General features: G+C 40.7%; 2 protein-coding genes across 5 annotated transcripts; one reads left to right on the top strand and one right to left on the bottom strand.

The window, feature by feature from the left end:
• Positions 1 to 22,855: 22,855 nt before the first annotated feature.
• On the bottom strand, positions 22,856 to 74,311 carry TGS1 (trimethylguanosine synthase 1). 2 transcript variants are annotated; one of them, XM_054498433.2, is made up of 13 exons: positions 73,997 to 74,311; positions 64,905 to 64,969; positions 61,817 to 61,989; positions 60,650 to 61,472; positions 57,388 to 57,505; positions 55,018 to 55,104; positions 51,673 to 51,847; positions 48,631 to 48,937; positions 45,228 to 45,377; positions 42,773 to 42,916; positions 36,436 to 36,652; positions 35,213 to 35,291; positions 22,856 to 23,723 (listed from the first exon to the last, which is right to left on the bottom strand). In XM_054498433.2, the coding sequence occupies exons 1-13, from the start codon at positions 74,095 to 74,097 to the stop codon at positions 23,601 to 23,603; spliced, it is 2,562 nt and encodes an 853-aa protein (XP_054354408.2). In that variant the 5' UTR covers positions 74,098 to 74,311; the 3' UTR covers positions 22,856 to 23,600. The 2 variants fall into 2 exon arrangements, with proteins under 2 accessions (XP_054354408.2, XP_063524852.1); XM_063668782.1 differs by having other exon boundaries at positions 55,036 to 55,104.
• Positions 74,312 to 74,314: 3 nt separating this feature from the next.
• TMEM68 (transmembrane protein 68) lies at positions 74,315 to 111,597 on the top strand. Of its 3 annotated transcripts, XR_010127203.1 has the most exons (9): positions 74,351 to 74,483; positions 85,703 to 85,747; positions 86,653 to 87,046; positions 93,281 to 93,448; positions 98,040 to 98,233; positions 104,176 to 104,236; positions 106,741 to 106,880; positions 109,735 to 109,944; positions 110,140 to 110,241. XR_010127203.1 is itself a non-coding variant. In XM_054498436.2 (8 exons), exons 3-8 carry the CDS (start codon positions 86,722 to 86,724, stop codon positions 110,224 to 110,226), a joined length of 975 nt encoding a protein of 324 aa, XP_054354411.1. In that variant the 5' UTR covers positions 74,315 to 74,447; positions 85,703 to 85,747; positions 86,653 to 86,721; the 3' UTR covers positions 110,227 to 111,597. The 3 variants fall into 3 exon arrangements, 2 of the variants coding, with proteins under 2 accessions (XP_054354411.1, XP_054354412.1); XM_054498436.2 differs by lacking the exon at positions 109,735 to 109,944 and having other exon boundaries at positions 74,315 to 74,447; positions 110,140 to 111,597; XM_054498437.2 differs by lacking the exon at positions 109,735 to 109,944 and having other exon boundaries at positions 74,338 to 74,483; positions 110,140 to 111,597.
• The last annotated feature ends 10,299 nt before the right edge of the window (positions 111,598 to 121,896 follow it).

The raw sequence follows: 121,896 nt of genomic DNA, 5'->3' as shown, positions 1-121,896 counted from the left end.
CTGTTACCAACAATAAAGGAAATAATTATACTAATCAATTGTTTGAGCAAAGCTTTTGACACCCCCCTGGTAATCAAAAATAGGCTTACAGGTAATTTAGTGTATAAAAACAAAACAAACAAAAAATATAATCCTAGAAAGAAAATCCTTTTGTCCAAACTTCATTGCAGACCAGGCATTTGAAAACGTCATAAACTGTAAACAGCCATTTAAAGTGCTTCTGGGGAGCAGGCCTTGGGATTAGAGCACTTTTTTGGAGAACAGCAATTTAGAACTGAGGCAGCTTGCTCAGAAGTTCCAATCCAGTGAAAAGCCCCCAGTCGCTAGCAGAGCAAATGGAGACCTCTTGCCCTTTTGACTTCAGCACCGGGACTTGCATGCAGGTCTGTCAATGAGCTTTCCTGCAAATCTCAGAGAAGAGCGCTGGTTCCGACAATGCCCTGCCCTTCTCCCCAGGAGAAGCTTCCCTTGGTTTGTGGAGTTTTTCTCCTCTGTTCGTTCCGCAGAACTCCCCTGAGTTCACATTCACGGGGAACAACAGAGCCTCGTTCAGCGAGTTACAATGGGAAGCTGGCAGGGATGGCCAGGATACCGTGATATCCCACTGGGGTTTCCCTTTGAAATCTTCCTATGGTCTGAGACCAAAAACAGCAATCAGTGAGATGACTGGAAGGAGGAGAAGCTACATGAAAGGCATTCAGAAACCTACACTTATCTCCGGGGGGCCCCCACCCTGTCCCTTGAAGCCATCACAGGGTTCTCTGGAGAGTGTATGGCAGTTGGAGCCACTATCTTCCTCCTCACTATCTCTCCAACCCTGCCCCGATTCCTCATGACTCAGCCTGAGGCAGGGAGATTAAGAATTCAGACTGTGGGCCGGGCGCGGTGGCTCACGCCTGTAATCCCAGCACTTTGAGAGGCCGAGGCGGGCGGATCACGAGGTCAGGAGGTCGAGACCATCCTGGCTAAAACGGTGAAACCCCGTCTCTACTAAAAATACAAAAATATTAGCCGGGCGTGGTGGCGGGCGCCTGTAGTCCCAGCTACTCGGGAGGCTGAGGCAGGAGAATGGCGTGAACCCGGGAGGCGGAGCCTGCAGTGAGCGGAGATCACCTCACTGCTCTCCAGCCTGGACAGAGGGACAGAAAGAGACTCCGTATCAAAAAAAAAAAAGAATTCAGACTGCGTAATTAACCCTTTGTTAAAACACATTGCTACACATTTCACGTATATGTGTAGATGTATATAGGTTTTACTTTAATTATGCAAAAAAGCGTCCACTTCTTATCCATAAAATATTCTACATCTGCACATGGAGACAGATGCTTAATGGAAAGGGATATGGGATCATTTTTTACAGCCCACAGACACTTTGATTTCTTGCTCAGAGGACTTCATTCACTCAGTGCCTTTCATGAGGTCAACTTTGTTCTAGGTACCTTGCTAGGCGTTGGGGACACAAAGATGACTGTCGCTCTATCTGGGTGGATGACAGCACTTCATCCACCAACAGAAGGGCCTGGAAAGTTTTAGGGTTAAATGTGCACGTTAGGGCCAGGTGTGGTGGCTCACGCCTGTAATCCCAGCACTTTGAGAGGCTGAGGCAGGTGGATCACTTTAGGAGTTTGAGACCAGCTTGGCCAGCATGGTGAAACCGCGACTCTACTAAACATATAAAAAAAGTTAGCCAAGCATGGTGGCTCACACCTGTAATCCCAGCTACTCAGGAGGCTAAGGCAAGAGAATTGCTTGAACCTGGCAGGCAGAGGTTGCAGTGAGCCGGGATCACACCACTGCACACTAGCCTGGGTGACAGAGAAAGGCTCTGTCTCAAAAAAAAAAAAAAAAAAAAAAAAAAAGCACCTTAGATAAAGTAAAAATAAGGTAGGTGTGCTGTTGCATTGCAGATATACCTGGAGACGTACATAACATATTTTTGGTGAGGTTGGAAAGATAAAGGTAGGGTAACTACAGAATATAGTAGAAACTTTTAAGCTAGAAGTTGAAGAGCGTTTTTGGATTTTTGTTTTAAGACACAAGGTACTTAAGATCAGGTGCTAGAGACTGAAGCTGGATATCTAAAAGGTAATTTATTTTATTTATTTATTTATTTATTTATTTGAGACAGGGTCTCTCACTGTCACCCAGGCTGGAGTGCAGTGGTGCAGTCATAGCTCACTGCAGCCCCAACCTCCCGGGCTCAGGGGATCCTCCCATCTTAGCCTCCTGAATAGCTGGGACAATGCCTGGCTAATTTTTGTATTTTTTGTAGAGACAGGGTTTCACCATGTTGGCCAGGCTAGTCTTGAATTCCTGAGATCAAGCAATCCTCCAGCTTTAGCCTCCCAAAGTACTGGGATTACAAGCATGAGGCACTGCGCCCAGCCAAAAGGTAATTTAATAATAACCACAAGGTCATCCAAATTAGAAACAAGACAAAACAATACAGTGAGGGGTGGGGGGCAACGAATTTGAAAGTTCTTTAAAAGCATCAGCTATCTTCCTGAAGTTTATGAAACCACCTTTGCAAAATTATAACTGAGACAATGAACGAGATCTAACTTAACCGACTCCATCTTGCTTCTAACCTCCAAGCTGTCTTTGTTCATTCCTCGGCATAGGCTGAACCAACTTTGGGAGAAACTTAGTTTGTAGTTTATAGTTTGTTTATTTATTTATCTGGAGACAGAGTCTCACTCTGTCACCCAGGCTGGAGTGCAGTGGCATGATCTCAGCTCAGTGCACCCTCCACCTCTCAGGTTCAAGCCATTATCCTGAATCAGCCTCCCGAGTAGCTGGGAGTACAAGCATGCACCACCACACCAGGCAACTTTTTTTTTATTTTTAGTAGAGACAGGGTTTTGCCATGTTGCCTAGGCTGGACTCAAACTCCTGAGCTCAGGAAATCCACCCGCCTCTGCCTGCCAAAGTGCTAGGATTACAGGCATGAGCCACTGGACCCAGCGTTTTTTGTTTGTTTGTTTTTGTTCTTTTTTTGAAGAGTCTTGCTGTGTCGCCCAGGCTGGAGTGCAGTGGCACAATCTCGGTTCACTGCAACCTCCACCTCCTGGGTTCAAGCAATTCTGCCTGAGCCTTCTGAGTAGCTGGGATTACAGGCGCACATCACCACACCTGGCTATTTTTTGTATTTTTAGTAGAGAGGGGGTTTCACCATGTTGGCCAGGCTGTTCTGGAATTCCTGACTGTGATCTATAGTTTAAACAAAGACTGCAACAGCCCTTTCCCAAAGCAGACCTCCTTCTTGCCTGGGGACTAGATTGCCTTTGCAAGACTAACTTTAGTCACAGGATTAGAAATTATGGTTTAGGAGTCATGCAGCTGGAGGCTACAAGATTCTGACCCTCCCTAAACTGCTCCTAAGATCAGTGCTTGAGATATTTTGCAGACCCTGCACTTGATGGATCAGCTGGCACCACCCAGATTGATAAACTGGCTCCTCTGATCTTGTGGCCCCTACGCAGGAACTGACTCAGTGCAAGAATACAGCTTCGTCTCCCTGTGATTTCATCCCTGACCAATCTGCACCCCTGGCTCACTGGCTTCCCTCCACCTACCAAGTTATCCTTAAAAACTCTGCTCGCTGAATGCTCAGGGAGACTGATTTGAGTAATAATAAAACTCCAGTCTCCCGCACAGCCAGCTCTGCGTGAATTACTCTCTCTATTGCAATTCCCCTGTGTTGATGAATCGGCTCTGTCTAGGCAGCGGGCAAGGTGAACAACCCTTTGGGCAGTTATATTTAGAGTGTTCTCTGTCTTCAGCATTGTTTTTAGTTTGCATCACCCAACCCTGAGTGGGGAGGGAAGTGGTGCTAGGTCTTCTCAGTGTCTCGGGTGGGTGTGGAGGCTTCCACGGAGGCTGAGATCTAATTTTATTTTCCCAAACACTTAACTATTGGAGAAAAAAAATCCCTTTATTAGCATATAAATCCTTTCTGACTTCAAGTGTTTAGCAGCTATTCTCATTTGTTTACTGAGTTTGTAATGAGAGAAAAGAGGGCTTGCAGCCCCAAAGAAAGGCGGGAGGGACCCAGGAGAGCTGGGGGCTGCCCGCCCTCTGGCCTTCGCATAAAGAGCGCCTTAGCAGGTCTACTGAGAACGGGCCAGCTGTTAGCCAGCTGGTCACTCAGGAGGAAGCCCGGGGAAGAGAGAAGTGAGAACGTTTCAGCCAAGTAACTAAGTGCACAGCCACCCTGACCGTGGCCGGAAAACCGCGAATGGAAAAAGAAAAACTGCCCCGAGAAACTCTGAGAACTTGCAGTAAGTGCACAATATCCGTACCAGAGCTTAATTTCTTTACCTGAACTTAAAAACATGCACATACTTTGTTTTTTAATTGCAGTGACCTCTCTCCTGTGCTAGCCGGAGGTCCGGAGTCTTACAAAGGGCTTAGTTGAGAGTGCATGATTTGTGAGTCCTCTTCAACTTGGTGTTTAAGGAGAGCGGGGGTGAGCTCAGTGAATGCGGTTTAGCAGGAGAGCATTTGAATCCCACAGAGGAGCCAGCCTATGCCCTAGTTCTAAGGCGCCTCTGGTCCTGTGTGACCGCGGCCGGGGAGGCAACAGCTCTGAGCTCAGTTTCCTCCTCAGCAAAATGTAGCCAATGACGGCGTTGTGAAGCGTGAATGAGATCAGGTCTATGAACGTCACTTTGTAAACCCTTAAAGCACCATTTCAATCTTTCATTAAATATTAACTTGAAAGGAGCACTCACATAGAAATGTCAGTGTCTACCCCCAACTAACTTTCCCCTCTTTTCTCACTTCTTCTTTTTCACAGAACCAGGCTACACATCTTGTCATTAAATTTAATCAATAAACATCTGGTGAGTTCTACTCAAGACACTGAGCTAATTGGTTTATGTTCAGCACCGTCAAGAACCTTACCATCTAGTTGGGAAAAACCACACAAAACATATTCGAAGTTTTTAATGGCACTCATGTCAAATTATGAAAGAAGAATGGAAGAAGTCTCTCCTTAGCAAATGATTAATTACTGCGTTAGTCTGCTAGGAGTGCCATAATAAAGTAGCACAGATGGGGTGGTTTAAACATCAGAAATTAATTTTCTCACAGCTCTGGAGGCCAGAAGTCTCAGCTGAATGTGTTAGCAGGATTGGTTTCTCCTGACACTTCCCTCCTTGACTTGTAGACGGCCATCTTTTCTCTGTCTTCACAGGGTCTTTCCTCTGTGTGCCCCAGTAGCTCCCCCTGTATCCAAATTTCCTCTCCTTATAAGGACATCACTTATATGGGATTAGTGCTCACCTCATGAACCCATTTTAACTTAATTACCTCTCTAAAGACCCTATCTCCAAATACAGTCACATTCTGAGGTCCTGGGGGTCAGGATTTCAACATATGAATGTTTGGGGAGACAGAATTCAGCGCATAATCGTTACCAAACCAGAGGTTTAGATGCTGTCAGGGGAGTTTTCTTACAGAAAGATCCAAACATGCAATCCTTCTTGGGTGCTTTTGGTGACAGGCTGACTATAAATTAGTGCTATTTGTACTAGTGCTACAAATTTGGCTATCTTCTAGTTAAATAAATTCAATAAAATTCCTGGTTTATTTTTATGTCTACAGGATATTGTATTAAATATTCAAATTGAATAAAAATATTTAAATTATCATTTGAATAAACTACTTCTCTTGTGAAAAACAATACGTTTATTGCAACTTAATTATTTTTATCTTTTCCCTCTCTCCCTCCCTTATTCCTTTGGAATGAGGAGGCCCCGCGGGCTGTGGAGATTTTTGCCCACGAATGGGCTGTGGTAACTACAGCCACAGACTACAAATGCTGAACCGAGGGGTAGGAGAGGCGTGGAACCTCTTAATAGAGGAGGTGGCCCTTAAACTGGGGACCAATAGATTGATATACTCAGAAATTCATTTCTGCCAGATTGTTGTAATGACTGCACAGAAGTTCTCCACTGAGTTTTACATAGCATCTCTACAGTACTTCTACATAGTATTGCTCCATGTGGATGAACCACAGTCTATTTAAAAATTCATGGTTTTGTTGGGAAATTGGTATGGGGGAGTGAAGCACAGGTGCATGTTAGGACCCCAAAGATGGTGAACTGTGCCTGAGGAGGGCGAAGCCAGAGGACACTCTGGTGGAGGTCCATTGCAGTGCTGTCGTGCAAATCCATTGTCCGACCTGGGTATAGGGACGAAAGACTAATTGAGCCATCTACTAGCTGGTTCCCTCAGAAGTTTCCCTTAGGATAGTTGGTGCTCTCCCAAAACCCAACCCACACAGTTTTATCCAGTAAAGTTAATATTAGAGGTCCTGGGGCCAAAATGATCTCAACCTATTCTCAAACTTTAAATGGGTAAGATTATTATTATTATTATTATTTTTATTTATTTTATTTTATTTATTTATTTATTATTATTTTTTGAGACGAAGTCTCACTCTGTCGCCTAGGCTGGAGTGCACTGGCGCCATCTCGGCTCACTGCAAGCTCCGCCTCCCGGGTTCACACCATTCTCCTGCTTCAGCCTCCCGAGTACCTGGGACTACAGGCGCCCGCCACCATGCCCGGCTAATTTTTTGTATTTTTTAGTAGAGACGGGGTTTCACCGTGTTAGCCAGGATGGTCTTGATCCCCTGACCTCATGATCCACCCCCCTCGGCCTCCCAAAGCGCTGGGATTACAGGCGTGAGCCACCGCGCCAGGCCCTTGTTTTTGTTTTTGAGATGGAGTCTGGCTCTATTGCCCAGGCTAGAGTGCAATGACGCGATCTTGGCTCCCTGCAACCTCCACCTCCTGGGTTCAAGCAATTCGTCTGCCTCAGCCTCCCAGGTAGCTGGGACTACAGGCACCCACCACCAGATCCAGCTAATTTTTGTATTTTTAGAAGAAACAGGGTTTCACCATGTTGGCCAGGCTGGTCTCGAACTCCTGGCCTCAAGTGATCCGCCTGTCTCAGCCTCCTAAAGTGCTGGGATTATAGGCATGAGCCACCACGCCTGGCCTGAATGGGTAAGATTATTAAAAAAAAAAAAAAAAAAAAAAAAAATCATGGCTTTGGGATATCTAGGCCATTTTCATCTCTTGACTCAAAAGACTGCTCAGTGGACATTTATTTATTTTATTTTACTTTTATTTATTTATTTATTTTGAGATGGAGTCTTGTTCTGTCCCAGGCTGAAGTGCAGTGGCATGATCTTGGCTCACTGCAACCTCTGCCTCCCGGGTTCAAGCGATTCTCCTGCCTCAGCCTTCTGAGTAGCTGGGATTACAGGCATGCACCACCATGCCCGGCTAATCTTTGTAGTTTTAGTAGAGACAGGGTTTCATCATGTTGGTCAGGCTGGTCTCGAACTCCTGACCTCGTGATCCACCTGCCTTGGCCTCCCAAAGTGCTGGGATTATAGGCGTGAGCCACCACACCTGGCCTCGGTGTTTTTATTTTATTTTATTTTTATTTTTTGCGATGAAGTTTTGCTCTTGTTGCCCAGGCTAGAGTGCGATGGAGCAATCATGGCTCACTGCAACCTCCGCCTCCTGGGTTCAAGCAATTCTCCTGCCTCAGCTTCCCAAGTAGCTGAGATTACAGGCATGTGCCACCACATCCGACTAATTTTTGTATTTTTAGTAGAGACGGGGTTTTGCCATGTTGGCCAGGCTGGTCTCGAACCCCTGACCTCAGGTGATCCACCCGCCTTGGCCTCCCAAAGTGCTGGGATTACAGGTGTGAACCACCATGCCCGGCCTTAATCTTTTATAAATGTGAAAACCATTCTTAACTTGCTGGCCATCTAAAAAAACTGTTGGGCAATGACTCAGACTGTGGGCCATAGTTGGCTAACCCCTGACTTAGAAATGAGAAATTTGAAATATTTACTGCTATCCTCTGCTTAGTTACAAGAAATGGAAGGACGGTTGCTTGGTGCAAGGTATATAAGATATGGCATGCCAGCCACAGGGTGAAGCTTCTTGTTGTAACTATTTCTAGAGACTGGCGATGGCCGTGGGTGAGTCTGGACCTGCTGGGTCCCCTGGCTGCACTGGCCTGTTGCATGACAGCTCTCAACAAGGGCCACAACATGTTTTGAGTGAAAGAACACCTGCCTACAATGCTACCCAGACACAAAAGCAGAAAGCATAGCAAATGAAATCTTTCCATCCAAGCAGGTTTTTCCGGTAGTGAAACTAAAAAAGCAGCAGCACATACCAGTGAATGTTTTAACATTTCTACTTGAGGGCATGATACGGCAACCACACCTGGAGCTCGTCCACCCTGAGTGTACAGTGGAAACTAGCAGGCTTCCTAGGCAGGGGAGCTATTCATGAACAAGCCCATGGATGTTGCCCTTAACTGCCCTTCATATTGGCTCTGCACTGAGTCCCATTTCTTTTCTTTTCTTTTTTTTTTTGAGACAGAGTCTCGCCCTGTTGCCCAGGCTAGAGTGCAATGGCGCGATCTCAGCTCACTGCAACCTCCATCTCCCAGCTTCAAGCAATTCTCCTGCCTTAGCCTCCTGAATAGCTGAGATTACAGGTGCGTGCCACCACGCCCAGCTAATTTTTTTGTATCTTTAATAGAGACGGGGTTTCACCATGTTGGCCACGCTGGTCTCGAATTCCTGACCTCATGATCCGCCCGCCTCGGCCTCCCAAAGTGCTGGGATTACAGGCGTGAGCCACCTCTCCCGGCCCCCATTTCTTAAAAGCTGTTTAGGAAGTAACAGGAACAATAAGCTGTGTTTTCTTAGCACTTCCATGCCAGTACAGCATCATTACCATGTCACAGTTTAAGCAGAGGAGGTTCAGGGAGACACTGAACCACAAACACAGGTATTAATGACTCTAAAGTTGTTTGTTTGTTTGTTTGTTTTTGATAGAGTCTCATTCTGTCACCCAGGCTGCAGTGCAGTGGAGTGATCTTGGCTCACTGCAACCTCTGCCTCCCAAGTTCAAGCGATCCTCCCACCTCAGCCTCCCAAGTAGCTGGGATTACAAGCATGTGCCACCACACCTGGCTAATTTTTGTATTTTTATTGATGGTCTTTCATGTTCTTTCACCATGTTGACCAGGCTGGTCTTGAACTTATGACCTCAAGTGATCCACTCGCCTCGGTCTCCCAAGGTGCTGGGATTATAGGCATGAGCCACCACGCCTGGCTGATGACTCTAAAGTTTTTAAGCACCATACTACACAATCTCTTAATTTATCCTCCTGATTATTTTGTAAAGTGGAATTATTTTTTTTTTGACGGAGTCTCACTCTGTCGCTAGGCTAGAGTGCAGTGGCGTGATCTTGACTCACTGCAACCTCCGCCTCCCAGGTTCAAGCAATTCTTCTGCCTCAGCCTCCCAAGTAGCTGTGCCTGGCCTAATTTTTGTATTTTTAGTAAAGATGGGGTTTCACTGTGTTGGCCAGGCTGGTCTTGAACTTCTGACCTCGTGATCTGCCTACCTTGGTCTCCCAAAGTGCTGCAATTATAAGCATGAGCCACCACGCCTGGCTGGGAATTGTTGATTCTATTTTCTTTTTTTTTTTTTTGAGACAGAGTCTTGCTCTGTCGCCCAGGCTGGGGTGCAGTGGCGCAATCTCGGCTCACTGCAAGCTCTGCCTCCCGGGTTCACGCCATTTTCCTGCCTCAGCCTCCCAAGTAGCTGGGACTACAGGCGCTCGCCACCACGCCCATCTAATTTTTGTATTTTTAGTAGAGACGGGGTTTCCCCGTGTTAGCCAGGATGGTCTCGACCTCCTGACCTCGTGATCTGCCTGCCTCGGCCTCCCAAAGTGCTGGGATTACAGGCGTGAGCTACCGCGCCCAGCCGATTCTATTTTCATGAGCAAAGTGTCAGAGATCCTGAATGAATTATCGAAAATCATAGAGTAAGTGCCCAAACTGGATCAAATTACAGTCTTAAAGCCCCAAGCCCAATATCAAGAACTGTTTATGATTAAAACAATGTGATCAGGAAGGTGAAGGTTTTAGGATTCAAAATAATGAAACACAATAACTCAATTTTTTACCTTTTCTCTTGGTTTTCTTGTTCTCCGCCTTTCATTTGTTTGTTTTTTTGAGACAGTATCGCTCTGTCCCCCAGGCTGGAGTGCAGTGGTGCAATCTTGGCTCACTGCAACCTCCGCCTCCTGGGCTGAAGCAATTCTCCTGCCTCAGCTTCCCGAGTAGCTGGGACTATGGGCACCCACCACCATGCCTGGCTAATTTTTTTTTTTTTGAGACGGAGTTTCGATCTTGTTGCTGAGGCTGAAGTGCAATGGTAGGATCTCGGCTCACTGCAACCTCTGCCTCCTGGGTTCAAGCAATTCTCTTACCTCAGCCTCCCAAGTAGCTGAGATTACAAGCATGTGCCACCACGCTGGTATAATTTTTGTAGTTTTAGTAGAGACCGTGTTGGCCAGGCTGGTCTGGAACTCCTGACCTTACGTGATCCACCTGCTTCGGCCTCCCAAAGTGCTGGGGTTACAGGTGTGAGCCACCACGTCTGGCCTGCCCAGCTAATTTTTAAATTTTTCAAGAGACAGGGTTTCACCATGTTGGCCAGCTGGTCTCAAACTCCTGACCTCAAGTGATCTGCCTGCTTTGGCCTCCCAAAGTGCTGGGATTATAGGCATAAGCCACCGTTTCCGGCTGTTCTCTGCCATTCTCCACATTCTAAGACACCACAACTCTAATAGAATGCCTCTAAATACTAATTTGCAAAAAGAAATCATAAAATTCTTAAGAAGGTAGTTTTCACATAATGAAAATGGAAGGTTTCTTATTAGCATTCTTGCAACTGTCTTTGATCTCTCTTTTTTTTTTTAAAATGGCTAATACTTAGCAAGTGCCTACCAGGTGCCAGACACACAGAGCACTTTACAAACATTAATTCATGTAATCCTTATGACCATTTATGAGACAGGTGTCATTATCTTTATTTTTCAGATGGGGAAACCAAGGCACAGAGAGAGAGACTCATTTCTAGACTCACCTCTGTATCCCTTAGGTCTAAGGCATAGAGGGTCATCAGTTCAAGTCTCATTTGGGTAGAAGGCATAGTGATTCTGGAGACAGAGTACCTCGGTGTGAATCCTGGCTACCATACTTACTAACTAGCTCTTTATTTATTTATCATTATTTATTTATATATTTTTAAATTCATTTATTTTTTGAGATGGAGTCTCGCTCTATCTCCCAGACTGGAGTGCAGTGGCACCATCTCAGCTCACTGCAACCTCCACCTCTCGGGTTCAAGCGATTCTCCTACCTCAGCCTCCCAAGGAGCTGGGATTACAGGCACACACCAACACTCAGCTAATTTTTGTATTTTTATTAGAGACGGGGTTTTGCCATGATGGCCAGGCTGGTCTTGAGCTCCTGACCTCAGGTGATCCACCTACCTTGGCCTCTCAAAGTGCTGGGATTACAGGCATGAGCCACTGCACCCGGCCGTATTTATTTATTAAGAGACAGGGTCTTACTTTCTCACCCAGGCAGGAGTGTAGTGATGCAATTATGTCTCACTGCAGCCTTGACCTCCAGTGCTCAGGGGATTCTCCCACCTCAGCCTCCCGAGTAGCTGGGACTACAGACGTGCACCATCAGGCTTGGCTAATTTTTTTTTTGTTTGTTTGAGACAGAGTTTCGCTCTTGTTGCCCAGGCTGGAGTGCAATGGCGCAATCTTGGATCACTGCAACCTCCGCCTACCGGGTTCAAGTGATTCTCCTGCCCCAGCCTCCCAAGTAGCTGGGACTACAGGCATGCACCACCATGCCTGGCTAATTTTTTTGTATTTAGTAGAGATGGGATTTCATCACATTGGTCAGGCTGGTCTCGAACTCCTGACCTCAGGTGATCCACCCCCCCCTCCACTTGGCCTCTCAAAGTGTTGGGATTACAGGCGTGAGCCACTGCGCCTGGCCAGGCTTGGCTAATTTTTTTATATTACTTTTTGTAGAGATGAGATCTCCCCATGTTGCCTAGGCTGGTCTCAAACTCTTGGGCTCTAATGATCTGCCTGTCTTGGCCTCCCAAAGTGCTGGAATTACAGGCGTGAGCCACCGTGCCCGGCCTATGCTTTACATTAAAGATATCATTTACTTAAGTCATCCATTAGTAAAGATTTTAGAAGATATTTTTCAAAATGATGCAAAACTCAAAAAAGTAATTGAGAAATGCGAATTACATTTTAATGTCTCATAAATGGAATTACTAAGAAGCAGTAATGAATATCTGATGACAGTTCAAATATCTACCTTTCATACCCTGTGTAGTGTTTTGTCCATTTTTTCTATGCCTCTTTTCATGTTATATATACTGTGTGATGGTTTTATTTTCATATAATACAAAATCTCAAATCAGATGGGGTCCCACCTGTTACAGTTGTCTGGTAAAATGCAACTAGAAAACATTTCTCTCTAGGGAGAACTCTGACACCAAATGGTGCTATTATCACTAGCAATCTGATAAGAAATTAAAAAAAATTAAAAGCCCTGTGTGTGAAAGTCAGTTCTGGGGAGATGAGCCACAGTTGTTTCAAACTGGTCTGCATTTTCTCCAAGACAAGAGTATGGGGCCATTCCAAGGAACAGTATCTTTCCTGGCACAGGTGTTAACTTTTGTGGACGTGTATACACGTAGTAAGTCTGCAGTGGGGCACAAAGAGCACAAATTGCCTGAGTGTGCTGGGGTCCTAACGGGTAGACCTTGAAATTACCCTTTTCAGACCACTCTTGGCTCCCCTGGGGCCTCTCATGTTTATCTGAGGTAACCAAGGACAGAGTAGGACAATATAGATGTGCTGGCCCCTACAAAACTGAGCAGACAGTAATCACAGGACCCGCTCTGGTCAAGCATGAGGTGGTAGCCAGACATAAGAAAGGGGCCATAGAGTGCTCTACTTTGTGCCATAGAATATGCCTTAGAGAATCTTTTGAACTGTAAACATTTTGAAAAAAAAAGCATGTTGTTTTCACAGTCTTTTTTTTTTTTTTTTTGAGACCAGGTCTCACTTTATTGCCAAGACCGAAGGACACTGGTGTGGTCACAGCTTACTGCAGCCTCGACCTCTGGGGCTCAAGCGATCCTGCCACCTCAGCCTCCCAAATAACTGGGACCACAGGTGTGAGCCAGGATGCCCAGATAATTTTTGATTTTTTTGTAGAGGCAAAGTCTTGCTGTGTTGCCCAGGCTGGTCTCAAACTCCTGGGCTCAAATGATCCTCTCACCTTGGCCTCTCAAAGTGCTGATATTACAGGAGTGAGCCATTATGCCCAGTCTTGTTTTCATAGTCTTAATAGTCATACTGCGTAAGGACTACATAACACTACACTGAATGGAGGTAATAAAATTTACTTAGCTGTACCTCTCCATGGAACATTTGGGCTGTCGGACTGAGGCTGGACTGGACCAAGGGCTAAAGACCAAGAGGCCAGGATGGATCAAGTCAGTGTCTGGAGGCTAACTGAAAATAGCTTGGTAGCCAGTCTGATCAATGCATCACTGTGGAGAGTCGAGTAGGGACAAGGCAACAGACAGATGCCAGGGACACCAGACAAGAAACTGCATGAGAATGAAAGATACCTACTTGGATCCTCCAGCTGTGACCACAGGCTTGGTTTGGAAGTGAGCTTTAAAGAGCTCTAAGCCATCTTGCATAGCTTTTGCAAAAGGTACTTGTGATAGCATGGCCAGTGAGTGGGTGAATGATTTTTATCATGATAGACTAGCATTCGCTCATTCATCCAAGACCCATATCCAGTCTACACCCAAAAAGAAATGGCTGTAACAATTACAGTAGTCCCCCTTATCTGTGGGAGATAAGTTCCAAGAACCATAGTGGATGCCTGAAACCTTGGATAGCACTGAGCCCTATATATACTATGTTTTTCTCCTTTACATACACATCTATGATAAAGTTTAATTTATAAGTTATGAACTGGACGAGATCAAGAGCAATAGCTAATAATAAAATAGAACAATTATAACACATACTGTAATAAAAGTTTTGAAAATGTGGTCGCTCCCTCAAAGTATCTTACTGTACTGTACTCACCTATGTTCTGACCTCAATTGACGGAGAAGACTGAAACTGTGGAAAGTGAAACCACAGGTAATGGGGAAACTACTGTTTAACAAAACCTTTAGCGTATACATTTACTATTTTAAATGTCAGTTACATAATTCTCAATTATTTGAAGGATTAAAAAAATCATGAATGAACTTCAATTGGGACTGGAGTAAATTGGGCATTGTTGCAACCTTAATTTAGAACTTCCTAAACTCTTACTTTAAATACAGGAAAAGACTGATCTTCATATTCCTAGGTCTAAGGAGGATTTAGTGTTTCATCCTCCATGCTGTAAAATGCAAATTTGGTAATTTCACTTTCTGGGTTAAAGTCCTGTGGTTCCCTATCACCTAAGGATGAAGTCCAAATTCCTAAGTATTGTAGCTTTAATTATAAAATAACAAAAGCCTCAAAATGCAAAATAGCATGCTTTTTGTTCTCCAGAAATCTAGATCTGCATTATCTAAATGGAATTCTTTAGCAAATAGCTACATGTGGCTGGTGAAAATATGAAATGTAGCTGGTATAAATTGAGATGTGCTGTAAGTTTAAAATACATAGCACATATTGGCTGGATGTGATGGCTCATGTCTGTAATCCTAGCACTTTGGGAAGCTGAGGAAGGCAGATCACCTGAGGTCAGGAGTTCGAGACCAGCCTGGCCAAACATGGCAAAACCCTGTCTCTATTAAAAATACAAAAATTAGCCGGGCATGGTGGTGCTTGCCTGTAATCCCAGCTACTCAGGAGGCTGAGGCAGGAGAATCGCTTGAACCTGAGAGGCAGAGGTTGCAGTGAGCCAAGATTATGCCACTGCACTCCAGCTGGGTGCCAGAGGGAGACACTGTCTCAAAAAAAAAAAAAGCCCGGTCGCAGTAGCTCACACCTGTAATCTCAGCACTTTGGGAGGCCGAGGCGGGCAGATCACCTGAGGTCAGGAGTTCGAGACCAGCCTGGCCAACATGGAGAAACCCTGTCTCTATTAAAAATACAAAAAACAAAACAAAACAAAACAAAAAAACTAGCCAGGTATAGTAATCCCAGCTACTTGGGAGGCAGAGGGCAGAAGAATGGCTTGAACCTGGAAGGCAGAGGTTGCAGTGACCCCAGACCACGCCATTGCACTCCAGCCTGTGCAATGGAGAGAGACTCTGCCTAAAAAAACAAAACAAAAAACACCAAAAAAACCCCCAAAAAACATACTGGATATCAAAAATTTATTTAAAAAGAACAGTAAAATCTCTCATTAATAATTGTTTATATTGATTTCATGTTGAAATGGTATTTTGGGTAGAGTTAAATATATTATTAAAATTAATTTCACCTATTTAACTTTTTAAATGTGACTACTTGAAAATTCAGGGTGCAGCACACCAAACACACCAACATGACATGTGCATGCATATGTAACAAACTTGCATGTTGTGCACATGTACCCTAGAACTTAAAGTATTAAAAAAAAACAAACCATTGATTTGTACATTTAAAAAAGAAAAGAAAATTCAAAGTTACATTTATGGCTCACATTATATCCCTATCAGACAGTGCAGACATAGATGATTCCCATTAATATTCTTTTTTTTTTTTTTTGCGATGGAGTCTTACTCTGTCACCCATGCTGGAGTGCAGTGGCGGGATCTCGGCTCACTGCAACTTCCGCCTCCCCGGTTCAAGCAATTGTCCTGCCTCAGCCTCCCGAGTAGCTGGGACTACTGGCAGGCGCCACCACACCCAGCTAATTTTTATATTTTTGGTAGAGATGGGTTTTCACCATGTTGGCCAGGCTGGTCTCAGACTCCTGACCGCAAGTGATCTGACCCTCTCAGCCTCCCAAAGTGCTGGGATTATAGGTGTCAGCCACTGTGCCCGGGGCCTCCATTAATATTCTTCAGTATTTTCACTAGGCACCTCACTTAATTACAGAATGCCTATCCCATTCAAAGCTTGAGAATCAATCTATTTTCTCTTGCTGAAAAGATAGCTTTGTTTTACCAGGTTTCAAGAAACTGATAATGGGTTGGGAAGAGCAAGGCATTGCCCATGGGGCTGATGCTAATTTGCCTCTCTCCTGTGAGCTCTGCTTCCAGAACCTCTCTCAAATCTGCCCCTCCCCTCCTTCCCCAGGGCTGGCTGAGCACCCCTCAGGGTGTATATGGTCTCCCTGCTTCTCGTCTGGTCTAATTCTTTTGTGTTAGAGTGACCTCTCTAAGAGGGGGCTCTTCACCTGGAAACTGCAAACCACTAAGAGGATCATGGACAGAATTTAGGCTGTCTGTGAACGTGGATGTCAACATATCAAACAAAAAAGCAGCTTTTAGCAGTATCTCTGCTTTGCCACTGACAGAAAGGTAGATATTTTAAGATAATATTCTAGCTGCTGTAATACCACCACTGAAATTGTAGTTACTAGTAGACCCTCCAGTAGATGTTATTTAATGTGTTAATGAAAAAGCACACATTTATTATACCACACATATTTTCTTGACATTTTCATAGCTACTTTGATATAGTGGGATTGCTCTGTAATCCTAGGCTTTTATTCTTATTTATTTATTTATTTTTGAGACGGAGTCTTACTCTGTCCCCCAGGCTGGAGGGCAATGGTGCGATCTCTGCTCACTGCAACCTCTGCCTCTTGGGTTCAAGCCATTCTCCTGCCTCAGCCTCCCGAATAGGTGGGATTACAGGCACCCGTCACCACGCCTGGCTAATTTTTGTATTTTTAGTAGAGATGGGGTTTCACCATGTTGGTGAACTCCTGACCTCATGATCCGCCCGCCTCAGCCTCCCAAAGTGCTGGGATTACAGATGTGAGCCACTGCGCCTGGCCTCTAGGCTTTTATTCTATGCATTTATTTTTTATTTTATTTTATTTGAGATGGAGTCTCGCTCTGTCACCTAGGCTGGAGTGCAATGGCATGATCTCAGCTCACTGCAAACTCTGCCTCCCGGGTTCAGGCAATTCTCCTGCCTCAGCCTCCCGAATAGCTGGGATTACAGGTGTCCACCACTATGTCCGGCTAATTTTTTTTTGTATTTTTAGTAGAGACAGGGTTTCACTGTGTTGGCTAGGCTGGTTTTGAACTCCTCACCTCAAGTGATCCGCCCACCTCGGCCTCCCAAAGTGCTAGGATTACAGGCGTGAGCCACCGTGCCTGGCCTTATTCTATGCATTTAAAAGCTTTTTTTTTTTTGAGACAGAGTCTCGCTCTGTCCCCCAGGCTGGAGTGCAGTGAGATCTCAGCTCACTGCAACCTCCGCCTCCTGGGTTCAAGCAATTCTCTGCCTCAGCCTCCCAAGTAGCTGAGATTACAGGGACCCGCCACCACGCCTGGCTAATTCTTTTGTATTTTTAGTAGAGATGGGGCTTCACCATCTTGGCCAGGTTGGTCTTGAACTCCTGACCTCGTGATCCACCCACCTTGTTCTCCCAAAGTGCTGGGATTACAGGCGTGAGCCACTGTGCCCGGCCTAATTTTTTTTTTCTGACTTGGAGCCCTTAGGCTTCACCAAGCTTTCAAAGCCTGAAAGCCTCCCACTGCCTTCAGGATGCAGCCAGTACTCACTCCTCAGCTCAGCACAGGAAACCCTGCTACTTCATCAGCCATAACTTCAGTGACTTCTCGGTGAATTCAGCATTTACTGATGTCTACATATGCTCAGCCTTCATTTGCCTTTGTGCCTTCTAAATCTGTTTCCTTCCTTGGAATGTCTTGTCCCAACCTTTTAACCTGGAAAATTTCTAGTCTCCTGTGATAATATACCATACAGTTCAAAGGGCAGCCTTTTCATGTACATGGCTCCTGGAGGGGACAATATGGGTCTTTCTTTATTGTCCATCACCCATTCCAAGTTTCCCTGAAGTGTGGTATGCACTGTTCTTTTTTTTTTTTCTTTTGAGATGGAGGCTGGTTCTGTTGCCCAGGCTGGAGTGCAGTGGTGTCATCTCGGCTCACTGCAACCTCCACCTCCTAGTTCAAGCAATTCTCCTGTCTCAGCCTCCTGAGTAGCTAGGACTATAGGCGCATGCCACCATGCCCAGCTAATTTTTGTATTTTTAGTAGAGACAGGGTTTCACCATATTGGACAGGCTGGCTTCGAACTCCTGACCTCAGGTGATCCACCTGCTTTAGCCTCCCGAAGTGCTGGGATTACAGGTGTGAGCCACTGCGCCTGGCCTGCAGTGTTCTTTTAGATAACAAATTAATGAACATTTTTCATATTAATATGCAAATATTAAGAGAGAGTGATTTCTCATTTATGGCAGTATTTGTAATTCCTTTACAAATCACTTTTAAGTTTAAAAATTAAGTAAACAACAGTATATATTGACACAGACATGGCAACATTATGATGGCAGCAGATAACTACTGCGTCTACTTCTGAGTAGTTGGAGATATTCTGTGTACTATTTTTCAGACTTTTTTATAAGTCAGAAATTATTCAAAAATGAAAAGTTAAAAAAAGAATTAAACCAAGTATGAGATAATGTATTAACTTTATATTAAGTCAAAATCTAAATAAACAGCTATTTTCTGGGTAGGCACGGTGGCTCACGCTTGTAATCCCAGCACTTTGGGAGGCCAAGGCCAGCGGATCACTTGAGGCCAGGAGTTCAAGACCATCCTGTCTAACATGGTGAAACCCCATCTCTACTAAAACTACAAAAAAAACTAGCTGGGCGTGGTGGCACACACCTGTAGTCCCAGCTACTTGGGAGGCTGAGGCACGAGAATTGCTTGAACCTGGGAGGTGGAGGCTGTAGTGAGCTGAGATCACACCACTGCACTCTAGCCTGGGTGACAAAGAGAGACTCCGTCTCAAAAAAAAAAAAAAAAAAAAAAAGGAAAGTATTAAAAAAAAATGCTGGCATTTGACTAAATCAGAATAAATAAATAATAGAAAGAAAAAGTTTAAAAAAAAAAAGCTACACTCCTAGCCTGGGCAACATAGGGAGACCCTGTCTCTACCAAAAAAAAAATAAATAAATAAATTAGCCATTAGCTAGACATGGTGGCATGTGCCTATGGTGCCAGCTACTCTGAAGGCTGAGGTGGTAGGATTGTTTGTGCCTAGGAGGTCGAGGCTGCAGTGACTCAGTGACTTGTGACTGCACCACTGCAGTCTAGCCTGAGTGACAGAGCAAGATCCTGTCTTAAAAAAAAAAGAAAAAAAAAAAGGCCGGACGCGGTGGCTCCCGCCTGTAATCCCAGCACTTTGGGAGGCCAAGGCGGGAGGATCACGAGGTCTGGAGATCGAGACCATCTTGGCTAACACGTGAAACCTCATCTCTACTAAAAATACAAAAAAAATTAACTGGGCGCGGTGGCGGGCGCCTGTAGTCCCAGCTACTCGGGAGGCTGAGGCAGGAGAATGGCGTGAACCCGGGAGGTGGAGCTTGCAGTGAGCCGAGACAGCGCCACAGAAGTCCTGCCTGGGCGAAAGAGCAAGACTCCATCTCAAAAAAAAAAAGCTGCAATCAAAACATGTTGCTCAGAAAGTTACCAGGCCCAGTCTTCATGCGGTTCCACCAAGAGTTCAGTGAACACACATTGCCAATGTTATTTAGGACACAGAACTCTATTGAGCACTATATTCACTATTTGGGTGATGGGATCAGTAGAAGCCCAAATCTCAACATCAGGTAATATATCCATGTAACAAACCTGTACATGTACCTGTGAAATGAAAATTATAAAAAAAAAAAAAAAAAAGGAGGGGAGGGGAAGAAAATAATGAAAGACTTACTAAAGCATTCTGCCAGAATAGTTTAACTTGGATGCCAAAACCAGGCAAGGTGCTCAAAAGCAAACGTAAACAAAACAAAACAAAGTAAATGTATCAAATGAAATCCAGTAGCGAACTATTTAATACATTATGTACAGTCGGATTTAATTAAAGGAACACAAATAGGTTTAAATAATTTGAAAATTTTAAAGTAATTTAGACTTTCCTACATTAAATAAAAAAGTAGAACCCGATGATTTGAGGAAGCCTAACATAAAAAAAAAATAGGAGAGGCAATATCTTAATTTTGATGTGAACTACATAACATTTAATAGAAATGCTTCTAACCTCTCACTGCAAAATAAAAAGGAACAAGTGCTGTTATTACAATATTCCTGGCAATCCTAACCAATGCAACAGGAAAAGGATAAAAATTAAGAGGCTTACATTTTAGCAAAGAGAAAAACTTGTGTGTAGATGTCATGACTGCTTATTTAGAAAATCAAAGTGTATCAATTAAAAACTATGGGAGTGGCCGGGCGCGATGGCTCACTCCTGTAATCCCAGCACTTTGGGAGGCCAAGGCGGACGGATCACGAGGTCAGGAGATCGAGACCAACCTGGCTAACACAGTGAAACCCCGTCTCTACCAAAAATACAAAAAAATTAGCTGGGTGTGGTGGCGGGCTCCTGTAGTCCCAGCTACTCGGGGGGCTCAGGCAGGAGAATGGCGTGAACCCGGGAGGCGGAGCTTGCAGTGAGCCAAGATCGCACCACTGCACTCCAGCCTGGGCAACAGAGCTAGATTCCGTCTCAAAAAAAAACAACAAAAAACTATGGGGCGGGGCGGGGGGGAGGGGGGGCGGGTGCGGTGGCTCACACCTGTAATCCCAGCACTTTTGGAGGCCAAGGTGGGCGGATCACGAGGTCGGGAGATCGAGACCATGGTGAAACCCTGTCTCTACTAAAAATACAAAACATTAGCCAGGCGCAGTGGCGGGCGCCTGTAGTCCCAGCCACTCGGGAGGCTGAGGCAGGAGAATGGCGTGAACCTGGGAGGTGGAGCTTGCAGTGAGCCGAGATCGCGCCACTCCACTCCAGCCTGGGCGATAGAGTGAGACTCAGTCTCAAAAACAAACAAACAAAACTATGGGGTGGAGGAAGGGTGAAACAAACAAAAATTATTAGAATTATTAAACGAGGTCAGTAAGATGACTGAAAGACACAAAAATCAAAAGTATTCTTTTTATTTGGGACAGAATCTTGCTCTGTCACCCAGGCTGGAGTGCCCTGGCGCAATCTTGGCTCACTGCAACCTCCGCCTCCTGGGTTCAAGAATTTCTCCTGCCTCAGCCTCCTGAGTAGCTGGGATTACAGGCTTGCACCACCACTGTCATTTTTGTATTTTTAGTAGAGACGGGGTTTCACTGGTCAGGCTGGTCTTGAACTCCTGACCTCAGTTGATCTGCCTATCTCGGGCTCCCAAAGTGTTGGGATTACAGGCGTGAGCCCCCATCTCCAAATACATACATATCAATCTGTACTATCATTTTTAATAGACATGGTACAAATGTATGAGAATTGCTGTAATCATTAACCAATTATGGTTATGTACTTATTTATTTTTTGAGATGGGGTCTCACAGGGGAATGAAAATGTGGGAGTATTTCAACAATTTTATTTTTTTTGTGACAGAGTCTCACTCTGTTGTCCAGGCAGGAGTGCAGTGGCACAATCTCGGCTCCCCTGCAACCTCTACCTCCTGGGTTCAAGCGATTCTCCTGCCTCAGCCTCCTGAGTAGCTGGGATTACAGGTATGTGCCACCACGCCTGGCTAATTTTTGTATTTTTAGTAGAGGCGGGGTTTCACTAATGCTGGGCAGGCTGGTCTGGAACTCTTGACTTCAGGTGATACGCCCACCTGGGTTTCTCAAAGTGCTGGGATTACAGGCGTGAGCCACGGTGCCCAGCCTTTTTATCCATTTTATGTATTTAAGATTTTTTGGAACCTGAATCACACAATAGACTAGAACGCTTCTTAAGTCCTATTGAGTACTGACAATCTTAACAGTCTATTAATTAGTTTTATCCCTGTGTGATTAGTGGGCAGGAATATCTTAGCTTTAGCTAACCAAGCCTAAGCTTCCTTCTCTTCTCATATAAAATCATGTATGTTCAGAAAGATGAGTTAGCTTTATTAATATAGAAGTAAGAAAATGAGTTGTGGAAAGAAGTATATGCACGAAAGGTTGTGACAAAAAACTAAAAAAAATTGGTGATTTTGGAAATCTGCCTTTACTTCACCTGCCATCTCCCTAGTGACTTTAAGAACGCTACATAAAGCCAGGTGCGGTGGCTCACGCCTGTAATCCCAGCACTATGGGAGGCCGAGGCAGCTGGATCACAAGGTCAAGAGATCAAGACCATCCTGGCTAACACGGTGAAACTCCATCTCTACTAAAAATATAAAAAATTAGATGGGCATGGTGGCGGGTGCCTGTAGCCCCAGCTATTCAGGAGGCTGAGGCAGGAGAATGGTGTGAACCTGGGAGGCGGAGGTTGCAGTGAGCCGAGATCGCGCCATTGCACTCCAGCCTGGGCGACAGAGCGAGACTGTCTAAAAAAAAAAAAAGAATGCTACATAAAGTTTAAAAACCAAGAACATTTGGACAGATTTTGAAGTTGCGAATTAATGAAAAAGTAATTGCACCTTTATTGATCAGCTCAGTTGCTACTGTACTGCAGAGCAATCAGACATAAACTGTAAAGTTTCAAGACACTAAAATTAGCATATTCCAACAAAGTTATTTACATAACAGCTATTTTTCTAGTCTAATTTTCTAGTATTTATTGGAAATTCCCCAAATTTGTTTCAATTCTCTAATCTTATCCCAGCCAATATCATGTTTTGTTTAATGTTTAATACGCTCATATTATTAAAATATAGAAGCCCCAGGTCTAACTTTCAATGGACAGAGTTGTATGTCACTATTTTTTTGCCTACTTGTAAAAATGACTGAACAAACTTTTTAGATGAATAATTAAGCAACAGATATCCCTCTTGCTTTCATTGCCATTTTAATAAAAAAATATAAACTCCTATATTACAAAATATATTGCGTATTGATGTCACAATGGAAATTTTACAAACACAAACTTTATAAAAGGGTGTTAAGAAGCCAATTCCAGATGAAGCAAAGACATGAAAACAGGAAAGTTCTAGAAAAAGTCTAAATAAATGTATTCATATTCTGTGAGTGAAAAAGATACTTCAAAAGGACGTCTGTAAGCCTGGGCACAGTAGCTCACGCCTGTAATTCCAGCACTTGGGGAGGGTGAGATGGGGGGACTGACTGAGCCCAGGAGTTTGACACCTGCCTGAGCAACATAGTGGGACCTCGTCTCTACAAAAAATACAAAAATTAGTCCGGTGTGGCAGTGCCCACCTAAAGCCCCAGCTACTGAGGAGACTGAGACAGAAGGATTTCTTGAGCTCAGAAGGTTGAACTTGCAGTGAGCTGTGATCATGGCACTGCACTCCAGCCTGGGCGACAGAGTGAGATCCTGTCTCAAAAAAAAATAAATTACAAAGGACTCATATATATTAATTTTGTATAATTCCTCTAAAGGAATTATTCAAAGATCTCAAAATATTTCACTGATATTTGAGTCCTGTAAGTTTCCATTTCATATGGTGATATAAGACCATGGGTAGAAAATATCAGTGAATAAAGGAAGACATGCCAAACATCTCATCTGAATATTTTGACCACTCCATGATCTTTTGTCCTCGCACTGCCGCATAGTTAGGTTTCAGAGGCTGGTCTTCGAATTAGGTCACCAAAATATGCAGTGATTGTCTTCAATTTGTTGTTAAGGAAGTTCTGTTCTATTTCCACTTGACCTCCAGGCCCAGCTAAGGATGCCACCTAAAAAGATGAACAGAAGAAAGTCACACACACACAAAAGCATAATTTCAAAAGTCTTTCATTCGTACTGCTTTATCAAATAATAGGAAGACTCTGGCTTTTAAGTCCTTTGAATAATGAGGTATCTCAAATGTTCACTGCTACTTCCCAGGCATCGATGCAATATTTGGAGGTGGGAATACTTGTTATTTCAGATCCTTTTGATATTATGGGAAAGTTCATGGTGCTATGCTGTTGTATAGGACTTGATCTCTCCAATGCCATAGCGAAGAACTCAGAGGAAGAAAAAAAATGTACAAATCCTTCCCAAACATCCGGTTTATTAAAAATTTTTATTTTTAAACATTAGAGGCAGGGTCTCACTTTGTTGCCCAAGCCTGTCTTGAACTCCTGGTCTTAAGCATTCCTCTCACCTCTGCCTCCCAAAGTCATGTTTATTTATTTATTTATTTTGTTTTTTGAGATGGAGTCCTACTCTGTTGCCCAGGCTACAGTTCAGTGGCGCGATCTCGGCTCACTGCAACCTCCGCCTCCCAGGTTCAAGCAATTCTCCTGCCTCAGCCTCCTGAGCATCTGGAATTACAGGCGCATGCCACCATGCCCAGCTAATTTTTGTACTTTTTTAGTAGAAATGGTGTTTCACCACGTTGGCCAGGCTGGTCTCGAACTCCTGACCTGGTGATCTGCTCGGCCCGGCCTCCCAAAATGCTGGGATTATAAGCCACCGCACCCGGCCTAGGTTTATTTTTAAAATATTATTACTATTTTTCTCACCCTCCTTCCTCCCCAGGTTTATTTCTTAACAAAAATATTTAAAGCTGATTTCCCCTTCCTGAAAGCCTTTGTCCTGTTCATCTTACCATCTGCATCTCACCCTCTCTCTCATTCATTCAACAGTATTTACTGAGTACCTTCTACATAATCCTAGCTCTGATCCAGGCCAGGATCCCTACTCTCATGAGGAGTCTAGCCTCTAGTGACTTTTCCTTCTCTCACTGGTCTCCTTTCTTTTCTCCCACCTTGGATCACTTCTACCTGTTGCCCTTTTGTGTATTTTAAATGCTTTCTACAACAATTGCGGTAAAAATACATTGCTCTTTATGAGGTCTACTAGAATATAGTGACTAACTCCTTTAGTAGGAAGCTGAAAGCATTGCTCCCTCCCCACCTCCACAGTTAGCATTAAAGAATGCTAGCCAAATGACCAGCATTTGACAGGGGGATGGGAGAGTTAGCTGCTAAAGATTCTTTTGTTCCAAGACAGTAATGCTTGCACTCACCTTGGTACATTGTAAACTAGTAATGTTTTACACCCTAAGTTCTTATACAGATAAGGTTTTGTTTTGGTTCAGTACTTTTTTCACCCAACCTCTCAGAAATCTTTTAAATAGCAAATATGTTGCTTTCTAACTCATGATTACTTCACCAGAGATCAGTTTTTCAGGGTACTAAGAGGAAAGATCAAGAGAAGGGAGAATTCAGTGGAGAGCCCTGGCAATCAGAGAATAGAAGACACAGCAATAGAAGGGACAGGCATAAACAATGAGAAACAAGCATTTTCTGTAACTGTAATCAGCAAAATTATAGTTGTGTATTTTGTAAAGAGCGGCACTCAGTCAGTCTGGTTTGGTTTTAAGGGTTGAGAGAATGTAATCTCAGTGGTATTAAGCATACCACCCCAGCTTCTGGTAGAAGGGAAGATTTATTGTGCATTTCCAGTGAGTATGTAAAAAGTCACAGACACAGAAATAGGGAAGAAGCAACCAGTCATTCTATGGTACATTATTATGTGAAAATAAGTCAAATACAGTATCCCTTATAATGATTAAAAGCACTCCCCCTACTATTTTTTTTTTGTAAGGAATACTTAAAGTGAAACTAGAAATTTAAAAATAGCAAAGTAGTCTCAGAGTAGCAATTATTAGGAATAAATGTTTTAAATTCTATTTTGGTATCTTTATGCCAGTCTGGTTTTTTTTTTACAAGAAAGGGCAAAAAAAAAAAAAAAAAGTTATTTTGTCTTTAGCCAATAAAAGTCATTTTGAACAGTTTATCACTTTTTCACAATAATTTTTCTTTGAGTTGAGATACAACTCAAATGTAGCATTGCTGCTGTGCCCTTTAACAAATAACTTAAAAATCTACAGTTCTACCACTAATTTGCTGCATTAATTTAAAAAGCCATTTTTAGGCCGGGTGCTGTGGCTCACGCCTGCAATCCCAGCACTTTGGGAGGCCGAGGAGGGTGGATCACAAGGTCAGGAGATCGAGACCATCCTGGCAAACAAGGTGAAACCCCGTCTCTACTAAAAATACAAAAAAATTAGCCGGGGGTGGTGGCGGGCGCCTGTAGTCCCAGCTACTCCGGAGGCTGAGGCAGGAGAATGGCGTGAATTCAGGAGGCGGAGCTTGCAGTGAGCTGAGATCGCACCACTGCACTCCAGCCTGGGCGACAGAGTGAGACTCTGCCTCAAAAAAAAAAAAAAAAGCCAATTTTGTTGTTGTTAAGAAAGCCATTAAAATAGGCTTTTTTTGGCTTTCTAAATCCGAAAAATAGGAATACTATCTCCCTAAAAGAGCATTTTAAAGAAAAGAAAAACCATTTCTGAAGTTTACTTGAAAAAAAAATAAAGGTATTATAAATATAGATAGTTATTATTATTATTATTTTTTGAGGTGGAGTCTCGCTCTGCCACCTAGGTTGGAGTCTCGCTCTGCCACCTAGGTTGGAGTGCAGTGGCACGATCTGGGCTAGTACTGCAAGCTCCGCCTCCCGGGTTCACGCCATTCTCCTGCCTCAGCCTCCCGAGTAGCTGGGACTACAGGCGCCCGCCACCATGCCCGACTAATTTTTCGTATTTTTAGTAGCGACGGAGTTTCACTGTGTTAGCCAGGATGGTCTTGATCTCCTGACCTCGTGATCCGCCCACCTCGGCCTCCCAAAGTGCTGGGATTACAGGCGTGAGCAACCGTGCCCGGCTGATGGTTATTATTTCTTATATAAGCCATAAATAGAATTACATAAAAACCAATTTCTGAGAAGGTAGGGTAGTTTTGTTTTTCTTAATACCTTTCAGAGGGTTGTCTAGATGTGGGTGCTTGGGATTAAAATAAAAAACGGAGGTAAGATGGGAGTTTTCTCAGAAATCATGAGTTCTGAAGTCTGTGCAAAAGAGTTCATAAATTACTTTACTCAATAACTATTATTAAGAGCTTATAGGTATCTGTTCTAGGCAGTGCAGTATAGCAAAAAACAAACAAAAAATCCCCACCTCCATGAATTTTACATTCTGGTTGGGAGAGTCAGATGATGGACAAATAAAACAAATATTGTTCCTGATACTGGAGAAGGTGGTGAATCTATGTGACAAAATATAGTGAGAAAATTCTTATGTACTTAGTGTTTAGAAACCATTTTTTTTTTTTAAACTTAACATGTTACTTTCAAGTGTTCTGATTACGAATAATTTCTAACTTTAGCCTTTTTGTATGTTTTCACATTTTCACAACTACATATATGTTAAAAGTTAGGATTCTGGAGTTGGAAAGACTATAAATTTAGTAGTTCAAGCAAATAACTTTGCTTCAGGCAAATTTAACGAATGCCATTAATTTCTAGCTGTCCTTATTTTTCACTAGAAGGTTTAGCTGATAAAATATTATTTGGTTCCCTCCCCTTTCTTAGAATTTAGTAAATTGTGAGAGGAAGAGAGGGTAGGAAGGACAGAGAGAGGGAGAACGGCAGGTACAAACAGATAAAGATTAGTGGCTCTGGATTACTTTCCACGTTTTTGGCATATTACCTAAATATATTAATTTTACCAAAATAAATCCCAATTAATTTGGACCAGAACTAGAATTAAGGACTGAACTCCTGACTAGATTTGACATCAGGCAGTAAAGTTGTTCTTTGGGGACTGGGAAAGGAGAAACAGAAAAGATCACAATGAAGGTGTTAAAGCACAGAAGATTTAAGCATCAAATAACCATTCAAAACTGCACTTTTTTTTGTTTTGTTTTGTTTTGTTTTTTGAGATGAGTCTGGCTCTATCGCCCAGGCTGGAGTGCAGTGGCATGATCTCGGCTCACTGTAACCTCTGCCTCCTGGGTTCAAGCGATTCTCCTGCCTCAGCCTCCCGAGTAGCTGGGATTACCGGCGCCCGCCACTGCACCTGGCTAATTTTTGTATTTTTAGTAGAGATAGGGTTTCACCATGTTGGCCAGGCTGGTCTCAAAACTCCTGACCTCAGGTGATCCACCTGCCTCGGCCTCCCAAAGTGTTGGGATTACAGGAGTAAGCCACTGCGCCCGGAATAAAACTGCATTTTTTCAAGAGAAACTGGATTTAAAGTAAAAGTGCATGATAACCGAATGAGAGAAAATAACCTCCCAACTGCATCCTACTGGAAGAATATATAATAATTACTAATGACAGATACACTTTATTACAAGAAAGACACAGAAACATCAGAGAGCTGAAAAATGCCCTATTACTACATGGAAGAGATTATGTCTATGATACGCAGAAATGTGGTTAGAAGATAATTGTACCAGGTAAAAATAAAGAGCATTTTATGTGGCCTTCAGATCTGTGTCAAATACAATGTTAGCAGCAGCAAGCATCTGAAATACTGGCTGTGTCACACAGCCAAGAACGTGCTTTGCCACTAGTTATTTTTGTCCCTCTTTTCTTTTGCTAGATCCAACTAATAACCACACGACAATAAAACAAAGTTGGCAAAACATTTCTGGTAATTAAAAGTTCTCTGGGAGGTGAAAGAAGAAAATATTTTTTAGTCAGCAGAAAATCAGGCATCATTCAAACTTAAAAATATTCATTAAATTAGTTCCATTTCTCTGCACATGGTAAACAGAAATGAGATTTCTATGCTTAAGTAAATAAATCTTAAAACCACCATCATCAACAGGAGCACCTGGTGGCAGGTCAAAAAAATTCTCCCAGGCAGCCAGGCACAGTGGCTCACGCCTGTAATCCCAGAACTTTGGGAGGCTGAGGCAGGCAGATCACCTGAGGTCGGGAGTTCGAGACCAGCCTGACCAACATGGAGAAACCCCGTCTTTACTAAAAAAAAAAAAAAAAAAAAAATTAGCCGGGCATAGTGGCATATGCCCGTGATCCCAGCTACTTGGGAAGCTGAGGCAGGAGAATTGCTTGAACCCGGGAAGTAGAGGTTGTGGTGAGCTGAGATCAGGCCATTGCACTCCAGCCTGGGCAACAAGAGCAAAACTCCATCTCAAAAAAAAAAAAAAAAAAAAAAAAAATCTCCCAGGCATCACAAGCTAACCTACACTGGTGTCCTAAGAGGAGGCTACCAGGCCAGGCATGGTGGCTCATGCCTGTAATCCCAGAACTTTGGGTGGCTGAAGTAGAAAGACTGCTTTAGCCTAGAAGTCTAGCCTGGGCAACATGGTGAAACCCTGTCTCTACAAAAAATAAAAAAATTAGCCAGGCATGGTGGCCCATTCATATGGTTCCAGCTACTCTGAAGGCTGAGGCAGGATTGTTTGAGCTTGGGAGGTTGAGGCTGCAGTGAGCTGTGATCATGTCACTGTACTGCAGCCTGGTGGATGGAGCGAGGCTCTGTCTCCAAAGAAGAAAAAACCCCACCAAAACCCAAAAACAACCAGTTCACTAAGCTCTGTCCTTCACTCATTCTCAGAACCAGATACTGGAAATGTGAAGACTGTTCAATTCAACAAATTACAGAAAGCACAGGCTATCAGCACAGGACTGGCAGGTAGCACTATGTGTGGCCCAGAAGAGCTGGATATCCCTCTAATTTCTATCTCCATCATTTACTGAGAAAAGTTACCCACAGTAGTGAAGGAGATACAAGCTATATTTAGAAGCATTTCAGCAAAGCTGCATTTGTGTCTTCCCAAGTCAACTATGAGGCCAATCAGTTCCACAACCCCTCTAGAGCATGACAATATATATAGTTTAAGAACAAACGATTCTGCTCTAATTGTGCAGCAGCAAACTTCCCAAGGGAAAAGCTGGCTAGTAAATATTAGGAACTGATCACATATTTATCCTGAATTGCAGTGTATGATTAAGCAGTGATTTCACCAAGAACAGAGTTGGTCTAGAAAACTGGGAATCAGGCTGGGCGTGGTGGCTGACACCTGTAATCCCAGCACTTTGGGATGCTGAGGTGAAGAACAGCTGGCCAACATGGCGAAACCCCATCTCTACAAAAAAATGTAAATATTAGCCGGGTGTGGTGGTTCACACCTGTGGTCCCAGGTACTCGGGAGACCGAGGTGGGAGAATCGTTTCAGTCTGGGAGGCTGTAGAGAGCAGTGATCACACCACTGCCCTCCAGCCTGGCCCTGTCTCAAACAAAAAATTGGTAACCAGTTACTGAAAGAGTCAAATTCTACTTATTGCTCCAATCTCATGGTGAGCTAATATTGTGATAACAGATAAATCTGTTTCTTCTTGGTAATGAACATTCTGCCAGTGGGAGACAGCAAGGTGTAATAACACTGTCGCTGTGTGGCAGAATGACCAGGCAAATCACCATACCTCCATAGCCTTCAATGAAATCAGATGCTCCAGAGACACACTGCTCCAGAATGTCATGATGAGTCAATGAAATGGCTAAGAGGACACTGTACACCCTAAGTGTGTATGCCAGCTCCCATGCTGTAGATGTATAGTGTATGAATGCAGGGTATTGTTAGTGTAGTAGGATGAACGCACTTGGGAGTGCTCTGAGTTGTAAAGGCTATTTTCAAGTAACTAGTTTGGAGTCTACTATTCCAACATGTACCAGAAGCCCAATCCAGTTCTTAGCCTTCTTTTTATTCTCTCATGCTTCTGGTTCCTAAACCTGGACTAATGTTCTCTACCTCTATGAGAGAGCTACCCTTAGATTAGATTTCCACTATATTAACTTAATTCAGAAAAATTTGACACAAATTAAAAAAATCTAGTATTTAGAAACCAGTTAGGACCCAATCTTCTATTTATTAAATACACAGATACTATAATTACTTAGAATATTTGCAAAGAAATCTGTGATAAATTTTTATTGTATTTAGCCAAAACCACTACAAATGCTAATAAACTGAATTTAGTTATATTTAAAACATTTTCCACATAACAATATTACCTAATAGTTTTTCATATTTATTCAAATTCAAATTCAAATACTTACATTATTCAAATACTTACAACTCTATTCTTATATGTGGTAAGTTTTAGAAATATTATCTATAAATAAGTACCTCATTTCTATCGACCTATCTATCTACCTACTTACCTATCTACCAAAATAAAGTATTAGAAGTGACTGTTACAATGAGGAACGTTTCCCTTCCTAGACATTAAAGAACAAAATATAAAAAGACAATTGGAGCCTCAAGTACTCTTCCAACTAAGGAGAGATGAAGGCCAGGCGCGGTGGCTCATGCCTGTAATCCCAGCACTTTGGGAGGCCAAGGCGGGCGGATCACGAGGTCAAGAGATCGAGACCATCCTGGCCAACGTGGTGAAACCCTGTCTCTACTAAAAATAGAAAAATTAGTTGGGCGTGGTGGTGTGCGCCTGTAGTCCCAACTACTTGGGAGGCTGAGGCAGGAGAATCGCTTGAACCCGGGAAGCAGGCAGAGGTTGCAGTAAGCCCAGTAAGCTGAGATCGCACCACTGCACTCCAGCCTGGGCAACAGAGCAAGACTGTGTCTCAACAAAAAAAAAAAAAAAAAAAAAAAAAAAGAGATGAATCCCATTATTAAATCTAACATCAATTTTATACTTAGGGTTTATTAAAGTATTAGTTAATTTGTAAACTTCTCCGCTTTATGAGGAAATAAAAAAGGTAGGATTTGTCTTTCCCAAATGTTACATGACATGCGCCTGGGGAAGCCATGGAAGGGTGGAGTGTGTCTGCCAGACAAAGGCCAGGAATTAACATGATACAGTTCATTTTTTAAACATAATTCTTAGGGATGTTGCTTAATGTTGCCCTGCTCTCTGTATTGGTAAGATACATACTATAACATAAAGATAAGTAACTTAAATTATCTTACCTGAAAAGTAAAAACGCTATCGCTTTTCTGAGACTAGATGTTTTATGTCTAATTATAAAATTAAACAAGGATGAGAAGCTGCCATATCAAACAGACCAGCAGACTTCCTCTCTTCATTCCTGCCGTGGGCTAAGAGACAAGACTCCTTATGTCAGAGATTCCACCCACAAGGATTTCACACAAAGGTGGTGTTTGATAATTGCTGCCTGCATCTTCCTTTGGGAAGGACTAAGTCCTTGTCTGTTCAGAGATTTCCATCTATTAATATGTTCAATAGGTTTACCACTTAAGAGAGAAACCTTTCATGTTTGCGAAGCATGGTAGATCCAAAGGTAGAATTAGCTGGAATTCTCTGGCTGTCCAAGGGAAGAAAGAAAGGAAAGCATGGCAAGATAAAGGCATCAAGCAGATAAAATACGCTTACTCTGGGCTTTTTGAATTGGATTTGAGATCCCAGCACTTTAGAAGGCTGAGGCAGGAGGATCACTTGAGCCCAGGAGTTTGAGGTTGCAGTGAGCTATGATCATGCTACTGCACTCCAGTCTGCGTGACAGAGAGAAACCCTATCTCCATAAATAAATAAATAAATAAATAAATAAATAAATAAATAAAATAAACAAATAAATAAATAAAAATTAGTCCTTGGGTTTCAACAGCAATTTCAAGAGTAAGGTATATACCTTACCTCCAAAGAGCCTCTCACAAAAAGATATTTTTCTAAATTACTCAGTTCTTAGCAAGAAATGCATGTCTTGGAATCATCTCCAAACAGAAAAAAGGAATAGAAGATTGAGGTAATAAGGCACCTAGGAAAACATTTCACTAGATACAGGAAACAATTAGCATCATCTCTTACATGGAAATATTTGAGATAAGTTGTATTTGTATTGAGTCCATGCTGTTTAGGATGATATAAATATTATCTAAGAGTACAATCTCCCTGGATGGGAAATTAACTGTCCTTCATATGAGAAAAATGCAGCCTGAGTTTCAAACAGCAGACCGTGACACACTTGGGAACCCAAACCATTTGCAAATTCAGGTTGTTGTAACATTCTAAAAGTTCCTTAACAAAAAAGTCAATTTTCTTTGCAACTGTTGATTTCTCTCAATTTTTAGTAGTCTCCTGTCATTAAAAAGGTCCTACATATGGATACATTTTCTTCATTAAAAAAAGTTGATTTCCCACTGTAATCTGATCAAAATTTGATAGCAAAAAAATTAATACACTTGAAATCTAATCAGTCTTTCTTGGTTTCATTATTCCCTAGTGTCATTACTCCCTCTAGAGGCAAAAAACATGAATCACCAACTCCAATTCTGGAAAGTTTTTGAAATAAACCAAAAACACAAGTTAAAGAAAAAGTTAACTTTCTCTTTGTGAAAGTGTTAATGTAACTAGAAAAAGTTAATCAGCATAAATTGCATGATAAACAGTGAATTTCCTCTCGTTATTCAAGTACTCAAATGAGCCTGTCTACATTTAATGTAAGGATCACATCGTCTCTCATGAGACGATGTGGAGCATAATATTCATATATGAGAAAAACAGAAATTATGGAATGGTTAGGCTCAACCTTATCTGGCAGTCTAGAAAGCAGCTCTGAATCATATGAGAAGCAGATATAAAATACCTGGTGTTTAATATAAAATTTAATTCAGAAAACTCATGAAGCAAAGAGATGGTTCCTTTTTCTTTCTTTCTCTCTTTTTTTTTTAGACAGTCTCACTCTGTCATCCAGGCTGGAGTGCAGTGGCGCGATCTCGGCTCACTGCAACCTCTGCCTGCCGAGTAGCTGGGATTACAGGCGCACCGCCGCCATGCCCAGCTAATTTGTGTGTACATACATATACATACATATATATATATATATATATATTTTTTTTTTTTTTTTTAAGTAGAGACGGGGTTTTGCCATGTTGGCCAGGCTGGTCAACTCCTGGCCTCAAGTGATCTGCCCGCCTTGGCCTCCCAAAGTGCTGGGATTACAGGTCTGAGCCATCACACTCAGCCCCTTTTTCTTATAACTGGTATAACACATACTATTAATATTTTGGGAGGCCTAATGTTTAGACACAATGGATCATAAACAGATGAAAGGCAGCAAGATCTAATTTCATTGCTTAACATTAAGAGCTCAGGCTTGTTAATTTCATTTACTCTTCTTTTAACCCAGAGAATCTCAACTCTGGAGCACATTACAACCACTTCGGGCAGTTTAAAAATTAACTTTCGGGCCTCATCCTAGAAAACAGAGAATCTTTCCCAGTGGACTACAGTATCAGTAGTTTTTTTAAAAAGCTACCCAGCTGCGTGTGGTGGCTCACACCTATAATCCCAGCACTTTGGGAAGCTGAGGCAGGAGGATTGCTTAAGCCTTTAATTTTGAGACCAGTGTGGGCAACATGGTGAGACCTCATCTCTATAAAAAATAAAAAAACTAGCTGGGCATGGTGCTGTGTGCCTGTGGTCCCAGCTACTTGGCAGGCTGAGGTGGGGGCACTGCTTGAGCCCAGTTAGTTGAGGCTGCAGTGAGCCGTGTTTGGGCCACTGCACTCCAGCCTGGGTGATAGAGCGAGATGGTCTCAAAAGAAAAACAAAAACAAAAACAACAACAAAAAAAGTACTACTCAGCAAAAACTATAAAACTCTAAAGCACAGGCAACACAATGAAGAAAGATAAATTGGACTTCATAATAGAATAGACATGCCTGAGTTGGAAAACCTGATAGAGGTAATGTAGAAGGAAAAAGGAAGGGACAAACACTAGAAAATATAGATAGGAAAGACTAACATTCTCTTATAATAGATGTCCCAGAGAAAGGAAAAAAGACAATGAGAACATAGTTGAAGAAATAATGGAGATAGCATCTCCTGAATAAAAAACACAAAAACATCAGAATACTAGGGCTAGTTCTGAGAGTATCAAATAAGAGAGAAAGGAAAAACCCAGTTAGCAACATTACAGTGAAATTCAGAATATGAAAGATAAATGATTTTCAAGAGTATCTGGCACAAAGCAGATATGTAGTAAGTGTTTGTAGAAAAATCAACAACAACATTAAATAAAGATATCATCAAATCTCTCTATTTTTTTTTGAGACAGTCTCACTCTGTTGCCCAGGCTGAAACAAATGAAAAAAGGCTAGTTTATGCAGCATTTGAAGCACAACACATTCAATCATCCTTTCAATATGTCTTAGTCAAAGCCTAGAGTGCTCTATTTGTGTCTATGTATGCCAGGAGCTATGGAAATGAAGACGATGTAATAGACGTGGATCTAACTTCCAGATACTTCCAGCTTTCTATGAATAGTCAGTGAGTCAGGGACTTCTCATAAACACATTCTCTGGTAAGGAAATGTCCTGTATCTTTTACCGTACTTGTAACAGTTAAGACAGAAACTCATGGAAGTTTTTCAGTAATGGCTTACCTGGTCAATATCAGCATTTCTTGGAAGAAAATAAACAATATTATTAGTGATCTTCTTGGAAAGTCTGAAAATTTCAAAGGTGGACAGCAGTTAAGGAAAAATAATGAAAACAGCAGCTAATTTCTAATCAGAAAGAGATGTGTTTTACTTATCGTAACTCAAATGTATTTCAAAATGTAGCTAAAAGGCAAAAACTTAAACCCTCTAATGGAACCTAAAAGAGAATTACATACAAAATTTTGTAATTCAGCAACATATTGTCTCGATAATTCAAAGACTGACAGTTAAATCGATTTCAATTATCCTAGTGGTAGGTACTAGGCAAGAGTCAGAATAAAGTAACCATGGCCATTGCAGTCTACACTCTAAATTTTAATTTTTAATTTTTAATTTTATTATTTTCGAGACAGAGTCTGGCTCTGCTTATTTATTTTTGAGACAGGGTCTGGCTCTGCTGCCCAGGCTGGAGTGCAGTAGCGCAATCTCAGTTCACTGCAACCTCTTCCTGGGTTCAAGAATACTCCCTCTCTTCACTAATTTCTCTCTCTCCCTATTTTTTGAGATGGAGTCTCGCTGTGTTGCCCAGGCTGGAGTGCAGTGGCGCAATCTCAGCTCACTGCAACCTCGGCCTCCCAGGTCCAAGCGATTCTCCTGCCTCAGCCTCCTGAGTTGCTGGGAGTACAGGCGCGTGCCACCATGCCTGGCTAATTTTTTGTATTTTTAGTAGAGATGGGGTTTCACTGTGTTAGCCAGGATAGTCTCGATCTGACCTCATGATCCGCCTGCCTCGGCCTTCCAAAGTGCTGGGATTACAGGTGTGAGCCACTGTGCCTGGCCAATCTCTCTCTCTCTTTTGAGACAGAGTCCCACTCTGTCGCCCAGGGTGGAGTGCAGTGGCGTGATCTCAGATCACTACAACCTCTGCCTTCTGGGTTCAAGTAATTCTCGTGCTTCGGCCTCCCGAGTAGCTGGATTACAGGCATGTGCCACCATGCCTGGCTAATTTTTGTATTTTTAGTAGAGACGGGGTTTCACCATGTTGGCCAGGCTGGTCTCAAACTCCTGACCTCAGGTGATCCACCTGCCTCAGCCTCCCAATGTGCTAGGATTACAAATGTGAGCCACCCTGCCCACCCACCCACACTCCCTCTTTCTCTCACTCTGATGCTCCTTTCTTTCCACAATCATTGTTTCAGTAAACTCTTAAGACTTCCAAAGGATATCCATCAGGAGACATCATCGTTCTAATGTCAAAGGTCTCTGCAGTGGCATAGTCTGGTCCTCCCCAAGGCGGGCTGAGGAACACAACATCAGCCTTTAAACAAGAAGCCAGCAGCAAGAAATCTCCACAGATGAACTCTATCTTATCTGCTATCCCATAAACTTCTGCATTATTACGAGCAAGGGCAATCTTAACAGGATCGATATCAATGGCAATCACTAAAAATGGGAAAAGAAAAAAATGAGTTAATTGACACTGATTATTACTTATATAGGATAATTTGTCTTTTGAATAGTCTGTCATCTTCTGTGTAAGAACTCTTTTTAAAGAGGAGGAGACATTTGGCCACATATACCCGAGATATAGACTTCAGTTTAAATTTTTTATTTAAATTAGAAAGATTCACTGTGTTGTACCAATAAAATGTGACTGAAGGACTTGGCTTTCTTGTCTCATTCTACAGCTTTTCCTAACCAAGTGGCAATACTTGCCACAAAACATCTGCTGAGTGCCAAATATGTGGCCACCATTGTGCTGTGCTACAGCCTGAGTAGGAAAACACTTGAAAAGGTCACTGACTGTATGGACAGCCTGTGATGCTAGGTTTTGGAAAAGACAAACTTCCTCAAAATGTAGCAATGCCCAAACGAACACAAATTCGACAACTTCTAAGGAAAACCAAAATAAAACACATTTTTACAAACTTATGTAGCCAAGTGATGAAGAAGAAATGTAAAAACACCTGCCGATAATGTTTAATGAAACATTTTAGGTAGAGGAAACAGATAACATTATGTTTCCACCAAATGGACTTTCATTTACTTTATTCCAATTTTATAATTAGCAACATAGACATAATTTAATTTTAGCCTATCCATGTTTTGCAGTAAACTACTCAAAGTACACTTGCATGTGCACTACTGTGTTAATGGCAGTATTCTCTATTTGAAAGGGCTAAGTGGAACCGTTACGCTTACAGCGTGGTTGTCATGGAAATGTAGTTGTTTTCCAGAAAATGCTAGTTTCCAAATTTGTTAACATTTTTGAGAAATAATGTGCTAAATCACTTGAACAATAAATATAAGCACCAATTATAACATATTGCAAAATCATACATTTACAATGCTGTTTTTCCTGTTCTAAATAAACATTCACATTTGTAAGAGGAAAGATTCTTTTCAGTTGCTCAGTCTGTTACATTTATAGTTCAGAGACAGATGGAAAGATATGCTGACAATACTAAAAATTCAAAAGAAAAAGTGACTTTCAACATCAAATCTATTCAGTTAATCCTATTTTCATCGGTATTTCCTTTGGAGGCAGACTTTGTTTTTAGGCCTAATAAGAATGGAAGCATTCAATCCATCACATAAAAGAAATGCTGGCTGGGCACGGTGGCTCATGCCTGTAATCCCAGCACTTTGGGAGGCTGAGGTGGGTGGATCCCTTGAGCTCAGGAGTTCGAAACCCCATCTCTATCAAAAACACAAAAAATTAGCCAGGTGGGGTGGCATGTGCCAGCAGTCCCAGCTACTCAGGAGGTTTAAGTGAATCACTTGGGCCTGGGAGGAGGAGGTTGTAGTGAGCTGAGACTGTGCCACTGCACTCCAGCCTGGGTGACAGAGCGAAACACCTGCACCCCACAATTGCCAAAAAAAAAAAAAAAAAATGCTGACAAATGTTAATCCTCAGCCACACTAGCACACCTCGACAGCTTAATAGCCACATGTGGCTACCAGCTGGCTATCATATTGGACAGCACAGATATAGAACATATAAGTCATCACAAAAAGTTCTACCAGGCAGTACTGTTGCTAAACTACTGGAATACATACAAAAGGGAAAGATATCTTTAACAACAGCAATATGCAAAACTTTACAGATTCCCTAACCCTTTAGTTATGCACAGACAGCAACTATCTGAGTGGAAATAAATCTGGCACAAAGGAATAACCTCAACTATATGCAATGCCATCTTTTTGTATGTATGTTGCGTATATATGTAAATGTATAAATACACATACAGTTCAAGCATAATTGATTATATGAACGTGTATATAAGCACACATGAACATACATTATGATAGGGAACTCAAAACAGTTAAGTGTAATTGATTATGTGTATACTTACATATGTATACACAAACACACTAAATCAATTATACTTTTAACTGTTTTGAATTCCTTGCCATAATGTCATTAGCTCAACTATCCTACGGGGATACTAGGAGGAGTACTGATAACTGACATTCATGGAACACCTGTGAATTACCACTTCTGGTTTGGGGGGCAAATTATGGGACCCCACTACCCTGAACTTGCTGGAGGGTTCCAGAGTTTCCAGTCCCACATGCTGCAAAGGTAGAAGTTAGGTCATGACAGCACTGGGAAGGCCATGGGGTTTGCTGTCTGCCTCCTTTTTTCCCCAGAGGCTGGCAATCTCTAAGGGTGAGTCCCTTTAGCTTGGGACCCATATTAGACATCTTCCTTTAGTAAATGTGCACTAAATACAGAAAGCCTTGGCAAAAGATCTATACTCACAGAAATACAAATCTACGGGCTAGGGGTGGTGGCTCATGCCTGTAATCCCAGCACTATGGGAGGCCGAGGTTGGGTGGATCACCTGAGGTCAGGAGTTCGAGACCACCCTGGCCAACATGGTGAAACCCCATCTCTACTAAAAATACAAAAAATTAGCTGGGCGTGGTGGCAGGCCCCTGCAGTCCCAGCTATTTGGGAGGCTGAGGCAGAAGAATCACTTGAACCCAGGAGGCAAAGGTTGTAGTGAGCTGAGAATGCGCCACTGCACTCCAACCTGGGCGACAGAGCAAGACTCCATCTCAAAAAAAAAAAAAAAAAGAAAAAGAAAAAGAAAAAGAAAGAAATACATACCTACATATAGACAATTTGAGTAATCTGAGAAAAATTTTCAGATTTCTTTGCTACTTTATCAGGGAGCAGGTGTTTTAATCATCGTGTTATGATATAAGGCCAAAATGAAGATACATTTTACAACTTTTAAGGAAAAACCATCTTTTTAGGCAATAAATATTGATTTTAGCCCATAGGAATGGCTTATCTGGCAAAGTCTGAGAAGAATTTTGATAGTAAATAGTGAATTCAAGGAAAAAGGAAAATAACCACTACTCTCATAAATATGAAAGTATGAAAGTAGCTTGTCTCTAGGCTACCAGGATACCATGTAAAGTTAGCAAATATCATGCCTTGGAGCATAGGAGTATTAAAACAGGGGCCACATTTCATCAGCACTGACCTTAAAAATCTATGTAATGGTAAGGCGATAAGATCATTTTCAGTGCAATTTGATTAAAGTCAGTTTCTCTGACTAGACCGAGCGAGGACTGAGTCTGTTTTTTCTACAGCTACTATGTGCTTTCCAAAACCATATTACACTTTCCTACTTAACATTAACTTCATATAAATTAATAAGATTCAGTAGAAATCTGTTGAAATGAAACTATCATTGATATGTATAATATGAAGATATTTAAAAATATGCATCTTCAGAATGAAAACTAAATGAAAACTCTGCTTCTTGTCTCAGTGTGGTGGCTCATGCCTGTAATCCCAGCACTTTTAGAGGCCAAGGGGAGGACTGCTTAAAGCCAGGGGTTTAAGACCATCCTGGGGAATATAGCAAGATCCTGTCTATACAAAAATTAAAAAAAAAATTAGCAGGGCATGGTGGCACGTGCCTGTAGTCTCAGCTACTTGGGAGGCTGAGATGGGAGGAACACTTGAGCCCAGGAAGTCAAGGCTGCAGTTAGTCCTGATCATGCCACTACACTTTAGCCTGGGTGATATAGTGAGACCCTGTCTCAAAAACAAAACAAACACAAGAAAAAAGCAAAAAAAAAAAAAAAACCCCTGCTTTATGACCCAGCTATATCAGTTTGGGCAGAATGTTCAACTTCTTCAACCCATTTTTTTCCCTGGGGAAAAGCACATTACCTACCTGACACAGTTACTGGCAGTTACACAGTGGGAGGGGTTTTCTTTCTTGTGATCCCAAAGTCAAGCAACAAATATTATACGACGATGAGGTAATATTTAAATAATTTTTAGTCTCTGAAATTTAAAGCTTTTTGAAAGGTGTCACAGAGGTCATCTAAATTCAAGGTCTCCTTTAAATTAAGGTTAAATGGCCGGGCGCGGTGGCTCATGCCTGTAATCCCAGCACTTTGGGAGGCCGAGGCGGGCGGATCACGAGGTCAGGAGATCGAGAACATCCTGGCTAACACGGTGAAACCCCGTTTCTACTAAAAATACAAAAAATTAGCCGGGCATGGTTGCGGGGGCCTGTAGTCCCAGCTACTTGGGAGGCTGAGGCAGGAGAATGGCATGAACCCGGTAGGCGGAGTTTGCAGTGAGCCAAGATCCACGCCACTGCACTTCAGCCTGCGCGACAGAGCGAGACTCTGTCTTAAAAAAAATAAAAAAATAAATAAATAAATTAAGGTTAAGTGATGTCCAAAGTCATAAAGATAGTGAGTGCCAAAGTCCCTGTCCACTGTTCAATACTTTCCCGTTTTGGTATTTTTGGTTTTATAAAATACTATGATCTTGGCTTCAAGTTATTAGGTGTGTCAGTATAATCTTGGGCAAGTTATTTCATCTCTTTATGTCTCAGTTTATCTGTGAAACATAGACAGTAAGACATAATTCACAAGATTGTTGATTAAATAAATTAATACATATAGTTGGCCCTTAAGACGGACATTAGGAACCCTGACCTCTTGTGAAGTCAAAAATCTGTGTATAATTTTGGACTCCCCAAACTTAACTTTTAATAGCCTACTGTTGACCTGAAGCCTCATCAATAATGTAAACAGTTAATTAACACATATTTTGTACATTGTATGTATTATATGTAGTATTACTAAAATAAAGAAACAGAGAAAAAATTGTTACTAAGTAAATCATAAGGAAAATACATTTACAGTACTATATTTATTGATAAGGTAGGTTTTTTTTTCTTTTTTCTTTTTTTTTTTTTTTTTGAGGTGGAGTCTCGCTCTGTTGCCCAGGCTGGAATGCAGTTGGCATGATCTTGGCTCACTGCAACCTCCACCTCCCAGGTTCATGCGATTCTCCTGCCTCAGCCTCCTGAGTAGCTAGGACTACAGGCACACGCTACCATACCCGGCTAATTTTTGTATTTTTAGTAGAGATGGGGTTTCTCCATGTTGGTCAGGCTGGTCTCGAACTCCCCACCTCAGGTGATTGGCCTGCCTCGGCCTCCCAAAGTGCTGGGATTACAGGCATAAGCCACCGCGCCCGGCCTACAATTTTTTTTAAGAGCCTGGGTCTTACTCTGTTGCCCGAGCTAGAGTGCAGTAGTGCAATCACAGCTCACTGCAGCCTGCAATTTCTGGGCTCAGGTCATCCTCTCATCTCAGCCTGAGTAGCTGGGACTATAGGCACACACCACCATGCCTTGCTAATTTTTAAATTTTTTCTTTTTTTTTTTAAGACGGAGTCTCACTCTGCTGCCCAGGCTGGAGTGCAGTGGCATGATCTCGGCTCACTGTAGCCTCTGCCTCCTAGGTTCAAGTGAGCCTCCTGCCTCAGCCTCCCGTAGCTGGGATTACAGATGCATGCCACCATGCCCAGCTAATTTTTGTAATTTTAGTAGATGGGGTTTCACCATGTTGGCCAGGCTGGTGTCGAACTCCTGACCTCAGGTGATCCGCCTACCTTGGCCTACCAAAGTGCCGGGATTACAGGGGTAAGCCACTACGTCTGGCCAATTTTTAAAATTTTTCCTAGAGACCAGGTTGGTCTCAAACTCCTGGCCTCAAGTGATCCTCCTGCCTCTAACTCCCAAATTGCTAGAATTATGGGCATGAATCACCATGACCAGGCAAATTTTAACTTTTTATAACAGATTTGTGCATATTTTATGGTAGTAAATGATAAAACAAACTAGTATCTACCTATGTTTCATGCATTCATGACATTCCTACCTTTTAAATTATTTCAATGTATCTAGGTTACAGGGGATTCATCTGTGAGTTTCTTTTTTTTAATTGTCACAAATCTCCAGAACATTTTCCAATATATTTACTGAAAAAAATCTGGGTGTAAGTGGACTCATGCAGTTCAAACCTGTATTGTCCAAGGGTCAACTGTAGGAAGCATTTACACCAGTATGCAATACAAAGTATATGCTTAATATATGCTAGCTATTATTTTATATCATTCCATATTAAATTATTAATTATACTAAATCTCAGTAAGATAGGTTGTAGCAAAATGGAAACATTTACTGAATTAACTGGACATAAAATAGTTCTCTTCCATTGATGGCTAATTACCTCTCATTCCTGTAAAGGCAAACTGAATGGTATTTCCTCCAACTCCACAAAATGCGTCTACTACAACGTCACACTTGAAGGACTGACTAACACGGCCAGCAATGTGTTCAGCAATCTTCTCGGGTGTAACTGAAAACCAGCCTTCTGCAAAGGAAGAGTATTTGTGTTAGCATGTTCAATTTCAAGAAGCCAAGGCAGGCATAAACATAGCAAACATTACTATATCTTACATACTTTTAAAAAGCTTAGTTTCCCTTTTTAAAAAATTATAAATCACCCAGTTTTAAAGAAAAAAATTCAAAGCTTGTTAAAAAAAGCAGTACCATTCCCAATTTCCACAGAAATGATGACCTCAATTCTTAACCTAATTCTCTTGTAATACTGTATACCTCCATCTTTCCAATAACTGAATTACAATTTTGATGTTTCTCTTTGAGGCTTTAACTACTGACTCCTGTGGAAAATACAGAACTAGCTGCTCTAATTGGCTAGCTCCCCCACACTCAACTGAATTTCCCAATTATTTCACTCCTAAGGTTGAAGCAATAGCCTGGATTTGTACTGGACACTCCAGAAAAAACTGCATTTTTTTTTTTTTTTTTTTTTTGGAGACAGTGTCTTGCTCTGTTGCCCAGGCTGGAGTGCAACGGCATAATCTTGGCTCACTGCAACTTCCGCCTCCTGGGTTCAAGCAATTCTCATGCCTCAGCCTCCTGAGTAGTTGGGAATACAAGCACATGCTACCACGCCCAGCCAATTTTTGTATTTTTAGGAGAGACAGAGTTTTGCTATGTTAGCCAGGCTGGTCTTGAACTCCTGGCCTCAAGTGATTTGCCTGCCTCAGCCTCCCAAAGTGCTGGGATTACAGGCATGAGCCACCATGCCTGGCCAAAACTGCATGCTTTTTAAGGGTCGGAAAAAGCAAGGAACTGGATAGCAAAAGGCCATAGGGCTGCAGAAGTACAGGAGGAATAGCAGAGCCCTCATCATTGTCAGAAATGAGGTCCTGTGTCCACTCTAGAGGAAAGAGAATACTGACCTCCTTCTTTCCTAGTAGAAAAAATTTACATTTTTCAGAAAGACAATTATCTGAACAAAATGATGTGCTGGGCTGGGCGTGGTGGATCACTTGAGCACAGGAGTTTGAGAGCAGCCTGGGCAACATGGCAAAACCCTGTCTCTACAAAACATTAGCCAAGCATGGCAGTGCTTGCTTGTAATCCCAGCTACTTAGGAGGCGGAGGCATAAGGATTGCTTTAGCCTAGGTGGTGGAGGTTGCTGAGCTGAGACTGTCCCACTGTACTCCAGCCTGGGTGACAGAGTGAGACTCTGTCTCAAAAAAAAATAAAAAAATAAATTAAAAATAAATAAATAAAAAGAAAATAAAAGAAAAATAAATAAATAAAAATAATGTGTGTTAAAATTCCTGTTGTCTCCCCTTACCAAACCTTTAGATGGCTCTTCAATACAATACTGGAAAAATAAGAATATACACTTTTATAGAATTGCAAGTGTTTTCCAGCCTTATTTCTCCTTACAAATTCCTACGTACTTTTTCCAATACACAGCATTTTGCAAATTGTTTTAAAAGGGTCAGAGAACCCCTGAAATTCCATCATAGATCAAGAACTTCTGATTTTGATAGTTAATAAAAACTAATATTTAGGTAACCCCAATATGAAAACGAACATCAGTCTGCAAGACTGAGTTAAGTAAGTTGTTGCAGATCACAGCAGGAAAGCTGGAGAAAAAATTCAAAATTTGCGAAGTTAATTCATTAGATTGTATCTTTCTGCACTAGATATTTCTTCATCAGGTTTTCTCTTTAATAATTTATCAATTGCTTTTGCTATCTATCCTAACATGCTACAAATACAGATTAAACCCAAGTCTGAAATTTTAAAAATACACACACACACACACACACACATATACCCAAATTGAAGGACATCCTATAAAATAAATGGCCATTGATCCTTTGAAAAATGTCAGTCATGAAAGACAAAAAAGGCTAAGGAAAGATTCCACATTAAAGGCAACTAGAGAACTTGAAAAACAAATGCAATAATACATGATCCTATACTGGAAGGAAAAAAAAACGTGATAAAGGACAAGATTAGGACAATTAATGAAATTAGAGTATAAACTGTAGATTATAATATTGGAACAATGTTAAGTTGATAATTTACTATTTTAAACAAAAATATACTTGTTCTTAGCAAATATACGCTAAAGTATTAAGGAGTATGAGCATGATGTGTGTTAAGTACTGATCAGAAAAAGATACACACACATACATACGGAGAGAGAATGAGAACGTAAATGGGGCAAAATGTTGAAAATAGCTGAATCTAGGTAAAGGGGATATGAACACTCCCTGTATTATTCTTACAACTTTCTTTTTAAGTTTGAAATGGTTTCAAAATAAAGCTAAAAAATACACATATACTTTACCTCTGTCCAACTTAATCCCATCATCAAAACGGGAGAAGAGTCTGTACCTCTGGGCCCAGTATTTTGCCAGCTCAGGAACAGCAGCTATTTCAGGAGGCAGACCATTCACCTTTTTGTTCTTCTTCTTGTTCTTCTTCTTTTTCACTTCAGCTAAAATAAAATATAAAGAATATAGATACTCACTAAGAAAAAAATTTGTATCACAGGTGAGTTTATCTAAAAATGAAGCCACATCAAATAATTATAAGCAGAACATGTATATAATGACACGCCCAGAGAAACAGGAGAGCCTGATGGAAACGCCACTGGCTTCAATCACCACCAGCATTTTGCTACTTATTGGCTTTGTAAGCTTGGGAAAGTAACCAAGGCTCTTTAAGCTCCAATTATTTATTTATTTATTTATTTATTTTGAGACGGAGTCTGGCTCTGTCGCCCAGGCTGGAGTGCAGTGGTGCGATCTCGGCTCACTGCAAACTCTGCCTCCCGAGTAGCCGGGACTACAGGCGCCCACCACCGTGCCCGCCACCGCGCCCGCCACCACGCCCCGCTAATTTTTTGTATTTTTAGTAGAGATGGGGTTTCACCGTGTTAGTCAGGATGGTCTTGATCTCCTGACCTCGTGATCCACCCGCCTTGGCCTCCCAAAGTGCTGGGATTACAGGCGTGAGCCACTGCGCCAGGCCTAAACTCCAATTATTAATTCCTATAAAAGGAATGAGTGGGCTGAGCAAGGTGGCTCACACCTGTAATCCCAGCACTTTGGGAGGCTGAGGCAGGTCAGAGGTTCGAGACAAGCCTGACCAACATGGTGAAATCCCATCTCTACTAAAAATACAAAAATCAGCTAGGCGTGGTGGTAGGTGCCTGCAATCCCAGCTACTCAGGAGGCTGAGACAGGAGAATGGCACGAACCTGGGAGGCAGAGCTTGTAGTGAGCTGAGATTGCACCCCTGCACTCCAGCCTGGGCCACAGAGCAATACTCCGTCTCAAGAAAAAAAAAAAAAAAAAAAAAAAAAAAAAAAAAAAAAGAATGATGGGGCTGGGCGCAGTGGCTCATGCCTATAATCCCAGCACTTTGGGAAGCTGAGGCAGGTAGATCACGGAGGTCAGGAGTTCGAGATCGGCCTGACCAACATGGTGAAACCCCCATCTCTACTAAAAAAAATACAAAAATTAGCTGGCCATGGTGGCAGGCGCCTCTAATCCCAGCTACTCGGGAGGCTGAGGCAGAAGAATCGCTTGAACCTGGGAGGTGGAGAATCGCTTGAACCAGGCTGAGAATGCGCCACTGCACTCCAGCCTGGGCAACAGAGCAAGACTCTGTCTAAAAAAAAAAAAGAATGAATGAATGAGTTAGTGAGCGGTGTTTTACTAACTTAATTCACAGCAGTGACAGGAAATATGTAGAAATACTGCTATAGACATAAAAGTTATTACTTCTGTTAGCCAAGACACTGCTTTATGTGGTGAATTATAGAAATCTAAACATTTCCTTTCTATTAAGGACTAGATTAGGCTCTAGCTGTCAGCCACATCGAAGTCACATGGCATCTGAGAACCTGAAACAAGGGTCACTAGATCCATTCCATGGAAAAGGATCTCATTCATTCAGAGAGTGATTTTTTCCTTAAATAATTTTTATCAGTTTGGTTATTTGGTTTCAGTCTTCAGCAAATTAGAAGCAACAACATAGAAAGATGAGACTTTTTTCACAGTTAAGTATAAAAACAAGAGATGATGGCTAACAAAGAATAAGACTCCATTACACACTCAAATGGTCCTCAAGGATAGGGCTATGTCCTAATATGTTCATCTGATCATTGTAAATAGTAAAAAGTGTCATCATGATTCAGTAAGGTCAGATCTCCCCATCCCCAAACAAGTGTCACCAACAGCAAAGTGAGGTGATTATTTCTCAACAGGGGGTATAATGACATTGTGGGTGGAATAATTCTTTGTTGTGCAAGACCATCCTGTATATGACCTAACATTAAGTAACTGAGCATTAAATGCCAGAATTCCTAATGTCATTCTAACAACCAGCATCCTCCAAATGCCCCTGTGAAGGTGGTACTACCCCAGGTAAGAACAACCAGTATCATGAGAATTGGTGTTTATGGAAGTGGGATAGTGCAGGAAAATGGGACTTAGCAATTGGAGAAGCTGGTAATGAGTCCTAGCTATGCCACTTACTAGGGCTAATTTTTAAATTTCTCTCAGCTTTACTTTCTGTATTTACAGAATGGAAAATAATTCCACCTACTTGCCTGGGCTACCTTACAGATTAAATGAGAATAAGACACACAAAAGCATTTCACAAACCTACAAATGTCATATGAACATCAGTTATTATAACATTGATAATAAAAGAAATGTAAACTACTGTAGGTATGCTGTTTAGAATGTAAAGAAATATGGGATAAAAAGACCACACATACACATGCACCCACACTTGCACTAAGAAAAAAAAAATCAAGACTCAAATAAGTTATTTTCCATAGTAATAAATAAAGAAACATGATGAAGGATCACAATAAATATAATGGTTTCATAATACCATTATTAAACTATATATGAACTTTTGCTATAAAAATTAGAATACAAAAGTGCATAAATTGAAAATGTTACTCAGTTTATTCATTAGAGCTGACTGCTCTGAATACTTTTTATATTAACGTGCTATCAAAAACACATGACCATCATCAACCACACACACACACACACACACACACACAAAAACACACCAAAAGGAAACCAGCCCGAGCATGGTGGCTCATGTCTGTAATCCCAGCACTTTGGGAGGCCAAGGTGGGAGGATTGCTTGAGCCTTTGGCAACCAGCCTCAGCAATATAGTGAGACCCTGTGTCTCTACAAAAAAAATTAAATAATTAAGCAGGCATGGTGGTATGCACATGTAGTCCCAGCTACTCAAGCTGAGGTGGGAGGACTGCTTGAACCCTGGGGGTCAAGGTTGCAGTGAGCTGTGATTGTGCCACTGCACTCCAGCTTGTGTGACAGAATGAGACCATGTCTCACCAAAAAAAAGGAAGAAGTAAACCAAAGCTACACCACATACGAAGAGGGCAAAGGATAGTCACCTTTAGCCTATGGAACTGAGTACCAGCAGAGGCCAAGTTGAACTGCAGACAGTGGTCTGCAGACACAATGCTCACAACAGTCTTTCCTTTTCTACTTGATCATGTTCACTCAGCCAAGAGTGAGGAGTGCTGTGGATGCCAGTTAGAACATGTACACTTAATATGCCTTCTCTTACTTAAAGATAAGTAGCAGTGACTCCTTAGGTACAGAAGATTCACAAGTGAAAACAAAGAAAAAACATATTAACAAAAAAAATTTTATCTAAATCCATTAGCAAGTTGAAGCATATTTAGTGTTACCTTCAGTTTCTGCCTGGAGGGAGTCTGGCACTTCTTGAGTAACACAATCCTGCTCATCTGGAACAGTTGCTAGCAAGCTGTCTCTTTCATAGTTTTCTGTTTCAAGTTCACCAGCTGAAGATATGCTCTGACACTTTTCAGGTTCTGGATTACTAGTCTCCAGTAGGTCATCACCTTTTTTAACAGACATGTCTTGTTCCTCTGAATCACTACTTGTGGAAGCGTCATGCACATTGTCATGAGAAGACAATTCCTGTGATGCTTCTTCATCCATTGGTTTATTAACCCATGTGAGGAATTTTTCTACCTTAAATTTTAAGATGACATCATGAGCAGGAATTAATTCCAAACTACACAGAATGTTTCTACCTATTACCATTTGTGACTTGACTGAAAAGTTGTGTCAAAATTATTGGCTCTGAAAAGTAGACTGCATCACACAAGCTTAATAGTAAGTAATTCTGACCTAATCAGAATGCTATCTGGGCATGCCATGACCTTATTAAAGTTTTCTTTAAAAGGAAAAAAAAAATCAGATTAAATACTTCCTGCTATCAATAAACACTAAGAGGATAAAGCCAAACTGTCCCAGTGGCTTTTCCATAAGGGTTCTTAACAATTTAACTGTGCTGTGTGCTACAGCTACATTACAAATGTACCTACTTACTACTGAATCATTAATTTTAGTTTTTCAAATTATATAGACCTTTCTGCAATGGTCAAGCTACAATCTATGTAAATGTTACTTAGCATCAAAGATGAACCCTAAAAAGATTTAGGGCCAATATTTCTGTAAGAATAGAAGCAGTCTACTTTGGAAAAAAATCAAAGTTGCCTTTTAATGCAACAGTAGAGCCAGTAAGATATGTCCCAGCAAATGTTTGTTCTTTGGAATGTAAACAAGGCTCGGCATCAGATCATATACTTCTTTGCATCTTCTGTAACAAGAATATTCTTCCTATCTTGTCTTCAAGACCTTCCTAAGAGTGAGTAAATTAGAACGAAGTGGTAGACATGATGGGCAACAACCCAGAATCTTCCTCTAAAGAAATGTGCCTATAAACAAATTAGGTATCTAAGTTAGACACAACAGTTACGTATCTTTTTTCCTCAGCAATGCCTAGCAGCTATGTTTCTCTACTCATCTATAGATGAATGCATGGGGGCTATTATATCCAACACATTACGGAAAGTCCTATGGCACTGACTGGACTAATACTAGGCAGTCTGTTTCAGATATAACTGGCACCACTAATGTATTTATTAAAACATCACCAGCAGCCAACCAACCTGAAATGTAATACAAAATAAAACCAGCTATATATATGTAGCATATTTTACAAGTATGCTGAAGTTAGGGAGGACAATGTATCGAGGGGAAAGAGAGTCACCTGACTAGCCTTAAAAAATGAACAACAGAAACAGAGACATCATGGAGTCTAAGATTATGGTCTACTGTCCTGAAGAGCTGCTGGAGATGTGACTGACATGAAGGTTCTGCTCATTAGAAAGTGTTTTTTACCCCTTAGAATATAGAAAGTTAATTCATCACACCAAGCAATTTTCTAACTACTTTTGTTTCCCAGGTACTTGGATGGCAGGTATAGCAAAGTCCAAGAGAGGGCATATGAATATTTCAGGTAATAATGTGAATCAATAAATTGGCCTTGTGTTTCATGCTATCAGGGTGAACTTGTTACAAGGTGTAAACTGTGACTGATCACTTCTGGAAGAACTCAGAATTAAAGCTTATAATATAAAGCTGTATCAGAATTTGGACTATTAGGATCCTACTGGTATGGTTTGGCTGTGTCCCCACCCAAATTTTATCTTGAATCAGTTCCCATAATCCCCATGTGTTGTGGGAGCAATCAGGTAAAGATAGTTGAATCATGGGGGCAGTTTCTCCCATTCTCTTCTTGTGATGGTGAGTTAGTTCTTACGAGATCTGATGGTTTTATAAGGTGCTTCCCCCTTTGCTGGGCACTCATTTCTCTCTCTAGCTGCCATGTGAAGAAGGAGTTGTTTGCTTCCCTTTCCACCATAATTGTAAGTTTCCTGAGGCTTCCCCAGCCCTGCAGAACTGTGAGTCAATTAAACCTCTTTCCTTCAAAAATTATCCAGTCTTCGGTATGTCTTTATTAGCAGCCCGAAAACAGACTAATATACCTACTTAGCCTGAAACAGATGAGAAATTGTTCCTTGTTCTCGTCTGTTACTACATAGGCAAGGCTGTGTTTTTGTTTTTTGAGACGGAGTCTTACTCTGTCGCCTAGGCTGGAGTGCAATGGCGCAATCTCAGCTCACTGCAACCTCCACTCCCAAATTTCAAGCGATTCTCCTGCCTCAGCCTCCCGAGTAGCTGGGATTACAGGCACCCGCCACCATGCCTGGCTAATTTTTATATTTTTAGTAGAGATGGGGTTTCACCATGTTGGCCAGGCTGGTCTCGAACTCCTGACCTCAGGTGATCCATCATGCCTGACCAAGGTTGCGTGTTTTTTTTTGAGATGGAGTTTTGCTCTTGTTGCCCAAGCTGGAGTGCAATGGTGCGATCTTGGCTCACCGCAACCTTCGCCTCCCGGGTTCAGGCGATTCTCCTGCCTCAGCTTCCCAAGTAGCTGGGATTACAGGCAAGCGCCACCATGCCCAGCTAATTTTGTATTTTTAGTAGAGACAGGGTTTTCCATGTTGGTCAGGTTTGTCTAGTACTCCCGACCTCAGGTGATCCACCTGCCTCAGCCTCCCAAATTGCTGGGATTACAGGTATGAGCCACCACGTCTGGCGGCTGCGTTTTTTAAATAATCTCAGAAACTAGTACTTTGTAGCTTTCAAACATTTCCTTTTCACCCTACCTCAACTTGTCTTTTTTCAGATTTAGTTTACATAATATATGCCTTCAAGAAGGAAGTAAAAAAAAAAAAAATTATGTACCTTGATACCTGGTAGAAACAGGCTTCCTATTTGAATACAACAAATTTAACAGGTCAAACTTACAAGCATGATTCTATCTACAAGTATGCAACAAAATTTATACATACCTTACTCAGAGTTTTGCTTTTCCTGAAAAATGGTTTTTCTGACTCTTTGGTAAAGAAGATGTGTTTGTTTTTCATCTTTATTTGTCTGCGCATGTCCAGGTACTTAGACTTATGCTTCACGTTCTTCTCTAAATACCTGACCTGCCGATGACTGAAATTTGGGATTCCACCATATCTGTGACCAGATAAAAACAAGTTATTCACAACTTAAATTCTAGGATTATATTTCCTTATAGGAAAAGAGGATGAAACTAACATTTTCACTCATTTTTACACCATTTTAATTCCCTTTTTAAAATTATGAAAATGATAAAATCAAGTTCAACTTGCAGAAGAGTTGATGGTCTAACTTTCATGTTAATTCTAAAGCAAATGTGTAACACCAAAGTTGGGAAGTGCAACATACCTAATATAGAGGAGGAAGTAGAAATTACATAGTAGACTGCAATAAATAAATAGTAAAACAAACAAACAAACAAAAACCCTATCCCCTTGTTAGGGAAATATAAATATATAAATATTCTCAAGGTGGGGTGATGTCAAAGCTCTTTAACACATTTCTGGATATATTTGAATTATCTAAATCAATCTGAGCTTACAAAAGCAGCGAACACTTCGTATCAAAATAATTAGAGAATGTCTGATTTAACCATCTGAAATTTTCCAGTCCTAAAAGATATGTATCTGCTATGAAGCCTCCTTTTATTATATTAAGCCTCAATTAACTCCCTCTCCTACAAACTGTTAGGGACTTAAGAGTGTCACATACACTTTAGCATTTATAAAATCCAGAATAGTCTGGGTTTAAATGTCAGGTCTCACTTTGTAGCCATATTATAAACTTCTTTTAATAAACAGGATATTTTATCCTTCTCTTTTAAGTAGAATTGGGTGCTCTAAATAGAAGAGTAGTTAAGTAGTTAAGTCTCAGGCAAGAAAAGAAAGAGATCTCTACAAGTGTATATACTACCAAAATCTACCCAAGGTTTCCTCAATAAAATTACATGTGCATAGTAATACATCCTGCCAGGAATTAAAAAACCTTTTTACATGCTAAACTTTATGATCTTAGCCTTGAATGATTATATGAACTACTGATTATATTAACTATAATTGCCTTGAAATACCTAAGGGAGAAAAACTGATAATCTTTAGAAACTGCAAGTCAACATGTACTTCTGAACTAACTTGAATTCAATTCAATTTTGAGGCATTCCTCATGTCCCTTTCTTGCTGATTTCATAATGTGTAGGTATCTACCTAAATTTCACCACTTATGAAACAGATAAGTAGGACCTGAAATCTCAACCCTTCGAAACATCAAAGAACCCAGTCATGGTTTAGATTACTGGTGTAAGCTGTCTTTTAGCAGGCTTTACCTACTCAGTTCAGTCTTCATGTCATGTACGATAAAATCTCTAGTTGTTTTAACACAACTACCCATGTTCCTTTATATTTAATGCTTGGGCATTTAATCCCAGAGAAATCTTATGTTTTCTATACACAAATGTTCATAGCAGCTTTGTTTACTTTTGAAATTTCATTTTATTTTTTTATTTTCTGCCTTGCTATGTTACCCAGGCTAGTCTCAACCTCTGGCTTCAGGCAATCTTCTTACCTCAGCTTCCCAAAGTGCTGGGATTACAGGTGTGAGGCACTGCACCTGCACTGCTGCTTTATTTGTAACAGCAAAATGCCACAAATAATCCAAATGCTCTTCAATTGTTGCATGGTTGAGCAAATTTTGGTACATCCATACACTGGAATTCTGTTCAGTAATAAGAAGGAATAAATGGACTGGGCACGGTGGCTCATGCCTGCAATCCCTGCACTCTAGGAGGCTGAGATGGGAGGATCACTTGAGGCCAAGAGTTTAAGACCAGCCTGGGTAACATAGCAAGACCCCATCTCCATGAAAAAACTTAAAACAGCACTGCACTCCAGCCTGCGTTACAGAGCGAGACCCTAAGGAAGGAAGGAAGGCAGGCACACGTAATAATCTGGAGGGACCTTCTAGGGCATTATGCTTAGATCTTAGGAAACAATTTGGATGTTGTTAATTAGGATAATTGATAAAACACAATGCCCTCATTTACAGAATTAGCTAAATGTTTCTACCAACAAGAAAGAGTGTCCATGGTACATTGTCGAGGGAGAAAAGCAAACTGGAGAGTATGTATAATATGACCTAATTTTTCTGTTTTACACAAAGAGAAGCATAATGTGTGTACATGGCAAGGCGTGGTGGCTCACGCCTGTAATCCCAGCACTTTGGGAGGCCGAGGTGGGCGGATCACCTGAGGTCAGGAGTTTGAGACCAGCCTGGCCAATATGGTGCAACTCTGTCTCTACTAAAAAAAAATAAATAAATAAATAAATAAATAACCAAATAAATAAATTAGCAGGGCATGGTGGTGCACGCCTGTAGTCCCAGCTACTTGGGGGGCTGAGGCAGGAGAATCAATCACTTGAACCCAGGAGGCAGATGTCGCAGTGGGCCGAAATCGCACCACTGTGCTGCAACCTGGACGACAGAGTGAAACTGTCACAAAAAACAAAACAAAACAAGAATGTGTGTACACGTATGTAGTCACAGAACACAACAGTAAATTTGGAGGGACGTATGCCAAACTCTTTTTTTTGAGAGTCTCACTCTGTTACCCAGGCTGCAGTGCAGTGGCATTATCATGGTTCACAGCACCCTCAACCTCCCGGGCTGAAGTGATCCTCCCATCTCAGCCTCCTGAGGAGCTGGAAACACAAGCATGCACCACTAAACCCAGCTAATTTTTAAATTTGTTGCAGAGATGGGGTCTCCCTATATTGCCCAGACTCTCAAAGTGCCAAACTCTTTAAAACACTGCCTACATCTGAGAATGACTGGAAGAAAATATTTTTTACTTTTTACTTGTTATTTGGTTTGTTTTAATTTTACTCTTTCATAATAGAAAAAGAGGTTATTGCAGATTTCAACTTTTCATGGCATGTTTGCTATGGTCTTCAGATGCACACATGTGAGACACTACATGAGAAGAGAACCATGCTTAGAAGTCACAAGAGCTGGGCCTAAATTCCCTCTCCAGTAAAGTCAAAGCCACTGTGAGCTGCAGTTGCTTTATCTATGAAATGGAATAACAATACTGGATTGCTATAAAGTGCAACTGAGTTAAAGCATATGAACACATCAAATGTACAGGGATATCTCTACCACAATTCTAACAAGAAATGATTTAATGATAACATCTCAACACATGATCATTTATTAGTTATCTGAGTATCAGAGTGCTCTAAGATAGCTGAAGTGGTTAGGACTTCTGGAAAACAATAGCTTTTATGAATAATTACTTTTGTCCTGAGCCATACTTGAATCCTAGAAGAGAACCACTGTCATCAAAGTCTGAAGCTGGGTTTTCATCGATGTCCAGTTCATGGCTAAATAAAGAAAAGGTAAACAGTGATAAGCCATTACCACCAGAGCCCACTAGTTCAGATAAATATAAAAAAGGCAATACAATTGACCCATGCAAACTTCCCATCACCATAATCAACCATAGTTCAGAAATCCAGGAAACCAGGAAAAAAAATACTTTCATTAGAATTTTCCAAATGAGGTAAGTACCCAGGAGCGTTTGGAACACAGCAATAAGTATTCCAGTCTTAATCCATGTCAAGTAATGATTTCTATTCCTAGGTATGGCACAAATATAATCTCTCAATTTTCCTTTGGAAAAACACCAGTAAAAGCTGCAGCCTTAAATTAATCTCCTGAAGTGATTTCTCCAGAGGTTTCCCTTAAAAACAAACAAGGAAATGTTTGATAAGTATCAATACAATCCAAAAAAAATTTTAAAAGAAAATAATTATTAAAAAGAATAAGGTTGTGATACAAGTGATATTAGGTAACCCAGGAGAATCCCACCTACTAGAGATCTTTTAGTAACCAGTGACTACCCCTGGCCGTAATTCCAAGTAAAGGAAAATGGTGAGAAATAATTCTTACAAAGTTTGTCCTTCAAAATAAGTTATGCTCATTGAACACACATGATCTTTGCCTCCAGTAACTAGCAGGAACTGGGGAGTTAACAAGCAATGTCTACCATACAGAGGTAGCATAGTAGAGGCATGCTTGTTTTTCTAGAAGCTATATGGAGTACAAGTGTCTTACGTGGAGCAGCCCATATCCAGTCAGAGAAATGAAGTGTCCAGCTAACTTCCAAGTTCAGTAATGATCCATTCTTTCCTTGTTACTTACAGTGTTAGCATCTGACTACATCCCACCTTACATTATTCTCTACGTGTTTAATTATGTGTAGAAGTGTATAAACCTTCAAGAAAAAAATGTAGAGATGAATACCAAAAAAAAGAACTTTTATTTGGCTATAAAACACAAAAACAGAACTGCAACTTGGGACATAAGCACAGAATGAGGTGGCCTCATGAAATGTCCAAAGAAGAGAGGAAAAGGTTAGAGTTTCACTGAGGAGAGAGGTCACGCACGTTGTTTAGAAAGTTAGTTCACTGGGGCTGGCAGCACCTTACAACAAATAGCTGGTGAGTTTTGATTAGGAGAGCCAGTGGTTGTTAGGCGGAATTTGTAATCTGAGAGTTACGGTTAGGCCTCTGCAGTTGTGAACTGGGCTTGTGAGACTGTGTCAGGCACATGTTCCTGTATAAGCGGCTATCTGTCTTTGTGTGATGCTTTGGCTTGGAAAAATTTCTTGTGACAGTTCCTGTTATCAGGCAAATAGTGTATGAGAGTCTTTCATGGCCTTCCCTGGCTACATTTTACCAGCGTCTGACACAAGTGACTCTGTTTTGACTCTTACAGCTTTCACAGTGGTAAACAGAAATTGCACTGCTTCGAGTAGAGTTGGTCTGGGCTCTGGCTTTAGAGCTGCCATTGCTGTGAAGAAAACTCTGAGCAAGGTACTCATTCCTGTTTGCCTCAGTGTTCCTATCTATACAATGAGAGCATGACCTTGAGGTCTTTTTCAGCAATACAAATCTGGGATAAGATATATTCAAACTCTTGAAAAACATTAGAACTGGTGAGAGAAAGAGGATATGAATTTAATTATTAGTTAAAAGTTATGATCCATTGATAGCTACTAAGTGTCAGATATATTATACGCTAGCTCCTGTCTACCCAATGATCACAAAAAAGGCATCAGTCCAATCTTATAGATAAGAAATTAAGAAATGTACTTAGGCCGGGTGTGGTGGCTCACACCTGTAATCCCAGTGCTTTGGAAGGCCAAGGCAAGTGGATCACTTGAGGCCAGGAGTTTGAGATCAGCCTGGGCAATATAGCAAGACCCTGTCTCTACAAAAAAATTAAAAAAATTAACCAGGAGTGGTGGCACACACCTGTAGTCCTAGCTACTTAAGGCAGAAGGATCAATTGAACTGAGGAGTTCAAGATCATAGTGAGCTATGATCATGCCATGTACTCCAGCCTGAGCGATAAAGCGAGACTGTGTCTTAAAAAAAAAAAAAAAAAAAAAAAAAAGGAAATGTACTTAGAGTTTGTGAGTGGCAGAGTTCGGCCTTGACCACAGGTCCAGGTCCAAAGGCTCAGAAGCTTACCAGTAGATCCTGCCTCTTCTTACATGATTACCGGTGTTGTGAATAAAACAATCATTTAATAACCACTCGCTTACAGAAACAAATGCTTACTCTAACATGCTCTGGTGAGAGGGGTCTCATGTAACTTACCTCCTCTTCAGTTTGCTTGACTTATGCTCAGGTGGATCTTCCTCACTTTCATCTCCATCAGTACCACTGGCATGTGGTCTGTCTTTGCCTGTGTTTGCTCCTGAAGACTTCTGTGAATCTAAAGAGGCAGAAATATTGCAGTAGGTTTTCCCCCTTGGTTTGACAACTTTTCTGCTATTTGCAAAGCCAATGAAAATATTTTAGCACCTTTTCTACAATGAACTGTACATGTGCATCAAAGTGCCAGGTCACATCTACCTGTTTGTGTCTACATGCAGAGTCTGAGCATTTAAAAAATCCTAACTATAAGGTTTGTTAAGTTAAATTTAGCCTAAAGCTGTCCGTGTATACATTTTAAGCTCAAAGGTTTCTCCACACATAGTGAACTGTAACCTAATTGGTGGTATAAAAAGACTGTAACCTACTCTTGTACCAAGCACAGTTTTGGCTAATCACAGGCAGCCAACTGTTCAAATGGTGTTCAAGTAAGGCAAAAGCTGGGGTGTAACCAATCCAGCCGTTTCTGTACCTCACTTCCACCTTCTGTACATTGTACATCATTTTTCTTTTTCTGTCCATAAATGTTATCCCAATCATGTGGCAGCCCTGGAGTTGCTCTGAACCTATTCTGGCTCCGGGGGCTGCTTGATTCGAGAATCGTTCTTTGCTCAGTTAAACTCTATTAATTTGTCTAAAGTTTTTTTAACAGGTTTAAAAATGTTCATGATCTAACTACTTAAAAAAAACAACAACAAACTAAAACTACTTCTTCATAGCTGCCCAAATCTACACAAATTAACCCACAAAGCTGCCTTTGGGATAGCTGTTAGCAGTCACATTCTTATGGAATTTTAATTGAAATGACTGTAAAGGGGGCATAATCACATTGACTAAGAAGAATTTATCTTCATTTGCCTTTAATATAGTATGAAAGTAACATTAATAATGAGAGTAACAAAGACAATACTACCTTTAAGAAGAGTTCTTTAACTTATGGTGACAAAAACTGAGGCATAAATCTGTCTTTGTTCTCTATTTTGTCAGACTGGAAGAAAGTGGGTAGCTGAGACCAGGAGGAAAAAGATGTCTGCAGGGTAGACAGTGGGAAGCTTTGACTCTTTCAGAAAAGCACCAACCACAAAGAGTAGAAAACATACTTAAACAGAAGCATAACCTATACCTTAAATTTTGAACTCAAGGGAGGATCTAAAACAAATCAAAATCTAAAACCCTCAAATTCATCCTGATGGCAGACAAACTGGAGTTATTACAGAAATGGACAATCTATAAACATAAGTAAGGGAACAGGCAACAGAAGACAGAGACTGTGAGAAATACTGTGTCTAGCAAAGAAAAAAGCAGGCAGATGAGGGAGGAGAACCAAAGAGGGTAAATGAGACAGTAAATCAGAGGCCAAAACAATGCCCAATATGTATATTATAAACTTTATGGTCAAAATATGTACAGAAAGGTATCAGGAGAGTATAGAAGTGTATCAGAATACTAATATAAAATCTTCAGATAAAAAAGGGTGGTTGTGCATGGTGGCTCACGCCTATGCACTTTGGGAGGCTGAGGCGGGAGGATCACTTGAGGTCAGGAGTTTGAGACCAGCCTGGCCAACATGGTGAAACCCCGTATCTACTAAAAAGACAAAAAAAAAAAAAAAAAAAAAAAAAAAAAAAAAAAAATTAACTGGATGCGGCGGCACACCCCTGTAGTCCCAGCTACTCGGGAGGCTGAGGCCAGAGAATTGCTTGAGCCCTGGAGGCGGACCTTGCAGTGAGCTGAGATAGTGCCGCTGCACTCCAGCTTGGGTGACAGAGTGAGACTCCATCTCAAAAAAAAAAAAAAAAAAAAAGGATGAAAATATATCACCAAAATGGAAAGGAATGAGAATATTATACTGAGGTAGGCTCCAGTTATAAGAATCTAAGAATATAGAGAAAAAAAGCAAGTTGACAGAGCTCTTTAGAAACTCTCAGCTGGATGAAGTATTATCAGCAATCTGAGATAAGCAAAGCAAATCTGATTGTTAAGTAAAAGGTCAAAACCATTTGTTTCACAAAGGAGTAAGGCTGAGAAGAAAGTTCCTCTACAGTAGATGTCTTCAGCATGTAACATCAGGATGCCAAAACTTCAGGATATGCAGATGTCACAGAAATTTTCTCCTCTCCCATTTTCCTGGTGCTGTTAATTGGCAGAAGCCTCTCCCTAGCAAGAGCACTGATATGGCTTAGATGTTTGTCCCCTCTAAACCTCATGTTTAAATGTGATTGCTAATGTTGGAAGTGGGGTCTGGTGGGATGTGTTTGGGTCATGGGGCAGATCTTCGTGGATGGCTTGGTGCCTCCCCATGGTAATGAGTTACTGCAATATCTGATTGCTAACAAGAGCCTGGGATTTCACCCCTCTCTCTTGCTCTCTCTCTTGCCATGTGGCATGCCTATGCCCCTTTCACCTTCTGCCATAATTGGAAGGTTCCTGAGGCCCTCACCAGGAGTTGATGCTGAGACTATGCTTCCTGTACAGGCTGCAAAACTGTGAGCCAAAATAAACCTCTTTTCTTTAAACATTCCTCAGTCTCAGGTATTCCTTTACAGCAATGCAAAGTAAACATTCTCATTGCACCCTACTCTGATTAACTCCTTTCGAAACACTTCTCATTGGCATTCTGTAGTCCTGAGTGGCACCAGTTTGCACAATTAGCTTTTTTTTTTTTGATCAGTTATTCAGGAATCAATCAAGTTCCTTATCCTGGATATTTTGTTGATGAGAATATCCTGAAATTAACCATTCCAGTTATAAATTAATATTGTGCCCCATTGAGATCTTTTTTCACAGCAAGACTTCACTTGTCCTAAGTGAATTCCACATATGACTCATAAGACATCTGCCTAATGTCAAATGTACATTCTCAATTGCTTTCTAACATGCCTCTTATAAACTCATTTGCTCTGGAAAACTAAAAGTTCCAAGCTCACTCTAAATTAGATTTCTCAAGAGATTCCACATTTTCCTTCATTAGCCACCAAAGTACAAGAGAAGGAATGATATTTTTGACAACTGTATGCAAATATTCTTATTAATAGAAAAGGATAACAACTTGTGATATGAAAATAGGATGGATTAAATCATTTCATTATTATATGAAATGTACTTGGTATTATTTAACTCTACAATAAAGGATTAGTAGTTATTTTGCTAAATGAATTAATTTTGCTAACCATTACATGGCAGAATAAATCTTGGTTAATCTTACCCTCAGCTGGTGGGTCTGCGCTTATATTCCCTAATGATTTGCTTTCCTCATTGGTTCCTCCATTACGTGGTTCACTTTGGCTGGAACCAGGGCACTCTCTTCTGCTACTACCTTCACTTAGCTGTTGACGACCATCATGACTTGTACAGGAATCTAATTGGCTCTGTTTTACTTCCTCTGAATTCAGTTTTATGTTACTAATTCCATCAAGTATTTCACTATGATCCTTATCACTTGTACCAGAGCTGTCACTATCAGCCGTAATAGGTGAAGATGGAAAAGACAGTAAGTCAACTTTCATGCATTTTTCATCTTTCTTGTTGTCAGCTTCTGTTTTAGATGTGTAAGTATCTGTATCACAGCTTTGCAAGGCATCAAAAGTCCAACCCTGAGCTTCCCAATACTGAAACTGTTCCAAATAATACCAATAAAGTTGACTATAATGTTGCTCCCATTCTTCCTTTGTATCAGGAAAGTTCCAAGGTTCAGAAGATAGTGCTTGATCTGGATGTTTTTCTTGCCAACTTTGCCACAATAGTCCTCCTCCATATTCATTCCAATACTTTTCCCATTTCTCTGTAATTTCTAGCTTTGGAGATAATGTGTTTTCAACAGGAAGATTTTCTGTCTCAGTATCTTTTTTGCTTTGAAGTTCACATGTTCTGGTGTTCTCATACTGTTCAACTGAAGATGGATCATCTGAAGCCAAAATGTCATCTTCTTCATATTCTTTTCTCCAAGATTCTTGCACAATTTCATCTAAGTATTTCTTTTGATGTTTTTTCTTTTTCTTTTTTATTTTATTTCTAGTATTCATAGATACCTATATCAGATAAATAACGAATATAAAATACACTTTATGAACTATAAAATAAAGTAGAATCCAAGTCTATTTTGACATTAAATTAAACAAAATACTCTCAAAGCCCCACTATGGGCTTTTAGCTCCGCAAACAAGTGACATACTACTAAGTTTCCAAGAGGAGGAACAGTCACACTTGGGACATATTACAACTTTCAGTTCTGGTTAATTTATAAATACATACATTTAAAAAGAGGCAAAGAGCACTGATCGTGAATGCATTTAATCTGATAAAAAGTAATTCCTTGTGATATTTTATAAAGAAAACTAAGAGAGACAAATAATAAGAGTAAATTAATATTTACCTCAAAATTCTTATGTGCAGTTATCCTACCAAATTGAAGTGGCAATCCCATACTTCTCATGAGTTCAGCCTCAGAATCAAGTTCACTTTCATCTAGGCCTATGCCTTTGCTGTCATGTGATTCTGCAGTACCACAGGAATAACCACCTTCCTCTTCTTCTGTCGCCTGGTCTCCTATAGACACCATTTATTAGCTTAGTTTTAAGGAAAACTTAAGAGGCAGGTTTTCTTATTCTCATTTAAAAAAATCTGAGATCCAGAGTGACCCGCCCAAAATAAAGGTATGCAAATGTTACAATTTTTTTTATTTTTTAGAGATGGGGGTCTCACAACACTGCCCAGGTTGGAGTATAAGGGCTATCTGCAGGTGTGATCATAATGCACTGAAAAGCTCTGAACTCCTGGGCTCAGTCAGTCCTCTTGCCTCAGCCTCACAAGCAGCTAGGATTACAGTTGCATGCCACCTTGCCTGGCCTGCAAAGTTACAATTTTTAAAGGAAAAAAAGAAAACAAACAAAAAACAATTGATGGTATGCTGGGCACGGTGGCTCACACCTGTAATCCCAGCACTTTCGGAGGCTGAGGCGGGCAGATCACTTGAGGTCAGGAGTTTAAGACCAGCCTGGCCAACATGGTGAAAACCCGTCTCTACCAAAAATACAAAAATTAGCTGGGCCCAGGCTGTAATCCCAGCTACTCGGGAGGCTGAGGCAGGATAATTGCTTGAACCTGGGAGACAGAGGTTGCAGTGAAACAAGATCGTGCCACTGCACCCCAGTCTGGGTGAGAGAGAGCGAGACTCCGTCTCAAAAAAAAAAAACCAAAAAAACAAAAATAAAAACAAAAAAAACCAACTGATGGTAATATGGACTAGTAACAAAAAAACCCAATGAAGAATCAACAGACAATTTCTTATTGGGCTCTGCCTGCCACTATTCATCAAGCTGCCCATTTAACTTACTCCTATTGAGCATCTGCTCTATGTTGGGCACTGTGCAAAATACTGAGTATGGAAGGAAGACAGAACAGGCCATGTAACCCTGGTATGTGGATAAAATACTTATATGTTCACATTCTTTAGCTGCAAAGTTACTGAACTAAGACAGTGAATTTAAAAATCATGATTTGTGAAGTTATTTTAGGAGGTATTAACAAGAGCGGGTGAGAAGTATGTCTTCATGCCCCTCACAGACACTTCAATACAACTGGGATTTAGGTTCTGGGATTCTGTGGAAGAGGTGATTTAACGAAAGGATTCTGCTATTAGAAGTTTGAAATCCTGGGGTTGGGCACAGTGGCTTATGGCTCTAATTCCAGCATTTTGAGAGGCTGCTTGAGGCCAGGAGTTTGAGACAAGCCTGAGCAACACAGCGAGACCGTGTCTCTACAAACAAAACCAAAAACCAAAAACCAAAAAACAAACTACCCTGGTGTGGTGGCGCCTGTAGTCCCTGCTACTTGGGAGGCTGAGGTGAGAGGAATGCTTAAGCAATCGACACCTAGACAACAGAGCAAGACCCTCTCTCTCTCTAAAAAAAGAGAAAGGTTTGAAATCCACTAAACTGGAAGATTTTTTTCAAGCTCTCTGAATCTAATTCTTATAGAAAAACCATTTATTACAACAAAGTAAGTTTTCCTTTACCCTAATATGGTTATCTAATAGTAATTATACCATTAATTGAACATATGCCATTCAAGTGCTCTATTAACTGTTTAAAATGTGAGATAACAAAAATCATTTTATGTATTAGCATACTCAATTAGCATTGGGCTGCACTCCAGCTTGATGATCTCAGGCAACAGAACAGTAAATCTTATATAGCCAAAATGAAGACTGATAAAGAGAAATCTCATGTGTGCAAATTCTACTACAAGAGGGAGAAAGATACCTTTCTAAGTAATGATGGGGATTCCACTCACTACTCCATTCAAATATACTTATGAAAGCTCAGGAGACAGCAAAATGGAGAAAATGAGTAAGCTAAGTTTTATGTTCCTTTCATAGTATGCATATTTTCTTATGCTCGAGGAGCCTAGTGTTACAGGAACTTTCTTTGTATAGCATAGCACTGAAACACAAACCAAACACTCCATCCAGTGATCAACTGAAGAAACAGTAATTTGTTCCATCACCATGAGAGTTAAAGGATTTCCAAAGGTAACTATGACACCGTACTTGGGCTGACTTTGGCTTCTAACTCCACGCTGTAATTTTCTGTGTGTCTAGAAACACAAAAGGTCTATGTGGAAGGACAAATGCAGTAGGGAAGTTGGAGAGACCAAAGTGAGGCTCAATGTACAGTATAAATTATATTTGTTACTTGGGAAAGTTTACCAAGATGACAGTCTCTTTACTTCAGGCAAAAGACTACAGGATGTTCGCCTGGAATTTTTATCCTGCAGCATTTTTTTATCCTGCAGCATTTACCTACATAATACACTTCTCATGAAGTGTATTATGATTAGAATTTACATATTCTAAATTGAAGATGGAGTCTCACTCTGTTGCCCAGGCTGAAGTGCAGTGACAAGATCTCAGCTCACTACAAACTGCCTCCTGGGTTCAAGGGATTTTCTTGCCTCAGCCTCCTGAGTAGCTAGGATTATAGGTGCCCACCACCACACCTGGATAATTTTTGTATTTTTATTAGAGATGGGGTTTTACCATGTTGGCCAGGCTGGTCTCATACTCCTGACCTCAAGTGATCTGCTTGCCTTGGCCTCCCAAAATGCTGGGATTACAGGCATGAGCCACCACACCCAGCCAGAAACCACATATTCCCTACTTTTCAAAGCTTTAAATTCCAGGTTGCTCTTATCTAATGGCGGCAACTCAGGAAGGAACACTGCACAGGGCAAAAGAGGCTACATTAAGTCAGCACAGGAGCTATAGAAAAATAAAAGATCTGCTTTCATAGAGATTCCAGAACCATGTTATAAAAGAAAATAAAAATTGTCTGATTACAGAATTATTTGGCATTTATATTTTATGCTAAGAAATCAATACAATATTATAACAAATTATACATAAATTAACACATATGGGTAATTTCAGCAAAAAAGAGTTATAGAATTTTATACTATATTACCTGAATTGTTGCCACTGTCTCTGATGTAATAGCCTTTTAATCCCAAATTGTACAATTTTCGATCCCTGTGAAGCAGATTAAGCAGTTCATATTGAAATGAATTAAGCCATAAGTTTAGAGGGAAAGAAATCTCAAGCCATCATAGATTAATTAATAAAAAGCTTATGAAACAGAAAAGCAATCTGCTAATACATTTCCCTCACTTATAATGTAGAGGCAATAATACATTTTTCGTGGAGTTGTTGTAAGGACTGATAGTATATGTAAAATATTTAGCACAATGCTTAACACATGGTAGCATTTATTACTATAACTGCTAGTTACTAAAATTAAGGCTGGGCACAGTGGCTCACACCTGTAATCCCAGCACTTTGGGAGGCTGAGGTGGGCAGATCACCTGAGGTCAGGAGTTTGAGACCAGCCTGGCCAACATGATGAAACTCCGTCTCTACCGAAAACACAAATTAGCCGGATGTGGTGGCAGGCGCCTACAATCCCAGCTACTCGGGAGGCTGAGACAGGAGAATTGCTTAAATCCGGGAGGCGGAGGTTGCAGTGAGCTGAGATCACACCACTGCACTCTAGCCTGGGCAACAAGAGCAAAACTCTATCTCAAAAAAAAAAAAAAAAAAAAAAAAAAAAAATTAAGTGTAATTTCTCCTGGACATCTGATATTTCTTATGATATATAAACAATGGGGTGTCTCTAAATTTTGTTCTGAGTAACAGTGGAGAGATTTAGCTTACATACATATAAATCAATATGCAGACCCTAATCCATTTGCTAATAAGACAAACTATCCATTGTGAACAGTAGACAAGGTATTCATGGTCTGAGCAAAGGTTACCAAAATAAACCTGACAGAATACTTAAAAAAAAGTGGAAGACTTTGCTTTTAATATCTTCCTGACTATAAATTCAGCTGTAATAAACTCCACTGTAACTGCCACAAGAAGGCCAATTGCAAGTGGAAGCTAACATAACTTTTCTAATGGAGCTACAATAAATTTAACTAAATAAAATTCTAGTGTACTTGCTCTATTTCACATCCTCTTGCTTCTTTTTTGGAGATACTATATGAAATGTAAAGTAGGTGGTGACTCAGCAGGATGGTGAACAGGCAAGGGGGTGACGTGCAAATGTGCTTTGGCAGCAAGTGGTCCCCAAGAACATGGGCACTGGGGGTGGGAAGCAGGAGCTGCACAGGGGGCATCACTGGTCTGCCCACCAGCACCTAAAGATATGAGGCACTGAAGTGTCAGGTGGAGGAGAGGACCAGTATGGTTGGTTGCAAGTTGGTTATAATGAGCAAATATGTAAATGTGTTGAAGATAATGTTAGCCAAGATTCCCCTTGTTGAAGGTTACTTATTTACTTTATTATTTCAAAATTTATTTTAATGTTTTTAAATAAAACATTTTTGGTTTTTATTTTTTTAATAGAAATGAAGAAGGTTATTTAAAAGCAAGGTGGGCTCAAGACATTATCTGATAGGAAGGAAGTCTAGAAGGACACCTCAGGTGTTGGGCCAACATTAGAAGTACTGTTAAAAACTCATGGCATTTAAGTTTATATACACAGCAGACATAAAAATAGTTTTTAAAAGTGTTAGCATATGTGTGTATATGTATATATACACACATAGACACATTCATGTATGCGTGTAAAACACACATATATACACTGCTCAACTCTATTAAGAGGGCACAGGAGCAATAAGCACAATGAGCAGCCAGCTTTGGTTTCTAAATACTATTTTCCACAAAAGGAACCAAGTTGCCCTGGAGAAATGACAATTCCAGGGTTGGAGAATGAACTGTAAAAGATAAACCTGGGTCATCTTATGCCAGAAGATTAGGAAGCACTCAACACTAGAAATACCAAAAGGACACATGAGCCACTTCAAAGAGTTCCCCACTGGCCAAATCAGAGACAATATCAGCACCAAATTAATGTTAGCAATGGAATATAACCTGTTAGTAAACTAAGAATCTAGATTCCATGTTAACATAAATGAATAAATACATGGGGAGAGAAGGGAAAGCGCTCCTTACAGAATACTAACTAATAAATGCAGTAGGAGTGAAGAAGACAAGAACCACTCCTTGGCATCCTTCACAGAGGTAGCTGATTCAGGTGGAAGTTATCAATGAAGGCCAAGGCTTGTGGGTTTACTGGAAAACAGGACACTGATATAACACTGGAATATGCCCCCACAAAATACTGATTAATACAAAGGGAACCATTGTGACTTTACAGTAGAAAACCTGGCATTCAGCAACATCACCCATGATGGTATACTGTCTACAAAAAGTGCCTCCCGAGGCCACACAGAGCTGGGCATAGCATCATTTCTGCGGCACTCCTGCTAAGGCATGACCCAACTATTCCTGATGAAACATCAGACAGACCCAGGTTATGCAAGGTCAGACCTCATCTCTAGAAAAAACAAAAAAAATTAGTCGGGTGTAGTAGTGCACACCTATGGTTCTAGCTACATGGGAGGCTGAGCTAGGAGAATCACCTGAGCCCAGAAGGTTGAGGCTGCAGTAAGCAATGATCATACTACTGCACTCCAGCCTCGGCAGCAGAGCAAGTCTCTGACTCAAAAAAAAAAAAAAAAAAAAAAAAGCCATGCCAGACATGGTGGCTCATGCCTATAATCCTAGCACTTTGGGAGGCTGAGGTGGGTGAATCACTTGAGGCTAGGAATTTGAGACCAGTCTGGCACACATGATGAAACCCTGTCTCTACTAAAAATACAAAAATTAGCGGGGTGTGGTGGTGTGGGCCTGTAGTCCTGGCTACTTGGGAGGCTGAGGCACGAGAACTGCTTGAACCCAGGAGGTGGAGGTTGCCACTGCACTCCAGCATGGGCAACAGAGCAAGACTCTGTCTTAAAAAAAAAAAAAAAGGAAAAAAAAGAATGCATATGAAATTATTTGTAATGAAAAGCACATACGTTTCAGTTCAAAAAGATTAAATTCAATGGAATTGATAAGACGGTCATTAAATAGTGTTTTAAAAGTCATTCTGATTCAAATCCAATTGTGTATTATTTTCTAGAGGTGTGAGTTGAGAAATCTCAAATTTTTATATTTCATAACTTATATTCTCTCTCTCTTCTCTTTTAGAAGAAGGGCTTCCTAAAAGTAGCATCAGTACCCGATCATACTGTGGGCCGTGAATTAAGCATGTAGGCCAGGCTGCCACTGACTGCAAGGTGACTCTCCTTTCCTGGCCTGCATCTCCTAAACAGAGCCAGGTATTTTTTTCTAGTGAGCTTCTTGGTCCCACCACCATGCTAGCCTGTAAACCTTCTGGAGGATGGGCCCAGCTTAACAGGTCAGGTCCTGAGAAAGCGGCAGAAAGGCCTTTCCTCATGCGTGAGAGCTAAATCAGATGTCCAAGGTTATTACTAGCATGTTCCAAGGCTACTGATAATTTGAGGTAGAAAGATCAGCAACAAGAGAATACCAGCTGTTATATTTTTATGAAAACTGTTTCTTACTTAAAACTTTCAAGTATCTCCAAGAACATTCATCACTGGGAATGATGTATTTCTAATGCCTGGCATTTGAAGAATTTCCATTGTACTTGCTAAGTATTCTCTATAAAGCCGTCTTTGAGTTTGATTAGTGCACCTTAATCCACAGAGCATAATGACTCTGGATGAACTGATGGCCTCAAAAATAGAGAGATTTGTTGTAATTTCTGGACCTGGCACACGTAAGGACTAAATAAATCTTAACTATTGAATTGTAAAGCAGGAGACCCAACCTGGACTGTAGTAATCCCACTAAGATACTGCTCTCCTTAGAGCCCTAAGCAGCCACCTGAATTCTTATCCTCATACCTCTGAATACAGCAATCATCACTATGATGCCTAAGTCATCTTTCTATTGCAGCACCTGACACTCGGGCAGCTGAAATAAATGCTGAATAAAAGATTCTTAGTAATCTCTGAAGTACAAGTAGCAATTCCTCTTTTGCAAAGGGACTGTGAATCAGCTTCATTTTCAAGTAGTAAAATGGAAAGGAAGCCCTTTCTGAAAGTGTTAAAAGGGGATCACAGAAATAATATGTGACTTGCCCAAGGCCACACAGCTGAGTTTTGTAAAAGCAGACAGATATGCTGTCTATAAGGTCACTACTCTTTTAAATTCTGACTCAGGAACCTGTTGGGGGGAAAACATATCAAACAATTTCATTGTATCATAAATGAAAGACTAGAGATCACCATCAGACACTGTCACATGAGTATGATCAGAGGGAAATACAGGCTCTTCAGTTTCCAGAATAGTCCTCTATCTCCACGAATCTATATTAATGTTAAAGTGTCTGAACAGAACACCAGTTGTTCTAGTAACTTTAGACTACTTAAATACCTTAATGAGGGAGATTCAATGAAATCGTGTTTTATGCCAACTGGTAGCATAGTAGAAAGGCTCTCATGTCATACAGATGTGGGGTAGAATTCTAAAGCTGCCATTTCCTGGCTATGTGATTTTTTTAGGCCACTACTGAGACTCTGAGACAGGGTCTCATTCTGTCACCTGGATTGGAGTGCAGTGGTACGATCACCGCTCACTGGCTCACTGCAGCCTCCACCTCCTGGACTCAGCCTCCAGAACAGCTAGGACTACGGGAGTGCCCCACCATGCCTGGTTAATTTTTTGTATTTTTAGTAGAGACGGGGTTTCACCATGTTGCCCAGACTGGTCTTGAACTTCTGGGCTCAAGCGATTTGCCTGTCTCAACCTCCTGAAGTACTTGGATTACTGGTATCAGCCACCACAACCAGCCAAGACTCAATTTTCTACTTGAATAAGTGAGGATAACAAGACATACCTCAGGGGGCTGCTAGAAGGCTTAAATTAAAAAAAAAAAAATTAAATTATTCTGACATTTGTTAAAATGGTAAAGAAAGGCTTTATTTAGGATAATTGCGATAGTAATCAACATAATAGTAGCCACACGCATGTAATCCCAGCACTCTGCGAGGCCAAGGCGGGCAGATCACTTGATGTCAGGAGTTCGAGACCAGCCTCCAAGGTAAAACCTCATCTCTACTGAAAATACAGAAATTAGCTGGGTATGGTGGTGCACTCCTGTAACCCCAGCTACTTGGGAAGCCGAGGCACGAGAATTGCTTGAATCTGGGAGGCAGAGGTTGCAGTGAGCTGAGATCACGCCACGGCACTCCAGCCTAGGTGACAGAGTGAGACTCTCTCTCAAAAGAGAAAAAAAAAAAGATAATGGCAATGGAGAGAAATTTTGCTCAACTTCAAATATAGCAAAGACAGCTGAAGATAGCCAATGGGCAGAATTCAGGGGGCATGGTCAGTGGATGGAAAATTACTAACAGGAGACATCCAGCCTGGGGGGATTGTTGCTATACCAACAGTATTCTTGCTGAGGGTAGGCCAGAGTGATCAGATACTAAGGGTGGGAAGATCTTGCTACATGGACTTAGCAGGATTCTAGCTAAAAAAAAAAAACAAAAAACAAACAAAAAAAACACCTGTAATCCCAGCACTTTGGGAGGCTGAGGTGGGAAAACTGTTTGTATCCAGGCATTCCAGACCAGTGTGGGCAACAAGGTGAGATCCCTGTCTCTACAAAAAACAAAAAAATCAGGCAGGTATGGTGGTGCATAGCTGTGGTCCCAGCTATTCAGGAGGCCAAGATAGGAGGATTGCTGGAGCCAGGGAAGTTGAGGCTGCAGTGAGCTGTGATTGTACCATTGCACTCCAGCCTGGGTGACAAAGTGAGACCCAGTCTCAAAATAAACCTCCAAAAACCCAACAAACAAAACAAAACAAAACACCCAAGAACCACCCCCCCACCACCAAAAAAAAAAACCCAACAAACAAAAAAACTAATGGACTTTGAAGGATTCCTGTTAAAACTGGACCAGATAGGTTGAAGACAAGTCCCAAATGACAAGGCCTAATCAAAAGGAGAGCTCACTCAGAGGAGCCTGTGTAAAGTCTGGTTAAGGAGAGTCTCTGTCAGTACAAAATGTAGAACAATTAGTGGTGGCACTTAATAAGTCATCTAAGGAAGGAGACCACCCTTCATATTGTCTTATGCCCAATTTCTGCCTCCAAAGAAAGTAAAAACTAAAAGGCAGAAATGAAATCCACAAGCAGACAGCCCGGCGCCACACCCTGGGCCTGGTAGTTAAAGATCCACTCCCGACCTAATCGGTTATTTGCATAAAAAAGGCACTGGGCCGGGCACGGTGGCTCAGGCCTGTAATCTCAGCACTTTGGGAGGCCAAGGCGGGTAGATCACGAGGTCAGGAGACAGAGACCATCCTGGCTAACACAGTGAAACCCCGTCTCTACTAAATATACAAAAAATTAGCTGGGCATAGTGGCGGGCGCCTGTATTCCCAGCTACTTGGTGGGCTGAGGCAGGAGAACGGCGTGAACCCTGGGGGCGGAGCTTGCAGTGAGCAGAGATCTCGCCACTGCACTCTGGCCTGGGCAACAAAGCAAGACTCTGTCTCAAAAAAAAAAAAAAAAAAAAAAAAAAAAAGGCACTGTGAAGATCCCTGTCCATTTTGGTTCCTTTCTAATTACTGGTGTATGCAGCCCCCAGTCATGTACCCCCTGCTTGCTCAATCAATCACGATCCTCTCATGCAGACCCCCTTAGAGTTGTGAGCCCTTAAAAGGGACAGGAATTGCTCGCTTGGGGAGCTTGGCTCTTGAGACAAGAGTCTTGCCGACGCTCCTGGCCGAATAAACCCCTTCCTTCTTTAACTTGGTGTTTGAGGGGTTTTGTCTGCGGCTCTTCCTGCTACAATCAATCGATCCAAGGGATTTAGTCAATTCTAGTGGATACTTTTAGTCCTCATTTTGCTTGATATTTTGGCAGCTTTCCAATGTTGATTACACCTTCACTGAAACACTTGGTGACAGTGTACTTAGGCTTGTCTGTTTCCTAGTTAATCCATCTCTTCTTTCTTTAAAAAGTGCTGGAATTCCTCAAAGATGGATCCCCCTCTCCCACCCTTCATTAATGGGTTCAATTACTATCTAAGGCTAAATGGCTCAAGTTTTTAAAACTAGCCCAGACTTCTCCAGCGCTCCAAATCAATATATCTAACTGCTTATACCATCTACTCTTGGTTATCTCATAGGTACCCCCAAATCAAGATGTATAAAATCAAACTCTAATCTCTTCTCCGTTGACCCAAAATAAAATCCATGATTCTCCAGTGATCCCTAACTCAGTGAAAGGCAGCAATACAATTCAGTCCCCACCCCCAACAAGTTGCCTCCCATCTTTCTTCCTTTCTCTATTTCTACTGCCATTTATCCTCATCCAAGTCACTATAATCTCTTGCCTAAACAATGGTCTTAAGTGGCTCTCTTCCTCCAAACAATCCTCCACACTGCGGCCTGAGTAGTATTTTAAATATGCAAATCTGATCATGTCATTCCCCAGCTTAAGGTTCTCCTATAGTCTACAAAGTCCTGCAGGTTTTGATCCTGCCTACTGTGCACACCCTATCTTCTTTCTTTCCTAGTCTTTTTTTCTTTTCTTTTCTTTTTTTTTTTTCGAGACAAGGTCTTGCCCTGTCATCCAGGCACGTCAATGGCTAACTGCAGCCTGGATCTCCTGGGCTCAAGAGAGCATCTGGCCCAAGCCTCCAGAGTAGCTGGGACCACAAGCATGTGCCACCACAGCTGGCTAATTTTTAAAAAAAATTTCAGTACAGATGAGGTGTTGTTATGTTGCCTAGGCTAGTCTCCAACTTCTGGGCTCAAGTGATCCTTGCTCCTCGGCCTCCTAAGCGCTGGGATTACAGGTGTGCACCACCGTGCCCTCCCTCCTAGCCATTTTGTTCAGTTTCCCAGGCTTTCTTTTGCTCCCTCAAGGCCTTCACTGAGTTTAGCCTGCAGAGAACGCTTTCTCCCACTGAAACTTACCCCAATTTATCCCCCTTAGACCTCTTTCCAAAAGCTACTTCCTCAAAGAAACCTCTGTGACCCTTGGAAAAAGTTATTTGTTTTCACAGCATCCTGCACTTCTCTCTCATAGCACTTATAACTATAACCAACCAAGTAATAATGTAACCAGTTGTCTTAATATTGATCTTCTTTGCTAGGAAGTAAACTCAATACATGCAAGGACAGAATGTCTTGTACCTCAGTGTCTACCAGCATACTTGATATACAAGAGCACAAAAAACATTTTCTGAATGATTGTATGATTACATGCATGCCTGACTAAAAAGGCGACAATACTTTTTACATTAAATTTAACAAGTTTAACTTTTTGCTTTTTCAAATTACTCCACAAAATTACACGAGAAAAATTAATTCCTTCAAAATTAAATCCTACTATATTAAACTATATTAAAAGTCTATCACATAAAATTCACTTCCACAAGGATTTAACTCTAACAAAATAAGCATGTGAGATTAAATATGCCCGTTATAGATATGAAAAAAAGATTCAAGTGGCTTAACTCACGCATTTAATATAAAGAAAACAATTTCTAGAATTCAATTATCTTGGCGGTATTATTCCTGCATACTAGCTATTTTCCACGTGGGGCAATTTTTACCTGATACAAAGATTTCCCCAAAATAAAGATATCACAAAAACTGATGTAAATATGGTTAAGTCTTTTATCTCAACTAGTTTGAAGTTTTAATTATGTGCATTTGGGCTTAAGTAGCTTTTTAGGTTTAAAAAAAGACGTTACCCAAAGCAAGTCACTCAACTTTAAACTTTCACTTTATGACATCATATCTACTAGAGATTTCATTTTACATGTCGCTTCCCCCAATTTTTAAATGTCCCCTCGATTTACAAATATGAGATGACATCTAGCACCTACGACATTTTTTCATAGCAGCCTACCAAGTAGATGTAGTCCTTCACATAAAAATAATGGCAGTGGGCGACCACTCCGTCATGTCTGAGGGTTTTGTTTTTCTTAAACATCAACGTGCCCAAGGCTCAGATGCTCTGGCTGGTTTCAGGGATCAATTACAACCACGTTTGCAATACCTACATTTCTGGGTAATGACTGTGCTAGTAAATGAAGAGATTCTCGTTTCTACTTACTCCACAAATGCCCTGGAGCAAAGGCACAGTATCTTACAATCCTCCCGCTCCTCAATGAAGAGAAACATTTCCGCCACGCGGCTCCACTTCTCGCAGCACATTTTACCACTTCGGAGGCAGCTCTGACGTACGCAGCCCGGGTCGCGCCTGCCGGGCCTCCGCTCCGTTACTGGAGACCTAAACCAGGCCTCGCCCGCAAGCCCTGGATGAGGACACAGAAACTGGCCCGGTGCCCCTCGCGCCGGGAACTAGCCGGGACGCCGCCACCGGAAGTGGCTCCGAGCCGCCACGGGAAGGGGCGGGACCACGGGCGGTGTCACCCCCATCGCGGCCCGGGCTGCAGCCTCCGCTTGACTTCTTTCACACGGGTTGCTTCGGAGGAATCCGCCGTGCAAATCTGTCCGCCCCCTTGGCCACTGAGCCCCCGAAGAGCTTCTGTCGCCTCTCTAGGGTAAAGGAGAGCTGCCCCTGCCCCCGCCTATCCGAGGTGCGTCGGCCCGCGCGCTTCTCTAGCCCAGCATCGAGTCTGGCGGGACTGGGAGCGGCGGAGGCCGCGCGCGTCCAGTCTTCCAGGAGCCGCCACGGAATCCCCAGTCTGCGCGGGCAGGCTAGGCTTCCCGCCGGCCTCCGTGTTGCGCCCCGGCTCCAGAGTGGCCGGGTGTGGAGATCCTCCCTCCTCTGGGTCAAAGAGCCTGATATCCCCACTCCTCTTCTCCCCTGGCGCTCTAAACCTTCGGTTCGGCGCGTTTCATCCTAATGCATCTGGTGGGGCGAGGCGTCTCTAGCCTCTATAGAGGCCTCTAGGCTTGCGCAGTGGCTTCGCTGGTTCCGGGACCCAGGTCGAGCCTCCGGTGTAAAAGCCGAGGGGAAGTGTGGTGATCCCGAGAGTGTAGGGGGAAGGCCGCGTGGGTAGAGCGTTCGTATCCAGACGGATCAGGCTTGGAATCCTGGTCCTACCTTGTGACCTGGGCAGGCAACTTCACCTTTCTGAGCCTAACTTTGATCACCTGTGAAATGGGGACGATTAATAGTAACTACTACATGAGGCTGCAGGGAGGACTAAACGAAACGATGTATATTACACCTTTCCTTTGTGCGCTTAGTTGGCGTCGGTTTGGACCTTGTAGGCGTCAAGTGCTGTCTCGGTCCCTGGGGTTTTCAGCCTGTAAAACAGGTCTCTGCCTTCAAGTTACTAATTATCTAATAAGAAAAAAGTTCATGTGCGCATAAATAGGATGGAGAAAATGGAAACAGCAGCATTGCTGGATCTTTAAAAAGCAGTTAGTATTTGGTGTGTGGTATTCATGGAGGCTGCACGGGCAGCTTCTTCAGAGACGAGCTCAGACTTGAAAGTTGGAGCGCTTCGGACGTGGTTGGTGCTACGAAATGCCAAAATAGTATTGGTACTTCTTTAGAACTATATAAAAACAGAGCTAAAATTCAGGCATTTTGAATGGTATTTTGAATAGTATTTTGGCCACATTTACTAGTTAGAAGAAATATTCATTTTCAAATGTTTATTCCCATCTCCTTACTGCTGCCCTACTTTGAGGTCGGAGATAGGCTGATTTTGGTGGTTCAAAGGCTGATTTTGGTGGTTCAAGAAGGTAAGAGTGCTGCACGGTTACAGATATACCAGTATAGATGTGCAGCATTATTGGGATGAGTAGCTGGGTTACGATAATAAGGATAGAACAGTAATTATGAAACGGAGTGGAAAATTTTAGCTAGAAGTTGGGCATTCTAGGATTAAAAAAAAAGTCTTGAAGGGTAATTTGTATCAGAACCTCGAGTTTAAAGCTTGAAATAAAAAAAGTATTAAAGCTAAAAGGATTAGATTTACCAGCTATCTTGACAAATACTAAATTGCAGCTTTACTCATGGTTTGAAGTAGAAGGCCTATTCAGTAAAACAGTGCTGTACCTGTTAAACCATTATTAAATATGCAGAAAGGAAACAGGAAAACTTGTTTTTCAGTGACTATATCTTTTAATTGGCATTTTCAGAATGTTCTCAATGTGACTTATATACTAAAAGTAAAATGGAAAAGTACTGGTAATGGGTATTCAAAATAGATATACTTTCTTTTTTTATTTATTATTTTTTTTTGAGACAGGATCTTGCTCTGTCACCCAGGCTGTAGTGTAGTGGCGCGATTGCGGCTCACAGCAACCTCCACCTCCCAGGCTCAAGCAGTCCTCCCACCTCAGCCTCCCGAGTAGCTGGGGCTACAGGCATGCCAACATGCCTGCCTAATTTTGTGTGTGTGTGTGTGTGTTTTGTAGAGACAAGGTTTTGCCATATTGCCCAGACTGGTCTTGAATTCTTGGGCTCAAGTGATTTGCCTGCCTCAGCCTCCCAAAGTGTTAGGATTATAGGCATAAGCCACTAAGCCCAGCCTAAAATAGATACACTTTCTTAAGGTATTATTGAAAGCCAAAAAGTTCTCTGTTCTGATTTATTGTTTTTGAAATACTCTGATTTTAAACATCTGTAAGGTCCATATCCTCGCCATCAATGTCAATATGGTGAGATTTGAGCTTGTCAACTTTTTTTTTTTTTTGGAGACGGAGATTCATTTTTGTTGCCCAGGCTGCAGTGCAATGGTACGATCTTGGCTAACCGCAACTTCCGCCTCCCGGGTTCAAGCGATTCTCTGCCTCAGCCTCCTGAGTAGCTGGGTTTACAGGCATGCGCCACCACACCTGGATAATTTTGTATTTTTCGTAGAGACGGGGTTTCTCCACATTGGTCAGACTGGTCTCGAACTCCTGACCTCAGGTGATCCTCCTGCCGCTGCCTCCCAAAGTGCTGGGATTATAGGCATGAGCCACCGTGCCTGGCCTTGTCTACTTGTTTTTACAAAAGTTACATGATTTCCAGGTAGGGAAATTAAGATACTTCATATGTGATGCATTAGACTGTGTTTATTTTAGATTTTTAGGGGCAGGGGGCTGTAGAAAATAACCTGGAATTTTGGTAACTAAAATATTGTATTTCCCCCAAAACGTCTTCTAATACATAGTTGTTGTTTTTTTTTCCCCCGCTCTGAGACAAGGTCTTGCTCAGTTGCCCGGGCTGGAGTATAGTGGTGTGATCATTATAGCTCACTGCAGCCTTGGCTCCACGGGCTCAAGCAGTCCTCCTGCCCTGGCCTTCTGAGTAGCTGCAACTTACAGGAACGTGCCACCATGCCTGGCAAACCTTTTTTTGATAGAGACAGGGTCTCAGTATGTTGCCCTCAGGCTGGTCTCAAACTCCTGAACTCAAGCAGTCCTTCCACCTTGGCCTCGAAAACTGTTGGAATCACAGGCATGAGCCACCCCGGCCCATGTCATTTTTCTTGGATTAAAATAAAGTGATAAGAAGTCAGTTACACCCCAAGGTAAATTGAGGGGGAAGGAGAAGGGCCAGGCAGAAGTATAGGGAAGACAGAAATTGCAATCTTAATATTTTCAGTCTTTCTGTCAAGAGAGAAAAAGAGAGATATATCAAAGAAAGTGTATTGGAAGCCAGAACAGGAGGGAAGAGGACTAGATTTTAATTTTAATTCTTGGCTTTTACTGAATTAATTTAGTAATTTTAAGCAAGCAAACTTGGCTTTCTGTGTTTACTTTTTTTGTTATCTGCACAATTAAGGGGTTGCATTGAGATTTAAAGACACTTTGTCATATTATCAAAAAGTAAGTGCTACATTTTATCTACTGAAAGGCATTTTATTCAAATTCCTGTGATAGTTCTCTAGTAGCAGGTTTTAGGATACTGTTTTGATCCAGATTTTTGTTAAAGATTTAGATGAGGCCAAGCAGGGTGGCTCACGCCTGCAATCCGAGCACTTTGGAAGGCGGAGGCGGGCAGATCACTTGAGGCCAGGAGTTCCAGACAAGCCTGGCCAACATGGCGAAACCCCATCTCTACTAAAAATACAAAAATTAGCTGGGTGCAGCGGTGCTTGCCTGTAGTCCCAGCTACATGGGAGGTGGAGGTTGCAGTCAGCCGAAATCAAGCCACTGCAGTCCAGCCTGGGTGACAGAGTGAGACTCTGTCTCAAAAAAAAAGTTTTAGACGAACACAGTTCAGTTGTATATTTATCCAGCATTTGTTAGGTGTCTACTATGTGCCAGAGAGTAAGTGTTTTTCGTATGTTTTCTCAGACAACTATTTTATTTACTGATATATTTAGAATAGTATCTGGCACAAACTTCTCAGGGCCATCCACTTGTACATTGTATCCTGTCCCCTTTGGCCTAGTCAAGGACAGAGCTCTAACAATTATCTCCTCTCCTACATCATCCATTTCTCACTCCCATTGATGAATTATCGTTGACATTGAACATGGGTGTATTTTCTCCTATCTTTTTTTTTTTTTTTTTGAGATGAGGGTCTCACTCTGTCCCTGAGGCTGGAGTTCACTGTCAGAATCTTGGCTTATGTAACCTCTGCCTCCCAGGTTCAAGCAATTCTAGTGCCTCAGCCTCCCAAGTAGCTGAGACTACAGGTATGCACCATCATGCCTGGCTAATTTTTGTGTTTCTAGTAGAGACAGGGCTTTACCATGTTGGCCAGGCTGGTCTCAAACTCCTGACCTGAAGTGATCCACCCGCCTTGGCCTCCCAAAGTGCTGGGATTACAGGCATGAACCACTGTGCCTGGCCTTTTTTTTTTTTTTTTTTAAAGACAGAGTCTCTTGCTCTTTCACTGAGGCTGGAGTGCAGTGGCTTGATCATGACTCACTGCAGCTTCTACCTCCCAGTCTCAAGTGATCCTCCCCCTTCAGCCTCCCAAGTGGCTGGGACCACTGGTACATGCCACCATGCCTGGCTAATTTTTAATTCTTTTTTTCTTTTTGAGCAGAGCCTCACTCTGTTGTCCAGGCTAGAGTGCAGTGGCATGATCTTGGCTCACTGCACTCTCCACCTCCTGGGTTCAAGCCATTCTTGTGCGTCAGCCTCCCGAGTAGCTGAGATTACAGGAATGCACCACCACACCTGGCTAATTTTTGCATTTTTAGTAGAGATGGGGTTTCACTGTGTTGCCCAGGCTGGTCTTGAACTCTTGGCTTCAAGTGATCTGCCCCCCCTCCCCCGGCCTCCCAAAGTGTTGGGATTACAGGTGTGAGCCACCGCACCTGGCCTAAATTTTTTTTTTAGAGATGAGTTTTTACTATATTGCCTGGCTGGTCTTGAACTTCTGGTTTCAAGAGATCCTCCTGCCTCAGTCTCCCAAAGGGCTGAGATTACAGGTGTAAGTTACCATGCCTGGTCTCTGTCTTAAAGCAGCAGGTGCAGCAGCAGCAAGGAACAGCTCACCTGTGTTCCCTTCTAGATACCCACCTGTTTCTTTCCTCCTCTGTGAGTTTTTATATTTGCTGTTTCCAATTCATTTTCTCCCATTCATTCTTGAACTTCAAGGGTAAAGGGGAGCTGCTCCTGTCCTCTCCTGTCCAAAGTGTTTTGTTTCCCACTATACCAAAACATCTCTTATCAGGGTTTGCCAGTTTCCTCAGTGTTGTAAAATCCAGTGATCAATTATCATTTGTTTCTTTTTTTTTTTTTTTAAAGCTGTCTCCTACAGGAAGGAAGTGATCTCTTACCTTACTAGGCCTGTCAGCAGCATTTAAAACAGAAGAATATGCCTTCCTTCTTGAAGCTCTTACTTCCAGGATACTACTTCTGCAAGGAGGAAGCTGGCTTGCCATTGTCTTCCCAACTTCTAAAATGTTGGGTGCCTCAAGACTCAGTCCTGGAAATTCTTTTTTTTTTTTTTTTTTTTTTTTTTGAGACAGAGTTTCGCTGTTGTTGCCCAGGCTGGAGTGCAGTGGCATGATCTCGGTTCACTGCAACCTCCGCCTCCCAGGTTCAAGCGATTCTCCTGCCTCAGCCTCCCAAGTAGTTGGGACTACAGGTGTGCGACACCACGCCCGGCTACTTTTGTATTTTTGGTAGAGACGGGGTTTCTCCATGTTGGTCAGGCTGGTCTTGAACTCCCGACCTCAGGTGATCCTCCCGCCTCGGCCTCCCAAAGTGCTGGGATTACAGGTGTGAGCCACTGCGCCTGGCCAGAAATTCTTTTTTACTCTATATTCATTCCCTGGAGGGATCTTCTCTAGTTCCATGGTTTTAAATATTGTCTATATGCTACCAATTCCTAGATTTATATCAGGGCCATCTACTTATACCCTGTATCCTACTCCTGATCTTCCTGCTAAACTGCTGATGTCCAGCTGCCTACTTAATGTCTTCACTTGGATGTCCAATAGACATCTTAAACTTAACATGCTTAAAGTGGAATTCCTGATCTCCACCCCACCCTCAAACCTGTTCTTTCTGCAACTCTTTTTTCACAAGCAAGCTAATAATAATGATGATAGCAATAGTGAATGCTTATATGCGATAAACATTAACTATGCTTAGTTGCTTATAAGCAATAGTTAATGCTTATAAGTGAATAATAATGATGATAGCAATAGTTAATGCTTATATGGTAGAAGGCACCCTTCTAAGAGTTTTTTTACACGTAATCTTCACAATAGTCTTAGGTAGATGCTATTTTTATTTTGCAGATGAAGAAACTGAGGCAGAAAGATATTTAAGTACTTGCTAGGTCACATGGTAAGTGGCAGAGCCTCCCAGGATACAAACTCAGGTTGCCAAAACACCATATAATTATCTCAGATTCTACGTCAATTTATTAGCAAATCCTGTTGGCTTTATCTTCAAAATATATCCAGAAACTGACCATTTCCTACTGCCTTCCCTCTGCCACATGTATGTAAGCCACTTTCATCGCTTATTGCAAATATTCCTATTTGCTCCCTGTGTAGTATATTCTCAACACAGCAGCCACTTAAAACCCAAGCCAGGCAACCTCACCCTTCTGCTCAGTGCCCTCTGATGCCTTCTCCATCTCATTTAGACAAAAGCGTGCATAGTGGCTGGTCACGGTGGCTCACGCCTGTAATCCCAGTGCTGGGAGGCCGAGGCAGGCAGATCACAAGTTCAGGAGATCGAGACCATCCTGGCTAACACGGTGAAACCCTGTCTCTACTGAAAATACAAAAAATTAGCGGAGCGTGGTGGCGGGCACTTTTAGTCCCAACTACTTGGGAGGCTGAGGCAGGAGAATGGTGTGAACCCGGGAGGCGGAGAAGCAGTGAGCGGAGATCATGCCACTGCACTCCAGCCTGGGTAACAGACCCAGACTCCATCTCAAAAAAAAAAAAAAAAAAAAAAGGTGCATAGAAAGCTCTACAGTGTTGCCTCTCTGGTCCATTTCCAAGTGCCCTCCCTGTCACTTTCTCAGCCTGGCATCCTTGCTGCTCCTCAGGCCACACCAAGTGCACATATTTTGCACTTGCTGTTCATTTGGCTAGGAATCTCTTCCCCTAAGTATCCACACTGTTTGCTTTCTTACTTCCTCAGGTTTCTGCTGAAAAATATCTTTAAGAGAAGTCTTCCCAGAATGCCCTATATAACATAGCAACCCCCTCCTTTCCCCTACTCCGGTGCCTGACATAGAACTCCATATTCTTCTTACACTGCTGTTTATCTTTCTCCCTAGCACCTGTCATCATCTGACATAGTATGTATTTACTAGTTCTTTGTTCATTGTCTATCTTCCCCCTCTAGGATGTAAGCCACTTGAGGTTGTAGACTTTGCTTTATTTGCTGCTGAGGAAATGGGTGGTACATATTAGGGTATATAGGTACTAAATAGGTCTTTATAGAATGATTTATCATCTTCATTTTCAGAGAAACAATGAGACAGAGAGGTGTAACTTGCTTAAGGTTGTAAAGCCAGTATTCCAGTATGTGCAGTCTGGCTCCTAAGCCCGTTCACGTCATCCACTGTGTTCACGAAACAGACTGAAAGGATAGGCTATGTCTTAGCCCACCCCATGAAAGTTAATAAGCAGATGAGATGTATAATCTTTGCTGGGCTCAAAAAGGTTTTTTTCAAGTGCAGTTTGTAGAGATGTAGAAAATAGTAGCATATTTTTAGCTGAATGAGTTAGTATGATCGAGTTACCAAAAAAGCTGCTGTGATTCTATGAATGATGGTGATAGCAAACATGTAACACTGATTACATGTAAGGTATTGTTCTAGGCTCTTTACACAGATTAGCCCATTTAATCACAGTAATCTCATGAGGTAGATAGGATTATTATCCTAGTTTTATAGGTTTTAGCAAACGGAGGCACAGGGGTTACCATACATGGTGTTGTCAGTATCAGATAACTGGAGTCAGCAACTCGGAGTGGTCTTGAGTGCTGAAAGCTTAAGAAACCAGGGGCTGAGAAGTGGTTGAAAGAATTAAGGATTCTGACTGGAGAAGGAATTTTGTGGCTCATGGCAGCTGTTTTTAAACTTACAAGGTTATTTAATGGAAGAGGGTCTGTGGTACAAAACTAGGTCCAGTAGGGAAAAGTTACGGGGAAGTAGGTATAAGGAAGACCTTTTTAGTAGTTTTGATGGATGGTTGTGAAGACTGAATGGGACACCTTTTGAGTTGCTGTTCTGAAAGGGTTTAAATCAAAATCAAGTTTGAATGACCATTTGTGGGCAGGGTTCTTACATACAGCAGTGCTAAGGAACTACTAGGTCTCACAAAAGTTTCCATGTAGTCCACTCACTGGATCTCTGCCTGTACTGTGACCCTCTTCCTATTACTGTGTTCTTTAAGTATGTATAATCAATCAGAATGTAGATTAAGAGGATAGGAGGTGTAATTCTATTACCAGTTTGTCTGAGGAGGTTTGAAACAAAGTTTTAAAATCACAGAATTTGGTCTGGTGCGGTGGCTCACAACTGTAATCTCAGCAATTTGGGAGGGTGAGGTGGGCAGATCACATGAGGCCAGGAGTTGAAGACCAGCCTGGTCAACATGGTGAAACCCTGTCTCTACTAAAAATACAAAAATTAGCCGGGTGTGGTGGTACACGTCTGTAATTAGGGCACAAGAATCGCTTGAACCCAGGAGGCAGAGGTTGCAGTGAGCCACTATACTCTAGCCTGGGTGACAGAGTGAGACTCTGTCTCAAAAAAAAAAAAAAAAAAAAAAAAATAAATAAAATAAAATAAAATAAAAAATCACAGGATTTTACTATCCTGTTAAAAATTGGAAATATGGGCTGGGCATAGTGGCTCACGCCTGTAATCCCAGCACTTTGGGAGGCTGAGGCGGGCGGATCGCGAGGTCAGGAGATCGAGACCATCCTGGCTAACACAGTGAAACCCTGTCTCTACTAAAAAAAATACAAAAAAATTAGCCAGACATGGTGGCGGGTGCCTGTGGTCCTAGCTACTCGGGAGGCTGAGGCAGGAGAATGGCGTGAACCTGGGAGGCGGAGCTTGCAGTGAGTGCCACTGCACTCCAGCCTGGGTGACAGAGCGAGACTCTGTCTCAAAAAAAAATTGGAAATGTGACTAGATTATTGTAGGAAATTTTATTAAGCAGTAGTTAGGGTCATATCATAAAAATGCTGATTGGTTTTCAGGGCTAGGAAAAGCTGCTTTTAACATATATGAGGGGTTATATATGTCGTTAATTTATTAACAATATTTAAAAGCTCTTTTTAAGTTGAGATATACTTTACCATAACATTCACTATTTAAAAGTGTATAGTTCAGTGGTTTTTAGTATATTTACAAGATTTTACAACCGTTACTACTATGTAATTCCAGAACATTTTCATGATCCCAAAGATACCTCTGTTTTTTTCCATTAACAGTCGCTCTTCACTCTCCCCTCCCCAGCCCTGACAACCACTTAATTTTTCTGTCTGTATGGATTAGCCTGCTCTGGGTATTTAATAGAAATGCAATCATTTCTATTAATGTGGCTTTTTTGAGGCTGGATAACATCCTGTTGTATGTATATGCCACATTTTATTTATCCACTCATTTGTTTCTGTATTATGAATAATGCTGCCGTGAACATTTGTGTACAAATTTTTGTGTGAATACATATTTTAATCGTTTTGTGGATATATACCTGGGAATAGAATTGCAGGGTCATATGGTAACTCTATGTTTAGCTTTTTGAAGAACTGCCACACTGATTTCCACAGCAGCCACATCATTTTACATTCCCATGAGTAGTATATGAAATTCTAAATTCTCTACATCATCAAATACTTGATAATTTCCATTTTTGGCGATTTTCTGTAGCTATCCTAGTGGGAAAAGCTCTCATTTTAAAAAGTATTACATTTCAGCTGGGTGCAGTGGCTCACACCTGTAATCTCAGCACTTGGGGAGGCCGAGGCGGGTGGATCACCTGAGGTCAGAAGTTCGAGACCAGCCTGGCCAACATAGTGAAACCCCATCTCTATTAAAAATACAAAAAAAAAAAAAAAAAGTAGTCAGCCGTGGTGGCACACACCTGTAGTCCCAGCTACTCGAGAGTCTGAGGCAGGAGAATCACATGAACCCAGGAGGCGGTGGTTACAGTGAGCCAAGATTGCCACTGCACTCCAGTCTGGGTGACAGAGCGAGACTCCATCTCAAAAATAAAAATAAATAAATAAAAACTATTAAATTTTGCTATGTTGCATTCTAAATGATCAAACATGGGTAAATTATAGTGATTTGACTTTTTTTATTTTTATTTTTTGAGACAGAGTTTCACTCTTGTTGTCCAGGCTGGAGTGCAATGGTGCAATCTCGGCTGGCTGCAATCTCCGCCTCCCAGGTTCAAGCATTTCTCCTGCCTCAGCCTCCCGAGTAGCTGGGACTACAGGCATGTACCACCACTCCCAGCTAATTTAATATTTTTAGTAGAGATGGAGTTTCACCATGTTGGTCAGGCTGGTCTCAAACCCCCGACCTCAGGTGATCCGCCTGCCTCGGCCTCCCAAAGTGCTGGGATTACAGGAGTGAGCCACCGTGCCCGGCCGGTGATTTGACTTTTTATATGGATTGATTAGATGATGATGTAAATAAAGCCCAAGTTGTGGGCTTGATGTTTGCTATGTTCATCTCCTGTAACCATAACAGACCAGATTTCTCACAAGTAAATGCTATTGGTTACAAGGAAGTTAGATGAAATGTTTCATTCCTGGGAGAACAAGTCAGTGCCTGCCCTCCTAATAAGCCAGTTAGCAAGATAATCTTAGAATAAAAACAATAAATTTTTCTTATATGTACATCTCCTCCTCTCCTTTCATCCTTTGCTTTCATTTATTCATTTTTTGCCTCAGCTACAAAGGACTTGAGATAATTTTCAGTAAGATTATATAGTATGGAATAATGATAAAATAGCTCTAAGAATAAAATCAAAGTATGGAGAAAGGAAATCTTTTGTAGGAAAATATTATCATAAGGCTAATATAATTGTATGATTGAATGTTATGTTTCACCTTCAGCTTATCTGGCAAAGTTACTAAAAAGAATCATAGTCAGTTATACATCTTCATACTTTTTCTCCTAAGAAACAAAGCTTTTGAAAACTTTGTTTAAAAAAAATTCTTAGGTGGGGCTCTATATAGTGGCACTAAACAGTGTAGAGTTGTCTTCACCAAAACAATGGTAGCATGAGTGTACTTTTTAATTGTAATATACAAGTGTGGGCCTATAATAATATTTCTCAAACATTTATGAATGTCTCTTGCTGTTCGTTTTATAGAAATTCTAACTCTAGTTATTAATGATTATCTTTTTTTTCTTAGTAATTTATTTTTTACATTTGTTTACTGTGCTTTCCAGAATACAGACATTGAAGTTTGGGACAAGATATTTATCTAACTTCTGGTAAGTCCAGTGAATGTTTTAGAGAGTGAATTTGTAAAATAATTATACAGCTATATTTTCAGTCATTTAAAATTTAAGATAAAAACAGTACTGATAAATTTTTATTGCATAATGAACTTTTGTAAATCTGTTTCTCTATAAAAAAAAAATCCATAAATGTATGTCATCATATCCTAAAGAATTGGGTTACTTTTACTGAATTAGATAGATATTGATGTTTTCTTTTGTGCAGAGTTATCTCAATACAGCTGGGCATGGTGGCTGATGCCTGTAATCTCAGCACTTTGGGAGGCTGAGGTGGGTGGACCACTTGAGGTCAGGAGTTTGGGACCAGCCTGGCCAACATAGTGAAACCCTGTCTCTACTAAAAATACAAAAATTAGCCAGGCATGGTGGCACATGCCTGTAGTCCCAGCTGCTCGGGATGCTGAGGCAGGAGGATTGCCTGAACCTGGGAGGTGGAGGTTGCAGTGACCGAGATCGTGCCACTGTACTCCAACCAGAGCAAAAGGGTGAGACTCCATCTCAAAGAAGAAAAAAAAGTTATCTCAATATGACTTGGTTTAAGATCTAAGTTTTCAACATGATCCAATTAAGATATGAGTCAAATTATTAAAATCAATCTGAAATTATATTCCTCATCAGCTTTATTTTCTTTTCTTAATTATAGCTTTATTTTCTTCTCTCAATTATAGTGAATTATTTCAAAAGCTAAACACGACATACTTCATGAGCAGACAGATGAAACCTTATAATTTTCACATTTAAATCTGCAACAAAGTTAACCATTAACCATCTACTCATTTTTGGTATTAAGAAATGACTCTATATACTATTTAAGTAGAGTAAAACATTTAACTTTATAGCTGTGGAGAAAATAATACTGGATTATTTTTCCCTTCTAGTGTCAAAATTAACGACCTGCTATGGCAATGAAGAAAGAAACTGAATTTGTCATTTTCACCTGAAGAAAAATGATAGACAAAAATCAAACCTGTGGTGTAGGACAGGATTCTGTGCCCTATATGATTTGTCTGATTCACGTACTTGAAGAATGGTTTGGTGTGGAGCAGTTGGAGGACTATTTGAATTTTGCAAACTATCTCTTGTGGGTTTTTACACCACTAATACTTTTAATACTTCCTTACTTTACTATCTTTCTTCTCTACCTTACTATTATTTTCTTACACATTTATAAGAGAAAGAATGTATTGAAAGAAGCCTACTCTCATAATTTATGGGATGGTGCAAGGAAAACAGTGGCAACTCTGTGGGATGGACATGCAGCCGTTTGGCATGGTAAGCAAGGATACTTTCACCTCTGTGTTGCCATTCATGTGTGCTGCATTGGAACTGTGTTACTGTTCCATTTTATTGATTGAGAAGATACTGAAAAATATAATAGAAGTGATATTTACTATTCCTTGTTACCTGTTTGCATGCATTGTGCATATGTATGTGTCTTTCTTAAAATGAGTTTTCCCATAGACATTGGTTTCCATTAAACAAAGAACCACGCAGCACTGTAGACTATAAGTTGAAATAAGAAAATTTATATTTAAAACATCTAAAAGAGTAAGAGTCTAATTAAAGCTATAGAAAACTGCTTTAAAAATGCTTCAATTATTTAGCATTTACTTCTGTTCAAAATAAGTTTGACTCTACCAGTGTGGATTTAAAAAAATGAAATATTAAATAATATTACATTAAATATAATTTGCATACCAAAATTTACCCATTTTCTGTTGATTCATTCCTGAGGTTGGTGTGTCTTTCTGAATTAGATAGCAATAGATTTCTCTCCAGGATAGTTATTCTTTTCTTTATTACTCGAGAAATTTTGATGTTGTATACTTAATGATTGGTGGTTCTTCTTTGTTTGGCCATCATGAAAATTGCCCTCTGGTGGCCTATTTTTAAGTGGTTAGTGTTTCACTCTACCAACTTTTACTTCATTATTCCACCAATACCTAGTTTGTTGGTCTCTTTTGTTTTTAGACTACACAAAAATATTGAAGATTCAATAGGCAGGTAACAAACATTGGCTTTCTGTATTATGTTGTTGAGCATCACTGTGGTTTCATAGAAGGACATGGAAGGAAGCACAGACTTTAAAATGACACTTGAGGATATATATCACTGAACTATTAGGCTGCTATTAGCAAAAATCACCAGTGCCATGCTTATTAGACTAATGTGTTGTCATTTTAATACTACATACATACTTAGTGAACCTACAAATTCTTTTTGAGCACCTACCTATGCCAGACACTGTCAAATGCTTAATATAAATTAACTGCTTTAAATCTCATTAACATAATGGAGTCTATGTGGTGCCCCGATTATACTCATGAAGAAACTGAGGCACAGAGAGGTTGTTATTTGCCCGGGGTATACTAGGAATAGGGCCAGGTTACAACCCCAGATACCTGGGAGTATATATTTGAGAGAGCTCTTGGAGGTAAAATAAACAGAACTTGGGGACTGAGTGTAGAGTCTTGAGGGAGGAGGAGTTAAAGTACAGTAAGATTTCTACTGCTAGACAGGGAAACATGAACAGAAAGTGCTCTAAGTAATAGCAACCATGTGAGCAGAAGCACAAAGGTGGAAAAGTACTCTGGGAGCCACAGTTAGCTCATATGATACATGAAATAATGTAATGTCACTTTATAGGCAATTGGGGCCTCAAGGGGTTTGAAAATGTTGGACTAGAGTGGTAATGCACTGATACTTTCTCAGCAGGGAGTAGTATGATCACATCTGCTTTAAGAGTGACACGGTTAAATAGCCCTAGGTTTTAAGGTTTACTGGCACTGTAGTAAACTATTTTTTAAAATATTTGATTAATTGGATTTTTCTGCTTTCAACCAGGTGGTTTGGTATTATGTGAGTAGTTCAATTGTTTATTATTAAAAAAAATACTCTGTAAAACCAGAGAGAACCTTGGTAATATTCTGTATAGAATCCTTCAAAGGAGTTTCTTTATTGCTCAGAAAATATATTTGATGGGACAGTTGATCCTCAGACAAACTCAGTGACTGTTTTGTAGAGCTTAAAGTAAATTGAATTACTTGAGTTAGAATTATGTAATTGGAAAGAAATGATATAATATGGAAACATACAAAATCTTGGAATATCATTAAATTATTTTTCAAAACATTCTCAAGTCTATTTGAGTAGCTTATTTCATACTAGAATCACAGTTATCATACTTAATTTAATCTGTTTTGTGAAGACCTTATAAACTACTTTAGAAATGTATTTTCTGCTCTGAAATTTAGACTGAAGTCTTTATTTTTTGAATGTTTATTTCGTAGCTGATCAGACAGGAATACACTTACGGAAAGAAACAGACTAGTATTTTCAGATTTCCATATTCTGGACTTTACTTTTGTCTTCTATACAAGTGGCAGCCTTTCGTGAGACAGCTGTTCTATGTGGAGGAATATGGCCCTAAGAACTTACTTTCCTTTCCTATTACAACCACTCTAGATTTCCTTCTTTTTCATGCTTTTTCTTTGAGCCTGATTCTGCCCTTGATCTCTGGATGCTCACTTTTTTCTTTTTGCCAGGACCAGTGGAGGCTGTGGTCTGTAATGGCGTGTCTGACAGTGGTGACATGGGAAGGGAATGTGGATCTTACGGCTAGTGCCATGATCACCATTTTATTCACTCCTTAGAATATCCTGACTTCCCAACTTCTGTAATCAAATACATAGGATATTTTCCTCTGAGGCATAGGTGGATCTTACTTAAGTCTTTTCTATTCCCTGCTAACTGCCAATAGCACAGCGTTGCTGTAAGAAATAAATTTGTTGGCCTTGGTAGCCATATAGAGGACAGCAGGCAGGTAATATTAGCTAAGGGACGAGAACAAACAGCAAGCCTGGAACTGAGGCTGTGTTAGCAGGAAGCTTCCAGATGTCATCCCCTCTCCAGGTCCACCACCTTTCATCCTGTCATTTACCCCCACTACTGAAACCCTTTCTTCTGTTTACAGAGACATAAAATAGGGCTTGCAGTGTGGAAGGAAGGGGCAGGGATGGCATGAGCCTCTGATCTCGCTTCTACTACAGGACACAGATTTTCTTGTAGTCTAGTTCAAATCTGTGATTAAAGTTTTTCCCCTACATGTAATAAGATTGTACAAAATTATTTTTGTTTTTTTCATGAATAGAATGAGGAAATTTCTAAAGAATTGTTTAAATACATAAAAATGAAGTCTTATGTTTGTGAATGAACTTAAAGTTTACAGCATTATGATATCTGTGTATATATAACAGTGTAAATGGTATTTTATTTTACATTGAGTCACTAATAATTTTTCCTGTTTTAAAAATATGTATTTTTTATTTATATTTATATTTATTTATTTATTTTTGAGACAGAGTCTCACTCTTGTGTCCCAGGCTGGAGTGCAGTGGTGTGAGCTCAGTTCACTGCAACCTCCGCCTCCCAAGTTCAAGCGATTCTCCTGCCTCAGGCTCCCGAGTAGCTGGGACTATAGGCACATGCCACCACACCTGGCTAATTTTTGTATTTTTAGTAGAGACGGGGTTTCACCATGTTGGCCAGGCTGGTCTCGAACTCCTGACCTCAGGTGATCCTCCCGCCTCACCCTCCCAAAGTGCTGGTATTATAGGCACGAGCCACTGTGCCCGGACTGTATTTACTTAAATTTTTTTTTTTTTTTTTGTAGAGACAGGGATTTCACTCATTTGCCCAGGCTGATCTTGAACTCCTAGCCTCAAGCAATCCTCCTGCCTTGGCCTCCCAAAGAACTGGCATTATAGGCTTGAGCCATCACACCTGGCCTACTTTTTTTGCTTTTATTGATGAATTATTTTATGACTTATTTTTAAATTTACTGTAGGTCATGTTATCTCAGGGAAGTTGTAACTTCCTTGATGAATGCAAATAAGGATGTTCTCATACTTAACCTCAGTAAACCCATTAAAATTGGAGAATTAACATTGTTATGTTACTAACATCAAATCTTTAGAGCTCATTTAAGTTTACAGCCTTTCTATTTGACTCTGTTTTTTTATAGTTTCCATCTTTCTGCTGAAATTCCTAATCTGATTGTGCACCTTTTCCACTAGATCCTTTACGTTTATTTATTTATTTTTATTTTTAGAGTGAGGGTCTCGTACTGTCACCCAGCCTGGAGTGCAGTGGCACAATCATAGCTCACTACAGCTTTCAACTTCTAGGCTCAAGCAATCTTCCCGCCTCAGCCTCCCAAGTAACTGAGACTACAGGCACATGCCACCATGCCCAATTAATTTTTTTACATTTTTGCAGAGATGGGTCTTGCCATGTTGCCCAGGCTGATCTCTAACTCTTGGGCTCAAAAGTCCTACCACCTCAGTCTCCCAAAGTGTTGGCAATTACAGGTGTGAGCCACTGCATTCCCCTTTAACTTATTAATCATAGTTATTTTATAGTTTCCATCTGATGGTTTCAGCATTTGGGTGTGTTAATTGTTTTAGCTCTGGACAGTGGGTTTTTTTTCTTGCTATTTTATGTCATATTTTTTATTGAATTCTGGCCATTGTTTGTAAAAGAACAGTGACAACTGAGGTAAATAGTATTTATGACTGAGAATTGGCTCATAAATAGGATTTATGACTAAGAATCTGTCAGGCCATTGGTGGTTGGTTGGAGGTGGATTCAGTCTACTGAGTGGTTGAACTGGATTTGGCTTTTATTGCTGCGCTACAGCTACCTTCAGTTCAGCACAGACTTCAGACTCCTACTGTTATCTTGTGCATAGTGTAGGGCCTGAAGTAGAGGGATTTTTTGGTTGTTTCTGCTCCACCTTCAGTCCTGTATGCCTTTGCCACAGGAGGAGTCTCTTCACGCCCCCTCCTGCGACCCCAGGAAAAGGTCGCCTTTGCTTATAACTCCACATGGGGGTACTTGGGGACTCCTCACACCCCTTCTTCATGCCCCTGCCCTCATTCCCCCTGGGGCTGGGGTATAGCACTCCTCAGTTTTCAGGTTTAGCTAAAATCTTATGGGGCTCTGTATTCTGGGGCTTAGGGGTGAGGCTTTCTGTGTTCCTTTCCCTTTTCCCTGTGTTGGGGGTGTTGTGATGGGAGCAAGTTTGCTGCCACTGCCCCCGTGGTAGATCTCTGCTTTATGTCACTTAAGGACTCTGGGCCCCTTAGAGTTTCCTGCCACTCACCCCCGCTACCCAGTGGTAGATATTTTGCTTCTACCCCTTCTCTAGAATAGTGGACTTTTGCCTGACACTGGGCTGGTGAGGGTGGAGGAGTGTGTGGGGTGGGGGAGTGGAGTTCTGCCCCTCCCAGCATTACATGCCTTTTGCATATACCCTTTTCTTAGAGGGAGTGAAAGGGTTTCCTGTCCCTTTCCCAGCGCCTGACAGGTTTTGCTTCTATGAGATAAACTTCTAGGAAGTGAGTGGGGTTTTGTTCCCTGTACCATTAGCAGGGGCTCTCTTTACTCTCCAACTTCGCCCCTAATCTTTCTTGTGAGCACACACTGAGGTCTGTGGAGAAGAGTTGGAGAGTGACTATCTGGGGCTTCCAGAGATTCTACATTCAATACTAGCCTGCCCCGGGACTTTAAGTATTTTGTAATATGTCACTTCTTCTTACCCTCTTTTATGGCATCTGCCTCTTCCTCCCATTCTCAGTTTTTGTCTTTCCTTAGAGGAGTTTATGACCCTTTGAAGTTCAGTTCGCCTGGTTGCCTTGTGACCTCTGCTCTCTGACATGCTTAAGAAAAAAAGATTTGTACTGCAGGCTTTTTCTCATCAGTAGGGTGGGAGTGATGTTCCCTTGTGGCTACAGAGTTTCTCTTACTAGTAATACTTTCCTTTTTAATGTTTTCAACCCCCTCCTCTAACAGTGAAACCTGGCTCCCGTTATTCTTACTATGTTGACTCATTTGATTAGTCCCCCTGTGTGTAACCCATCTCCCATCATTGCTGCCTTCCCCTACAACTCATGGATGCCCTGTCCCTGCTTGTGCCAGGCCACCACTCTGTACAGTGCCCTGTCCAGCTGCTCAGGCTGTGATGCCCTACACCAGGCCACCTGTCTCAGGCTCTGGCCCCTCCTGCCAGGCTGCTGCTGGTTGTGGATGCCCCCATTTCACTCAGGCTCTGAATTCCAAGCTTCCGTGACCCTTGCCTCCTCTCTTTCCCCTCAGCAGCCCCCCAACCTGTGATAGGCTCTCTTCTGTGCAGTGCCCTCATGACTGCTCTGGTTCTGACTCCCCACTCCGCGCCACCTGTGTGAGTGCCCTCCTTAGGGTCTGGCGCCAACACTCCAGGCTACCTCTCCACACAGGTTGTCTGCTTCACTGTGGCACACCTAATGGCTGTAGGACTGATTTGTTCAAGAAAGAAAGAGAAGAGGAAACAGGGAAGAAGGGGGAAAGGGGAAGAGAACCAGGAAGACTAGTGTACTTTTATGAGAAAAGACTGAGCTACCAACCATCCTTTAGTGTAAACGAATTAATGAATATATTTTAAGTATTTGCATTTTGTCTTTCAAACAGGTTATGAAGTTCATGGAATGGAAAAAATACCAGAAGATGGACCAGCACTTATAATTTTTTATCATGGAGCTATTCCTATAGATTTTTACTATTTCATGGCTAAAATATTCATACACAAAGGCAGAACTTGCCGTGTAGTAGCTGATCACTTTGTCTTTAAAATTCCAGGTAAACTTTCACTGTAGATAGTAATGTAAAAATGTTTCATTAACAAAACCAAGTTATGTGGTCATCTCTATCCTGAGCTCTCTAGCGTCATTTGAAAAAGCTTTTTGCCTTTTAGGGTGTGTGTAACACTCTTGGAACTCTAATATGGGAATATCTAATTATCCTTTTTAGGCAATATATCTAAAAATAAAGACATTGTGGCCAAAAATGTTAGCTCATTTCTTTTTTATTTTATACATTTTAAAATTGTTTATTTTTAAGTGAAAATTGTATTTATGGCATACAACATAATGTTTTTAAAAAATAATTTTAAATTTTCCTTTTTTAAAAAATATATTTTTATATATTAAAGGGGTATAAGTGCAGCTTTCTTATATGCATATATTGTGTAGTGGTGAAGTCTGAATATTCTCAATTAGTAATTTTTTCTTTTATAAACAGGTATTTACTTGTTATTTTTCTAAGTTGTATCTTGAACTAACTTTTAAAAAGTAAATTGTGATTTTTGCCAATTTATATTTTGATTTAGCACATAGTTGATTTTTCACATAATGAATTTTTTCATGAAATACTGATTTTTGGAGTTTAATTTTGTTATAATTAGAGTTTGATAACTCTCAGTTTGATAGCAAATTAAAATTAGTAAAAAAAAAAAGTCATGATATATTTTGTCTTGGCTGGGCATGGTGGCTCATGCCTATAATCCCAGCACTTTGGGAGGACGAGGTGGGCAAATCACCTGAGGTCAGGAGTTCAAAACCAGCCTGGCCAACATGGTGAAACCCCATCTCTACTAAAAATACAAAAATTAGTCCAGTATGGTGACTAATAGGCCTTCTGTAGGCTTAGCTACTCGGGAGGCTGAGGCAAGAGAATCACTTGAACCCGGGAGGCAGAGGTTACAGTGAGCTGACATCATGCCACTACACTCCAGCCTGGGCAACAGAGTAATACTCTGTCTCAAAAAAAAAAAAAAAGATATATTTTGTCTTCATGTAATATTATACTACCCTAAAAAGTACATACATCATGTCTCTTATCATGTGTAACTTGCCTGATAAGATTTATAACAATAAGATTGAGTACTACATTATTTATATTTATTTATTTATTTAGATATGGGGTCTTGCCATGTTGCCCAGGCTGGTCTCAAATTCCTGGCCTCAAGTGATCCTCCCACTGTGGCCTTCGATAGTTTTGGGATTACAAGTGCGAGCCACTGCACCCAGCCATGAAGACTACATTTAAAAAAATCTGTTTATAAAGGCCGTGTGTGTGTGTGTGTGTGTGTGTGTGTATATATATATATATATTCGAGACAGAGTCTTGCTCTGTCAACCTGGGCTGGAGTGCAGTGGCATAATCTTGGCTCATTGCAACCTCCGATTCTCGTACCTCAGCCTCCCAAGTAGTTCAACCGATTCTTGTACCTCAGCCTCCCAAGTAGTTGGGATTGCAGATGCCCGCCACCACACCTGGCTAATTTTTGTATTTTTAGTAGATAAGGGTTTCATCATGTTGTCCAGGTTGGTCTCAAACTCCTGACCTCAGGTGATACACCCACCTCGCTTTCCCAAAATGCTAGGATTATAGGCATGAGCCACCATGCCTAGCTGGCCATATGTGTGTATGTGTGTGTGTGTGTGTGTGTGTGTGTGTATACATATTTATTTATTTTCAGAAGGAATCTCACTCTTATTGTCCAGGCTGGAGTGCAATGGTGCGATCGCGGCTCACTGCAACCTCCACCCCTCGGGTTCAAGTGATTCTCCTGCCTCAGCCTCCCTAGTAGCTGGGATTACTGGTGCCTGCCACCATACCTGGCTAATTTTTGTACTTTTAGTAGAGATGGAGTTTCACCACGTTGGCCAGGCTGGTCTCAAACTCCTGACCTCAGGCGATCCGCCCGCCTTGGCCTCCCAAAGTACTGAGATTACAGGTGTGAGCCACTGCATCTAGCCGACCTTATATTTTTTTTAAAAAAAGATTAATTAACCAAATGGTTTAGAGTTTTTCAAAAATAATTCTTGAGTAAACTCATTGAGATTAAATCTTATTTTCTTCTGTCACTGAATCACCAGAAACAAGCCAAGAGAGTTGTTAGTATGTTCTCTGGTATAAAAGCAAAAGCTGACACATCAACCAGACAAACACAACCAAACAGTGAATTAAGTAATGATCTACTTCAGTGCCTGTAAACAGTTAATGCTTTGGGTGTCCATGTGTCACTAAACAGCCATTTGTGTATAAACATATTGTTTATGGCTATGTTTCCTGTTAAAAACTAACATGATCACTATAGTAGATTTGGAAACTAAAAAACAGAACATCATTATAATCTTACCATCTCAACATAATGTTATCATTTTGATTTATTTTACTTCTTTTTTTACTTACAGTCACATAGGCAAACACTTTTGTGGGTATTTTTTTAAGATTTACTGTTAGCATTAATATTTTTACCATGTTTTATAAGAAAAACATTTAGTGTATGACTAGAACATTTGCTTAACTGTTTTTCTCTAATGGAGCATTAGGTTGCTTCTACTTTTTTTGTTTTTAGCAATAATAAAATGTGAATATTTTTAGCATTTGCCTTTTTCAAAAAATTTCCCTCTTTATGATCTTTTTAATATTTTGACACTAAGACCTTAAGTCTTTCTTTGCTTTCTGAAGGAATAAAATCATTATAATTCTCAGCACAAGAGAGATTTTTAGGGTGGGTGCCATGGCTCACACTAGTAATTCCAGCACTTTGTGAGGCTGAGACAGTAGGATTGCTGGAGCTCAGAAGGTTGAAACCAGCCTAGGCAACATAGCAAGACCTCGTTTCTGCTAAAAATAAAAATAAAAAAATCAGCCAGGCATGGTGGCACAGTGCCTGGAGTCCCAGCTACTTGGGAGGCTGAGGGAGAGGATTGCTTGAGCCCAGTAGAGCAAGGCTGTAGTGAGCTACTATTGTGCCCCTGCATTCCAGCCTGGGTGACAGAGCAAGGCCCTGTTTCCAAAACAAAAAAAAAAAGAGATTTTATATTTTATCTTATTATGTATGAATCCTTCCCTGTTCATTCATTCATTATGAGAATGCATCTGGTTGAATCAGTGAACATTTAATATAATGTGGGGTGACAATTATTTTCTTTTATTTTACTTTTTTTGAGACAGTCTCGTTCTGTTGCCCAGGTTGGAGTGCAGTGGCTTGATCTTGGCTCACTGCAACCTCTGCCTCACGGGTTAAAGCAATTCTCCCTGCCTCAGCCTCCCGAGTAGCTGGGATTACAAGCGTGCACCACCATGCCCGGCTAATTTTTGTATTTTTAGTAGATAGAGATGGGGTTTTGCCATGTTGGCCAGGCTAGTCTCAAGCTCCTGACCTCAGGTGGTCTGCCCGCTCATCCTCCCAAAGTGCTGGGATTGCAGGTGTGAACCACCACACCCGGTCTGACAATTATTTTAATCTTAATGCTATTTATAAACTTGCCTCAGATCTTTAATGAGAAATTTGGTTAGTCTGCATAGTGTTTTTTGTTTTTTTTTCTTTGAGACAGAGTCTTGCTCTGTTGCCCAGGCTGTAGTGCAGTGGCACGATTTTGGCTCACTGCAACCTCCACCTCCTGAGTTGAAGCCATTCTCCTGCCCCAACCTCCTGAGTAGCTGGATTACAGGCACGTGCCACCATGCCAGGCTGATTTTTGTATTTTTAGTAGAGACAGGGTTTCACCACATTGGCCAGGCTGGTCTTGAACTACTGACCGCAAGTGATCTGCCTGCCTCTGTCTCCCAAAGTGCTGGTATTACAGGCGTGAGCCACCATGCCTGACCAGTCTGCGTAGTTTTTAACATCAAATGCATCCCTGTATTTCCCATTCTCAGGGAATAATGTATACTAACATCAGTCCTCAGAAGTTCCAGTATGGGATTTGATTAAAATATTTAATTACTAACAGGATTATTTCTTTCATCCATAAACAGTTGTAATTTGAAAAGCTGTATAATATTAAGACTTGGAATTAGCTGCTCTTGAGTCAAGCACTCTCACTTTATTAAAATCTCTTAATGATGTTTGCTATTTTAAAAATTTAATTATAGAATTAGCATTATCTAACTTTTAATTTAAATAGATTTGATCATGGTCTTGCCAGTTTTGGAAGAGCTAAATGTAGTTTGATGCACATTCTCCTGAGTGATTCTCTTTTTTATAGGGTTAATGGAAGATTAGATTTCTGATTGCTGATGGGATATCATTTCTGAATCCCATCAGAATCCCATCTCTGGAATCTCTGCCCTGCCACTTCTTAGATGTGTGACTTTGAGCAAGCTATTATTCTGTAAGCCCAAGTTTTCTCATTTGTAAAGTGGGGAGAAGAATACCTGTTGGTCAAGATTGTTGTGAGTTTTACTTAAGAATTTGAGCCAGAGAAGCTTAATATCAAGCTTAAGTTAACCTTTAAAGTTTTTGTTGATTTTAAAAAGTAAAAAAGTTTACTGATTTAAGTATAAATAATACACTATGTAGTTCGTGAAGATTTTTCTCTTGAAGAATTAAACAAGAAATACTTATGTTGTAACTTCATACTCATGTTTCTTACAGGGTTTAGTTTATTACTGGATGTGTTTTGTGCTCTACATGGACCAAGAGAAAAATGTGTTGAAATTCTGAGGAGTGGCCACTTGTTAGCTATCTCACCAGGTGGAGTTCGAGAAGCCCTAATTAGTGATGAAACTTATAACATCGTATGGGGTCATCGCAAAGGCTTCGCGCAGGTTGCAATTGATGCAAAAGTGGTGAGTTGTCTAAAATTAATTATTGAAGTAAAGCTTAGTCAAATTTAAAATAAATGGTTAAGTAATGAGCCAAAGTGTGTAAGAACTTAGACACTTTCACTGCAATACCTTAAAAATTAGTATATAGGCCGAGTGTGGTAGCTCACGCCTGTAATCTCAGCACTTTGGGAGGCCGAGGCGGGTGGATCACAAGGTCAGGAGTTTGAGACCAGCCTGGCCAACGTGATGAAACCCCGTCTCTACTAAAAATACAAAAATTAGCTGGGCATGGTGGTGCATGCCTGTAATCCCAGCTACTTGGGAGGCTGAGGCAGGAGAATTGCTTGAACCCAGGAGGTGGTGGTTGCAGTGAGCTGAGATCACACCACTGCACTCCAGCCTGGGTGACAGAGTGAGACTCTGTCTCAAAAAAAAAAAAAAAAAAAAGACTGGAGAATTTGAATGTCATTTTGTTCTTTTACTTTGCCTTCGGAAAGCATTTCTCAGCCTTTTGGTCTCCATATCGTACTTTAGCCTATGAAACACTTATCTATTACCTATGGAAAGTTTCTCCTTCGTTTTCTGTTTATTTTAATTCTGATTGTCAGAAAAAGAAATTATCTTTGATAGAGTATTGTTCTTTTTCCAGGCCAGTTAGAGAATATTGTCAGTAACTTAGTTTTTTAGTTGTATAGAAAATGAATTATGGCACATTTTACTTATTTCCCAGTCTTAAGCACTGACATAGAAAACAAAAACCTAGACTATATGAATAATATAGAATACAAAAGGATATATGCAGTTATACAAAAATTAATCAATATAATGTATATGAAAACAATGATAAAAGCTAAAATCCTAATCAAAGATGGTTCAGCTTTCAAGTTTATATTTTGAAAGCATTGTTTCTTCAAAAGTTTAAGATAAAGATGACAAAAATAGATTTAAAATCACATAAATATGCCATGGGATTCCAATTCCTCATCCTTAAGTTTACATTTTCGGCAACATATTGCTTGGAAGAAGGCCTGAAAGAGATAAATGATATAGAGAAAAGAACTCTTTCTAATCCTCGAGTTTCCAGATAATTAATTTAAATAATCTAGATAATTTAATTGAGATTTTTATATAAAACTTCAGAAAGTTTAAGAAATACCTTTTTATAAGTTTAAAAACAAACAGAAATCTTATAAGTTTGATAAATATTTTGCCACCCCAACATCTGGTAGCACTTTTAAACACTTTATCTTGTACTCGTATTCAGTAAGGAGGTGATGCATATAATTATTCCAATGTTGCAGATGAGGAGACTCAGGCACAGAGAGATGGAGGGATGGAAGGGATCTGGTCATTGAGCAAGGCAGCAGCAGAGCAGAGCACACAGTTCAGAACTCGAGGCAACCGGTATTGTTGCCATTCCTGACTACATTGCACAGTGAGTCTGCTGACGTCCGAGACTGAAGGGGCTTCCCAGATACGTGAGGGAAGTCTTTCAGTAATATATATATATATATATATATAGTTGTAAGTGGCACAAGTATCCCCTCTGGAAAATCCCTTAATAGGCCTCACAAAATTATAAGCTGTGAACAAAATTTAAGGCTATTGTTACAGGATTAACCACATTTAAATTGTAACATAGTAATAGAAATTAAAGGGGAAAAAGCCTGATTGTCAAGGCAAGTTCACAAAATATTGGTAGAAAATATTAAGGTTTATTTGAAAGTGACAGACTTTTTGATATAATACAAATCACCCTGGTTTGTGAATTCTTGAGACTTATGACTTTGGTAAGAACTTTTAGATAATTTCATGTCTAAATAAGTTAAGGAGATAACTAGTCCATTTACTTTAATTGTAAAGTAAATAGCAGATATAAAAGAAAATATTTTGTTTCAATAAAATTATATGAATTATCTCACTTTATCCATAAAAAACTTTGAGATAGAGATAATTATTATTTATCCCCACTTGATGCATGAAGAAAGTGAGGCTTAAACGTGGTAAATAACTTGTACAATGGCTCCCACATTTTTAGTGACAGAGTTAAGACGTCAAGACCCCAGTAATAATTTTTAAAAATATACATTCTCAACTGGACATGGGGGCTCATGCCTGTAATCCCAGCACTTTCGGAGGCCAAGGCAGGAGGATCACTTGAGGCCAGGAGTTCGAGACCAGCCTGGGCAACACAGTGAAACCCCATCTCTGCTAAAACTACAAAAATTAGCTGGGCATGGTCTTAGCTACTCAGATGGCTGAGGTTGGAGGATGACTGGAGCCTGGGAGGCAGAGGTTGCAGTGAGCCGAGATCGTGCCATTGTGTTCCAGCTTGGGCGACAGTAAGGCTCTGCCTCAAAAAAAAAAAAAATTATACATATATAGTCTCTCTCTCTCTCTCTCTCTCTCTCTCTCTCTCTCTCTCTCTCCCTCCCTCCCTCTCCCTCTCCCCGCCTTCCTCCCTCCCCTCCCTCCCTCTCTCCCTTGCACACATGCATGCACATACATACATATAGACACACATTTATATATGTAAGCAATTGAATTCTAGGTTGCTGATGCAACTCCTTCGTGTACAAAGTATGCATGAAAGAAGGAATGAAGGCTGAGGTGGGCAGATCACTTGAGGTTAGGAGACCTAGACCAGCCTGGCCAACATGGTCAAACTCTGTCTTTAATAAAAACACACAAAAAAGTTAGTCGGGTGTGGTGGCGCATGCCTGTAATCTCAGCTACATGGGAGGCTGAGGCAGGAGAATCGCTTAAAAACCCAGGAGGCAGAGGTTACAGTGAGCCTAGATCATGCTACTGCACTCCAGCCTGGACAACAGAGCAAGACTCCATCTTAAATAAGAGGAATTAATAATTATATTACAAGATCAAATTGGCATAAAGTAATGCTTGTGGCTTTAAGGATGAAAGCTTGCGTGCCAGTGTAGAAACCATATTCCCAGACTATAGTGAGGAATACTGAGCCGGCTAGGGTAAGCTTTCTTTTATTTAGTGGGCTCTAGAAATGTCCAGCTTCTGGAGAGGTAGCTATTTAAGGAATGATATTTCAACAGGATAGTCTTTATAAATGCATACATCAATACAGAATTCTGGGATCATGCCAGTCAGTAGATGTAAATCCAGCCATACTGGTTGGAAGTGGCAAATAGTATATGCATGAGCTGAAATATTTCTGTTTCTTCTTGGACATTTTAGGTTTTCAACTATAAAGACATTTTATAACTATTTAAAACATTAGGATTTCAGCCATACTAATATTTTATTTTACAAAACTAGTTTTATTTTACAAAACTAGTAGTGATTTCCAGATAACAGTCTGAATTTTTTACTGAAGAATTCAGTGTCTGAGTATTGTGGAAGCTATCAAAATAATAATAATATAATAATAATAATAATAATAATAATTAAAGGCCAGGTATGGAGGCTCATGCCTGTAATCCCAGCACTTTGGGAGGCTGAGGCAGGAGGATCCCTTGAAGCCAGTTCAAGACTAGCCTGAGCAACAAAGCAAGACCCCATCTCTACAAAAACAAGCAAATAAACTATATTTACTTATATGTATAAATAATTCAGTATATTTTATCTTCTTTATCTTCTTGTGTTTTAGCTTTATGAGTTAACTCCATCAAATTTTAATTTCTTCATTTGACTGCTCTTTTTTACTTTTAATTTTTTTGAGACAGAGTCTTGCTCTGTCACCCAGGCTGGAGCACAATGGCGTGATCTCTGCTCACTGCGGCCTCCACCTCCCGGGTTCAGGTGATTCTCCTGCCTCAGCCTCCCGAGTAGGTGGGATTACAGATGCTGGCCACCACGCCTGGCTGATTTTTGTATTTTTAGTAGAGATGGGGTTTAGTAGAGATGTTGGCCAGGCTGGTCTCGAACTCCTGACCTCAAGTGATCCGCCTGCTTTGGCCTCCCAAAGTGCTGAGATTACAGGCATGAGCCACCATGCCCGGCCCTGACTGCTTTTCTTTACCTAACTTCTCCCCTTTTCCTAACTGATTTTGAGATTGCTGCTGTTTATTTCTGACTTTTGTATTCAGAAAATACAAATTAATTCATTCAGAAGCGTTGTCTCTTTGCTCTGTTTACTCACTCTTTGTTTAATTCCTCCATCTCACTTTCTATTAGCACCTAGTGGATTCCAGGCACAGTTCTAGGTGCTATACAACAGTGAACAAAACAATGTCCTTGCAGTATATTAGGCGTCTTCCTTCTGGCGAGAAGAGAGATATAACAAATGATTGGTTAGTTATATGTGAAGCAGTAGGTTTTATGAAGGCTTTGCCTGTAGCCTCTTTCCTTCAGTCCACTGTATTTTACTGTTTTCCAAAGCTTAGTAGGAATAACTTTTAAGCTTATTTAAATATCTCACCTATTAAGCAGGTAATTTTGTATTAGGCATTTACTCATGGTTGACTGTAAGTAATGTAATACTCCCCCAACCAAAATTTTATCTATTCTGAAATAGATAATAATATCTATTAATAGATAATTAATAGATAATTAATTCAGTATATTATGTATATTTTTAAGTGTTTCATTCAATTTTTTATCTACTTCAGTATTCACAGTGGCATAACCTCTTTACATATCAATACTTCATTATTTTATATGTATTTAAGATCTTCATTATTAAAAAATATACTGAATCATTGATATTTTTGGAAAATAAAAATCATGAACTTATTAGCAGAAATTCTCTAAAATCAAACAATTATGGAGAATTCTTTTGTTTTTGTTTTTTTTTTTTTGAGACAGTGTCTCGCTCTATTGCCCTTACTGGAGTGCAGTGGTATGATCTTGGTTCACTGCAACCTCTGCCTCCTGGTCTTAAGCAATCCTCCCACCTCAGCCTCCCAGGTAACTGAGACTACGGGCACGTACCACCACAGCTGGATAATTTTTACATCTTTTTGTAGAGACAGTGTTTTGCCATGTTGCCCAGGCTGATCTCGAACTCCTGGGCTCAAGTGATCCACCTGTCTTGGCCTCCCAAAGTGCTGGGATTACAGGCACAAGCCACCGCACCTGGCCAAATTCTTTAATATATGTGCTTTTCCTATTTGTCTGTGTGGTTGAGTCTTATAGTTACTTTTCATTGATGTTGAATATTTTAGATTTAATAGACTCACAAAAAATTTTACCAATTCCACAGCAGCATCTTGCCAAAACTTGTCATTTAAATATACATAAATTTCCCTTTGGAGCCAGGTGCAGTGGCTCACGCCTGTAATCCTAACACTTTGGGAAACTAAGGTAGGAGGATTGCTTGAACCTGGGAGATTGAGACTGCAGTGAGCCATGATCACGCCACTGCAGTCCAGCCTGAGCCACAGAGTGAGACTCTGTCCCCAACTCCCCCCGAAAACTTACCCTTAGAATCCCTGCTTGCAACTTTTCTCCAGGGAGCGTACTATTCAGTAGCCCACTAAAGACAATTCAGTTTACCACATTCATTTTATTTAGTGAAATTAATGATTACTGTAATCTCTATTTTGAGTTTCAAGGTTTTATGTGGAATGTTAGGAAAATTGGTCAATGAAATATTGTATATTACCACTGGAGGGTAGTGTTTCCAATTTCTATTTTTACAAATGATCAAGTTGAATTTAGTTGATAAACTAATCGTGTGCTTTTATTTTAAAAATATTTTATTTTCATAATATCAAACAGGCCCTCAAAAGTTTGCATAATCACTTTGTGATCCCCTCATGCCCCCATGCTAATGAATTTGTACCCCTTTTCTCTTTCTCCCATGCCAGTACTAACCAGACCCGACCCCGCTTAGCTTCTGGGATCAGACGAGATTGGGCATGTTTAGGGTGGCATGGCAATAGGTGCCTTTTCTCGTTCTTAAAAAAAAAAAGTTTGCATTAGTTACTCTAATGGAAACATTGAATGGATTAATTTATTTACTTTTTAATTCAAATTCTCCTTTTCTTTAGCCCATTATTCCTATGTTTACACAAAATATTCGAGAAGGATTTAGATCACTTGGAGGAACAAGTAAGTTCTGATTTGTATGGTTTTAAATTACAATGTAATTTTTAAAATATTTGGGCTGTTGAACCCTACAAGGAAACCTTTTGAATTATTATCTTTAGTGAATGGATATACTATTTAGACGTTTTTCTGTTTAAAGTCCAAATGATAACTAGTTCTAAGTAATGACAGTTCTTAGTGCTGTATTTTTGTTGAGAGTATCATATACAAACTGAAGTTCTTCAAATGGGCTTTTAAAAACTTCACAGTGAATTAGCTAGTTTATTGTTTTAAGCCATGGTGACAAGGTTTAGAATACATTTACAAACTATCCCAACAATCATTTCAACTCACCCCAGAAGTTACAGCTTTAAAAATGGATGACAATATGATATCGAACTAAGATTAACTACCTAAGGAAATAGCATTTGCTTTGGTTTATTTGTCACTTCTTCTTGTTTTTAAAAATATTTTATACCGGCCAGGAGCGGTGGCTCACGCCTGTAATCCCAGCACTTTGGAAGGCCGAGGTGGGTGGATCATGAGGTCAGGAGATCGAGACCATCCTGGCTAACATGGTGAAACCCCATCTCTACTAAAAATACAAACAAAATTAGCCAGGCTTGGTGGCGGGCACCTGTAGTCCCAGCTACTTGGGAGGCTGAGGCAGGAGAATGGCGTGAACCAGGGAGGAGGAGCTTGCAGTGAGCTGAGATCGTGCCACTGTACTCCAGCCTAGGTGACAGAGCGAGACTCCGTCTCAAAAAAAAAAAAAAAAATTTTGTACCATAATACATTTACACTGGAAAGTTCTTTTTACCTATCCTTTATTTATAGATTTAAAAAATCAGATTTTAATGTAATTATAGCAATGTTAATGATTAGGTGTGCTTTTTCTTTGCAATACCTGTTTCTTATTTTGAAGTATTCAGCTTGTTATTGCACCCTATGGTTTGTGTATTTAATTGATTATATTACATATTCCTAGCATTATTTGTTTTGTTTTGTTTTTTATCCTAGCACTATTATTGTTAGTGTTCCTATCTACTTACAAGTCCCCTTCTGAAGAGCTTTAAACTGTCCTTGTTTCTTTTATGTATAACATTGCTATTTTGTTGGTACTGCATTGTTTTTTAAGTCTTATTTTTTTCCCTTTTTATCAGATTTAAAGTGGAAAGGAAGATTGATGAGATCTTTAACTTTTGTTGTGGATTTGTTTCTTCTATTTATTTATTTATTTACTTTTTTTTTTTTTTGAGACAGAGTCTCTCTCTATTGCCCAGGCTGAAGTGTGGTGGCATGATCTCGGCTCACTCCACCTCTCAGCTTCAAGTGATTCTCCCACCTCAGCCTCCAGAGTAGCTGGGACTACAGGCATGTGCCAGCATGCCTGGCTAATTTTTGTATTTTTAGCAGAGACAAGGTTTTGCCATGTTGGCCAGGCTGGTCTTGAACCCCTGACCTCAGGGTGATCCACCCCCACCTTGGTCTTCCAGAGTGTTGGGATTACAGGAGTGAGCCACTGTGCCCAGCCTATTTCTTCTAATTTTTTCTTGGCTCATTTATTTATAATTTAGTGGCAAATCAGAAATTATTCCAGAAGTTTTGTTTATTCATTTTACTTGTGCTTTTTTTATTACTTTTTTTACTTTAAAGTTGGATATTCCAAAAATTAATATCTAGTGATTTTGTGTGTGTGTGTGTGTGTGTGTGACCCGTAGGATAGGGTATATTCTGTGTTTTGATGTGTAAGCAATACTTTCAACTTTTGGTACAATCCATTACTGTGTGTTCCATATGGCCTGCCTGTTTTGGATTCCTTTGATGATATTTTAGATGTTTTTTAAAATTTAGTCTATCAGTTTATTTTTACATTATTACCACTTTTATTTAATCCTGGTAAATTTCATATTTGGTCATTAGTATTAGTAGTTATTTGCTTTGATGTGTTTTTCCTAATTCATAATAATATTTTGTCTTTACCTAGTTTATTTTGCATTATAGTCTCATATTTACGTAAATTTATTCTTCCTTTTTTTGGTCTTTTATTTATCTAAGTTACTTATTTGTGAGACTCTAGACTTTTTCACCTCTAGTAGTTTGGTAGCAGTTTAGCCTTTGTTTTGCAACAATAGTAACTTGTTTGCCTTTTAAAATTACTGTATTTTTATTTTTATTTATTCATTGTTTACTTATTTTTGTTAAATTCCTGTACTTTAAAAGCTCATTTTAAAAAATAATTAATAAACTTTTTTGGGGGACATTTTTAGGTTTATAGAAAGTACAGAGGGTTCTTATAAATCTTCTCACCACCCCCTAGTTTGTCCTATTATTAATATCTTGCATTGGTGTGATATATTTGTTATAATTGATGAAAAGCTCTTCTTTTTATAAAAAATTGTATTAATTGCCAAGAAGTGATACTTTTTGCCACCTTCCTGTAAGTCCTACATAATTAATTTGAAAGTTTACAATTACATGGTCAGAATACTGAACAAGTTAAAATGATTGTGTTTACTCTAAAACAGGGTTATTTAGGTGGCTTTATGAAAAATTCCGCTATCCATTTGCTCCAATGTATGGAGGCTTTCCAGTGAAGTTACGGACCTATTTAGGCGACCCCATTCCATATGACCCACAGATAACAGCGGAAGAATTAGCTGAAAAGGTAAATTGCTTTTTCTTTTTCAGTTTTAGGACAGATTTTTATTTTCAATTATTATATTTTGAATGTCATTGATTTATTTTTCTATTCTACAAGCATGTCTAGGTCAGTGGTTCTCAACGAGAGGTGATTGTATCCCCTGGGGAACATTTGCTAATCCCTGGAGACTTATTGTCACTACAGGCAGGAGTTGGGGGCGTGAGGGGAGTGCTACGGACATTTAGTGGGTGGGGGCCAGTGATAGAATTTATGGTAACTTGTAGGATAGGAATATATTTCTATGCGTAGGTTTTTGGAAATATTGGACTGGAGTTTGGGAGAAAGTCAGAATTGATGATGGAGATTTCAGTCATTTGCACTGAGACAGTTACTTAAGCCATGAGCTTTACAAGGCAGGTGAGAAAGAAAGAAAAGTGCTGAGAACAGACTTCAGGAGATGTAGCACTGAAGGAGAAGGCCAAGGAAGAAGTGCCAGAGCTGACTGAAAGAGAACTGGCAGAGAGGTAAGAGAACAAGTAAATTTGTGTGACAGAAGTCAGCAGGTGAGGTTTTAGTGAAAAATGGGAATGGTCAGTAATATTAGTTTTTGCAAAGAGATGAAGGAGGATGAAGAGGAGAAAAGCCTGCCTGCCTCGTAATTATACTTTCAGAGAGTATAAAACTACAAAAAAAAAAAAAAAAACCCTACAAATGTCATGTTCTCCTTTTTTTTCTTTTTTACCCCATTCTTGTTAAATGCAATAAATGTTATGTTAACTGAATCACTTAGAAAATGGGATGAATGGGCCATGCTTGGTGGCTCACACTTGTAATCCGAGCACCTTGGGAGGCTGAGGTGGGAGGATATCACGAAGCCAGGAGGTCAAGGTTACAGTGAACTATGATTGTGCCACTGCACTCCAGCCTGGGCAACAGAATGAGACACTGTCTCTCAAAAAATAAAATGGGATGATTGTATTTTGATTATGACTTTTATATAGTCTTTGGTATATATATAGTCTGATTTATTTTTTAAAATATAAATTATGGTAAAAACATATTATGGTAAAACATGGTAAACATAATATGGTAAAACATAGTAAAACAAATTATGGTAAAAACACATACATGTACTATCTTAACCATTTTTAAGCATACAGTTCAGTACTATTAAGTACATTCACATTATTGAGCAACAGGTCTCTAGAATTTTTTCATCTTGCAAAATGGACTATACCTGTTGAACACCAACTTCCCATTTCCCCTTCCTCCAGCTCCTAGCAACCACCATTCTACTTTTCTAAGACTTTGACCACTTTAGATACCTCATTTGAGTGAAATCATACGGTGTTTGTCTTTTTGTCATTGACTTATTTCAGTTAACATAATGTCCTCAAGGTTCATCTATGTTGTATCATGTGATAGGATTTCCCTCTTTTCTTTCTTTCCTTTTTGAGACAGTCTTACTCTGTAACCCTGGCTGCAGTGCAGTGGTGCAGTCTCGACTCAGTGCAACCTCCGTCTCCCAGATTCAAGTGATTCTCGTACTTCAGCCTCCCAAATAGCTGGAATTACAGGCATGCACCACCAGTTTGTACTTTTTTACTTGGTACAAGTCTATACTTTTTTACTTTATATACTCAAAGTCTATGCTTTTTTACTTGGTATTTAACTCCCTTCATGATTTAATTGAAATTAATTTTAAAGCCTTACCTTACCCAGCCTTTGAATACCTGAAACTCCAGCAAAAATGGCTAACTCGCCATTCCTTACACAGTGGTTTTCCTGGACTCTTTTCTTCTCATGCTCCTTCCTTAACCATTATTGGAATATTATGGGTCCTTGGAGACCCGCACCAAACAGTACCCTGTTCATGTGTCCTCCCCTACTCACTGCCTATCCAGTGGGCTCTCAGGTCTGAACTTCTGAACACTTTCTTCTCACACTTCAGATGATACGCATCACCAATGATCTCACATTTTAGTTACTTTGTACTTGATTCTTGCTTTTAAGTTACAAGCTCCTTGAGATTAGAGATTTGTTTCACTAATATTATAATTTCCAAAGCATCTAATATTTTTTGAATGAATGAATAAAATTCTAGAGATACACTTAATACACATCACGGAACACAACCTCTGTGGCAGTCAATGTATTAAGTACCTGAAGATGTCCCTTCAGTTTCATTTAATCCTTATAACTGTATGAAGTAGTTCTCATTTTACAGGTATGAAAACTGTGGTTTAGAGGAGTGTTTTTTGTTTTGTTTTGAGACGGAATTTCACTCTTGTTGCCCAGGCTAGAGTGCAATGGCACGATCTTGGCTCACTGCAACCTCCGCCTCCTGTGTTCAAGCGATTCTCCTGCCTCAGCCTCCCAAGTAGCTGGGATTACAGGCATGTGCCACCACACCTGCTAATTTTGTATTTTTAGTAGAGACGGGGTTTCACCATGTTAGTCAGGCTGCTCTCGAACTCCTGATCTCAGGTGATCCACTCACCTCAGCCTCCCAAAGTGCTGGGATTACAGGTGTGAGCCACCATGCCCAGCCAAAGGGGCATATTTTTATAATACATCTTTGGCCTAGTGTTTATTTTCTTTAAAGGTTAAAGTCTAGAAAAGGAAGTATATATGTATGTAAATACATAGTTCATGATGACTCATGCCTGTAATCCCAGCACTTTGGGAGGCCAAGGCAGGAGGATCCCTTGAGTCCAGGAGTTCGAGACCAGCCTGAGCAACACAGTGAGACCCTGATATAATTGTTCAGTATGTATGGTGATAAAAGAAAATATACATTAGAGTTTACTAATAGCTGGAAAGGCCTAAGTCTTCCATTTGCCTACTTGAATTTTTTCTACTTTTTTTCCTCTTTAAGTCCCCTTTAGCGTTTATCATGTGCAAGGTGTTGCTGTGCTTAATGCTGGAGAAATACTAAGATGTATCTTAAGGAGCTTACAGTCTGATATAGAAAATAGACACATGGACAACAACTATAATTGAAGGCTTAATAAAATAAGTATAAGAAATATGCTGCAGCCAGGCACAGTGGCCCATGCCTGTAATCCCAGCACACTGGAATGCCAAGGTGGGAGAATTGCTTGAGCCCAGGAGTTTGAGAACAGTCTGGGAAACATAGTGAAACCCCATCTCTATAAAAAAGAAAAATATATAAGCTTCAGGTATACTGAGAAGGAAATAATTAATTCTGAGGGGTGATGGGAGATAAATCAGTCTATATTAAGATCTACTAACAATAGCTTTTCTTTTGTTTTCTTAATAGACGAAGAATGCTGTTCAAGCTTTGATTGATAAGCACCAAAGAATACCAGGAAACATTATGAGTGCTTTGTTAGAACGTTTTCATTGATAACAAAGGGTCAACTAGAAGATGATTTAATACATTTATATTAAATGTTTGTATCTAAGGTACTGTCTTCTGAATTTTGTAGGTCCTATAATTAGTATTTTTTAAAAAATCGTGTTAATAAGCATCTTTCACAGAATTCGTTTGTTTAAAATGGTCAATTTTGTTTTTGCAATTGTGTCAAATACTAACGAATTACACACCTAGTAATTCAGAAAAAGATGTTTTATTTGTAAATTCCTAACAATGTATGCTAAACATATAGATTCTTAAGTTTATTAATAACAGCAGTTTAGGTTAAACAAACATTCCTGGGTAATGCGTTAAATTTCTGTATCTGTCGCCCTGAGCTGATTTTGAAAGATGGTGTAAGCTAGGGGTTAGTATAGTTGTTTAAGTTAGAAAAAATATGCCGTTGTCTGCCCGTCATTCCCTTCACGACCTTGGGCAAGTCACGTAATGTTTTTGTGCCTCAAAAATTCACTTTTTAAAAACATGATCGTATGGTGAATGATATTATTTTGTTATTTATATTTGCTGTGATTGATAACTGTTGAACCAAAATAATAAAATAATTAATTTAAACAATGTCAAAATCCTTTAGCAGTTATGTATATATTTTCTCCATTGTGTGTTTAAATTATGTCATGTCCAGTTGCCAAGCACAATGAAAAAGATATATTATTTTTTAAACTGAATAAAAAATTAGGAAAAATAAAATTTCTACTTATTATTTTTAGTATGATATTTTTAACGAGTCTATAGGCAAACAATATAGGGTGTGCTGTGCATTGTCAGCCCTATACTATGGTCTTAATAATGCCAGCTTAAAAATCACTGTAGTGCTCTGCATTTCGTGTGTTAGAAGCTGATTCTAGGCTGAGGAAAGCAAGAGTTCTCTACTTTTGCTCAGTATTGAGGCTTACCCAGTTTGACTCTGCAGCCAATGAAGTGGTTTATTGCTTCAATAAAAATATACTTGAATGATGAATTTATTTATATTTTGTTTTGTTTTTATTTAGAGATGGGGTTTTGCCATGTTGGCCAGGCTGGTCTCGAACTCCTGACCTCAGGTGATCCACCCGCCTCAGCCTCCCAACTTGCTGGGATTACAGGCGTGAGCCACCATGCCCAGCCTGAATGATGAATTTATGTGAACACAAAGCCCTCTGAAAAATTAATGATTTTCAATTTGTTGTCTTCTTGAAAACTGAATTTAAGTATTATTTAAACAGAAAAGTGTCAGAAATCAAATGCAGTATCTCCCTCTCCCTTTTTTAAATGTTAAATTAGTAGGGTTTTTGTATAGCTTTTTGTATTGTGTGTATTTATGATATGTGAAATGTACATAAAATTAAACAATGTGAAAATAAACCTGAGTTGCAGTTAATTTTCTTGTGAAATTACATGTGACATTTTAAAAATCTTTTTTTTTTTTTTCTGAGATGGAGTCTCGCTGTGTCTGTTGCCCAGGCTGGAGTGCAGTGGCGCCATCTTGGCTCACTGCAACCTCTGCCTCCCAGGTTCAAGCAATTCTCCTGCCTCAGCCTCCTGAGTAGCTGGGATTACACGAGTGTACCACCACACCTGGCTAATTTTTGTATTTTTAGTAGAGACAGGGTTTTACCATGTTGGCCAGGCTGGTCTTGAACTTCTGACCTCAAGTGATCCGCCCACCTCAGCCTCCCAAAGTGCTGGGATTACAGGTGTGAGCCACTGCACGCACCCTAAATAATCATTTTAAATTGATTTTTTTGTTGTACTCTTTACACATTTCTCACCTATAATCGTATTCTTTGATCTAGCCACAATGAAGAAACTTCACTTTCCAGTGTAATAAATATATTTTAATTTTGTGGTCAATGAGAAGAGTCAATTGATGATTACTTGCAGTTTCCTCCCCCCAGCAGTGAGCAGTGTTTGGTTCAAAATTGATGAAATATTTCAGAATGAATGAATAAATGATCATAAAATGAATAAGAAATTTGTTTTGGGTCAACTATTGAGTTTTAAAGACTGAAGTTAGCCAGGAGTGGTGTCATGAACCTGTAGTCCCAGCTACTTGGAAGGCTGAGGCGGGAGGATTACTTGAGCCCAGGAGTTCGAGGCTGCAGTGAGTCGCAATTGTGCCACTGCACAGCCTGAGTGATAGAGCAAGCCCCTGGTTCTGTTAATAAAGACTAAAGAAAGAACAGCATTTATTGCTAATGTGGCAAAAGCTATTATTTTTATAATATTTAAGTTTTACTGCTTTAATTAAAACCTTTTTTTAAAACCCTGATATTCAGACTAACATCAGTGCTTCAGATCTTTATCTTTGCTATTTGAGTTTAATTCCCATTTATAAGAGTCAGAGAATATGACTAAATATAGAAATATGGCTGGGCATGATGGCACACACCTATAATCCCAGCACTTTGGGAGGATTGCTTGAGGCCAGGAGTTTGAGACCACCTGGACAACATAACAAGACCCCTTATCAAATAAAATTTTTTTGTTTTTAAATGAAGCTGGGTTCAGTGGCTCACACCTGTCATCCTAACACTTCGGGAGGCTGAGGCAGCTGGGTCACTTGAGCCCAGGAATTCAAGACCAGCCTGGGTGAAATCCTGTCTTCTACAAGAAAACGCACAAAAATCAGCTGGGTGTGATAGTGCACACCTGCAGTCACAGCTACCTGGGAGGCTGAGGTGGAAGGTTGAGCCTGGAGAGGTCAGGGCTGCAGTGAGCCATGATTGTGCCACTGCACTCCAGCCTCAGCAACAGAATGACACCCTGTCTCAAAAAAAAAAAAAAAAAAAAAAGAAATATGAGTAATGGGAAGAAGGTGTATCAGTTTTTTTTTTTTCATAATTTTTCTTTCCCTTCTTATCACTTCTATTCATGTGTCTTGACCCTTTTTTGAGGAGTGTTCACAGTCAAAACCTGATGCAAGCATGAAGAGCCTGTCTCCAGAAGCGTAACCATGGTGCACTTATGGGAAGTTTTTCTTACTCATTTTTAAAAACTTTCGTTCTGAAACAATTTGAAGCTTACAGAAAAGTTACAATTATAGTGCAGAGTACTCCCATACACTCTTCACCCAGATTCACCAAGGTAACATGTCACATTTGTTTTATTCTTTTCACACTCCTGTTGCCCTCGCTATCTCCACATATGTATCTATACTTTTTCTCCTAGATCATCTGACAGTAAATTGCAAATACCATGCCCCTTACTGTTACCTGGACTGTGAGATCATCCATTTACAGAACCACAAGACAATGATAAAAAAATCAGGAAAATCTTGATGGATATAATACTATTATCTATAGACTATTTAAATTTCACCAGTTGTCTCAGTAATATAATTTATATCAATCTTTCTTCCTGATTAATCCAAGGAAAGATCACACATTGCATTTAGTTTTCCTATTTCTTTAGTCACCTTTAATCTGGAATGATTCCTCAGCCCTTCTTTGTCTTCAATGATAGTGACCTTTTTGGAGAGGGGGGACCATTTATTTTGCAGATAAGCCCTCATTTTGTTTTTGCCTCACATTTCATTATGAGTTGATTCAAACTATGCATTATTTTAGAAATACAACATGAATGATGCTGCGGCTCTCTCCAGGGCGTCACATCAGGAGGCACATATGTTGGTTTGTGTCATTAGTGGCAATAACTTTGATCACTTGGCTGAGATGGCATTCACCAGTTTCCTTCCCTGTAGTTATTATTTTTTTCCCTTTGTAATAAGGAAACTTATTTTGAGATTCTTTGAGACTGTGTACAGTCATGCATTGCTTAATGATGGGAATATATTCTAGAAATGCATCGTTAGGCGATTTTGTCATTGTGTGAACATCATAAAGTATACTTACACAAAGCTAAATGTATAGCCTACTACACAAATAGGCTGTATGGTATAGCCTGTTGCTCCTAGCCTACAAACTTGTACAGCATGTGACTACTGAATACTGTAGGCAATTGCAACACAATAGTATTTTGTGTATCTAAACACAGCTAAACTTAGAAAAGATACAGTAAAAATAAGGTATTATAATCTTATGGGACCACTGTTGACTGAAACGTTACTATGTAGCACATAACTGCATGTAGCTGTTCCTCATCAAACCTTAACTCGTTAACTTGTTTGAGCATCTTTTGAATTGATTCTTGCGTGAATAAATTATTACTAGGGGTTCAAGAGTGTGACTTTCTCATATCCTATATTTACTAGTTAGCATTCTTTTTTTTTTCTTTTTTTCTTTTTTCTTGAGACAGGGTCTCACTCTGCTGTGGGCAGTGGTGTGATCTCGGCTCACTGCAGCTTCCTGGGTTCAATCAATTCTCATGTCTCAGCCTTCCAAGTAGCTGGGATTACAGGTGTGTGCCACCACGCCTGGCTACTTTTTGTATGTTTAGTAAAGATGGGGTTTTACCATGTTGGCCAGGCTGGTAGTAGTTGGCATTCTATAAGAAAGAGCATTCCAATTTCAGTATCGTGCCTCCCCCCCACCCCTGGCCTTTTAAAAATAATTTCAACTTTTAAATTCAGAGGGTACATGTGCAGGTTTGTTACATGGGTATATTGTGTGACTGCATGACTCTGAGGTTTAGGGTATGAATGATCTCATCCTAGTACCTAGGACCCAATAGATAGTATATCAGCCCTTAGCCTTTTTCCCTCTCCCCTGTAGTAGTTCCCAGTGTCTGTTGTTGTTTCTGCTTTTATGTCCATACCCTTATTTTTTCTTTCTTTTTTTTTTTTTTTGAGGCAGGATCTCACTTGCCCGGGCTGGAGTACAGTGGTGTGACCACGGCTCATTGCAGCCTTGACCTCCCCAGGCTCAGGTGATCTTCCCACCTCAGCCTCCCAAGTAGCTGGGACTACAGGCATGTGCTGACCCACCAGGCTAATTTTTGTATTTTTTATAGAGATGGGGTTTCATCATATTGCCCAGGCTGGTCTCTAGCCCTTGAGCTCAAGTGATATGCGCCCCCTTAGCCTCCCAAAGTGCTGGGATTACAACTGTGAGCCACCGTGCCTGGCCACCTGTATTTATTACAACATTTCTCACTTATTTATCACTTACAAGTATTTTCCCTCAAATATAATTGGGGCATGATTTGTTGACTCGTTGGCCATTGGTGATAAACTCAATCTGTAGCTCCTCTCCCTTCTCCTGAGGTAGGGATGGGGATGGGGCTGAAACACACACACACACACACATATACACACCACATTTTGTTTATCTGTTGATGAATGTTTGGGGTGATTGGTGTACAAACATGTGTCTGAGTCTCTGCTTTTAATTCTTTTGGGTATATACCTAGAAGTGGGATTGCTGGCTCATATGGCAATTCCACATTTAAGTTTTTTTAGGAACCACCTGTAAACCAAAAATAAATTTCTGAGGCCCCTCAACCATCTGAATGGACCCCTCCTCTTGGCCAAGGACTTTTTAAAGTTAACCTGAAAAACTGGTTTCAGGCCATGATGGGAAGGGTGGGTCGGAGGTAACTCATTATACTCTCCTCCATTTTGGAATTCAGGAAAAGCCAACCAGCATTAACATCAACACAGATCTTAAGCCAGATGAGAAACATTTACAACCTATTCTCTCTGAAGCCTGCTACTTGGAGGCTTTATCTACATGATAAAACCTTGGTCTCTACAACTTTTGATTGTAATGGAGACATTCCTTTCTATTGATAATAACTCTTTTAACAAATTGCCAATCAGAAAAATTAATAATCTACCTATGACCCCCGATTCTGACTTCTAGTTGTCCTGATCTTCCAGATCAAATCAATGTAAATCTTACATGTATTGATTGATGTATTATGTCTCCCTAAAATGTATAAAAGCAAATTGTACCCCAACCGCCTTGAACACATGTCATCATGTACCCCAACCTTCAACACATGTCATCAGGACCTCCTGAGGCTGTTCATGGGTGCATTCTTAACCTTGGCAAAATTAACTTTCTAAATTGATTGAGACTTGTCTCAGATACTTTTGTGTTCGCACACCAAACTTCCACAGAGACTGCATCATTTTACATTCCCATCAGCGATGCACCTTTACCAACACTTGTTATTTTCAATTTTTTTTTGACAATAGCCACCCTATGACTAGTGGTGAAGTGGTATCTCACTGTGGTTTTGATTTGCATTTCCCTAATGATTAGTGATGTTGAGCATGTTTTCATGTGTTTACTGGCCATTTGCATATCTTCTTTGGAGAAATATCTATTCAAGCCCTTAGTCCATTTTTGGATTGGATTGTTTTGTTGTTAATGTTGAGTTTTTGGAGTTCTTTATATATTCTGGATATTAATCTTTTATCAGATATATAATTTGCACATATTTTCCTCCTTTTTGTAGGTTGTATTTTTATACTTCAATAATGTCCCTTGATTAATAAAAGTTTTTAATTGTAATGAGATCCAATTTAGCTATTTCTCCTTCTTCTTCTCTCTCTCTTTTTTTGGCCTATGCTTCTGGTGTCATATCCAAGAAATAATGGCCAAATTCAATTTTATTAAGATTTTCCCCTGTGTTTTCTTCTGAGAGGTTTTAAGTTTAGCTGTTACATTTAGGCCTGTGATTCATTTCAGCTAATTTTTGTATATGATGTAAAATAAGGATCCAGTTTTATTATTTTCCAGGTGAATATCCAGTTTTCCCAGCACCATTTGTTGAAAACACTATATTTTCCACACTGAATGATCTTGGCATTCTACTGAGCATATATGCAAGGGTTTATTTCTGGGCTGTTTATTCTTTTTTTTTTTTTTTTTGAAATGGAGTTTCACTCTTGTTGCCTAGGCTGGAGTGCAATAGTGTGATCTCGGCTCACCACAACCTCCTCCTGCTGGATTCAAGCGATTCTCTTGCCTTAGCCTCCCAAGTAGCTGGGATTACAGGTATGCGCCACCACACCCAGCTAATTTTGTATTTTTAGTAGAGGCGGGGTTTCTCCATGTTGGTCAGGCTGATCTCGAGCTCCCGACCTCAGGTAATTCACCCGCCTCGGCCTCCCAAAGTGTTGGGATTACAGGCGTGACCCACCATACCTGGCTCTGGGCTGTTTGTTTTATTCCATTGGTCTGTATGTTCTTGTGTCAATACTATACTGACTTGATTACTGTAGTTTTGTAGTAAGTTTGGAACTGAGGAAGTATGAGTCTTCCAACTTTGTTTTTAATACTCGAACACTTCTTCCCCTGCCCCACCACATTTCCCCCCATATTGTTTTGGCTATTTGGTGTCTCTTGAATTTTAACATGGGTTTTTCTATTTCTGCAAAAACAAATAAACAAAATGCAAGCCATTTGGATTTTGATAGAGATTGCATTGAATCTGTGGATTGCTATGGATAGTATTGTCATCTTAATATTAAGCCTTTCAATCCATAAACATGGGATATCTTTTCACTTATTTACGTCTTTAATTTCTTCAAGCAGTGTTTTATAGTTTTTAGCATATGAGTCTGTTGTCTCCTTGGTAAAGTCTATTCCTAAATATTGTATCCTTTTTGATGCTGTTGTAAATGGAATATCTAGTTCGTTCCTTCCTTCCTTCCTTCCTTTTTCTTCCTTCCTTCCTTCCTCCCTCCCTCCCTCCCTCTCTTTCTCTTTCTTTCTTTCTCTCTCTCACTCTCTGTTTTTCTCTCTCTCTCTCTTTTGAGACAGGGTCTTGCTCTGTCACCCATGCTGAAGTGTGATGGCACAATGCACAATCATGGCTCACTGCAGTTTTGACCTCCTGGACTCAAGTAATCCTCCCACATTATCCTCCCAAACAGCTGGGACCACAGGTGCATGCCACCACAAGTGGCTAATTTTTAAATTTTTTGTAAAGATGGAGTTGGTCTTGCTGTGTTGCTCAAGCTGGTCTCAAACTCTTGGCCTCAAGTGATCCTCCTGCCTTGGCCTCCCAAAGAGCTGGGATTACAGGCATGAGCCACCACACCCAGCCACAACTGATTTCTGTGTTAATTTTATATCATCAACTTTGCCAAGTTTGTTCGTATATTAACTGTAACAGTTTGTGTGTGTGTGTGTGGTTTGTGTATTAGCTATAACAGTTTGTGTGTGTGTGTGTGTGTGTGTGTGTGTGTAAGCTGCAGATTTGCAACTTTTAATATAATGTTATCTGTGAACAAAGATAATTTTGTCAGAGGCGTTTGAACCAGAGTGACTCCATCTTGAATAGGGGACAGGTAAATTGAGGATGTGAGCTGCTGGGCTGCATTCCCTGGAGGTTAGGCATTCTTAGTCACAGGATGAGATAGGAGGTTGGCAAGACTGGTGTGACAAGATACAGGTCATAAAGACCCTGCCAGTAAAATAGGATATGGTAAAGAAGCCAGCCCAAACCCGCCAAAACCAAGATGGCGATGAAAGTGACCTCTGGTTGTCCTCATGCTTATTGTACACTAATTATAATGCATTAGTATGCTAAAATCCCATCCTTTACCCAGGATAAAATAGTCCCACCAGCACCATGACAGTTTACAAATGTCATGGCGATGTCTGGAAGCTACCTTATATGGTCTAAAATGGGGAAGAACCCTCAGTTCTGGGAACTCCCCACCACTTTCCATGAAAACTCATGAATAATCCACCCTTGTTTAGAATATATTCAAGAGATAATCGTAAGTATACTCAGTTCAGCAGCCCATGCCACTGCTCTGTCTATGGAGTAGCCATTCTTTTGTTTCCTTACTTTCTTAATAAACTTGCTTTCACTTTGCTCTATGGACTTGCCCCAAATTCTTTCTTGTACAAGATCCAAGACCCCTCTCTTGGGGTCTGGATTGGGACTCCTTTCTGGTAGCATCTTTCTAGTGAACTGCAAAAGGATGATCCTGGAGAAACCCCCAACCCAAAGGAAATAGACTGCAGTGCTGGGCACAGTGGCTCATGTCTGTAATCCCAGCATTTTGGGAGGCCAAGATGGGTGTATCGCCTGAGCTCACGAGTTTGAGAACAGTCTGGGCAACATGTCAAAACCCCATCTCTATCACAAATACGAGAAAATAGCCGGGTGTGGTGGTGCGTGCCTGCAGTCCCAGCTACTCAGGAGGCTGAGGTGGGAGGATCACTTGAGACTGGGAAGTGGATATTGCAGTGAGCTGAGATTGTGCCACTACACTCCAGCCTGGGTGACAGAGTGAGACCCTGTCTTAAAAAAAAAAAAAAAAAAAAAGGGAAATAGCAGCCCCAATTGGCCAACTTTGGATTAAGTGGTGGAATATTTTGTTTGTTTTTTGAGATGGAGTTTCACTCTGTTGCCCGGGCTGGAGTGAAATGGTGTGATCTTGGCTCACTGCAACCTACACCTTCCGGGTTCAAGTGATTCTCCTGCCTCAGCCTTCCGAGTAGCTGGGATTACAGGCAAGTGCCACCACGTCTGGCTAATTTTTGCATTTTTAGTAGAGACGGGGTTTCTCCTTGTTGGACAGGCTGATCTCAAACTCCTGCCCTCAGGTGATCCACCTGTGTCAGCCTCCTAAAGTGTTATGATTACAGGCGTGAGCCACCTTACCTGGTCTAAATGGTGGGATATTTTAATCCTGGGTAGAGAATGGAATTAGGTTAGAGGCCCAACTTAAAAGGGTTAGAGTCCCTCCTAAGAAACAGGGGGTTTAAAGTCCCTCTTAGTAAAAGGCAAAGATGCTTGTCTGAAATTAGGTTAGACTCCCAACTTAGGAAGTTAGAGTCCTTCCTAAGATTTAATGGGTTAGAGGCTCCCTGCCACTCCCCTCAGTAAAGTCCTTCTTGGTTCAAAATAAATTTGGGGCTGGGTGTGGTGACTCATGCCTGTAATCCCAGCACTTTGGGAGGCCAAGGCAGGTGGATCACCTAGGGTCAGAAGTTCGAGACTAGCCTGACCAACATGATGAAACCCTGTCTCTACTAAAATTACAAAATTAGCTGGGCCTGTGGCACATACCTATAATCCCAGGTACTTGGAAGGCTGAGGCAGGAGAATCACTTGAACCCAGGTGGCAGAGGTTGCAGTGAGCCGAGATTGCACCATTGCACTCCAGCCTGGGCAACAAGAGCGAAACTCTGTCTCAATAAAATAAAATAATAAAATAAAATAAATTTGGCACTATGGGATGCTAATTGCTTTTCTCTTTGAATTAATCTGCCTTATGCTCTTTGCTAGTGGCTGTAGGTGACAGGATTAGACATATAATTGATCATGGGACACGAGGATCTTTTTTCTCCCCAAAGGGGAAAACGAGAGCTGATGTGACCACTGGAAAAGATCCCTTTGTGACTGACAAGGAGACGCCTGAACTTTTGATTCAGTGTGGCTACGAGGGCTGGGTTTTCTCTGACCTCTTTGGGCTCGTCGCCTTCCCTACCCTGCTGCAGGCAATGCTTTTCTCCCTTTCTCTCCTTTCACTTTCCTATCTTTTCTGTTACTTAGGGTGACTGTCCACTCTTCCATCTTTCTCAGACACCAAAAGTTGAAACTCCCTGTCGGTGGAGATCATTCTACCCCACTTTGAGTGGATTAAAGATGATGGGGCACCAATGGGGGCAAGTTTGAGCCTTGCCAGGTCGATATTGGGTGCTGAGTGGAGTGGCTAAGTGTCTATGTTTTGTCATATGTATTTTGTTCTGGCTGGGATAAAAAAAAATGTTAATTTGGTTCCCCCATGCAGCCCATTGGGCAGCATCTTGCAAAATTGAGAGGCTTTTGCCTATGATTCCATGAAACAGAAAAAGATGTTTTTCCTTAGTGATGTGGCTTGGCACACATGGCCATCGTGCAGTGAGCAGAGTTGCTAGGACCACTAAGGGAAAGGAAACCCAGAAACCTGGCATGCTGGCAAAAGCATAAGAATTTCTTACCACTCAGACTTCTGACCTCTCAATCTCTCTCTCTCTCATTTTCTATCTCACTCTTTCTGTGCAAACCAGTTGAATAAATGGTAAAAATCACTATCTCCTCTATAAAATTTTGATTAATGGGAAAAAGGATTTGTGAGACTAGTCTTAGGCTGTAGCAAATCTGGTGTGCTTTGCACTATGAATTGGTCTTTGTGTGTAGTTCTGTTATAAAAAGGGTTACCTATAAGCCTGCTATTCAAGCTGTACCAGCAAACTGCTCAGTTACAAAGTTTGTTGCAGATTCCTGAAACAAAAACTAGGCAAAGTTTCCTTCTCGTTTTATATCCTTGAGATGTTTTATATCCTTGGGAGCCTGACCTTGTGAGTATATGGGAATACTTTCTCTTGGTCTCCACTATCTAGAGGGTGAAAATTTTGGGGTTCATGTCAATAGTTGGCCTAAAAATTATAGGCCACTGAAAATTTTGGCCAAAAATTTTGGCCATTGAAATGGCCAAAACCACGATTACTTTTGCACCAACCTAGTATCTTGGGCTCTTCAAAACCTTTGTAAGCTCAAAATTGGCCGTTCTAGGTTCCTTCTGGGAAGGGCAATAAACACTGCCCAGTGCTGTAGCTCAGAAGCTAAGGCTTTGCCATTTCAAATGGTGACTTGGGTTCAATTCCCAGCTTAGAGAATGTACTTTTTGTTTGATATTTGTGTGACCTTTGCCATTTGTTGATTCTCCTCACCTTCATGAACAACTTCTGACTTTCCAGCTTGAATTTTCCTTTCTCTGAGCTACCTTTGCAGATTCTAGATCTTGTAAAA

Source organism: Pongo pygmaeus, chromosome 7, assembly GCF_028885625.2.
Source record: "Pongo pygmaeus isolate AG05252 chromosome 7, NHGRI_mPonPyg2-v2.0_pri, whole genome shotgun sequence".
NCBI lineage: Eukaryota > Metazoa > Chordata > Mammalia > Primates > Hominidae > Pongo > Pongo pygmaeus.
The sequence above is the reverse complement of the archived record's forward strand: the minus strand, read 5'-3'. Positions and strand labels throughout refer to the sequence as shown.

What these genes read in the sequence shown, in the direction of transcription:
- TGS1 (XM_054498433.2), bottom strand. Translation starts at nt 74,097, where the DNA reads ATGTGCTGCGAGAAGTGGAGCCGCGTGGCGGAAATGTTTCTCTTCATT. An exon ending in TGCTCCAGGGCATTTGTGGA is followed by an intron (nt 64,970 to 73,996) that starts GTAAGTAGAAAC and finishes TCTGCTTCACAG; the next exon opens with GGATCGAAAATTGTACAATT. An exon ending in CCTCCAGGCAGAAACTGAAG is followed by an intron (nt 45,378 to 48,630) that starts GTAACACTAAAT and finishes ATTTTATTTTAG; the next exon opens with CTGAAGTGAAAAAGAAGAAG.
- TMEM68 (XM_054498436.2), top strand. Translation starts at nt 86,722, where the DNA reads ATGATAGACAAAAATCAAACCTGTGGTGTAGGACAGGATTCTGTGCCC. An exon ending in TAGATCACTTGGAGGAACAA is followed by an intron (nt 104,237 to 106,740) that starts GTAAGTTCTGAT and finishes ACTCTAAAACAG; the next exon opens with GGTTATTTAGGTGGCTTTAT. An exon ending in CGGAAGAATTAGCTGAAAAG is followed by an intron (nt 106,881 to 110,139) that starts GTAAATTGCTTT and finishes TTTTCTTAATAG; the next exon opens with ACGAAGAATGCTGTTCAAGC.